Here is a 136,145-nt window from a genome sequence, read left to right as displayed (position 1 = left end):
GGAAGACCTTAGATCAGTATCTAGGAGCAACTACATTCACACACACTAGTATGGTTCCTTTATCAGGGAATTTTACAATCCAGTCAATTCAGCTGGGTGACACAGCTCTCAACTGGACCTTGGCCAGGTTATAAGAAATGTGCCGTCTCCCAACTTCAATTACATAGAATGCAAAACAATCCACTCCTGCTCTTGAACTAAAATACTGTATGTCAAGGTTACGATAACCAAAACATAGAGAAATGATCATATCAACATGGTGAGAACTAACTGTCTGAATATTTTAGCTATAATTCAGCCATGCAATGGAACAAAGCATTTGATAGATTACCAAAAGCAATAGGATCTCCAATGTGACAGCTGAGACACTGCATCAGATTGTGACTTTTGACACAGCTCTGTAACATAATAATGACTAGATGGCCATACTACAAAGGACAACATGAGCTACATTGTCAGAGTTTTTAGGTGCATGTTTGAGCTTTTGGGTTAGAGCCCAACCTGCTTCTACTGCAGCAAAGATACACGAGTAAGGAGAGAGAGGGACCATACGTGGACTAGGATCCTATTTAACACACATTAAATCAAAATGTTTGTCTCCACTATATACTGAAGAGGGGTACCACCTGTCAAATGTGTAAGATTGACTTTTATTTATTTTCATTCACTCATTAAGTTGGTAAAGTAAAAAAAAAAAAGGAATTAGACGTTCATGTGTCTCAAGTGAGGTATGGTTTGATAAGGACCTGTGTCTGGCCATATGAATGACATGACACTCATAAATTACAAAGCCATTCTTTCCCAGACAGACAGTATGACAATTTATTCCAGTAGTGCACGTATCTCTTGTTGTAAACATGTCTGGATTTTAAGACTGACTGAGTCTATCAGAGATTGACAGGATAGTATAAAACCCACAGGTCTTTCAAAGGAACTGTTTGGTTTTTGTTGTCTCAACTAGCATACCTTCCTTTATGTTTATGGCATGATGTTAGTCCACAGACGCGATGTCTACCCTTCAAAAATTACAAACAGTAAATTTGGTGAGCATTATGCTAACAGGAGCTACACAATACCCTTTAAGTTTATGTCCAGGAGATGGTTCAATTTGGTTCTTTCATAAACAGGGAAACAAACTTGATAAAGAAAAGTGTGCCATCAATCTCCAGCTGTCAGATGGGGTCATGGCTATGGAAGAACGCCACCCTGGAAATATTATTCATAACTTCTTCAAGAGGTTTTGTTTTCTCTTTGTCTCTTCTCATTTCTCTTCTCTGTTTTCAACAGCCGCCTTTTGCTTGTCTTTGGCATTTTTTTCTTAATTGAACTCAATTCCAGTTAGCAGGCAATTGTAGGCCAGATCTGGTCTTGTGGTGGTACTTATGGCTCAGTGTCGGAAACGGCAAGTATTATTTGGGCCGGACCTGGTCCGAATGTGGGGGGCCAGCCTTCGGTGAGAGTTGGCAATTTGCTATGGGCCAGGTCTGGTATGAGGAATGTGACCCTGATACGTTCCTATAGTTACTGGGCCAACTTTGGTCTAAGTGTGATTGACAAGTACTGAGTGAGAGAAGTCAATTGGCTCATGGGCCAGCTCTGGAAAGTGGTATGTGGCCCCAATATGTTCTTGTAGTTACTGGGCCACGATCCCTATCATCAGAGTAATGACTGTCCAGATCAGGTCTGTTTTCTAATGGCATCCGGATGTGGCAGAGGCACAACTTTGTTCCCAGGGCCAGAAGTGGACCGGCTCTAGCTACCGTTCGTGAGCCTTATCTTTGCCATGAAAAGACCAGACCTTGTCCAGTATGTGGATGTGGCCCAGTTACCACTTGGAATGATGGCCCAGAAGTGGGCCAGTTATGGTTACCACATATAAGCCTTAAGCAACCAGAACTGGCATATATCTGGGCTATTTATCAAGTGATAACTGGGCCACATCAACATGCTGGCCAAGGTCTGGCCTTTTCATGGCAAAGATAAGACTTAGGAATGGTAGCCAGAGCCCACTTCTGGTCCGGGGAACAAAGTTGTACCTGGTCCACATCCGGATGCTGGTAGAAAACAGACATGGGCCAGATCTGGACCATCAATACTCTGCTGACAGGGACAGATCTGGACCATCAATACTCTGCTGACAGAGCCAGATCTGGACCATCAATACTCTGCTGACAGGGCCAGATCTGGACCATCAATACTCTGCTGACATGTTATTAACCCCCTCCGGCAATTAAGACCAAATGTAAAAGAATGTTTACATTTAGGACCATTTTGCTGCTGATTACATTGTAAACCAAAGAAAAACATAATTTCAGTCATCATTATAACCACCTTTGTAACTCTCTCTTTGCCTGGGGGCCACATGTAGTTGAATAACATAATTTTCATCAGCAGTGAGAAATTCAAGCAGGCACATTTTCTGACAATCAATTGCATTGCTGTCAAACAATCATACAAACTTGAAGCAATGACAGAGGATGAAGTCAACAAAACTGACTTGATACATCTTCCTGTTAAGCATACACATCTGACATCATCAGTTGGAGGGAACTTTTAAACAACAGACCTTATTTCAGCTAAACATGTTTTGTTATTTTAGTTAACGTTCAATGAATAAATGTTATTGATCAGTAGTCTGGATTATAGTTTTTTTTGCCGTCTTTTACTGTAAGGTGAATTCCGACTCTCTATCTTACATGTTTTTGAGGCAATAAGAGAGTAGAGCATTTGACAGCTGCCTTTCAGATGAATAGGGGACCAGTACCATAACATTGTTGAGAGGAAGTGAAGGCAGAGCACAATGCTGGTTGGCCTCACAACTTACTTGTCTGTTGTAACAGAAGAGAGGCTTTCCTATGTACTGTACAAAAACAACAAAATAAAATACTTAATACTCCAAAATAAAAAACTGAAAAGGCTCTGAATATAATTTTGAAAGAGAAAATGTAATGTAATAAAACAAATGTGAGTTTTGTTGCACAGGCACAATATTATTATTTTTTACCTCAGTATTCGTGGTTGTCTGACACCTCCAACTCTGACTCACTGTCTGGTGGACAGTAACAGGACTTAGTGTGCAATATTGGTCAGAAGGTGGGCAAGTTGCTCCCTGCTTTTGTTGACAGGACTCACTGTGGCATTTTGCCCCCCTCAGTCTGTTGCTATGGCCCCAAGGCATGGGATGTTTGTGTACTATCAGGCCTCTTTCATATCTAATGACAGCAGGCGGATGAGTCATAGGATGTAGCACTGAGCACCTGGCTCACTCTCTGTCAGCCCCTACCTGTGACAGAGAAGGACCAGACAGATATGTATTTGTGTACTTGAGCAGCGAAATGAATCAGCCATGAATCAAAGGATCCGGTGGACAGTAATTGTCATGTTCACAGAGCTTCAAAGGGGAGGCAAATTCCAAACCTCTAAGGTAGTTCACTCAAGTCACCTGAGGTTTGTTCATGAGAACACTGAAAAATTGACAGATCATGTTTACTGAGCTGTTGCTTTTCATGTATATGTTTTCGACTTATTCCAGCAGTCGGGTTTTTAACTTGAAAATTATAGGTTATCTTGAGGTGTGCACTTATTGACTAAGTCTCTTGGCAGGAGACACTCATGTGTGATTCCCCCACACCCACCCTCAGCCCTCCGCCTCCCCCTCCCTTTCTCTTGGTACAATGCCACCCGAGGAAACCTGAAGGTACACTTCCAGCGACACAAAGAGTGGTACCCCCACATCCAGATGAACCCCTGCCCTGTTCTAGAATATCTGGACAACATCCCAACAAGCACTGGGATCCCTTATGGCATGTCCATGCCTCCAGAGAAGCCAGTCCCATGATGGCTGGATAGTAAGCCAGCTCTCACCACTTTGACAACCTCTGTCGGCTTGTTGCTCCCATCGGGATCATCCAACTTGCCCTTTTTCATTAAGAAAGAGGAGCAGCCTGTCCCTCCCCCTCCCTTTCTCTTGGTACAATGGCTTGTAACCAATAGCATTGCTGGGCCAGCATTGGGACTACTACAGCCATACTGTACTTCAATATCAAACACAATGACTGGAGTAACATTTTAGACAATTCCAGTTTTGGGAGGTCACTTTATAGGGTGATTGAATTGCATGCATGCTGCTCAATTTATTTAGCTTATAGTAAAAACATATACTTTAAAAAACAAAAACAAAAAAAGGGCTACTGAATATCTTTTTGAAGTTTGACAACATTTCACTTCTCAGTTTTGGGCGGTTAGGCTTATGTTTCAACTTTGCGGTCAAACCCCGTTGATGCGCGAAAAACACCCGGTATATGCTAAGTCAGCTGGCAACTATACCACAGAGTTCAAGGGACACACGCTGGGTGGATGACTCGGATTCCGTAACTCCAAAGCATGTTTTTGTAGATATCTGTTCATCGTATTGATGCGTGGGTGTGGGACAGCATGTCGCGCAGGAAACAAGCGAAACCACAACATGTACAGTCGGATAACAATTTGCCATTATCGGAACATATGGGTAAGTTCGCGAGTTGCCTGCAAATGTATCATTGACAATCGCCAAATCACTTGAACTTTAATGAAAATGTCATTATCCTATTATGTCAAATTAAATGTAATATCGAATGCTATACTCGTGGGAAAAATGTGGGTTTGAATTTTAAATATTATTTACAGGGTATTTCATTACAATGGTAGTATTTGGGTTAGAGTCAGATGTCAGACAAATATTGTAGGCTACTGAATGTTGGACAGAAATCACATAGACTTATTTATTATCAACCACTCACTTTCAACGTTTTTAAAGTAAAACATTTTTTATTTGTTTGAATGATTTGATTCATCTTCTTATTTTCAAGTTTTTTATTTCCAAAGTACATGGGAATACATTGTTATTTTACAGACTACTTATAATTCCTTATGAAGGAATAGTCCATATAATAATATAATGCAATAGTCCAATAATGGAAGAGAAAAACACTATTTTTTGACTGCTTTGGACTTGGTGTTAGTGGAGCTCTGATGAAAACTGGGTTTATATCCTAGTTTGGAAGAAGGTGTCATTAAGGGCTCAATAAACCCTTCAAGTGTAAACTCTTAAGAGCTGTCAAAGCCATGAGCTCAGAGAGCAATGGGTTCACCTATGTGATCACCGATAGTATTACTCTGTGTTACAAGGTGCTCATTCATTGCAAAGTGTGTCATATACTATTTCACTGCAGGGAGTGAAATTATGTAGAAATAATGTGTTTTTTGTGCTTCTCATTATGTTAATATGGCACATGCTGACAAAATAATTTATTTTCAAATGCAGCAAGTAATCCTTGCGTCCTTGTCTGTTTCAGGAGGCACACACCTCGGTCTGGCGCCCCCCCCTGCCATGGACTCATGTGCTCATGTGTGCATCAGATGCTGCGCTGAGTTTGTTGAACTATCAGATCTGGAACAACATCACAGGGATTGCTCTCCAAATCAGTTAGTCCCTATTGTGAACGAAAATGAAAATATAGCCTCCTCTGCTGAAATGTTCCCTTCAGCCTCACAATCGCCCAGTACACCAGGGGAACAAACGGAAACAATCAATAACTTTGAAATAGAAGAGTGCAGTGATCTCTCAGATGAGAAAACAGAGGGAAATGGAGAATCTATGGATGTTTCTAGTAGTAAGAGTAGCCACAGCAATCTAGATAGCCCCAGCAGCAGCAAGAACAGCAGCTGCAATGGCAGTAGTACTGAAAGTATTACTGATATTGTCTCATGTACCTCAGTTCTCCCAACATCGTTACCTCAACCTGGCAACCTTTCACAGGGGACATTCTCATGGTTTAACAACAACAGTAATGTCATCATTGAAAACCTAGAGAGCACCAAAGTGGCTGTGGCCCAGTTTTCACAACAGAATCGCTCAGACAATGGTTGCAGTGGCAGCAGTAAGATGGCTGTCTCATCTCTGATGGAACAGCTCCTGGCTCTGCAGTTGCAGCAGATCCACCAGCTACAACTGATTGATCAGATACGTCACCAAGTATTACTGTTTGCCTCTCAGAGATCAGAGGTATCAGAGACACCCTCAAACAGCCCTCAAGGTACTCTAGCATCAAAGCATGCCAACCAACTGACAACCCTCAGTTCTCATCTATCCCAGCAGCTAGCTGCAGCCGCTGGATTAGCTCAGAGCCTGGCTAGCCAGTCTACCAGCATCTGTCACTTTAAACGCTTAACAGCGACAGTGCAGTTACCCCAGAGCAACCTTAGTGGTGGTGTCACACTGTCCAATACTGAACCTTTACAAAACATAGGCAAACTCGTAACCTCAGCAGTTAGAAAGCAGCCTTCAAGAATGCAGTCGAATCAGGCTATCAGTCTTTACCCTCAATTCGGTTTTTCAGCCCCAACCAAAATGTCCTCTCTGGTGCTTGGCACAGGTAGCTTGCTAAAATCATCTAATAACCCACGTCTACCTCAGCAACCACCTTGCAATCAAACACCCCCCAGCTCTACACCAAGCATTGGTGCAATTGTTGAGGACCTCAATGCCTTGACAGTCTTGGCCCAACAGAGGAATGGCAAACCATCTAATGTGACCTCTTTTGAACCCAAAAGCTTTTCTGAAGAGGCTTTCTTCAAACACAAATGCAGGTTTTGTGCCAAAGTGTTTGGGAGTGACAGTGCCTTGCAGATCCATTTACGATCCCACACTGGAGAGAGGCCATACAAATGCAACATCTGTGGGAATCGTTTCTCCACCCGAGGAAACCTGAAGGTACACTTCCAGCGACACAAAGAACGGTACCCCCACATCCAGATGAACCCTTACCCTGTTCCAGAACATCTGGACAACATCCCAACAAGCACAGGGATCCCTTATGGCATGTCCATGCCTCCAGAGAAGCCAGTCCCATGCTGGCTGGATAGTAAGCCAGCTCTCACCACTTTGGCAACCTCTGTCGGGTTGTTGCTCCCATCAGGATCATCCAACTTGCCCTTTTTCATTAAGAAAGAGGAGCAGCCTGTCTCAATAACCACATCTTGTAGTCCATGTGCACGTGACTCTAGTGCAACAGTGAAGACTAGCAAGAGCACAGACTTTGCAGAGGCAAGGAAAAGGACTTTCTCCACCTTGCATTTGAAAACTGAAGATGTTAAACCCCCTTTGAACTGCGTCTCAAAAATTTGCACCAAAGCAAATAGATCAACTGATTATGTACCCACAGATATCCCATCCATTAGTACCAATCCCATCAAGTTGGAGTCGTTCAAGGCCAAATATAATTTCAGAGAAGCCCTTGATCCCTTGCAGACTTCAGAGACCTCCAAACTCCAGCAATTAGTGGAGAACATTGATAAGAAGTCGACAGACCCCAATGAGTGTGTCATCTGCCACCGTATACTTAGCTGTCAGAGTGCCCTTAAAATGCACTACCGCACTCATACAGGAGAGCGGCCCTTCAGGTGTAAAGTATGTGGCAGAGCCTTCTCCACCAAAGGGAACCTCAAGACGCATCACACCATCCATCGTGCCACGCCGCCACTGCGGGTCCAGCACTCCTGCCCCATCTGCCAGAGAAAGTTCACCAATGCCGTGGTCCTACAGCAGCACATCCGCATGCACATGGGTGGACAGATCCCCAACGTAGCCCTGCCGGACCAGAGCTACTCAAAGTTAAAAGAATCTGATGGAGGATTGGTAGATGAAAGGAAATTAGAAGACCAGGAGAACTTATCTGATGACGATATGGAGGACTTCCACGACAGTGGGATTGCAGGGATTTCTAGGTTGAAATCTTCATCTGGCAGCTTGTCTCCATCTCCTTCCAATATTATGGGAGCAGGGTCCATTGATGCCCACATGAAGACTAGTTATCATGGACCAGTTGGGGAAATACAAGTCAATTGGTTAAAAACTGTGAAAGAGGCACAATTTGAAGAGGATTGTCAAGTCTATAACTCATCATGTCTTGGAGACCAAAGTGGTGGTAGTCTTGCTGTTTCTGATACTACCACTTACAAGCAGTCTCTTTCTTCAAACAAGAGTGCCCCAGTTCGTTGTAGCCCCACACAGTTTGAAGAAACATACAAGGCACACATCAACCCAAGCCCCCAGCAGTTCAATGTCAGTGGTGTATCACCGCTTGACCTAAAATCATTAAATCAGCTTAAGGATCCCACAAATTTGATCCACACTTTCCACGAACGTAGCCTCTTCAAGAACACAGCATGTGACATATGTGCGAAGACATTTGCCTGCCAAAGTGCCTTGGACATCCATTATCGAAGCCATACAAAGGAGAGACCTTTCATTTGCACAGCATGCAACCGGGGGTTCTCCACCAAGGGAAACCTAAAGCAGCACATGCTGACCCACCAGATGAGGGACTTGCCATCCCAGCTGTTTGAGCCCTCCAATCCCAGCCTTGCCTCCAGCCCCAACTCATCCATACTCTTCATTGGCTCCCCAATCATCAAAACAGAGATGAATGGTTTTCTGAACGTCAACGTCTATGGGGACGGAAGGGATCATCCAGGCAGTTTGAGGACCTCTTCAGCCCCCATGTCCCCAGTGCTTGCTGCCCCTCCACCTCGACGGGCACCCAAGCAGCACTATTGTCACACTTGTGGGAAGACCTTCTCTTCCTCCAGTGCTCTGCAGATCCATGAGAGGACCCACACTGGGGAGAAACCATTTGCCTGCACTGTCTGTGGACGGGCATTCACCACCAAAGGAAATCTGAAGGTATGTTCCATCTTTACATTTAGTTTTTAGAGATATGATTTAGACAGATTAAAATGATGGTTTGGAGTAGTAGTAGGCTATGGCTGGTTCAGGTTGGTGAACTGCCACTATGGGGCACAGGTCAGAGTGCAAGGAGTAGGCAGGAGCTGAAAATCCATTGAGAATAAATGTAACACACAAGCTAACAAGGATAAATGCACCAGGTAATTAGGTTTACAGAGAAACAAGAAAGAATTATGGTGAAAACTAAAAGGGCTTGAATGTAACAATACAATTTGGTGGTTAGCAATACACAATAAAAGCACATACATCACGCACAACAAGGTGTAAGTAGGTTAGGTTAACTGGCTGCCCCATACAGCACCAATGACTACTGAGAGAAACACACTAAAAATAAAGATGAGGTGAGCAGAGGAATGTCAATCAGGGAAGTGGGATCAGGTGTGGCTAGTGGAAGTGGCAGGGAAGAAGGGGCGTGGCCAGAAGGTTATTGGGGAATGGGAGTGAGAGCCATGACCCTTCACAACACAGATGCTTTATTTGAGTAGGAGTTTGTCAAGCATATATTAACTGTCATACTACACTGTTGGATTGTTGATTATGGCCTGGTTATTAACATGTTTTTAACTAAATAAAATCCAGTATTTTTGTGTTGAGACCGCCTCTTCTAGGAACATGCATAGATTATTCATTTAAGGCAGCACCTCTTCTATTGTTGTTTGAGTGCAAGGTTACGTATGTAACCACAGTTATGTGAGCTAATTGGATCACTCCAATATGGTATCGTTCTGCACGGCAGGAAACACTCCAAGTAACGATTTTCAGATTAGTCCCATGTCATGTACTGGGTAATGCTGCAGCTGCTGCTGACCCCCTTAACACTAGTCGTCCCAACGGACGTCCATGTGCCCAATGTGACACTTTATAATAAAATAACTGCTGTTGTGTAACCCATGTCCTCCTCCTTTTGTGACTTTTCCTATATGTCTGTTTTTAACATTTTCAAAATCACACATAGAAAGGAAGCATTTTCATAACTACCACACCTTTTTTTGATAGCCATCATGTCCAAGTCACGTCCTGAGGCATGTTTAACACCTGCCCCCAAAACACCATAGCTTTACCCTCATCGTGGTGAACTGACCTTACAGTTATGAATGGCTTACCCATGTCAACCATAATAGCGATATCAGCAACATAGACAGATATACCAGACATAGCCATTGAGACATGATCATTTGTTTTGAATATGTTGTTTTGAATATGATTTGCATGGTGGAGCATAAGAGACAACGGATTTGTCTGTGGACTAATATGTGGGCGCATAGCTACTGAAAGAAGAAGCGATTTTGTGTCCACTTACATTTCTTTAACTTAAGCACATGACTGGTGTATAGACCTTCTTGCATATACAGTATGTATAATTATATTTCCTTACATGTCATTATTGCTTCAGATTTGTGTTCTGTTTTATGTACCATAGATCACTGAACAAAAGTACTGGAGTGATCCAATTAGCTCACATAACATGCATACATACATACGTAACCTTTGTTATGTAGCACTATATTGGATCACTCCAATATGGTATTAGAGTACCAGATCAATCGGTGAAGTAGGCCTGGGCCAGACAAGTCCAGTCAGGCTGAGCTCAGGGCAGGTGTTGTTGATGTGTTCCTCCCTCCACTCCGGAAGCGGAGGCCACACCAAGTACAGTCATCCCGACCTCATTGCTGGGGGCAACATTGACTCAATAGTGTTGAGCAAAAATACTAAACAGTGCCCAACTGGTTGAGGTGCAAATGTCAGCCAGTTAACCGGGCACAACACACTGGGGGATACGCCTGGGTCACCCACAGCAGCGGGAGGGGGATATGCAGATAAATATAAGGGTCAGTTCACATGTTCACAGTTCACACAGACAGGACCTTTGGTAAGAATGAAGGGTTAGGACGGAGGGTGACACCCATCTACATTTACATTTACATTTATGGCATTTAGCAGACACCTTTATCCAAAGTGACTTACAACAAATATATTTGTCGAAGTAAGTGAATCATCTATCCATCAGTCGTAATAAGAAAAAGTAATCTATGCTAGGACCAGGGGCTATTGGCAATCACAATCCTAGAAGAAGGAAGAATTACCTTTTTTTGTTTATTTTTATTTTTATTTTTTTTATTTTTTATTTACAAGAGAGAAACTTGTACAGGGGGGTAGTGGGAATGAAGAGATCTTTAGGAGGGACAGGACAGGAGGGACCCTTTTGTCTGGACCCATTCGGGAAACATTCATTGCTCACAGAGAGAGCATGAACTTAACTGACCCTTTTGGTGGAGGTAATAGCCAACAGGAAAGCAACCTTCATAGATAGGGGCTTTAAGGACACTGACTCCAGGGGTTTAAAGGGTGGTTTAGTAAGACATGACAGCACTACTTCAAAGTCCAAGCTGGGCACTGAGGGGACGCAGACGTCGGACACCCCTCATAAACCTGGAGAGCTATGGGTGGCTACCCATCGGTCCCTCCAGGCCGTCGTAGTGACATGCAGAGACAGCGGCCAGGTACACTCTCAGTGTAGAGGCTGCTTGAGCAGTGACTACAAAAACTGCAAAACAGTTTGTACATCACACGACTCAGAAACAGCATTGTGACCCTCACACCAAGCATGAAATATGCTCCACTGGATTTGATGCGCCACATTGGTGGAGCAAGCCCTGGTATTCTGCAATGTGTTAGCCACATCCACCTGAAGCAGCTGGTGGCCCATCATGTGGACCCTAACCAGGGTAGCTGTGAGCAGGGGGAATGGTGGGAACGCGTGAACCGCTGTTGCCGGCCCATTGTGAGCTCGGGCATCCAGGCTCAGAAGACCTGGCGGATTCAACATCGAGAACCAGCTGGAGCAGTGAGTGTTTTTCTGGTCCACCTGCGGTCTCCCAAACCTGTCCCACAGCTGGAGCACCTGAGGGTGTAGACTCCAGTCCGCTGCATTGTTCCAGACCCCTGGGATATGCACTGCTCACAGCGATGTTAGGTGGGACTGAATCCACAGCAAGAGCTCCCGAGCCATCTTGTCATGATTGCAGGCCTCTCTGGTGACCCCTGTGGTGTTGTACAATTGAACCAGGACATTCAGTCCTTCTAGGTAAGGCTGGAACTGCTGAGGGCCAGCCGAATCGCCCTGAGTTCCAGCATGTTGATGTGTTGGCCACTCAATGGGAGTGAATCATCACTGAAGCGGGCTGAGCGGACCGAGTAGCTGTTGGCACTCTTACACAGATATGGCTCATCCAAGACGAAAACGGTTGAAGTAGGATAGAATTTTTGCCACTCTCACCTAAGGGAAACGTGCCTTCATGAGAGACAAGTTTATCAGTCTGAGACAACCAAAGGTAGCGACGTAAGGACACAGTTGAACCTAAGGCCTTGCCATTAGCATGCTCTACTGGCCTGGAGCAGAGTGAGCAGCTTGGACATCTCTGTGGCTTCCGTGAGGAGATCCTCGTTTCCTATTGGATCAGCAGAGACAACTAGGACTGGAACATCGCAGCCCTGTTATTAAGGTGGGCCATGATGGCAAGGGTCTTCATGCAATCAGCGCCGTTTCTTTTGAGTCCTGGTCTGAGAAGAGGCTCCCTGCCAATGATCTTTGATCTCCAATCAGGGAGGATCATAGCTGCAGCCATGTTATCCATTGCTGGATATTTTCCCCAAGGACTCCGGTTCAGACATGATGGCCCATGGCTTAGTCTGGCTAGCATAGGGGAAGCATCCCTGCATCTTGGTCCAGTATTCGCCAAATGCCAGAGCGAACTGGGGGCAGATGGGAATAAGCACCTGAATATTCCACCTTGAGATCAAGGGCGGTAACCACCTTCACCAAAAGGTGTTGTGTAGCTTCCGTCACTACTGGGTGGCACTGACACTACAGACTGACCGGAGCCCTGATGTGCCAGGAACACCGAGGCCGAGAACTCCAGGTCATAGGGTGATGACAAAGGACATCGTCATCATTCTCCTCTAGAGCATTCACCTCATCTTGTAGGCTTGCCACCTGCTGCTCAAGGCGGATCCTCAGCCATGCCGGGAGGGTTACGTCAAAAAATTAAGATACGTTGCATAAGAGTTACGTAAATTATGACTTGCGTGGCGGTTAGGCCGTGTTGGAACCAAAAAAAAAGTGCCCCCAGCGTGATTCGAACCAGCAACGCTCAGGTTACGTCAAAAACTGAAGATACGTTGTGTAAGAGTTACGTGAATTACGACTTGCGTGAAGGTTAGGACGTATTAGCTGTATTAGCACCCAAAAAAAAATAATCGAACCAGCAACGTTCAGGTTACAAATGTTCTGCCTTCCGTATTTACCTGCCAGTATAGATAGATAATACTACCGCACAGATCGTAGTCTTTGGTCTGCAGAAACGACCCCCCAGAACGTAATAATTTGGAGACTGGGTTGTAGTTTATACGTGGAGTTGGCAGGACTGAGGTGAACATGTGCTTGTAAGTTTTTGCTTAGTCCTGTAATAGTCACCTCACGCTAAGCTAGCAATATTGCATGGCTCAATATGGCAGAGCCCCGGGAGAGATAAAACGTGTCGCAACACTTATTAGTTTCACTCTCACAGGAAAACTGCACGTCCACTGGAGCGAAGCATACACAGTATCTCTATCTTGCGGGGATAGCCGTGGTCCCCGAGCCCGAAGTCTAAACCGGGAGGGTTGTGGTGGACAGACAGACAAACGAGTCACACAGACACCTAGTAAGGACATGCCCTCAGCGCCTCAATACAGGTAGACCAAACCGTGTATCGCCCAAGGTATGCAGTGTCGAACAAGCATTATACAACGACAAACTTTAAAAAGTTGCTATCCAAGCTTTGGATAGCTGAGAGTATATTCTCTTGTACACTCTTACGAAGTGAATCCTTCGGAAGCAGCTAGCCTATCCTTCGGCAGCTATTTAAGGGGGTCAGCCACCCAGTACACGGGACTAATCTAAAAGTTCTTACTCAGAGTGTATCCTGCTTTGCGGAAGGATACCCTCTTAGAGTGATCCAATATAATGCTACATAACCCTCTTCCATGAGGTTCAATTCTACCCAGTCTATTCTATGTTTCCCATGATTATTGATAATCCCATGATTCAATATATCAATATGCATGTAACTAATCATTGCTATCTTCCCTCTGCAGGTCCATATGGGAACTCACATGTGGAACAGTGCTCACACCAGGCGAGGTCGTAGACTGTCTGTAGACGGACCCTTGGTGTTCATGGGAGCCCATCCTGTGAAACTCCCAGGGCCTACTCAGAGGACCACAGCAGTCAGGTCCAGCAATGGAGACTCCCTTTGTCTCTGGAACCAATGTACAGACTCCCTCTCCAAGGGCTTGGTCATGAGGACCAACGACATCTCCGTCATCCAGAACGGATGTGTGCCCTACCTTTCTGGGCCAATGGGCCATAGTGGCGGCTCACCCATAGGGGGCGTATCTGTTGGTCAGGATAAACCACATCTTACAGAACTCAATAGCCCTCTGCTGGTGCATGGGAAGACTGATATGGAAAGAGGGACTCATTTCTGTTTCACACGATTGATAGAGGAAAGGAAGGAAATGATTGCCAATTAGGATTCTGGAATTATATTTTTGGAGTAGGAGGCAGGGGTATGTTGTTGAGCAACTGCAGCTTCACAACTTTAAGGAAATTAACTGCTACTCTTTAAATTAGATTATGTGTAACAAATGTACAGTTTTTAAGGATTCATGTATAAGTGATGATAACCAGTCAGTTGGCCAGTATAGTCTCCCTGCTTTCCTGCTAGTGGGATTATTAGAGTTGGGTGATATCTGTAACCTACTTAGATTTGTACTGGTTTACTGGTTTACACGTAACATTGTAGATTTATCATTTTTGAGGTGTTGATTATGTTAATTATGAGGAATTCACTCTTAACTGTCACATCTTTTGGAAAAAACACGTTGATATATTAATTATCTTAAGGCTATATCAATGTTCTTGTTATGTTAATTGTATGATATTTCCAGAAAACAACATGTAGTAATATGTAGTAACACAATATAACATACACATGTACAGAAAAGGACTGTTATTATAGTTATGTTAATAATTTCAAATGCATTGTAAATGACTTTGTTTCGCAGAAAATGTGTGGCCATTAAGATAATTAAGAACAGAGTAATATTTTTACCTCAGTAGTTCATTTTCCTTTTCTGTGATATGCTGTGGAACATTTTCTCTCTTCCCTGTTCAATAACAGTTGATAGATACAGACGTATGGTAAAGGTACTCCTCAAAATTTAATTTAGAAAAGAGCACCTGAAAATAATAAAGACTGAGATAGAAAGACGTAAAGTCTGCATAAATTCTGTCCAGATGTGTCTGTGTGTGTGTGTGTGTGTGTGTGTGTGTGTGTGTTCAACCATGTGTCATCAGCATCCATGTGGTGTGTGTGTACACACGCATCTATTGTCCTCTACTTAAGACATAATTTGATTTGATATGACACATGAAGGTAGCAGCTGATAATGTAGGATGCTACCCTAAAGCATTTTCATTTGCATAAGGAAGGCAGATTTCACCATGGCTTGTTTTTTTTCATATATGTAACCTTGTCACTTTGAAATGGAAACTGTGACTTCTGTCACTCTGGATTATCTTGGGATAGTTTATTGCTTGTGATGATCTTGACAGTCCTCTGACCAAAAACAAGTTGAATCAACATTGTCATACTATCGCAAGCATACAACCATGTTGCGTTTTCAATTTGGCCAGTGTTTGTTCAAAGATCAGTGACTATAGTTATTTCAACCATTTCTAAACATTGCTGCAAGTTAATAGCTTGACTAAGTGCTCTGTTCATCTAGTATGTATTGTTCACCTAGAGTATTTTCATGTTTTTAAAAGCCAGTATTCACAAAATTGTCTCTTGGTTTGTGTTGATGAGAAAATCTTCTTAAATTCACCACTATTTAAACTTCATGCTGCGAGTGAAACACAACCCCATTGAGTCTCCTGTTCTCCATGGTAGGAGTGTTCTGTTGAAAAGCCGACCAAATGCACAACATCTCTGACTCATAATAGCCCACTAATATGTCCATTGATGGTAACCACATTCATCTCACATATCAAATCCCCCCGTGAAAGAGCCAGGGTCCCTGTGCTGTCACTACTCATTATACATATCTCACAGTTCCACTGACCAGCTGACGGGGCCGAAACCTTAAACCAGCCCTTTGCCATTAGCATTAGAACATGAGTAATCAACTGGAATGAACCATCAGGGAAAACCGAAAACAAAACCCATCCAAAGCTATTCAAAGATGTATATCTCATATAGACAGACACGAATCATACACAGAGGCAGTCACAAACTGTACCTCTCAGGACCAAGAGAGCCCTTAACAGCTTTGTGCCAACATCAATAAGACTTTTAAATGAGCACTGATTGAACATTGTACTTTGTATTTGTCATGTCAACTATATCTATTTGTAATGTGTTGTTTATACAGTATTGAACTGTTATGTATGTATTCTGTATTACTGTCTGACCGGCCACCTGAAGTTCCTCCTGGGAAAACTAAAGTTCTATCTATCTATGTATTTATCTATCTATCTATCTATCTATCTATCTATCTATCTATCTATACAAATAATATTCACATAATCACACTCTCACACACACACACACACCCGTGCGCGTGCACACACACACACACACGCACACTCACACACACACTATTTCTTGTTGTAATTTAATGTCTAATAATTGATTTATGTATAATATATATTCCATCCATGCTAAATCTGATAGATATCAGAAACAGGCATTTGGTGAAATTTACTACAAAGATTACAGCACGATGATCTGTAAACAATAACTATTTGAAATTCAATAAAACACTGAAGAGAGAATACACTAATGTGTATTCATGCCGGTTAGAGCTAATTTGTGTTACATTACATTTGTTAATGGGATACTGACATCATGCTTGACCACACAAGGGACTCTGACAGGGTATCTTCTCTTCACTGAATTAGCACAACATGACAAATATTACAAGATCGGTGTGTATGTGTGCGCACACCACTACTTCAACATACCCTTGATGTTGACACTTTTAACAATAGATACATAGAAAACGCTAGAGAGTCACTGAGCACAATCAAAATGATTATGTTTCTGCACATCTTTCCTCCATATTCAAATATGTAGAGCTATGGCAGTGTATTACAGAATACATGACAGCAGAACTGGATACAATGCACTCAACAGCTTACTTTAAAAACTCATCACAGGCAAACAAATGTGCTTTTCTAATCATTGCATATTTCACTTCAAAACTGCTGATGTCAGCATGCTGTTTGCAAGATGGCATTTCCTTTGTAAGCATTTGAACAGTGATCATCGCACTTTTGTTACAGTGACAATGGAAATATTCAATAACAGAAGACCTGCCAAATCTGCGGCGGGGTGAAAATCTCTCCCCCACCAAACCCGACTGTCTGTTGATAACATTGTGATTATGCCTTTGTTGTCGGACGTGCCTATTGCACAGATCATTTCTGATCATAAAGCTGGGTCAACCCTTTCATAGCGACCCAGCGCATTTGTGCCTGTCTTTCTAGAGAGAGGTTGGCGGCAGCTTTAGCCATGTCCGCATTTTCATCCGTTCACATCAACGCCCTAATATCAGGCTTAGTTACTATAGCAGCCTCTCAGCGTCAGTTTGACAAGAACTGTCCTATAATCTGTATCTGTATTGTTATATCATGCTATTGACGATCAGCTATTAAAACATGAGTCGGTCCTCTGAGTTGTTCATAATTTTTTGATTCATGTTCTCTGCTTGCTGTGATTTGCATATGTCCACAAATCATCTCATGAATTAAATATTTTATGAATGAAGCCGTTATGTTGTGTCTCAATCAAAATCTAAATGGCTTCATGTAACAGGCATTAAGTGTATCTCAGTGTGCCTCTTAACTGATGTTTAAAGTTGAGATGATCTTGAATGTCTTCTTGATTTATGCATTTAGCAGTCACTAGCAAATAGCACTGTTATGTCGATCTGACGATGCTCTTCTCTCTGTCATCGCTCAAACGATCACCTCAGCTTTAATCATACACATCACTGCCCTCATCATAAGGTCTTAGCCCTCGATATATACTGGTGTGTTAACAAACACATCCTTTTCTCGTCTTATAGCTTGTATCCCAGCACCTTTCACTGCAGTAACTGAACTCTCAATAGATATAACCTTTCTGGTGACATCTCTTGATCATATTAGCCTACTGTCTACATGCTAATGCCAGTACCTCCATGTATGTCAATCAATGTCAATCTGGTCTCTTAATGTTGCTTTTGGCTGACTAGGCCAAAAACATGCCAATATCGAATATATAAACCCTTATTATTCCATGTCATGTGCACCAATGTACCCTCTCTCTCCAAGTGACAGTGTCTCACTTGGAGAGAGGTGTAGTCTGTAGGGGAGACCGAGGGCAATTTTACCATGTTTTGAAATTAATTTTACTCCTCAGAGACCACTCAACCTAGACCAGTCATTTTTTGATATCAGAAATGTAGCTGTCTACTAGTCATTCATAAACGTGTAGGACTCTAAAGAGTACGCTTGGATCACATTGATTTTAATCCAAAAACTATGATCTTACCAGTGGCAGCTGGTGCCGTTTTTTGGCCTTATTTATATGACAGCATTGGATGGCTTTTGGATGACTGCATTCATATTCCATTCACCCAGCTCAATGTAACATTGATAAGTTTAACATTGATAAGCTATGACATACCCAGCCCGGGCATGATATGAGAATTTGCCCACCCTATATCCATCATGAGGTTACATCCTAGCCTACATATAAAAGTTTATACCACTACACAGGAGGAGAGATAGATTGGCGTTATCAAGGTGTCAGTGATACATGTAATACCACCTTGCACACTCTTAGTTCACTTTCATAGCAGCCACATACAGCATCATCACGCGCTCTTCTCCTCTCACCTCTTCCCTTCGCCTGGGAACTTCAGTGCACAAAAGCTGTCTGTGACCAGGTGCAAAAACCTCTACACTAACCGCTACACAGCATACACCATTGTCACCATTTTAACGATAGTTTAGAAACTGAGAACTAATGCGATTAACCTACAATTCCAATCAATGTTTACAATCACAGAAACAGCAAGAGGTTACACTGGTGGGCCCGGTGCCAATACATTATAAAACTGAAAGCTTACCTTGAATCGGAGGAGTTGCAATTGGATAGCTTTAGCCAGCTAGCTAATATAAAAAGCATTCATTTGTTAGTCAGGTTGATGAGTAGGCAAAATAAGCTATCATTATCTAAGAACAAAAGATTTTTACAAAAATACGGTTTGTATATATGCCATCCAAAGCGACATACATTGCAGTGAGTGCATATATTTCAGTATATATGGTCCCAGTGGGAATCAAACCCACAACCTAAGCATTGTTACCGCCATGCTCTACCAACTGAGCCACAGAGGTTTGTGTGAGCTGTTTGAGTGCATTTTATGCAGCCGAATCGAGCACATTTACAGTTTTTATTTATTTAATCAAAATTCAAGGGAGAACCATCCTCCTCTTCCTCAATGGACTAGCCTCCACTGGATGTTACATTGGATGTTACATTGGATGTTACATGGGCCAGATCTAATATTGGAGTGGCACATATGGCTGAGTGCCTGAAACGGCAAGTATTATTTCGGCCAGACCTGGTGTAAATGTGGTTGACCAGTTCTGCATGAGAGTTGACATTTTGCTCATGGTCCAGCTCTGTTATGAGGAATGTGGCCCTGATATGTCCTGTAGTTACTGTTCCATCTTTGGTCTAAATGTGGGGGGCCAGTACTCATCAAAACCAGATGAGATGAGAAACATACCATATGAAGAAATCTAAACTCATCTCATTTGATTTTGATGAGTCTGTCAGTGGCCAGTAAATGTCCCAGACTAAGATTACTTGGCAAGAGGCCGAAGGCTAGGCTGCTTATGCAGTTGTTTAGATTGCTGTGTTGCTGGTAAGCTGGGTAGCTAAGTGTTCTTATAATTAGTCATTCACTTTTCAAGTCCTAAAGGTCTTTTCATCATTGTCTTAAATGTTCTTCAGTTAAACTGTAGTTAACCTGACTAGAATGTATTTTGTTCATTTTTGATCTGCCGTTAAGTTTAATAAATATCCAGCGCAGCCTGGATTTGAGTCTCTATTTGGTAAGTGTGTTGTGTGTTGAGTCTCTGAATTGTGTCGGTACTGCCCTCCAAAGTGCTCAAACTGTTTGCGTCCCTTAAATGATAGGTTTGTGATATTTAATGTTAGAATCAGATGGATCTTTATTTGGAAAGTTGTCTTTGGGCCAGGAGACTTAATTCATGACATGTTGCAACTTGGAAACTCTGATATTTCCAACTTGGAAAGTCATTGTAGGAAGATGATACGGGAGTTTCCCACTTGGAGAGTATCAGAACCAACGAATGGGAAGCACTACACAAATAACTGACGTTAATTTTAACTCTTGAGGTTCCGAGTATGGATTTGTTTAAACTACTGTTAACATCAGCTAATTTGATCCCCCGCTAACAAATACAAATAGGGGCATTCAACCAAGTTTTAAACTGCACAACCAAATCTACTCAAATTGCATCAAATTAAATATTTGGTTACAAGTGAATTGGCCACAAATTTGAAACTTGGTCAGTATTTCCATAACACATTTTTTGTTAGCAACGGCTACAATTGGCTATTTCCACAAATATGAATGATTACATTTATCCTGTTGATGCATACCTGGGCCTGTTATGGTTGCCATCAGTTAATCTTGGTCACAATACAACCATACGTGGGCCTGATCTGGTTGCAGTACAGTTGCCAGATCTTGACCACAATTTGAGTAGAACAGGGACAGATCTGGTTGCCATGACTAAGCCAGGCCGTTGCCACAAATGAGCCAAGCCTGAGCCAGAAGTGGACCATGAAAAGGCCAGCATGTGGATGTGGCCCAGTAACCACTTGGAATGATGGTCCAGAATTGGGCCAGGTTTGGTTTCCAAAATTAAGCCAGTCCTTTTCTACAAATAGGCCAAGCCTGGGCAGGAATGTTGATGTGGCCTAGGTACAACTTTGTTCCCTGGGCCTGAAGTGGACCAGCTCTGGTGGCCATACCTAAGCCCAATCATCACCATGAAAATGCCAAATATTAGCCAACGTGTGGATGTGGCCCAGTTATCACTTGGAATTTGTAGCCAACAGAACAGTAATCATAATGACACAAGTTAGGATTCATAAATATAACACCTTAAGACACCATCAAAAAAGTTAAATTTCCCCCTTAAAAACTGCTTTTCCCAATAAAGGGATTTGATTTCATGCAGAGAGTAAACTTAACTGTGCATGTACTGAGTGAATTTCATCTCTCTAAATTGTTTCTGATTGGAGAAAAGCAGGGTGTTACAATTGACTGCTGTTACATTTGTCCCCGGTCTCCCCTACAGGCTACCTAACCCTCAGGGCTGGCTAGTTCTGTGTCCACCTGAATATCACTCAGCACCTGTCATCTTAGCCTCATATCCCAACTCAACACCTGATCTCCACTCGCTCATGCACAGCAGCCTCCTGCATACATGTTTTCATAAATGATTATGGCCAGCCTCTGGCTAAGAAGTAGACTATGCACCTGGATGTTATTCCTCTGGGCAATGTTTCTTTTCTAGTAAACTTATGTGTTTTTCTCCATTTTGATGTACAAAAGACATGACAGTGTTTCATTTTGTCTAGCAGCCCTCTGACCTCTAATGTGTACTCGACGATAATTCAGAACACCTGTGTTAAGAGAGTCAACAAATGAATAAAATAAAAGTAGGTGGAAGGGAAGTAGATTTTTTTTCTGCTGCATTTTAATTGGACATGATCTACAGATGGTCAAGTATTTATTAAGTTCTGTTATACAACTTGCTCTGGTTAAGATGAGGGTTACTTGATAGTAAGTTACTTAGTTGAGCAACTGTTAATAGCTGAATATCTATAGGGGGACTCCTAAAGGGGGACTCTCCAAATAAAGTGTTATCTATTTAGATTCATAAAGAAATCTCATTTGGTCTCAGGTGATCTCTTTATAACTACTGTGTAAGGAAAATAGATGCATCCTTCAGCTAAACCAGACTATATAGCATGTATAGAGTTAGCGTGTTAGCTCTTGTACATTTTTGAAAGAATACATTAGGGCTGAAACGATTACTTGAATAACTTGATGACAAAAAATCCTTGATTAGAATTGTCTGCCTCGAGTACTCTATTAATGCGACTCCATAATTTCCGCAATGTGGAAAACTCAGACGGAATCACAGAATTCAGACATAAAAACGGAATTAGGCAATATGGAAAATTGCATTGAAATGATAAGAAAACAACTTTGTGATGTACACATTTGTGATGGTATTCTACCCTGCAACACCCAAATAATTTTGCCGAAATGTCCAGTGTATATACACACGTATGTATGTGTGTGCGTTGTGCACCAACTGTGGAGCTGATTTTATGTGTGTAGCCATTTGTGAACGTTAGCAATGCAGAGACTAGTCTACATTTACATTTACATTAAAAGATGGATAGACTTCTGTCATCTAATAGTATAAACATTCTGTATAAAAGCGTCAGTCAGTACACATTTTAAAGTTGGATGATGTTGTCAAGCATTAAAGATGACATGTACTGATGATGACATATATATATATATATATATATATATATATATATATAGAGAGAGAGAGAGAGAGAGAGAGAGAGAGAGAGATAGATAGATAGATAGATAGGATGAGCCTGGGTAGAGAGTTGGTTGGTTGAGTGATTGAGAGTGGTAGAGTCGTAGAGCAGTTGCAGTAACAAAGGAGCTCACAGAATGTTGGCCTAAATCAACATTCCAACATGTTAACCGGATGAGAGGTTTTGGAATTACAAAAAGCTTAATAGTTTAAAAAGTTGAATAGGTATCAAAAAGCTTTTATTGGAGTTGATCGAGTTTTTGGCACATTTTACAGTTGAAATGGTGTTAATAGCTGACAAGGTGTAGTGGTTCAAAAATCGCATCTTTCAGTTTCCATAGACCTCCATGTTAAAAAATGCACTTGTGGAAAGTTTGATAGTTTAAAAAGTTTAATAGGTATCAACACCAAAAGTTATAGCAGCACAAGTTAGACCTCTCTACACATTTTATAATTGGATTGGTGTGAATAGCTTAAAAGTTGTAGGAGGAGCATGTGGAAGAATTGGAATAATAATAATAATAATAATAATAATAACAACAATAATAATAATAATAATAATAATAATAAGCAAGCTGATGCAAGCCCACCTAATAAGAATAAATATGAGCAAAAACAATAGTTGGACTTGCAAGCTTGCAAGCTGATGCAAGCCCATTAATAAGTATGAGCAATAACAATAGTTGGACCTGCTGAAACAAACCCACTAATAAGTGAAAGTAAAATAAGTAATTGGAATATCAAGAGTTGAACATGCTGATGCAAACCACTAATGACAGAATTCAATTCAGAATTTCTTTTGTTAATTGAATAGACCACTAGACAGGAAAACGATGCACTGGGTGGCACAAAGATTACACTTGGTAAAGCTGAAAATGACTTCAGTGTCCCAGTTCAACAGCATGGTAGAAAAGCGGCAGGTGGCCTAGAGGTTGTGTGTGTGTGTGTGTGTGTGTGTGTGTGTGTGTGTGTGTGTGTGTGTGTGTGTGTGTGTGTGTGTGTGTGTGTGTGTGTGTGTGTGTGTGTGTTGTGTGTGTGTGTGTTGTCTTGGGGGGATGGGAGGTGTGCACGTATCACATTCCTACAATTGATGAGAATTGATTGGGTCAAATAAACAGTCTTCTTCTTCTTCTATGAAAATGACTTCAGTGTCCCAGTTCAACAGCAGGGCCTATGGTTTAATTTTTTACAGTGAATGTTTATATGGTTCATTTGTAGCAGCTATTGTTCTTTCTACTCTTCCAGAAGCACTTGAATTGTAATAATACAGATTAGTATAATTTGATGTGTCATATTTTAATGATTCCAAGTGTAATTTTGAGTTTAAAAAACAGTTTATGAATCAATTATGAATCTGAAATTGGAAAAAAATCAAACAGATTTTATAGGGCCCCTGTCATGAGCCCGCAGTTGCTGCATGTCTGCAGTGTGGTGCGTATGATGATAGATATTTTTACGAACTATACATTGACCATCCGGACCCAAACCCAGAGGGGGGGGTTGTAAATGACATTGGGTAAAATAAGCATAGGCATGTGTCGATGTTTCTAAGCTGCAAAGGCTATAGCCTACCTAATTTATTATTTTTTCTCAATAAAGCATTTTAAAAGTGGTGTTATCGCACATTTTTTCAATCCAATTACCCTGTCAAAATAATCCACGGAACTTGATTCCAAAAATATTTCATAGTTGCAGCCCTAAAATACATTAAATGTTTATGAATACATTACAGAATGTAATGTTGTTTTTGATTGTTTGTCCTTTAGCTTTGCAAGTCTGGTTCAGTCAGGTCAATGGTAGTTTTGTTTCAGTTAGGGCATAATGTACAGGGACTCTTACAGTGACAGTAGTTCTTTCAGCAAGAGTTAGAATGTAGTCGCTGAAAAGTAATAGCTAAATGTCTGCTGTGATATGTGTCATAGAAGAGAGACAGAGGATTTGAGGAGGCTGTAAATGAGGGTAGAGAGGTGCTGAGAGAGGTGAAACACTGCTGTTCACAAGGCACTGATCCTCCCCAAGAGGAGAGAGAAAAGAGAGGAAGATCACCTGGGCTCTACTGAGATTAAGAGAGAGAGAGAGAGAGAAACAAAGAGAGAGAAAGACACAGAGAGAGAGAGACAGACAGATACAAAAATAAAGATTCAATATCAGAATTCAGACTACACACATATATTCTGCTGGTTTACTTGACAATAGTCCTGTGGGGAGTTGTGGAAATAATGCAATGATGTCATAGCAAGCATGTCATGGCATATCCGAGTCAGCCCATGTTATAGACACAGCTGTGGGGATAGAATACACCATTTTCACTTTCACACATGTCCATTATTATTATTTGAAATAACAGAGACCGTACAGAGACAGTGTGAACTGCAGCCTAATAGATATCCATTGTTGAGGGCTGATATGACCCATCTTTAATGTTTGGACTATTCAGGGTGATTCTAAGCTTAGTATTATGGGCTTTTCTCATATTCTCATTCTCATATGAGGTATGCAACAGTATCTCAATCGGTTTTACAGTCAAACTTCATCATTTCAGCCTTTTTGTTTCAAATGCACCATATGTCTCTGCTGACCCTGTTCAAGCAGGCTAATATCCGTTGTTTTGGGGTTATTACAGCCCAGTCCCAAAGTCAAGTATGAAGTGTACAATGACAAACACACGCTGCCTCACCTACTATCTGCCCCACCTATTATCAGTAACCTGTAATATAAATATGCAAATCCATTGCTTTGACATTTACAATCCTCACTTGAGGCTATTCATCTCCCTAAAGATTTAATATGCATGTGGAAGAAGGGACCATGCATCATCGCATGTCATGTTGAAACCAAATATTAATCAATTGCGAGGTCTGAATTGGCCCATAGCTGGCTGATGTACAGCAAGGCCATAGACTGAATTCTGATTGTACATATTCAGCTGTTTTCGATGTCACATGACGATTCAGCTATGGCATTAAAATGTATTTAGGGCCAAGAGCTGCCCTTATCACTCCATAGAACGGTCAGACACAGAGCCCATATCTGTTCTGGGATCAGACATGGGCCTCACCACAGCGTGCAACCATTTAACCTTGACTGGACATGCCACTTAAACACACACCTATATGAAGATGTATGCAAGTCTCTATATGCAGAAAGAAACAGGAGCAGATATGCAGACAATAGTTATTCTCATCACTAAGATCATCACGTTATTATGAACTACTCAACATCCCTTAATCCTAGGTTATTAGGATTATTAATGTAAAGATTTGAGTTTTCATGTACTTAATTTACCTTCATGCTATGTTTGACCCACTTGCCAGGCCATCATTGTAAATAAGGATGTGTTCTTAACCTGCCAGGTTAAATAAAGGTTAAATAAATAAAGAAGTTGCAGATACTGTAAATGTGTAGGAGACCAAACATGTATTTAATAGGAAGATATCGTAAAACCTTTCTATCAGATTGCTTTGTTAAGATCTAATGTAAGCCACATACTGTAAATACATTGTCATACTGTTGGCCTAAACTACGAGCTATCATTAGACTCTGTGCTGCTGACTTCATGGGTGTCTGACATTGTCTCTGGAACAGCTGTGTAACACTGCCCTTGGAACAGCTGGACTGTGTTGGACAGTTGACTCTGACTATGAGTTCTGCTCCCCGCACGCTGCCCACCTGGCACACTCTGGCACGCCATTGTTCCGAAATTATTAAGTTAATTTAGGAAATGAAGAAGTTACAGCTGGTTGACATGATAGTAACTGATGAACCATTGTGTGTGTGGTGTGTGGTGCGTGCCTACATATGTGTGTGTGTGTGTTAGTGTGTGACTCAGCAACTCCAAATATAATCATTTGCATTTACCAGATAGAGTATGGTAAATGTTGAAATGTGAAAAACTGTATTGTTGACGTTGCAAAATCATCAAAATCATTTGAACTAGCAAAAGTCTTTGTTGTTTTTAATGGCAAATACTCAATTATTTCAATATAAAATGAAGATGCTTCATCGTTGAATTTAAAAATGTTATGTATTTGTACAGTATATACAGTACCGTCTCCCTCAACTTTCCTATTGTTAAGGTTGTCCGGGATATAGAATAGAGATAGTTCTGTACAATAAAGTCAATGTATCATGGACCAATTTACAATGATAAAAGTGAATGTTTTGTATGAACTGGATGAAAATGTAACAAGGAATGTGTCGTAATTATTCTGTGCACAGTCATAGCAGCGTGCACCATCACATAGTACAGTTGGTAGCAGGTGTAGTTTGAGTGCTGAAAGGTGGATTCAATGGAGCTGACAGCACATGCAGTACATGATGTACACAACACTTTTCTGTCTCAGCTTTGATAGTGTTGGGACTGCCCACTTGCCTTGCTGCTGTATTCATCTGTTAGCCAAGCCACACTTTTTCACCATGAGCAGTAGTCTATCCATGTTATCCAGAGACACCTTAGAGGCTTTACCCACCACAGGGCCTACCCCAACCATACAGTTCTGGTGCTGGCTCAGATATTTAGTTTAATTTAAAGGACTGTTGATTATGGTGGATGTGTAACCAGGCCAGCACAGTACAGCTCAGCTTGGTTCAGCTCGGTCGTGTGATTAGGGTATTTGCGTCTCTCTCAACTGTTCTTAACCTTCTGCAAGGGCCCACTGGCATCACTCATGACTTTGTCTGACATTTATTTTTAAATGGACCATACTAGCAACTGACAATTGTTTTTTTGCTCAAAATGCATTATGAGTCCAGACGGAATGACTACCATAAACACAAACACACATTTGTACACATGTTTATTTTGGTCAACAGCGCCTTATCCATTAGCAATATTGCCCTCATAAACATTAAATTGATTGAGTGTACCACTACTCAATCTCCAAATACGTCTGACATTTCAACCTGACCTTTGAGTTACAGGATTGTCATCTCATCAACTCGATCACATTTCTGTTTCATAAAGTGATATTTTATACCCTGGGTGACTGATTTAAGGCCTAAACGTGACTGTCATGTTTACTCTGACACAACAAGTTTATTACTATTTATCAAACTCAATATCAGACCATGCAAATACCTGACATTCTTCTGATAGGTATAGGTGTGATGACTTCGACAAATAGTCATGAAAAGTCTGTTACTGATTGAAACAGTTTACAGTTTACTGCTCACCACTTGTGTTACATGAAATAAAGCTGATTTGAAATGATAGCTTTCATTATCACTTCAGCTCGCAGGCCAAGATCCACAATGGAACTGTAGCACACTGTACATGCTGACCTCAGAACAAGACGTTATACCCAATCACTTGTACAAACAGACAGAAATGAGATACCATTGTTTTCTCACAAGCTGTCATTTATATGCTAGGGACTGTATTAGACACTAGCTTTCACAGAGTGGGGATTGTTTCATACAGAGACAGGAGTTATAGGGCTGACGACAGAGGTCATCTCCATATGACACAGTTTCCTTCGGAATGATATACTGCAGTTTGGGATTAAGTCGATGTAGCCGTATCTCAATATTGAGGTGAATAATATTCACTGGCCAATAATTAGCACGCAGGAATGGCAATATATGTTTTATATTTCAAGGGTATTGACGGTTTCTTGCAGGCATGTGTTATCTACAAAGTACATTGATGCACTGTTTGTTTTCATTTCTTAAAAGAGAAATGCCCAAGAGATCACTCCAGGGCCCTGCATACCTGACCTTTTATTCATTGCAGCGGCAATAGAAGTACACACAAAACCTGGGATGTACATGGGATATGTCAGCTCCATAGCTGTCTTTGTATCCTCTAAAATAGAAGGGATATGCACTTTTCTTTGTATTCTGTGATAAAAAAGCACTATGCAAGTGAGAGAGAAGGTCATCATGCATTGTCTACTCATGACAAAACAATGACACAGCCCAGACTTCCCTTCATGCAAATAAAAATGCACAATGTATATAATATGGCACTATCTTAGTTATTTCTGTTTAAGTGTATTATCAAGATCCTGAAGATGCAAACACATTTAAATGCAAACCTGGAATTAGCAGTGCAGCTTAAACAAAATACTCAAGCAAACTTAGATACAGTGTACAGTACAGAGCAATCCTTTGAACAAGTCTCCCTCCAGAGGACAGAACTGGTATTACTATGTGGTGGGACAGTACAATACTACATCACTGCTCTAGTAAGACTGACGGCTCAAGAATTAGAAGCTCTGTCTACTGACTGCTCAATTTGAAAAGTTCTCCAAGAGAGACACTACTACGATTTGGAAGTCATGTCACCTTAGATAGGTGTGATGACTGGTATACACATATCACACATACATACTGCTTGAGACATGTAAACTCAAGTGTCCCACTAGAACCTTGAGGATGTCCTCTTGACTTAATGGTAGACACTTGTGTCTTCCACATGGGAGACCCAGGTTCAAACCCCAACTGTCACATTGGTGCCGTGACCCGGTTGGGTCTTCTCAAGGAGGGCAAGGTCAAAGGGAGGTGAATGTAGCGGTACTGATTTGGCATCATGCTCTCTTAAAGAGGTAGCCCTGTCTGAGACATGTAAACTCAAGTGTCACCCTTGGACCTTGAGGATGTCCTCTTGTCGTAATGGTAGATGCTTGTGTCTTTCATATGGGAGACTAGACTAACATCGACAATACCTCCTGAGGAATGATAGTTGCCATGTACTGTACAAGGAAGTAAGTAGCATTACAAGCTTCGATTCACTAGGGGAAGTAGAGACAATGGTTAAACCGGCCCAACTAATTACCCACATTTTTTCCACCATTGCTCTGTAGTTTCACTTCCTTCTAGGCCTTTTTTCTCTTCCTCTTGTTTCACTCTTGCATGCATCCTTTTATTAACAAATACACTTCCTTCTCTCTGTATTCTTCCATTACTCTTTTCAGCCAGGGCATGTCAACAACTTTATTCATGCAGTGTGTGTGTGTGTGTGTGTGTGTCTGTGCGTGTGTGCATGTGTGAGGCAACACTGACATTACAAGACACCTTGTCAAGATTTTAAATAACTATACACAAGACCAAGTGGGAAGACGGTAAGAGATTTACCTTACTGGTCATGAGTTAACATTTGTCTATTTGTGTACCGTCCTCATAAAACACAAATGTAAGGACATTTTGAATATATCACAATTGGTTTCTTTCCTAATGATTCTTTATGACTACTGATCTCTTATATCTAAATACAATATGATGGAAACCTATACAAACTTTAATCTAGATTTAATTTGGTCATGAAAAAGATACTTCAAGGAAAGTATTTTTATTTTATTGAAATGTGGCCCCATGTCTAATATACACTATGCCAAATGTGACCCTAACCCTATGGTATGATTCAATCTTCAAAATTGTTTTAGGAATAAATTGCCAACTAGGAACATTGTCCACACATACAACTCTACTGAAAGTTAGCAGAGTTACAGCAGTGAGCCTTAATGTTGGCAACAGCATCTGTCAGTGCCAACTGATAGAGAAGTTATTTAGTTTATGATTACGTCTTTTCACTTTACTTTGTCCTTTACATCATTCACAATATACCATGAATTTGTTCAATTCTAAGGTCATGGGCAAAAAGGGGACACGTGAAGGTCAAGAAGCTAAGCAAGTCACAATCAGACATCTACTGTCTAACTTCTAAAACAGTCATATCTGATGTTATCTTCAAGTCACAGAGCTTCTCTTCACACGTAAAGCCAAATAACCAGAGGAAGAATGACATTCAAACAGTGTGTACAGTGGAGAGGGCTTTTGCTCATCCCATACTTCTAGCCCCTAGACACTTACTGTAGATCTGCCAGGATCAGAGGGATAAAGGCATGATAATTCTTCTATGTGCAGCTTAACTAGAGAACCATGTAGAATAGAATAATATTATATTATAATATTGTTTGTATATCTGCTACAAAATGTGTCCTCTGGATCCAGTATTTTTAAAACGTTTAAGATGAGATGGATCAGAATGATATGGATTCTGTAATCCCCTTTTTTTCTATCCAGGATCAGATCGATCTCGTTGATTTTGAGCCGGTATTTCAGAAAATGATTGGATAGGATGATTCTGAGACAGATACCACAAGATCAAGATCACTGAATCCAGATTTGTTTTGTGCTTTGAATAGGCTACTACTGGGCGAAGTAATGTTACAACATTTCATAATATACACCATTTATCTGACAATCTTATCCAAAGCAACTTATGTTGCAGTGAGTGCATACAATTCAGTATATATGGTCCCAGCGGGAATCAAACCCACTATCTAAGCATTATTAGCACCATGCTCTACCAACTGAGCCACATAGGACCACAGGACCATAAAGGTTAGGATTACCAAATTGGTACCAAATTACCAAATCCCAATCCCAATTATCAGAATGCCATTTTTCAGTTTTGAAATACCCAATTCTAAGATTTAATCCATCAGGCTGAGCTGAATGTCTTATGTATAGCATATTCAATCACTTCCCAATCACTTCCCCTAGAGGCTGATGTGCCCAGATGACTAAGAGGGCACAGTGGGACAGTGAAGAGAAGACTGTGATCATCGCAGATATGCAGCAGTCCAACCCACACCCTGATGCAACACCTGAGAATCTGGACCCACGTTCTGCCTCAAAAGCCAGTTCCGAGGACTATGAAGATCATATTGTTTTCGGTACAAATTGTAGTGTTTGTCATCTGTGTTTTGAATATTCACAACAAGAGGATACTGTATAAAGGACATTTATAGGAGAATATTGTATATTGATGTTTCGGCAACATGGCCCTTTCTCAAGACCAGATATTTTGATTGACCCTTCTTGTGCAAGCAGTAATACAAACCTGTGTGTGTGTGTGTGTGTGTGTGTGTGTGTGTGTGTGTGTGTGTGTCTGTGTGTGTGTGTGTGTGTGTGTGTGTGTGTGTGTGTGTGTGTGTGTGTGTGTGTGTGTGTGTGTGTGGATGACCAGAGTCCAGCTCCTCCAGCATGACCACTAAAGAGCTACAGCAGCATTTGAAAGCAACGAACGACAGATTCCAGCCAGTCAAGATCTTGTTTGAGATCCCCTCTTCAAGAACTATAGAAGAGCCCCTCTCCAAATATGTGGTGAAACACATTTTGACATTTCTCCCTTTAATAAACCATACAACAGCCTCTTCAACCTCACTAACACACACACTAGTTGCCTACAAAACAGTGTGGTGACAAAGTCCAAACTACTGAGCATAATTGGCCATGCGTTCTTCATAGTAGGCTAGTGTGGATATGTGAATGTGTTCTCGGTGTGTTCTTTAGGTGTACCAGGTCGCGGTGATCCGCTCGGGCAGCTACGACCCGCAGCGTGTGTCTGTGGAGCGTCGCTATAGCGACTTTTCCCGCCTCCACCAGCAGCTTCTCGAAGACTTCAGCGAGGAGCTCCAGGAAGTCACCTTTCCCCGGAAACTCCTGACAGGGAATTTCAGGCCTACGCGCATCTCGGAACGCAGCATAGCACTCCGGGACTACCTAGCTGAGCTCTATGCGGTGCGCTGTGTGCGACGTTGTCGTATTTTTCTGGACTTTTTCACTGAGCCGGAGCAGAGGCGGGCATACGGGTTACTACGAGCAGGGCAGTTCAGGGCGGCATTGGCTCTTTTACAGACGGTACTGGAGGTTCAGGAGAAGCTGGAACAGTGGCACAGTCCTGGTCTGCTCGTGCCCACACTGTGTGCCCTCACTGTGTGCTATCGTGACTTGAACGAGCCAGAAGCTGCGTTCATCACAGCACAGAGGGCACTGCCCGCAGTCAGGCGCTATGGGCTAAAACGGTACAGAGGACCGTTGTTGGTAATGGTGGTGAATGTAGGGTACCAGTTGGGGCGGCCTGTAGCACAGCTTCAGGAGGAGTTGACTCAGTTCAGGGATACAGAGAGGGGACTTATGACTGTTCACTCCCTGAAGGAGTTGGTAGTGCAGGAGTTCACCTAGGTCAACAAGCTCACTCTTTAGATTAGTTTGAATAGTTTGATAAGGAAGTGCTTTGGCTCTGTAAATAACTCACCAAGACGAGTTGAAATCCGCAGCTTGTTAAAAAAACAAACAGGACAATGGTTTCCTTCAAAAGTTTATTTTTAATGATGAAGATACAACTTACATTTTTTCACTTGTCACTTTACCATCAGGATCTTAGCTTAACAACTATTCATTCATCTTCATTCCACAAAAATATAATTTGCAAAATTAAAATTTCAATAATTATATGAAAATACAACTTCAATGCAGGGATTGTACATTTGCTGTAGCAGACAATGATAATGGAGAAAAACTAAGAAATTGACATTCAACAAAGCAAACAGCTAAACTGTTCACAGCAATAAATTAACATGATTCAAACAAAAGGAATTTTTGCTTGAAATGTTATTAGTTAGAAATGACAATGACAGTTGGCCATTTTTCTTGCATTTCAACTGGATGTAGGTGGCCAGTTTGTTTAAGAAAAATCTATTAGGTGTTAAAATGAATAAGCACATCAGTAATACATTTCCTGTGAAAAGACAGAAAAAACACATTCTTGAGTCATTATTTGTTCTATTCTAATCGCATAGAATAAAGACGTTTGAATTGGTTCAGAGCTGTAGTAATTGACACAATAACAGGTACAGACAACAGTAAATTTGCATTCCGTTCACAATTTCCTCTTATTGGTCCATATCACTAGTTAAATTAATTCTTAACGTGGAGGTTACACATCCATATACAACTGCATACCAAATGTTTCAGAGGACCAATTCTGGGAGTAACAGCACATTTTAGTGGGAGGGGAGTGTATAAGGACTGCTAACTTAAAGACGAACACTGACCGAACTTGAGGTTTGATATTTTGAGTGAAGAAGTTGTGCTAATTGTCAAAGTGCACTGTATCACTGTATACACATTTCTAAACAAGTTTAAATGCAACTGAACATGAATCAAACATTTTGCATTGTAACATTCTAAACTATCTCTCTAGAAGTTATTTTGAAATGAGTGCCATTTTGATTGGGTGTATTACAGTGTTTACAGTGACTTCAGCACTGTTTAGTCTTTCATGGCCCAGTCAGACTCCTGGCCCCTCCAGTTTCAGTGTTCACAGATATAGGAGAGGGTTGGGCAGACAAACTTACATGAAAGAAGCACCACATTGTCAGCCTATTGGAGGGGTGGGGCCATCATCACATTGCATACACTTATCCAGTCCTTTCAGATCTGTGAACTTTGAAGAGGTCATGTAGAAAGGGGCTATAAACCAAAATGAAACCAAGCTTGTGGCTTCCCCAGATCCATCACTGGTCCAAGGGCACTGGATAAGTGAAAGCAAAATGGTTGAAATCCAAAGACGGTCAAAAGATGTTAAGACTATTAGGATACATTACAATATACTGCGCACAAACTTGGCATTTAACATCTCAACCATCTCTCACACAGGAAAATTGGCAGCTCTAATGCTTTCCATAGAGATACTATTTATAGACTCATATAAATATAATACAAAAATAAATACAAAGAAATACAAATCATTTCTTAATAGGCAAGATAGTGGAGAAGAGATATTTTCATTTAGGAATTTGTTCATACAGGAAGTTGCAAACTGAAGATATTGTGGTTGATACCACAATACATACAACTGTAAGCAATTGCGGTGATTAGACAGTATTGTGAAATGTAGTCATCCAAAAGATCACAAACACCACCACCCCTGGGACGATCCTTTTCTGATATTGTGCTCACATACTGTACATGGTAGCAAGGATCTACTGTATATGCTGATGATTAGAGTTGGCACCTGGAACCAAAACTTGGCCCAGTCCACAATTCTGATGCAGCTGGTGAAAAGATAGAACCTGCATTAATTGTATTTTTGTCTTCTTTTCCCATTTTATCATACACATATTGTGTACATTCATTAAATTGCAAACAAAACTCATTTTCACAAAACCCTCTTTTACAGATTTGTCTTTAAGTGCAAAAATGTTCCCAAATATATAATACTTTTTAAGCACAAAATGCTTCCCCTTGCCAAGACTCAAAAAGGTTTAATTACCATTACTCCTCCCATGCACCAGGGGGCTCTATTTAAGTTGAGGAACAGCTGAGGAGGTCAGACAAACTCCTTAGAGGGGCAGTGTGTTCTTATTACAATAACAGAAGACTGCGCCCTCAAGATGAGTAAAGCATCAATTTGCTCTTCCAAATGACCAAGAGGTGGATAAGTCTTTAAAATTGTTTGTTTTTTTATAAACAAACAACACTATCTAAGCCTTGGTGAGACCCTCCTCTGTTCAGGTGGCAAAGCGAAAAACCCTTCAGTGTAGTAGTGCCCCCTATCTACAAAGGTCCTGGATTGCAAGTTGGCGCTGGTGCTGAAGCTGGGGTTTCCTCCTCCTACCAGAGCAGTGCTGCTTGTTACCACGGTGACTCTTGCTGCTGGACGAGAGTCCTGTGCTTGGCTGTTCATTGGTGTTCTGATGAGAAGACAAACTCTGTCTGCCCAGCTGCCAGGAAAAACACATATGTGAATGAAACATGACTAGATATCAGACAAGTTCAAGCAGATGCTAAAAACACTAGTCATCAGCAGTATACCTTGTTCGAGTGGCTCATACGGCTGCCGGAAGAACTTGTTGCTCTGTGATTGTTGAAGCCCAGAGGGCTGCCTCTGTGTGAGGATGAGCCCTGTCTGCCTCGTTGCCTCACCGTTTTGCAGGGGCTTCCATCCGAGTCCTGGGGAGGGGGGGGGGACACAACAAAATGTGAAATGTTTGGGTTACAATGAAAACACAAAAGCAATTCACTGCTAATTTGCATTAAAACTGTGAGATACTGATCCAGCTGTTACCAAAGCAATAACCTGGTTTTCCGTCAACATTAGCTAACCATGAGGTTATCTGGCTAGCTTGAAACCAGATAACCTCAAGGTTAGCTAATGTTGACAGCTGTTTTTGGTTAGTTAGCAAGCAAACAGAGAAAATTAGCTTGGATTTGTCTCGCCTTTGAGTCTTTTGCTAAGATTGGACATGTTCAATCTTGGAGCAGATATGAAACATTCTAAAACTTGGTAGCTCGGGTCAATCAAACATTGCTCTAGAACAGTCTACTAGTCTGTTTCACACTACTAAATAAACATTTATGAGGCCAGATATGTTGGTTGTGGCAATTATTTAAAAAATTGCTAACAAGCAAATATAGCGCTAGCTTAATATTAGCTAATTTAGCTACATTTAGGAGATGCACAGCTGTTTTATGTGCTCTCCCACATCGGAAAAAAACAAAGTACTCACAGCGTCGCTGGAGCTGGCTGAGGAAGATGGTGAGGAAGATGATGAAGACGAGGTAGATGGAGGGGAGAAGGAACTAGGGGACTCTGCCCCTTCCTCTGAGAGATTGTTGTTGCATTCATCCATCTTCTGAGACTCCACCAGCACATCGTTTACTGTAATAGGGGCAAAGACAGGGAAAGGGTAGGTAGGGTTAGGGTAGGATCTAGGGGTGCACCTAAAAAGTCTTCCTTCTCTCCTTGTTCACTTTCCCCAATCTGCACTGATATGAACAAAACATATTTGCAGATGAAGATGAGGACATGGAGACATTTTAGACTATAAATTAGTGCTGCATAAAACTACATTGCTCTAAGGTACTTCTCATCAGTGTCCTTACCGTTTAAGACCAGGGTGTTCTGTGATTCGTCAGCCCACTTCTTGTTGATCCAGTCTCTGTATTCAGCCACCTCCTTGGTCACCCGGATTATTCTGCCGAGTATACTGAAGAGCACAAATGGCAGATATGATTGTTGTTACAGGGGACAGTGCAGTAAGCAGAGGCAAGAAAAAAGAGACTGAACGAGTACAATCTACAATGCTCAATTGTTTACACTGCCATGAGACAAAGTGACTAACAAATTAACTGTAAGCTGAACTGCCGGCCAATTGGTAATATTATAAAGAGTGGTATATAATATGCTTCCATCTTTGTTCAGTGTGAGAGTCCCAGCATTTTGTATTCTTTTGGCTCTACACTCCAAAAGTTTTGAGGTTAAAGTAGAGATACTCAGCTTTTGATGGTATTTATCACCTATTTCAGGGTGAAACCGATACGTACACAAATACCATCAAATAAATGCTGATAATCTTTACTTTAACCTCATAGTAATTTTTTTTTTATTTCAAATCCAAACTTTTGGATGTCTAGAGCCAAAAGAAGTGAAAATGCTTCACTCTCCCATTACTTACGCAGGGCACTGCAGTTGACCCTGCCCTGCACCCTTACCTTGCTCTCTGGTTGTTGGGGTAGTACTTGGCGATGGGAGACACAGCGTGACTCAGCACCTCGTAGGCATAGTCAAAGGCCCCCTTTACCTGCATGGCCCCATAGGAGCTACGTCCAACGTCATTACCTGGGAACAGAGACAGGAGACGGGTCATAGGGAGTGTTACACACAAAGTCTGATGTCTACCTTCATTTTAGCAAAGGTTTGGCAAAAACTTGAAAGGCAAACTCCAGTGCTAGTTTCACAGCCTCATTTGGTAAAAAAATGTGTTCTATGGTGGAATTATGTAATACCAGAGAAACTATGTCACCTCACTCTAACTGCTGGCAAAGGAAAGTTGTCTCATTTGAGAAACAAATGTCATGGCTCCAAGCCTTTTGCTATAAAAGACAGTCAACATTTGCAACTATGCCAAAATTATCCATATTTAGACAACGATTATTTTCAGACTAAAATCGCCATACAACATCATGTGTAAGCAAAATAAATAACGTTTCAGCTTGAAAAGAACTTGACTTGCCTTGAGTTGAAAGAATTAACCCTACCAAGATTTGAAGTATGAGAGTCCCCAGAGATGTTAATACTCTACTTGAATAATAAAGACATACCCATTACCATTTCAGATATCAATGTGAACACCCCTATGCGTTGAACATTTTATCATCTTTCATTCATCGGCCTAGCCAACCAAAAATTGAGGAAAAACAATGAGAAGGTGGCTCACCCGGCTGAAGTGGGTCCTCAATGTAGAGCATTGACGGTCTGTAGCCATCAAGCATACTCTTCTGCACCTCGTCTTTGGACAAGTAGCAGCCCCCGTCCTTAATCCGAATCCCTGTTTTTAGGTAGTTAAAATGTTTGCCATACAGCTCAAAGAACTCTATCAGCAGAACACCTGTGTTGGCGTTGGGACTGCAGGCGTCCTCCCTGTAATGAAGCTGAAACACACACACACACACATAATTTCCATTTTATTCTCACTTTTCATAACAGGTGGTTAAGAACAAATGATAGGAAAATTAGAGAGGTTATATGTCTGTGTCACACACCTGTAAAAAGCTGACAGCCATAAGGCAGAGGCTGTAGGAGCCGATGCCTCCCGTAAACACTTCATTGAGGTCTCTTTGTAATAAGAACTGTTTCAGGACCAGCACCAGGTATGGAAGCACAGGGTATTTCTGAGGAGACAATGAAACACTGACCTAAGAACAACAGTTGGATATATGGATATGAATGATATGATATGAATCCTACCAAAACTCAAAACTAGTTAAAAAACATACTACAGCATATCATTTCTATGCACTGCACATTATTATTACATAGAAAACACAACAAACAAATGCAAGGACACAATGGCATGAATACTCTTACCTTTTTATACTCTTTAATAAGGTCAGCAGCTTTGACACCATTCTGCATGTTGAAGCTGATGTCAACTTTCACCTCTGTGAAAGAGTCAGTCAGTTTGATGATGGGCACCTAAGACCGGGGGAGAGATAGAAGAAGCAGGTTAACACAAACACATAAACAAACACACACACACACACATACCTTAGTCAACCCTGCCCAGATCCGTGACCAAGTACATAGAAACACACCGTGGCTTTATCCAGCACTTTGACAGAGTTTTCCTCCACCACATTGTGTTTGCGTAGCGCCTCTTCTAGTGTCCACAGTGGAAGAGTGTCCCATTTCCCAAACACCACCAGATCAATGTCACTAAAACCAAAACACAGGGACTCAATAGCTCTCACATCAAGTCAGTGTATTGCTTTAAAACAAAACTGAGCAAGTTAAGTAATGCTACACCTTCCAGTGGACAAGTAATCAAATAAACACATCACAATTCAGTTGAATGTAGGCCAAATGGTAGCCATAATCAATATATCAACATGGGTAAAGTAATTGTGACATTGTAGGAGTCGTAGTGTCCACTACAATATGAAGTACACTGTGACCACTCTTGAAACTGGTATTTTAGATAAACACTAAGTGCCTTACCTTGTGGGTAGATAGAGACCAGTGCTAAAACTCCCAAATATCTGAACCTGCAAAGCAAGTATTCACTTCATGAAAAATTATAATTCTGACATTTCCTGTAAAAAATGAAACACACAGCTGTAGTGCCTTCACAAAATCAAGATCATGTTCAATTTTGCAGCTCTGTCTTGTTCATTTGAAGTTCCTGAACAAGTTGGCCATCTTGTGAACTTTCTGACATCTTTGGTAATAGTCTCAATTAGGTAATTCACTTACATCAGCACTGGGCCACAGGTCCTTGATGACCCTCTCTACCCTATCTACCACCTCCATCCTCATCTTCTCCTCCTCAGGCCGAGGGGACATGTAGACATGGAAGTCCTGGATCTCCTCGTGGAGCCTGCAGACAGAATCAGAGGGGTCACACAAGGGTCAACCTGAGATCCCATCATCTTTCTGTTTGGTTCAAATCCAGTTAAGAAGCTTGATGGTCAAGATGATTTATAGATCAGACTGTGGAATGTCTGGTTAACATGGAAACGACACTGGCCGAACGCGTGTGCCAAAAAGTGTGCAAGCTTGGAGCATAGTGCCATAATAGAACCAGTCTCTATTTGAGACTCAAGGGAAAACAGGCATTTGCAGATGCTCGCAGACTCTTTTTTTGTAGGTGGTCTTGTCTGATAAACTATAGTTTGATTAGCCAACATGGCCATGGCAACGTGAAGACTCTCTCGTCTCTATACATGTTCAAGTTATAAAACTACAAAATAATTGAGAAACGGTTACATTAACCAAACGCTATTTAATCATAGAAGAAAACGTACAAGAAACTTTAAGCCTACTTGTTACACAACACTTATTTGCTATTTGAAAAAATCCCAATGGGAAAAAATTATTTAGATTTTTGGCTTGAACCGGAAGTAAGTTCACAGACTACATTTTTACAAAACCAGTTGTTTTTCTTGGCTCACATGATGTAGCGCACATGTAAGTCCTATGGACAGATAGTCTGAAAAATTACCCTGCCAAGACACAGTTTGTGATAAAATCCTTCTTTCACTCTCTCTGATGTTTCGTCAGGTGGTTGTCCACTTTGACAGGCATCAAACTTGCCAAATGTCAATTGCAAAGTAATTTAATAGCAAGCTAAGGGAGTTAGCGAACTTTGACCAAATCCTGAGTTGGAGCTGAACTTGAAAGTAACAGTAAATTCAATTATTTCTACAGCTACATCCTTCAATTATTTCTAGGCTACATCCTAAAAGTTCAGACATTAGGCTAGGCTAATTATTTTCAGACAGAACACCCAAACAGCTTTACAGACAAGAAAAGGCCTTTTGCTAGAGAATACCACAATCAGTTTGTAGATAATGGTTACATTGCAGGGCTGGCTATGAATACATATATATATCTAAGTGCAGCAGTGCGATTGCTATGCTTTCAGGATACGTGTGCCAGCTGCTTTTCAAAATGTCATCCAAAGGGTAATAAAGCACTTCGGAAAAGTCCTTCTGCTGCACAAGACATTTATAGCAGCCTATGTAGAGGTAGGTATGGATAATATGAGCATGGACACTTTGCACAGCAACATTCCAACACTCAAGTCTGGTTCTGGACATGGTGTCTTCCAAACTAGCTTTTCCTGACCACAGACCCCCTGGCCGGGTCTTTAAGGGTTTAGCCCTAGGCCCTACTGTTAAGCACCTTGAGACCTTTGACAAATCCTTGTAAAGAAGCGTAAATTAATACATTTGACTGAAAGGGACACCCCAGTGCCACACCTCCCAGGGTGTGAACCACAGGGAAAAGGAAGGTGATGAACCATCACATGGTCTGCGCTGGCTGGCATGTGGCTTCTCAGTTTTTCCTGAGACAGAACTGATCAGGTTCTGCTGATATGGTCTGCTCTAATATGGGCCAAGGACCCAATGGTTGTTGTAAGGCTTTATACATAATGTCTCATTATAGCCATCAGTAGCTGAACCCAGAGTAGGCTCTATAATATTTTCAGATAAGTGTCTTTAATCACTGGTTGGATAGACAACATGTGCGGGGTGTGTCCTAAGAAATTATCATATGCAGATCATTATCCTAATACTAAATATGGTTACAATAAATTGTCAATGCTGTATTAGGCCTATGTATCTATCCATGCTTACCCCAAAATCCCTGCAGAGTAGTTCCTGGTTTTCCAAGGCGTGCCCGTGTAACCAGCCTCGTCCACCGCGGAGCCGCTGCCCAATAATACGCTGTTAAAACCGAAAGTGCTCGCTCGGTTGTCTGGCCGTCGTCTGTTCCCAGGTCCGCCTTCTCTCCAGCCACCCACCCCTCCTCTGGGACCACCACCAACCCTCCCCGCTGGAAGCTGGTTGATATTACCTCCCAACGGTAGAAAGTCTGGTTGATGTTCTGTTTCATTTTCACTTCTTGAACGTATCGTCCCTTGCATTGTCGCTTTAGTGGTCCTGCCAGCGTCGGGGACTCCGTTTTGAATCACGTTTACGTTCACGTTTCCCGTTCCTCCGTTCACTGTATGGGGACTCTTGATGGTGGGCGTGTTCGATAAAGAAGCACCGTGGTTGTTATTACTGATACTCAAATTTCCCACACCTTTTGTTGTCTCCCAAATGTTCACCCACACACTGTTGGCAGGTCCGAGTTGTTCTGGCTGAAACCAGGCGACTCTGGGATCCATGGAGCGGAGCGGAGCGGCGGCTAGGTGTGCGTGACTGGCACTGTCATGACAGAACTACTAGCCTCCTCAGCTAGCCAGCCATGCAAGATGACAACTTCACAGCTCATACACTTGCATGCAAATGTTTCTGAGCTATTTAGATGTAAACGTTAGATTCAGTACCATTAAGAAACGTAATTAAACTGTGAGAACAAACTACCTAGATGCCGAGTACTTACTGAGAACAAAGCGTGACAAGCCCAGCTGTGCAATTTCTCTCTCTGACTCCATCAATGGCGGAGCTGATAATATTGCACAAACTCCTGGGGGGCCAAAAGGGTGTTTCAGAAATAAAAACGAACGATTTAATGCATAATCACAATATAACAATTTAAGTCGTGCAAAACAATTGTACATCAATATTTATGAAATATGATTAAAAAGTAAAGTTTGTGTCGTCCAGTTTTGTCATAGAATGTATGGATAATATGATGATTATCAAATAATAACCCATTTTGATAGGTGTGCCAATTGAATAATAATAATTGGGGCTCTACTCGCCAAAGAGATTACAGTCGGAGAGAGAGGGTACCCTTGTTAGAGGCTTTGTGTTCCACTTTAACATTGTGTAGACACATCAGTAACATTCCTAAGTAGTTTGGCACAGGTCAAGGGGCAGTTTTACCAGAGTTTTGCCATCCACAAATCTATAAATCAGTGCCCCAAATCCTAATTTGAATTGTGAAACAGATCGCAGATCGGTGAGGCTCGTCAATCGTATTAGAATCTGCGAGGCGTCGCTCTCTATAGATAGATAGATATTGGATCGATTGGTCGAGTCTGAACAGCACAGCGTGGAGGTGGACACGAACTCGTGGCTACAAACACAAGTGCCAACCTAATGAAAACAAACCCCATCGAAGTCACTCAAGACACTGTAAGGCATTTTAGTGTCAGAAGAATAAAAACTTACAATTGAAATGGCCAATGACAGCGCAGCGAAACTCTCCAGAAACCTTTTGCGCATGAAGGTAAGTAATATAGCTAGCATGCTAGCTAGTTAGCTAAATGTGGGCAGATCAAACCCGTTTTGATGATTTCTGGGAAATAACATTGAACTCTAAAACCATGATATTTTGGTATTTAACAATAGCAATTCTCAAACCCACTCTAAAAAGACCGTTTATATCCTTAAAATAAGGATTTTGATTTCACGCTACACTTCATGTTTTCTTCCCGTTCGCCGGGTCAGTTGCCCATTTTCATTACAACGGTTTGTTATTCAACTGTTCAGTCATTTCGACAATATAGATCATATATAGTAAAACTAAAAGACTTCAAATATCGGTGCCCATATCATTTTGATTAGCTTCTATTTACGTTAAACAAGTACCCGAAAACCGCGAACGCGACAAAAAGCTTTTTTTTCACAACCTAGCGGCGGAGGTTGGAAGTCCGAGTGAAGCCGTCTCGTTGAAATGAATGGAAAACTTTAATACTAGTTATCAAGCTACGTTATCGTCTCCTTTCAAGAGCTTTGTTCCAATATGTCAATTTTAAATTAGTCATGATCTCAATGTAACGCACTATATACTGAAGTCTTTTAGTTTTACTTATTGTATTTTCTAAGTGGACACCTTTTATTAGTGACTGAAGTGACAGCGAGCACATTAACACAGCTTCGCCTGATCAATCTATAATTTTGGCTCGCGATGGATGGGAGTGGGATACAGGAGTGGGATAGTATACCTGACCACAGGAAATGTTCATACACATTAACTATAAGTAAAATATTTTGAAATATTGAAATATCAACTTCAAAAACGATTTGCATGACAGAGGTACATGTCTGATCCACCACCAGCTTACCAACCAGGCCCAAAGCTCTGCATCCTGCAATAAACGGACACACAGATCCTCATCCTCACTGCCTCAACCAACCTGTTGCTGGCCTATACTCGCCTATAAACTGTTAACGGTCCCTGTTTAAAAAAGAAATACACACCAGCTGCACTGTAAAATGTCTCATTAGCCCTATTTCCCTTAAAATGTTCAATGGAATGCATACTTTGTCAGCTTCCTCTCAACAGTGTAATATCAGGCCATACGAATAAAAAATACAATAGCACATAAGACAATAAGTGTAATAGGCATACATGTCAAATAAAGTGAGCAATACAATACATTAATACATTGCAGCAGTGGTAGTAAGTGTTAGTGTGTGTGGTTGATGTGCAGAGAGCAAACTGTCTTAGGTGCAGGTGAGCATCAGGTAGTGCAGGTGGGCAGCTAGGGTTAGCTGTTCAAAAGTTAGAAACTGTATCATAACTGTCTGGTAGAAATGTAAACCACCAAAAAAAATGAATTACTACTACTACTACTCAATAATATAATAATAATATATGCCATTTACCTGACACTTTTATCCAAAGCGACTTACATTGCAGTGAGTGCATACATTTCATTATATATGGTCCTAGCGGGAATCATTTATTAACTAATTTACTTAATTCATTCGCAAGTAGAAATGCACTCTGGAAATGCTGTAATGAGACCTGCTGTGCCTTAAAACCATATATTTACAAACGGTCTGACCTGGTGTACTCCCCATCTTGGACCCTTGAAGCCTCTCCAAAACAACCTGTTGACCACCTTTGATGCTTTGGTTGAACTAACCCCCCTGGTAGTCACCAAATCTGTGTAAACGTCTGTAACAGCATCTGAGTACATTGTTTAAAAGTTATCTGTCCAGCTCGTCTCTCTCCTCCCGGAGACTCCTTTGTTAACCTATACCAGTCTCTTACCAGATACTTATACTTTAATTATTGCTATTGACTTAGTACTTGTATTGCACTTCATTGTGTATTGTTATGTTTACTTGTTATTACTGCACTTCTGAGAGGAAGCTTGCAAAAGTAAGCATTTCCTTGTACAGTTTATAACCTGTATACTGTTAGCATATGACCAATAGACTTGACTTGACTCAAGTGCAGGCTTCCTATCCATTTCAAACATAACCTTATTGGTCAACAGGTTTATATCCAACTTCAGTTTTCTCTCCAAATACATTTACGGCATTTAGCAGACGCCTTTATCCAAAGCGACTTACAACAATACATTTGTTTAAGTAAGTGAATCCCTTAGTTCTATCACTCTCTAAACACCATAGCCTACTACCACCATCCTTTGTCATTTTGCTCATGTTGTCCTCTTGTTATCCACCTTTCCCAGAAAAAATAGTAATATTATATAATGTAAACAATTCCCGTAGTTTGTTCTCCTTTTAAACACAGGCATACGCCTGCGCACAAACATACAGCTACTCTCAGACTCATGCGCCTTGTTCATGGCTCACAAAATAACCTTTTTCATAGTTTATCCACGAAATGTCTGACAATCCAAGCTTGCTATTAAACAGAAGTAGCAAGCTAGATGGTGTTTTTAGTCAAAATGATTGCAGTTTGCCATCAGACAGTTGGACAAAAATACTCCGCTCCGCTCGACACGCTTGCAGCCTGGCTGGCTCTCCCTCTCGGAAATAGCCGATTCGACTGGCTTTATCGTTTACTAGGGTGCACGTATATATTTCCTCAAATAAAAAATAAAAAACCCCAAACGGGACATGTTTGCGGTTTTCAGTTTGTTGTAGACAAGGCATTGGCGAAGACATATAAAATTGGGCTTGTTGGATTTTGATTCCGGAGCTGGCCATTGAGGTCAAGGTAAAACTAAATTTTTTTGAGATATTGTGAACAGTTTAAAAAGTCCAGAAACGGCTATTTTGCTTGACAGCGGTCCCCGTTGGGATAGTGTTGTGGCCAGAACGTTTGACCACGCTATGCACATAGTTAATGTTTAGCTGGTTGCCACTGAGCTGGCTACACTAGACTAATGTTGCTTGCTACTTTAGATACGTAACTAACTAACACATTCGTAATTGCATCCTTTTGAGAAATAGCTTTGTGGTCTCAATTTGTGTTTATTTGGCAGCTACACAAATATAGCGCTTATTTGAGATTGCTATTCTTGCTATTCTGTGTTCATGTAGTTCATGCAAAGAGGCCTGGATGCAGATACAAAACAGCAGCTGGAAGAGGAGGAGAGAAGGATCATAAGTGATGAACACTGGTACCTGGACCTGCCAGAACTTAAAGCTAAAGAGTATGACCCTTTCACAGTCCATCATCATCACATTGTTGATAGGGTCAATAAGCCTTGTTCATGAGAAGGAATACCCCACTCAGTGTGTGGTTTTCCTAAATCATGTTCTAATGTAGACATGATCCCATTTGTTAGTTCCAGCTATATGCCTAGATTTGAAATGAATAGAAAGGTATACACTGCCTAATGACCAGGTTTGGGGGGGTTTGAGTGTTAAGCTGTATACACAATCAATGGGACATTCACTCATCTTGACAGAAGACCCCTTTTGAGGTCAGGAAATATCTGACAAACTGTGATTTAGGAATGAACTAGATTGAAAATTGACACATTGTCCTCCCGGTCATTGGTTAGGAATTTCATCATAGAAGAAAGAAGTTTTGTGCCTTGTGAAGACCTTAAGTATGGACGGATGTCATTCAAGGGGTTCAATCCCGATGTTGAGGTAGGCTAATCTTCGATTAACATTGACTTTATTGTTAATTAGATGATGTAATGAGTGACGACTTAAAGTTTAAATATTCAATATTCGTTTCTTTTGTGTTCATGTACTTTCCTCAGAAACTAATGATACTGATGAATGCCCCGACTGAGAATGAGGAGGAGGAGGAAGAAATTAGCAGAATGGAGACTGATGTCACAGATGAACAAATGGCGAGAAGGTATGGGGTCAGCTGTGCAAAAAATGGCTAGAATTGGAGAATTGCATGCTTTTTTCTTTCTACTTTTCTGGTCACTAGTTAACTGTGGATTGGAACAGCTTTCTTCAGTCACCCTATGTTGAACCATGTGTCATTTTGTCACCTTTGCAGATATGAGAGCCTAGTGGGAAGCATGAAGAAGAAATTTGCTAAAAAGCGGGAAAGAAAAACAATTGACGAGGAGGATGTAAATCACAATGTTGTTGAGACAAAAACAAAGAGGGCGTTTTTGAAACCTCAAGACTAAGCATATGTATTTCTATTGTCTGCTTCAATGTACAATGTTTTTATGTGCAAGCCAAGCTACAAACAATTATTTTTTACTGCTGTTTTCATCATGAACCATTTGTAACTTCCATAGGTGTGACAAATGAGTTAATATTTTAGTTGAATGGATGTTATACATCCCCTCTTTTTAAAAGACTTTCAATGTGTTTTTAGGGTTATGAAAATACAATGCAAATTGTAGTTTTCCTTTTTACAGAAGATCACACCTTTGTACTATGGACAAAGGTATGGTTTCATTAAATACATAACCCAATGAGATGTGTATGTGTGTTATGTGCCACATGAGTTTGTATTGCTTACACAACCATTCTTAACACCAATTCTGATTGAGCAGGATTCCTCCAATGTGCTGGTGCACATCTTTTACATTTTATTTATCCAGGTTATTCTCACTGAGATAAAATTTATTTTTTAAGAGAGACCTGACCAGACAACATTTTAATCGTTTTTGAAAGGGGATTGGTAATGTGGAATTAAGTGATATAAATAAATTAGAAGTAGACTTTGCATTGATATAAGGAAATAAATCAGTGTGTGAATGAATAGCTTACCAAGAAAAGTAACAGAAGCAGAAACTTTTGGGTGTTTCAAAAACAGGCTAGAAATATTTTGTGACAGGCCTAGAGAAGGTTATTAGTTAAAAGGGGGACAGAATAGTTAATTAGTGTGCTTGCTTCAGCAAGTCCAACTATTGTTATTGCTCTTACTTACTAGCCAATTACACTCATCAAACACTTTATAAGGAACACTACTAATACTGGGTAGGGCCTCCCTTTACTCTCAAAACAGCCTCAATTCTGTGTGGCATTGATTCCACAAGATGTTGGAAACATTTCTTTGAGATTCTGGTCCATGATGGAATGATTGCATCATGCAATTGCTGCAGATTTTCAGGTGCACTTTCAAGCTGTGAATTTCCCGTTCTACCACATCCCATAGGTGTTCTATCAGATTCAGATCTGGTGACTTGGAAGGCCACTGAAGAACACTGGACTCATTGTCATGTTCATGAAACCTGTTTGAGACGACTTTTGCTTTGTGACATGGTACATTATCATGCTGGAAGTAGCCATTAGAAGATGGGTAAATTGTGGCCATAAATGGATGCACATGGTCAGCAACAATACTCAAATAAGCTGTGGCATTCAAGCAATGATTGATTGGTATTAACAGGCCCAAAGTGTGCAAAGAAAACATTCCCCACACCATTACACCACCTCCACCATGAGAAGGTGTACAGGTGTTCTTAATAAAGTACTGAGTGTGTAGTTCTTCATATTACTTCTTAGGTGGGCTTGCTTCAGCGGCTAGACACCGGCCAATACGCATAGTCTACTTTTACGCACGACTACTCCAAAGCAGGTAATAACTACTTAACGACACACTTAAACGAGAAAATGACACCAAGGGATGACACTTATAAAGACTCTCCAGTTAGGGTGGATAAACCTATTACTCCAAATGCTGAACCTGAACGGTAACTAATTAATGCTTGGCAAGGGTGGCACATTCGCGAATCATGTGTTTGACAAAACGTATGTGTCTGTATTTGGGTGTGTGGGAGATACTCCTCATGATGCAATAGTGTATGGTAAGTGATAACTAACTTCCCTACCGCAGTTTTACTCAGAGTGAACAAACAGAAGAGTATTCGGGCACATGCCTTCACGCTATTGGTAAGCCATAATAATCAATCATTTTCAGAAAATGTTAATTGTTCGTTTAAAGAACTAGATTGAGAACGAATTAAGACGCTAGTTGACCTAATATACCTATTTGTTTCAGTTTATGAGTGTAACCTCAGACAGTTTGAATGCTTGTCTTGATTGAATGAATGTTCGTGAATGATCATGAATATGTATTAGTTTCAACAGATCCACCACGGAGCTGGAGCGATAGGTAGCCTGTCCCTCAAACCACTGACCATGAGCAATCACCAATCAATGAATGCAGAGCTCACAGGCACCTGCACTGGTGGTCTGCATGAGCATTGAGTAGTCCATATGACATAACAGCAAAGTGCATGACAGATAACTCAAAGCGAATAAGACAGGTCTGAGATTGACCCTGATTCAAATATGGTATTTAATGTCTTGTACGGGTTTCGTCCCTCACCTGTTCTTACCCTCAACTCTCCCTATCACTGCTGGTCATTAGGTGGTACTGCCTGTGTGTTTACTGGCCAGCCATTTGACACTGCCAAGGTGAAGATGCAGATGTTCCCCTTCATGTACCGAGGTTTCACCCACTGCTTCGCCTCCACCTACAGGCAGGTGGGGCTGCGTGGCCTCTACCAGGGCACCACCCCAGCCCACATAGCCAACATCGCAGAGAACGCCGTGCTCTTCATGAGCTACGGCTTCTGCCAGGACATGGTCCACCTCCTCATTGGGATGGACAGAAGGGTCTCTCTCAGGTTAGACTGCCATAGAACAACCCGGATAGTGTACAGAATGGAGTGTGACATCGTTGACAAGCCACTGTGTATGATAATGATTTATCTCATAAGAAGTATCTCTTCAAAGGCGGGTGTTCGTTGGCTTTCATTCAATATCGGTTCCTTACTTGATTTACATTTTATTCATTCAATCATTTCTATGTCTGTGGCAATGAACAGTTGCACTGATTCCCTTACCAAGAGTATGGCAAACGTGCATTCTTGCATGTAGTTGTTGCGTAAACCGTTGTTGTGTAAGTCAAATTCCAACGGCTCAGTTGTATGATATTTGCCAGCCTTAACATTTCGTGCACAGTCAATATGGTTCCACTGGCAATGTTCTTTCTGTGTTTTCCTCACTTTCATCAGTGACATGCAAAAGGCATGCGCAGGGTCACTGGCGTCCATCTTCTCCTCCGTGGCACTGTGCCCTACTGAGCTGGTTAAATGTGGGCTGCAGGCCATGCACGAAATGGAGTCGTCAGGCAAGATTGCCAGCGGACAGAAGAGGTCAGTGAGATGGACATGAGACGCTGTTCAAAAACGTACACATTGTGTCATGTTTTGCACTGTGCCCTGTTTTGCTCGATTTGTACATGATGCACTATGAAATAAAAAAAATTTAAACTGCAAATTGAACGCTGTCCTTTTAAGTGTGCACTTTCCTTGGATTTTGGAGTTTTTCCTGCCAGAACAAGCACCGTGAAATGTGCAGTGCCATGAACAGGGCATTTACCTTCTTTAAGCACTGTTGTGTTTCTCTGTCTGACTCCAGTACGGTGCGGTCTGTGGTGAGGACAGTGATCAGGAAGAATGGTGCTTTGGGTTTCTATCAGGGCTTGACTACCACCATTGTGAGGGAGATACCTGGGTACTTCTGCTTCTTTGGCACCTATGAGCTCAGTCGCAAGATGATGATGCAAAATGTTGACATCTGATCTACCGCCCCCCCGACTTTCTGCTTAAATACAGCCATTTCCACCAATGCCTGCACCCTGTGTCAATATTGACGTGGCCCCCAGGATTGGGCAATTGAACAATCTTCTGTGCATGCATACAATAAAATGAAGGAGCAATTAGGATCTCTTTCAGTCTGAGACTGAATTGTTTACTTTTATGGACCACCTGTGAACCTGTCTCTACATGAGACCTATGGCCCTGATATGCCAGTCAAAGTCATTCTGAATAGAACTGGCTTGTTAAGTGGCATATCACAATGACAGTTTAGCATACATAGAGTGATCCCTGTACAGAATGTTTATGCATTAGCAAATAAGGCATCATGCAGCTGAATGGCTCCAGCTGATCCTGAGGACAATAAGATCAGATCATGTTAAGTTTGGAGCTATCATGTTTGTTTCCTCAACCTGGTGTCATGGTACCATCTATTGTTTATTCATGAGGATACACTCATAAAAGGGCTTCCAGAAGATTCAATGGCAAAGCAAACATATGTCTGTGGAAATACAAATAGACATTAATGGATTCAACAGGGTACATGTACAGTACATCTTAATTAGACTCAGAGTCATGAGACTGCAGAGGTGCAGTCACGGTCTCACAAACAGCATGACCAACCATGAGGGAAAGGGATAGGCCACACCCAGCTGGGAGAGAGAACTCAGGTAAATAAGCCCATCATTGCAATCACTCCCACACACCTGAAACTCAACTAACACTCTCTCCCACCACCAGCACAGCAGTGATGGTTACCGAAGGTAAAAGTCAGATCAGCAGCAGTGAGGTCATAGAAGGTATGTGGAAGCTCTATATTGTTTTTGGAAATGACCAGACGAAGAAATGTCTGATTGTCTACTCAGTGATAACAATATACAGTAATAGCTTAAACAACACATGGAATGGATAATAGTACTCAGTATGTGATATTCAGCAGAGCAGGGCTCAATGTCTTTATTTTCTGACATGAAATGGAGTATTGTCTTGTTGTTCATGATATGGTGTACTACTATATGGAAAGTTCTGAGGAAGAGGTCCATGAGGTTTTTGGAGGGTTACATTATTTGTCTACTGTACAATACAGTGATGTGTAGCTCTGGGGAGGGAGGGAGGTGGAGGTGGGAGGGGGGGGTTGCCTTGCCACTCAATACACAACAATAACTCAGGACTCAGGAGTACCAGAAAGCATGTGACTTGTCACAGGGGTCAGTTGCATCGCTACTGAAGAGTGAGGGATACATATCAAACTATTATGTCCAAGTGGTGTTAATATGCACTATGCAGTAATGATTTAGTAAAACCCCTGGCCAACAATGTTTTGTTTATTGTTGAGTACATGAAACTTTACAATCCTTACTTCAGTAGATTGGTGGAATGGGCTATCTGTAATGAGGTACTACTTCAACACAATGGATAATTGAGCTGTGGACACTTCTGTAAAGTTGGCAATACTGTTACTTTTCCTATGATTTGGTTACTTCCTCTTTAGATAAACACTCTGGCTCTCTGGGATGTTGTGGTTGGTTCTTGATCACCATGTCCCTGATCCTCATGATAGTGACATTCCCTGTCTCTGTGTTCATGTGTTTCAAGGTACAGTATGATCACAATGTCAGTTATCTCAGAGAAGGCATATGCTAACAATGCAAACATGTACATGCAATCTAATGTATTGTATTCACAAGTATCACTATTTAGTAGCAGCACTAAATAACTAACTGCTCATCACAAACATGAATAGCTACCCCAATTTTCCTATGCATTTATTCAAAAAGATATATATATATATATAGAGAGAGAGAGAGAGAGAGAGAGAGAGAGAGAGAGAGAGAGAGAGAGAGAGAGAGAGAGAGAGAGAGAGAGAGAGAGAGAGAGAGAGAGAGAGAGAGAGAGAGAGAGAGAGAGAGAGAGAGAGAGAGAGAGAGAGAGAGAGAGAGAGAGAGAGAGAGAGAGAGAGAGAGAGAGAGAGAGAGAGAGAGAGAGAGAGAGAGAGAGAGAGAGAGAGAGAGAGAGTATATGTAGAGAGATGTATATTTCACATTGTATTTCTTTTTCTCCAGATTGTGAAGGAGTATGAGCGAGCAGTCATTTTCAGACTTGGTCGTATTGTAAACAAGAAGCCCAAAGGACCAGGTACTGCTACATAAACTACAGTTTACTCACCATGACATACAGCACACATGGGTCTCATGATACCTTATCATATGAAGTTTACGTAGGTTCAGTCAGGGCACTTTAAGGAGAAGGGCAGCTGGCCGTCAGGTGACGGACAGCTGTGTTCACGTATGAAAGAAAGCAACACATCACACGTTTATGGGACTAGGCTTAAAAGAGACGAGTTAGGCAACACTCCACCATGGTTAAACAGTGTTTTCGCCATTGGCTATTGGGGGGGGGGGGGGTTCAAAAGTTGATGGGCTCCCCGCCTTATAATATTGTATTTAATGTTGTTTGCTTTTAGGCGGGGAGCTATATTTTACATTTTACATCTATGGCATTTAGCAGACGCCTTTATCCAAAGCGACTTACAACAAATACATTTGTTTAAGTAAGTGAATCATCTATCCATCAGTCATCATAAGATAAAATAATCAATGCTCAGACCAGGGGCCATTGGCAGTCACAATGCTAGAAGAAGATCATTCCACCAGCGAGGCGCCAGGACAGTGAAAAGCCGTGACCGAGTAGTGTGGCTGCTGCATCCACGTAGAGGCGGTGGTGCCAGGCGGCCAGCAGAGGTGGAAGAGCGGAGTGATCGGGCAGGGGTTTGGGGGCTGACCATTGCTTGCAAGTAGGGAGGGGCTGTTCCCTTTGCCGCCCGGTAGGCGAGCACCAGGGTCTTGAATCTGATGCGGGCTGCTACCGGGAGCCAGTGGAGGGTGCGGAGGAGGGGAGTGACATGAGAGAATTTGGAGAGATTGAACACCAGACAGGCGAAAGCGTTCTGCATGAGCTGCAGATGCCTGATGGTGGTGGCGGGGAGACGGGCTAAGAGTGCGTTGCCGTAGTCAAGGCGAGAGATCACAAGTGTTTGGACCAAAAGTTGTGCTGCTTCTCTGGTGAGGAATGGACGTATCCTTCTGATGTTGTAGAGGAAGAATCTACAGGAGCGTGCTGTCGCTGTGATGTTCGCCACACAGGATAAGTGGTTGTCAAGGATCACCCCAAGGTTCTTAGCTGTATGGGGGGAGGTCACAGTAGTTCTGTACACATTAGTTCTCTACTGTGATGGAGAAGTCTTGGAGAGGGCAGACTTTCCCTGGGGGGAAGAGCAGCTCAGTCTAGGTTGAGCTTGAGGTGGTGGGCTGGCATCCAAGCAGAAATGTCTGCAAGACACGCAAAGACACGTGTTGCCACCTGTGAGTCAGAAGGGAATTCATTAAACTGATTACCTTATTAACCTGACTGAACTAGTGGTGAAAGGCAGACGACACCTCTCTATTTCTCCTTTGCAGGGACATTCTTTGTACTACCATGCACAGATTCGTTTGTAAAGGTGGATTTGAGAACAGTTTCTTTTGACATCCCACCCCAAGAGGTACGTGTCTTGTGGATTTTTATGTTTTTAACACCCGCATTGAATCTCATTGAATGTCATTTTGGGGACAACACAGTTGCTACACCGGGATGCAGCGTGTGCAATCCGTGAAGTACGCGTCAAGCGCAGTCATGTAACCTGCTATACCAGAAACATCAACATAAAATAAATATCCATCCTGATGCTGAGAGTCCTCTCAAGTATAGAATATCTTCTAGTTTGTCCTTTCCCTCCAAATAGCCTATAAACCAGGACTGTACAGTAGGACTATTTAAAACAGATACTACTATTGTATGCATGTACTGCTAATATCAATGTTCCTATTACATTATCATACTATGAATCATACTGAGTGAATATGTTTTTAAGTGTCCAAAAAACATGGAAAACTATAATTTCAGGCACTTTGTAAGGTGTTCACGTGAGAAAAAAAGGTTTGACGTTGCTGCTAGCGCAACAGCTCAACGTCTACGCTTTACACACGCTGGTGTAACATTGACTACAATAGGAGTTTATCAACTCACACGTGTGGTGTATCAGAACTATGTGTACAAGTATAAACCTATGTGTACAAGTACAAGTGTCCAAGTATAAGCCTATATGTTCTACTGCAGATCCTAACCAAAGACTCGGTGACTGTGTCTGTGGATGGTGTGGTCTACTTCAGAGTCTACTGCCCCATCTCAGCTGTGGCCAACGTGGCCAACGCTCACTCCTCCACCAGACTGCTTGCCCAGACCACCCTGAGGAACGTGCTTGGCACTAAGAACCTAGCTGAACTGCTGTCAGACAGGGAGGGCATCTCACATAACATGCAGGTAAACACCTGGGGATGTACTGTAAGACTGTGCCAGAGTATGAGGAGTGTAGTATCTGACAGAAGGAAAGTTATCTCCTTATGTGAGGAATAAAAAAAAAAAAATACATATCACAAAATATTGCTAAGACTATTGGTCCCAATCAATAAAACCTACTAACAAGGTTACTGGGATATAGTGAAAACAATGCTGAATGTTTATTAACCAAACTGTGTCTACAGGAAGCCCTAGATATTGCTACTGATCGATGGGGCATTAAGGTGGAGCGTGTGGAGATCAAGGATGTGAAGCTGCCACAGCAGCTCCAGAGAGCCATGGCAGCTGAGGCAGAGGCAAGCAGAGAGGCCAGGGCCAAGGTGAGGACACAATGGACACACACTACTGAAGATTGCAAAGGAGGTTGGGGTAAAACCTAAACCAGGGAGGTGTCTCATTTGTCTTATATGGTTTCCTCCTACAAATCAGAGGGTAGGTAACAACAGTGTCTGGGAAAGGAGAGAAGAAAAGGAAGCAACTTTTGAGTCGTTAGATAGTATAATGCGTCTCAAATAAATGGTCCTGAACAATCATATCTGTCTTTAGGTCATTGCTGCTGAGGGAGAGATGAACGCCTCCCGGGCACTAAAGGAGGCCTCTCTTGTGATCGCTGAGTCACCCTCTGGTCTGCAGCTGCGCTACCTACAGACCCTGAACTCCATTGCTGCAGAGAAGAACTCCACCATCATCTTCCCTCTACCTATAGATGTCATACAGCATTTCATGCAGAGGAAGTGAAGGCTCACTGAGCTCAGACTCCTGGAGCAGGTAGATTAAAATGTCTGTAGAGTGATAGTGTGAAGAGAACTGTGGATTAAAGTTGTATCACAATATAGACGTAACAAACAATACAAAAGTAAAGGAAGTAAAAACACATGAGGCTGTGTTAAAAATGTAACTGAAGAGAAATAAATAATAAATAATGGCTTGGCTTTGAGCCATGAATCCCTTAAAGATCTCTGATGTGAGACAAAAGGTAACAGTTCACAAATGTCATATTATGGTTGTGTTTCTATAGTCATGTTGTATAGTGAACACTCTCATTCTCCATTGAGCAGTTCCTTATTAGTATCTCATAATACACTCCTAAAATTACAGGTCGAAAGCCACAATGGATTTTCCACAGTTGATGTAGCCTGAGTATTTCAAAACCTATGTTTGATGCACAGAGATCACAAGTTATGCAAAGAGACAGCAATAGCTAATTCTAAGCCGATGCATGTGACAATGCTTTTTTTCCTATGGCAGCAACAGCTTCTTCACCATAGAGATAGAAGAAAACTGAACTCCCACAGTAATGGTGCTGTTCTCTTTGAAGCTGTGAATATTGTTTTACAAATATTTTTAATACACTCTACCAATACATTCCACAATTAAGTTTGCCGTAATATTGTGGGCTTCACTTTCAATGGGCAGGATGCAACCACTCCGAAACATCATTCTCTTATGACAGTAAACATTTTTTAAACTCATTATCAAAACAAAAGAAGCACATGCATGTAAAGTGACAAATATCATTTATTTGGTGAGTCAGTGCTGACTAAGGTAAGAGTGGGGTCCATTGTTACCTACAGTAATATTTGCACATTTGTATTCCCCTCCAAAAGCAACGCATCATTCCCTTATCAGGTTATACACATCTACATAATACAGTCAAGTCTCATGATTCACGGAAACACTCAAATAAACATAGTGGTGATCACAAATGTAAAGTGCTCGTTCTGGAGGACAGGGGTTATGTAGGCCAGGACTACATTGTGTAATCATTCAGCCAATATGTTCCAATAGGGGGGGGGGGGGGGGGTGAGGGTTAATGAAGGGGAATTAGGCAGAGTTCTTCTTGAGGAAGTTGATGAGCCCATTGGTGGAGGAGTCGTGGGAGTGAACCTCAGAGTCATCCTTGAGCTCAGGTTCGATCTGCTTGGCCAGCTGCTTGCCCAGCTCCACTCTGGGGGATGAGGGACATTTTAGAATACAAGATGTATTCACCGCACACACAAGAAAGGGGCGAGTACCACGGTGTGCAATTTACTTGAACCATGGAGGCATACTGTATAGGTCTGAGTTACAATTTGGAGATTCGCTCAAGGAACTTAAATGTAGGCACGCACACAAACACCAAGTAAGCGCAAGACTCCAGGTCTACCTCAAGAGACAAGAAAAAGTGTACTCATACACAATAAAAAGGAGAATTTATGCACTAAAACACCAATGCAAATAAATGGCTCATCATAGTTTCAACAGTTTCATCACAAGCAGGGACAGATGATACTTACCCCCACTGGTCGTAGCTGTTGATGTCCCAAATCACCCCCTGCACAAAGATCTTGTGCTCATACATGGCTGAAAAACACGGAGAAAACTACGTAAATACAGGAGCAACTCTTGAGATTCTGAAAAGCCTTAAGATTTGGAGACTCACTGGGTCGTGACTATATTTTTTATGGTTAGAGTGTGTGGGTTCTGTATGCTTTCAAGAAAACAATTCTTCAGTATTCCCTGGCTGTATCATTACTGGCATCTGCCATGCCCTGCACTGATACAAACATACCAACCACACCTACATCCAGCTATACTTACCAACCAGAGCTCCCAGCATGAAAGGAGACAGTTTCTTGAAAACAATGGAGTTGCTTGGTTTATTCCCCTGGAATACCTGTCAGAGAAAACATAATCAGTGCATTATGCGTTTAACATCACCTTCATGAATCAACATCTCAAATCTTTGGATTCCCATCAGCATATGATGTTATATGCCAGCGAGACAGTAGTCCAACATCATTGTTATCACTGATTAAAGCAAAAAGAGCCTTGCTGTATACAGAAACAATGTATGAGCGCCACCTATCAGAAGAAATGAACACATCTTTCACAGCTATAACCAAGATAACCATGCCATCTTGATAACTATTCAGATTCACACAAGTGGATAGACATGCAGTGCAGTCTGAGTATGGTGAGTAAACCCACATACTTTGTGGGGCAGCAGTTTCTCCAAGGCCTCTCCTGCCAGACCCCCAGCCTCCAGCTCCTTCTTGGCCTCGTCAGAGGTCTTCCCCTTCATCAGAGCCTCTGTCTGAGCCAGGAAGTTGGCCATCAGGATCTACAGGGCACACAGACGGATGTTTTAATAACAGTCCTTAATATATAAATGTGGTACTGCTAATGCAGGAGACGAGGAATTTGGAAATGTTTTAGTGTAGAGACAAAGAAAAAAAAAAAGAAAAAAACCCTTGTGGCAATGTTGTTACATAACACACATTTTTTTTTACTCTAGTACAAAAGTACTGTTAGAACTGAAATTGCCTGCTGAATAAACAATAAGCCCTACCTTGAGGCATGTTGCCCTACCTTGTGGTGGAGGTTGTCCCTGAGAGGGTTCTGTGACTGGGCAGGAATGAGGAAGTCAGCAGGAATCATACGGGTCCCTGTTGGTGCCAAAATACCGTCAATTACATTATGATCATCCATATATTATGGATGGTTTCTAGAATTCAACAAAATTGCAACTATATGGTACTTAAATGAACGGAACTTGTTTTAAAGAATCACCATTTTACATCACAATATTATACAACTGCACGTACACAACTGTAAACATGTTATAGTTATCATAGTATATGTCTCTTGAAAGGGTGCAGAAGTGTTTTGCAGTGCCTTGGTGGATGAGCTGGTAGAAGGCGTGCTGTCCATTGGTCCCAGGCTCGCCCCACACGATTGGTCCAGTGTGGTACTTGACGCGGACGCCCTCTTTAGTGATGTACTTCCCATTGGACTCCATGTCACCCTATGGACAGCATATACCCATCAATGTTGACGTGTCCACCGACTGCAAAAACAACTCAAACTCCAATGTCCACCATTTCTATGGCAACAACTCTTTCTAGTCCCCATGAAAGCTTGGCATATGACATTCCTATGCTAACAGTATTTTGGCTATATTTCAAACCAGACAGTTGTTCATCCTCATCTCCCCTTGTTTACTCCCCCAATAGTTCCATCTAGTATTCTATAGAGATCCATTAGATCTGCAGAGGCTAGTGAGAAGACAGATTGGAGGGAACAACTTGCCATCCATCACTCCACTTTGTCAGTTCCTAGAGCCCTAATACAAGATCCCATCTTGAAATCCCTTCGATCTCACAAATTACACTTCCATGTCTCTCCAGCCCAAAACCGGTACCCTCTCCTGACTGGACTGCCTGCCAGACTGGACTGACCTGTTGGAAGTATGCAGCAAAGCGGTGCATGTACTGGTCATAGGGCAGCATGGCGTGGGTCTCGGCTTGGAAGAAGTTGATATACCAGACTCCCAGCACGGCCAGCAGCACCGGAACATTCTGCTCCAGGGGGGCGCTGCGGAAGTGGTTGTCCTGGGAAAGATTGAGAAAGTTATTATAAATGACAAAATAAAGATTTCAGTTGTGTGAGTTCCACTGAAATTAGGCTATTGTAATGTCACTCAAAGAAGAGACAATATCTGGAATACTCCAGGCAGCAAGATACATAGACTAGACGAGACTAGACTAGGCCGGCAACAATTATTCAATGTAATCGATGATGTCAATTTCCATATTTATGACCGACGCGTCATTTTGTTTCGAAGATGGCAGAGGAAAACCGTGTTGTCTGTGCTCAGGAGGGTTCCTCCAAAAAGTGTGGGAATACTTTAAGCAGAAACCAAATAATACTCAATATCCATCCTACACGCACCCAAGTAATCTGTGTTTTTCAATGCTATCCAAAAGTGCAGCACCTCCAACTGATAATCAATTTGATTGCATGGCATTACAACTACCCACACTTCAATGCATTCAAAAACATGTTTTTAATTAATCATTAAGACTAATCTATAAAATACTGGACAGATTAATCAATAACAACTGTTAGTCACAGGTCTAATCAAGATGTATATCGCTAGAGAGAAAAAGGTCAGATTCACACAACAGGTGAGATTATTTAGCAGCCTTTTCTTAGTGCGCACAACATTCAAAGTGCTGCTAACAATCATCGTTGTGGCCAATCTGGCTAGAAGACATTGTTCAGTAATAGTTTTCAAAAAGCCTAGGAGTGTACCTACCATCCAGTGAGCACCAGCAAGAAGCTGCTCAAAGTTGTCAAAGCCTAAAGGAGGAAAGGAGAGAAAACGGATAGAAATGTGTCAGGTGTCTGACCCCGGTTATGTCAAATGTCATTCAACAAGCAGGGACATCAGTTCATTCAGTGAATGTGCTGTTCAGTATTCCATTTTGCATACACAACCTACACTGATTTGTAAGTCACAATAACAGATACAGAGGGAGACACTTATTCCTATTCACCAACATGCCTTTTACAACAAGAAATGCAAAAGCAAACCAACATTGCAAAGTCCATTGCACGTTTCATCAGTCAAATGTGATTGGATGGATCAGAACTTGTTGTTTCAATTAAGGTACTGTGTCTCTTGTCAATGATTCAAGTGAGGTGGCACCACAGGAGACATACCTATGTGCAGAGCAATGGACAGACCAATGGCAGACCACAGGGAGTAACGTCCTCCAACCCACTGAGGACAAGCAAACATGAGTCACAAAATCAATCACATCACAGGCATGGTTTTATCAACTTTCTTTGTAATCTTGAAAAGCTAGAGAGAATTGAAATAGGGCCCCACCTTGTCAGTACAAGTAATGCAAGTGTCAAACAAGACTGCAATACACTCAGTACTTGAATATAAACTGGTGACCTTGCCAAATTATGGAACGTTTGGATACAAGGTGCACTATTCATTCGCCTAACAGTTGCATACCAAACTCCTTTCCAAATAAAGGCCACTTCCAGAATTTTGACAAACCACTTTTTACACAAAATAATAATCACCCATTGTGCCCACAAGACAATAAGCAAGTCACGCATTGCAAATCATTTCCACACAAGCACGTGTCATTTTCAACTGGCAAAATGAAGCCTCAAATATGGGCACATGTTTCAAGGTGTTTTGGCATCCAAACTGCAGAAAAAAAGACCCCTCATTTGACTATTAGCTAGGGCCAATAGCATTCTCAGTGTGAATAGTGTAATTACATTTGATCAATGATGCTAATCAAACAGGTCTGTCTAGTCACCATATGGCAACAAGGAATAAGGGGCCTCAGACACACCTCCACTTGAACAGGACAGGAATGCTAATCCACTCCCACTTTCAGGTCACCACACCTTTGGGGTCACTTGTTTGAGAGACACACATTCTATACATGTCGTTGTATTTGAACTGCCTTTCATTACCCGCTACACTGTACAATACTATTTTGCTTGGACAATGAACTTGTTAGTGGATTAAACACTTTTGGAACTGCAAGACATCTTATTTCACAAGTGAGAAATTTGTACAATACTTACATCCCAGAATTCAAACATGTTGTTTGTGTCAATGCCAAAGTCCTGCACTTTGGGCTAGAAAAGAAAGAGATCACCAAAAAAAGAGTCTTATTAGTAGAAGTTGCTTTTGGAATATGTTGTTCAACAGGCATCAATACGAGGATAAAAACTGGAATTCAAAATGGCCACTTACTGCATTCGTGGACAGTGCCACAAAGTGCTTGGCTACAGCAGATTTCTATGAAACAGAACGAAATAATTAAACACAGTTGTTGATCCTAACGTGTTGCGACATACTGACACTGGACTCTACTTGACCTTCCTGGAGAACTGAAATGACTGTCTGCTATGACTACTAAAATATTTGGTTGAATGCAGACAAGGCTCTTCACACTATTGGCTGCAGACAAAGCATCTTTCTATCCCCCTTTCCTAATCGCACACAGATCTACTCACATCCTTGGCTGTCTGGAGGAACCAGTCCCTGGCAGACTCTGCGTTGGTGATGGTCTCCTGAGTGGTGAATGTCTGAAAAGGACATGGAGTGTGAGATGAGGAGTCCTGAGGCAGCAACTATGCAGCAACTGTGTGACACTGAAGGATAAACATCTGGTAGGGTGCAGCTTCAGTGAACTAGTACAACTCGCAGGCCTGTGCGCAAATTCAACATTTAAGCTGCTAAGACCTGTCAAGAAAATTCTAGCTTTATTCAAATACAAGTCAAAAGCATGGGGGGGGGGGGCATTAAGACTGGCATATCCATGGCAACAGGAGGTGTGAGGTGAGTGGTCTCACCTTGGAGGCGATGATGAAGAGGGTGGTCTCTGCGTTGAGCTGGGCCAGGGTCTTGGCCATGTGTGTGCCGTCAATGTTGGACACAAACCACACGTTTGGGCCACCCTCAGAGTAGGGCTTCAGGGCCTCCGTCACCATCAGAGGACCCTGGGAGGACACAACGTTACACCATTTGGTTCTTTGTTACAGTATTACCATTTTTAGCATAGCCCAGGGTTGTAGCCATTTAGCATGTAACCGCACAAGCTGCATCCTTTAGAGGACGAGTCAGGGCCTCAGCTCACACTGAGTCATGAAACCAGCCAATGGGGCTGGACGATACGGCCAAAAATGTTATGGTTACGTAATGTAAATGTTACGTAATTTTTTTCATATTGGTCGATAATGATACAACCAATGGAGAGAAATCACAGGATGGGCTCATTGTAATGCATGGAATGGAATGAGGAATGGTATCAAATGCATGTTTGATACAATTCACCACTTCATTCCATGCATTACAATGAACAGTCCTCCGATTTCTACCTCCACCAGCCTCCCCTGGATATGACCCATCAATCGAGCTGCCCAGAAATCACAACGTGTTCTAATATCCTGCCATGACTCAACAATCTGGAGACCTTTTTGGACTGCTAGCATCCTCAACTCTATTGTCAGACATGTTAAAAATTGAATATCGTAAATTAAAAATAACTTTTACAAACATTAAAAGCACATTGTCAACCTCCTGCTTAGAAAAGCATGACACTTTCCATGTTCTACACAAACACTGAAAGTATTGCATGCGTAAAGAGGATAAATCACAACAATGGCATCTATTTGGGGAGGCGGTCGACAATTATAACGGTTTGCCACTGGTTCAATTTTGGATAACAACATCTATAATGATAGAGAGTTTAAGATGCTAGCAGTCCAAGAAGGTCTCCAGATTGGTGAGTCATGGCACAATATTAACTTGAGAACTCTGTGGTATCTTGACGGCTCGATTGATATACTCTGGGCCATGCAATGATCTAAGCAATTTCCTCTAGGGCATATCAGAACTAACCCAGGAGAAGCTCTGCAGCAAATTACACATTCTGACATTATTACAGCTAATTTTGCGGCTCAGAATCAAGTAACACCATGACAGGCCAATCATCTAAAGAAAAGCTGTAAACCATCAAACTATACCACTCGCTCAAACCAGTCAATGACAAATTTCACAGTTTATCTGTGAATCATATCATAACTGCATAACAGTTTATTTACACTTGGTTTCTCTGTATGAGAAAATGATTACTGTTTACAACTGCCTCAGCCTTGCGTCATCTCACACTAATGACTCAAATAAGATTACAGCGTAATCACATCAGATTGACTCACAGTGATTGCACATCAGTATCCAATAATATTGTCACACTGCAACTTTAAGTAATGCACCCAATAAAACTGACACCAATCTTGACAGAAAAGTATTATAAATACTTGAACCTGCCTGAAGTGCCACATGGGCAGGGTTTACACAGTCTAGAGAGAACATCTTGCCTTGTGGAATAGCCCTGCTTGACCAGGTAAACACTCACCAGGTCAGATCCACCGATCCCAATGTTGACAACATCAGTCATGGCCTTTCCACTGAAACCCTTCCACTCACCGCTGCGGACTTTCTGCAACACAAAACACAGGAACATGTTGCTTGTGGCCTTTTCTGTAGTTTATCTACCGCCTTTTCAACCAAAAAATGGATCGAAGTGTCACTTTGACAGTTTATGACCAATACGCTTTGTGCAGTGATGATGGCACTGATTAGAGATAACATATTTCTAAGGTTACACAACATACAGCTATGTCCTCTATGTAGAGTAACATGTATGTGCACGCTGAAGGTGTTGTAATTAAATCGCGGTACACTTTAACTCACATGACAGAAAGTCTTCATCTTGTCCAGCACCCTGTTGACCTCGGGCATGACATCTTTACCATCTACGGTGATGGGAGTGTTGGAGCGGTTACGCAGGGCGATATGAAGCACTGCACGGCCCTACACACACACACAATTTCAGTCTGTACTTCTGTTTGTGTTGATGACTGTAATATGGTCTGTTATAAACATTCAAAACTATTTACCTCATATTTTCCACATTGATCTACAGTACATTAATATGGCTATAAGAATAAACATAGATTATGCTCAACATGACATTTATCCAAATATGAACACAAGCGTTTCCATCAGCAATCTATAAAATCTGCAGTGTCATAGAGGAACCTGTTGCACAATGTCATTGCATCATGAACAGTGTGTGACAAGAGGGAGGAGTAGACCCTTCTCTGAATGACTTTGCAATACTATACCTCAGTGTGCAACAATAACCCACTGTTGTGGGTGTGTGAGAGAGAAGTATCCTTAGTCAAATTGATAAACTCACATCATTGGTAGCTTTAGCTTTTTTTTAAATAGCTTTTTAGCATTATAAAGTGTCTGCTCTTTAAGCCCTCTACATATGCCTGTGAGAAAGCTAGGTGTTCAGGCATATGTAGTGCTATTATGAAGTGTGAATTGCATTTGTCCTGTGTCAGATCACAAAATGCCACAACACTGAAGGGGGAGCTATGGTCCTGGTACCTCAGTGAAGTTGATCTTCTCTCCAGAGAACATCCTTTCTCTGGCTTCCTCCACCCCCCTGGACTTAGCCTGTCCATAAGAGATGCAGAAAGATTGAATGAATAAATGAACATACTAGTTAGCATCTCAAATAATTGATGTCCACAAACCAGACAGGCCATTACAACATAATGATGTAGCATTTGAGACAGGGCACACATAGGGACAGTCCTTCCTGAAGGAGGAGGAAGTAAACCTTGTGTGAAAACAAGTGGTTTCATTGTCTTACCACATTCCAAAGGATACTGGCATTATGCTATAGAGAAATGCATGAGAAGTGGGTAATTTTCAGTTTCCACTGACTACAGTTTACATATAGGGTTAAATATGGGGCTGAACAGAGTGGAACTGCTGATTTTGTGATTGTATGACGGCCAATTTGATGTATCCAGTCGTTTTACAGTAGTTGCACTGTCAACCAAGATCTGGTAGGGCAACAATAATCATTGCATCTGCAGAGGTACGACTTAAGAGGTACTCAAATAGACTTTTGCTATGAGAAGGGCTTAATGTTGATGAGGACTGACAGCTGAGGCCTCCCACTGTGCTGGCTGTGTATACCTGCAGTATGATATGGTACTGTGATGTCATTCAGAGCAGACATCTTCAATGGTTAGAGAGAAAAACCTTCATTTTTTTACCAGGGCAAGAAGCAGCTGCATGACTTCCTCATTGATAAGATTCTTAGAGTAATCAAGCAGGATGTCCCCATCGTCTGTCTTCAGGGTCGTACTGTAGATGAGAAGAGTAATATAACTGAGTCTTTGGTAGATTCCTAATGATGATCAATAATAATTGCAGTTTACAGTCATAGCTGATCCTAGATTGTAGTAGTTTGTGGCCTCCTGGTTTAATTGGGCGCAGCCGTTGCTGAACAACGTGCTGCCACTGCATAGTAGCCGACCACCGCCCTCCTTTAGAACATGACAGCATTCATGATGTCCTTGTTCAGTAAACCTGTGGTGACATTAGACTGAAGAGGGGGGTACTCTCGTCTGCTGCTTCCAACCCTCACTTTGCTTCCGACGATTGTGGCGATGTGCGAAACTGCACGTAGTAGCTAACTGGCCATCATTCACACGGAAGCAAGGGTACCGCTGCAGTACATGAAGCGGTTTGATAATTAGCTTGCCTGCATATACGCCTTCAAATGTGTGTTCTATATAAGTTAAATGCGTGGTGCGTTTCAAGTCAATTTATAGTGTGTTAATTGCACTGTCGTACGTTCTTAGCTAATTTAGCTGGCGAACGGATTACTGGATGGCTAGTTTCTGAGAGCCAGGATGAGGACGTTAGCCAGTAAGCTAACAGAGGCTACCGAGGGGCCCAGGCTAAGTCATTTGACAGGTTGGAAACATATCGAGACAGACAGCGAATGTTAGTGAACCAATCTTTCGAATACCTGCAGAATTCCGAATGTGAGAGTTATAACATTTCACATCGCACATGTGTTTTGTGACGCGAAAGAAACCAATATCAAACGATGACCTTGTACACTCATACAAGAGTGTTCTCTTCTGATCCAACCAACAGTTCACAAAAAAAGGCCAGGTATCAAATTACTCGTGAATTAAAATGTTTGCTTACCTAAGTTTGCTGAATCTGTCCTTGTCACCATCAAACATGTCCCTCATGTTGAGATTCCCAGCTTTTGATTTGTACCATTGTTCAAGTGCCTGGTAGTTTGGATCGTTGGTGAGTGCCATGGTGATGAAATTGATTGTGGTCCCGTCCAAGCGCTTCTAAAGCAACTGACTAAATATGTTCCGTATAAGGCAGGCAAGTGTAGAGATGAGTGGGGTTTCAGGAGGATTTTATCTGATTCGGGTGTCATCAGAGAGGGTGGAGACCAGTGGGCGTCAGAGGGAGGAGTGGCGACACACAGGCCTGCCATTGGTGCGGAGTTTGTCAAGCGGTTTTCCACACCTGTGTTCTCGCATATTGTTTGTGGTTCAATGTTCCTTATTTACCATGCATAATTGCTAAATAAAGTTGAACTTGGGCGCTGTTATTTTGAAGAACTCCATACATTTACGTTGAACGGAAGTAGGCGGGCGGAGTTCCACTATTGGAGCTCAGAGAACACAGATCCTTGATACCGTACATAGACTGATGACCCTTACTGATAAAGTTTAATGACATCCCTAACTAACCCTTAATACATTGTCATATACGTTGGGAGAGTGAAATACAGGTGTGTTATTTTGAGAAAGTTGAAACATGAAAAGACAGGCACACGACACAGAAAGTAATGAACAACTGTTTATTGTATGAGGTCCACATAGAGGACATCTATGGAGATAGATTAGTGCCAATATTATTGTAAATAAAGAGTACAACTCACAAATGTGTACCATGATCCATAAACAATAAACACAAAACACACATAATTTACACAGGAACGCCTATATGTAAACTATTATTTTAATACATGATTTGTAAATATGGTTAACGACTTGTGAATAAATGCTCTTACATTTGCAAACAAATGTCACAATGCGTGAATACAAATGAAAGCAGTGACAAACATCTTTCCAAAGTTATAAATAAAAGCATTGCTTTGTGTAGGTATCCAATAATTTCAAGTGTCGAATCTGCATTTGATCAAATTAAAACAAATTTGTTTTCATTTGTTTCCAGAATTTTGACACTAACATTCTACATGTTTATAAAGAAATGATCCACAAACGCATTGGCTGTCTTTAGTTGACTATCCATTTAACTAGAACATAGCTGTAGGCTGGAGAGGCTTCTGCAAAACGTCATTTGCGTTGACTGGGTTTGTACCATCGATTTTTCCTATGGTTGATGCCTAAACGACACCAACACTGAAACGAGGGCGTACCGTCACAGGACAGTTAACTGCAATTTAAATTATTACCTGCATGACATCAATAATTGCGTCAGTTTTTTTCTTTTTTTTTAACACAAGTGTAAAATGCGATACTGATCCTTTCAGTGTGTGCAGGATGATTTTTGTAATTTTCCTACTTAGTTTAGGATGATTTCTCTGTATCTACGACTCTGCAACACTCACTGCAGAGGAAAATAGACGAAGAGTAAAACTACGCCGTTTCAAGCGAACCTCATTTAGCGGAGTGCTGCTTTTGCGTGTCTCGTTGATCACCGTTAGTTGTTAAACTGCAGCTCCGGGGACTGAGACGTTACGGTGCCGTGACGGAGTTGGTACAGTGCCGTGGCGGCACTTTCTATAGCGCATTTTGACATCAATAAACACAAGTCGGGTTTTGATATTGCAACCCAGCGCCACCTCCTTCCAAAATCCTGGGAAGAACCCTCCATTCCTGTTGATCAACTAAAAATAATTGACCAAAGAGGGTATTAATCTAGCCGACACTTTAACAAAGATGCTTGTTTGTCTAGAAATTGTAAATTCCCATTGCTAGCTCTACAGCATTACTAGCAAAGTGGCTAGCCTGTCAGTTGAAATGATGATCATTGACAAATGTTGGACTTAGCAAAGCTTTATTCAGTACAATAAAATTTGTCCACAGTGAACTTTTCATAGGTAACAGCTTAACAGGCGAACTAAACACGCAAAATGTCTAAACGTACATTTTGAATGTGACAAAGTAAAAGCAGGGAATTCCAGAGAATTTTAGAACTGCACCTTCTACTGGTGCGTCGCAGTCAGGTAACCATGACAACGGACCGGCGACAGGGTCGAGCAAAGACGGTCCGGTTGAATGGAGATTTATTTTAGGAGAATCATTTGTGAATCATTTCTCCATAAACACGTGGAATGTTAGTAAACAAATTAAAACACATCCACAGACGTAATTTGATCCGCAAATGCGGATTCAACAGTTCTAAGTGTCGTATCGAAATTATTGGGACACCTACACAAAGCAATGCTTTTATTTATAACTTTGGATAGATGTTTGTCACTGCTTTCGTTTTCTTATTCACACATTGACATTTGTTTGCAAATGTAAGAGCATGTATTCACACATCTTTAGCCATATTTATGAATCATTTTGCATTTAATAAAATAATGGTTTACAAATCAAGGTGTGGACAGTATATTATATTTGTGCTTAGTGTTTTTTGTTTACAAATCATGGTACACATTTGTGAGTTGTACTCTATTTATTTACAATTTCGGCAGTAATCGATCTCCATAGACATCATGCTGGGTTTAGAGACAAACATGTGGCTGTGCCTCCAGAGACTGTTTGGGTTACTTTTCCAAAGAAAAAAACATAACCTTGGTCTGTATATTGATGCTTGAACTACTATGAAGAGATACATTTCAGTATGTTATCACAATCACAATCTTTGTTTTGTGTCATGACTTAGTGGCTTCTGACAGACATGACCATCATGCAGTGTTCAACGCCTAAACTCAACATGGCATCTCTTTAAACTAGGCACAAGATTCCCACCTTACTGTACCACACCAACTATGACAGAGACCAAGATACGTGTCAGTTTCGACATCCTCCCCATCTAATTGATCCCCAGATAAACACATTTTCATTAACAACATTTTCAAATCAACAAATTCTGCATGTCTCTGGAAGGTGCCAAATTAGTTTAAGCAATTTCTGGAAGGAACTCTACGGGGGACATGCATGGCAAATTGAGGGGGGGGGAAAAAAATAAAGAAAAAGGCACAGGGTTTGAACGCTGAGCCACCTTTCTCAATTTGATCAGGCCAAAAGAAGATTTGTTGCTTGATTATTTATTTATTTTTCAAATCACATGAGGTTTTCAAAAGGTTAATGTGGGACAAAATCTAACCCTTTGTACTTCGGTGCCTTAATGCTAAAGAACAACTACTTCGTAATGGAAATCAACAAGACCTTTGAACAACTAAACTCAAGTTGAAATGCATTCATGCTGACGTTTCCATACCTAACCTCTAGTTAACCACTTGTATTTTCAAATCAGGGAGCACCAAGTCAAAAAGCACTGTGCATAACAGCTTTAGCTTATACTTACAGTGAACATCAAAGTTATAACCCTAACCCATAATTCACCATTAACTAACTAACTTCTGGTAGTTAGTTTCAAAGTCTCATCTAGTTATTCGCTGGCATTAAGGCACAAGACAGTGTAATCCTGTGAATTTCCTGAGGACATTTAAGTACTGTCAAGGTAGTTTTGCACGGTCATCCCTTCATTTTTTCCACAACATTTGGGGATGTTTTTTTCTGGAGCCAAAGTCATATGAATACATCTGTAAAATATACATTAAAGAACAATATTCCAGGAATAAAACATGATGCTAGACTCTAGTTTTCAAGGCCTGTTCACACAGGGGGAGTCAGGTACCATGAGAAGATTACCAAGCCATCGGCTTCGACAGCAGAACTGGAATACAATTTCAGGACTTTCAGATGAACAGAAGACACCAGTTTATAAACCAACTTTAAATTGTAAAAGTGCAACTGTGTACATTTCCTGCAAGATCCAAACCCCCCCCCAAGTTATTCTTGCCCTCTTCATATTTAAGTACATTTAAGTTTTGATTTGTGTGGCATTTTGTAATTTTTTGACAGATCTTTGATTTCATTATCACCGTCGTTAGAGACAAGTGTCACAAATATGATGTTGTGAATTTCAAGTCAATCGCACTTGCGGTTGATGAGATTTGAAAACTCTTTTCACAAAATCGTGAATTGTGAGTTCTGTGTATTTGGTAATTGTTTTACGGATGGCTACCAAAGTTGGTACAGGTCTTCAGAGTGATGTAGTCAATGCCCATGTCAACTGTCATGTGAATTCAACAAAGTGACCTGGATTGAGTGTTTGAACATGGAAATGAAATAATCATTTTGATTTGTGTGCCGTTGTAATTATCTTTTACGGATTGTGATTTCATTATCATCGTTGTTAGAGACAAGTGCCGTGAACTTAATGTTGTGAATTTCAAGTCGATCAGACTTGTGGTTCATGAGAAGATTTTAAAGTTTTTCACAAATTCTATAAAAGACAGAAGTTATGGGTCCTAGAGGCAAATGTAGTCCTTGTGAGGAAGGGGACCAGTATACCAACTTTCATAACTCTAAATCAAACATGGGGGCGGAGCCTTATACCTTGCTTATCTTTGCTTATTACCACGCCACCTATTGGCCAATGGGTGCCATTTATGGTTTTGGAGGAGTGGTGGACATGGACTTTCATATTGCCAAAACTGAACATTTTAAAATGTTTCACATTTTTCAGAAAAAGTGGCCAACAAAGAATAATAAGAACTCCAACAATTACAATAGGGCTTCAGCTCTTCGTACTTGAACCCCTAATAATTATTCTAATCTTCTACTTTATCTTTGAGTAACTATAATGACAACACTTAGCTTCAACCACCATGCAGAGCTCAGCACGATAGCTCAAGAATTGAGTAATACGTTGGTAGAAGAAATGAAACATGGTCACCTTGTGTTTAAAAGAATGGAGCGTCAAAGACGCTAAAAATAGCTTGGTAGAAATTACTGAATGAATTAAATAACATGAAAGTTAATGCCTGGCAAAAATATAAATAAAATCTTGGAAAGCTTCCTAGTAATCTTTGAATGGCCCATTTGCCAGAAAGCAAACATAGATAGTGGCCTGCTTTAGCTAGCTCTTTTGTGGCTGCCTATGTGGATGACAGTAGCGATATAACTGTAGCGAATAGCAGCATCTCAAACTCTAGTCACCTTGGGTACAGGGCGTTAATATGATAAATGACAAACGAAACTGAGCACTGACCCAACCTGCCCTATACCTAGTTATGTATCAGGAGTTTAACTATATCACAAAACCAGAAGAGTACAAGTGTTGACATCTAGCACTATCATCCATACACTACAGTGTAGAATGTGATGGCTAACACAGATGAATCCTTGTTGATCTGAAACCCTCATTAACAGAAGATAAGGCCTAAGAAATAAACATCTAAAGTGAAACTTTGAAGTAAATGCAATAGAATATTAGACAAAAGTTTGAAAAAAAACCACAAGCACTGCCATTTGAGAGGTGGGATAGCTAGCTGGTTGGCCAGGAACAGGTATGGTATGTGTAGTAGAAAAATACACAGTAGAAAGCTGTGGCTGAGACCCCACTGGCTATTTTGGTGCTGAAGTTACATAACATATCCCAAAAATAAAGCTATGTCAGTGATCATCACAGTAGGAGGGCTCACATATACAACCCTCTACACCCAACAGAACATTATCAAATACAAGTTTAGGAAGGGGGGGAAAAACCCATTGCTGAAAAAAAAAAAAAAAAAAAAAAAAAAATACTGACATCCCTCTGAAATATGATATTTATACACAATTTCAGCCACCTGGAAATAGTTAAAGAGATCTTGACATTTTTTGACGGATTGCATCATTTCCATTGTTAAAAGAGATGGAAAATAAGTTGCATTCAAGCAGTCTACCCCAGTGCTGGTGACAAATATACAGCTAGTACACAATCTTCATTCTTTTAGTCAAAAGTAGCAACCAAAACTAGTTTATAAGGTGAGGAGTAGCACCTCTCTGTGGAACCGTCCTTCAGCTGTACTACGCGGCCACTTTGTTATCCTTCTGGAATAAAGGCAGAGAAGGTGACACTTACAAAGTAGAAATGTAGACAATCAATCCTTATAGAACATAGGGGAACACTTTACACTACGTTGCCCTTAAATGCATGACGCTACATGGTAATAACTGTGGTATCGACATTGTAATTACATAGTAGTTACTATGTATGTGCAGTCTAGCAGTATGGGTTATTACACAAGAGGAATGCACTCGGATATTGGGCGTCACCTTTGACCATTTTAACATGAATGGAGTTATACTGTTATCCATTGACAGGGAGAGTGTTTTGACATAGAATAGGCCAATCGTTTATCCATTAGTGTAATAATTGATAAATAATAATTAATAAATAATTGACCACTAGATTGTAATTACATAGCAGTTACATAGGAGTTATTACGCAAGTACAATGTTGATACCAGTTTACATACATTTTAAGGACAACTTAATGTAAAGTGTTACCTCAAGAGAATTGTATACTATCTTGGAACAGTTCAACAACAAATCAGCTTTATTCCACTGTCCGGCACATGCCTTTGTAAGTGGAAGTACATGTTTTCTTCGACTGAGGTTCATATGATGTGTACTAAGTGCTTTAAAAATACCCTCCCTTGGGGGCTGGTGGCTTGCTAGTCCCCGAAATAAGGAGATTATAACAATGATAGCCTTTTTGAAGTTCTACCTTATTTTTGACATACCGGTCTGTTCATCCAGACAGTTTTTAAATCAAATAGGCAGTGATTGAGCCATGTAAAGCTTTTCCTAGCAAGGCTAGTGGAGGCGGTTAGGATCAGGTAGAGCATAACTAATCCCTACCGTTCTACTAGTATTGCAAAAAATGCTAACCAGGAGATGCTGTGTTGCTAAATTTGAGCCAAAAATGTAAGGTAACCACTGTAGCTTGTCTATCCTTGGTTTAGCGTCTTTAAAGGACAGATTGAAATCAAGTATTATCTGCAATATGTAGATTTTCACCATTATGTAATATTATTAAGATATGACTTAAACATATACATTACCCTGTACTCAAATTCTGAGAACTCCCGGCCTCCCTGGCTTCCTCTGTTGTACCCTCCCCTGTAACCACCTCCTCCGTGGGGCGGGCCGAAGGATCCTCGGCTGGCCGAACGTCCCCTACCTCCACGGAAGCCCATGCCGCCGCGGCCGCGGTATCCCCCGCGGCCCCGGTTCTGGCGAAGAGGGATGCCGAACGTCTCGGCGTTCATCCGTCTCTCCTCGGCCCAGGTCTGCCTCCTCTCCCTCCAGAACCAAAAAAACCAACATACTCAGCAGTGGCAAAAGGTGACATGTCAGAGTAAAAGCCAAGTATTGGAATTTGTTTTATGCAAGTGTAATACTTTGCACGCACAATATTTTCAGTAAGTATGTAATGCTCTCGATGATGCCTTGTACATTGCCCCAGTGGAGATTAGCCCAATCCAGTGTTGTTGTATAGTAATTGCTAGATTGAGAGAATAGATCCAGATAGAAGATGAAGAGACCCACCGTGGGAAACCTGAACCTCCAGATCTTTCCGCAGCTTTCCTGGAAAATAGAACAGAAAGTTGATATGATCGTGTACTGGGCATGCCTGAAGTAACACACCATTTTACTGTCTCAACCTATATACAAGACAGATGGATGAAGAGGTGGTCAATATTCAGAAACATTTGGACAGTGATTGAGACGGCGAGCTGTACCTTGTATCATCACAAGAGATGTTGTCAAAGAACGACTTGGACTTGTCATAATAAACGTTGGGTGCAACCTCGCCCTCTTCTTTGACCTCTTCATTGCCCTCACTGTTCTGGGTCTCCACCCCAGAGTCGCCCTTATCCTCTCCGTTCACCGCCTTCTCTGGCTTCTCCGTCTTGTCATCTGAAAAAGAAATGTCATTTAACGACATTTTGAAGCTTTTTCACAATGGGGCATTACATTGTTACGGACTGTGCTAAAACCTACAAAATCAATCTTTTCATACTCGCATATTGTCTTTTTTTCCGAGGGGTTCAAATGTGGAATGAGGACCTGATTCAGTCTCCAGGTCTCAAATACCTTTCAGTTTGAGCTTGCTCTGGAACTCCCTGTCGATCTCCTCTTTGTTGAACTGGGCGTTGGCGCTCTCGAAGTCAAAGTCTTTCTCAAACTTCATGGGTCCGTCTCGGCGCACGTTGAAGCGGCCCCTGCCGCGGTGTCCTCCCCCGCGCCCGCGCCGGGCTGGCGGAGGGCCGCCAGCTGGGAGAGAGACAAGAGAGAGGGTTACAAACAACAAGATACAGTGAACTATTGCTGCAACAAAACAAATGTTCAAACCCAAAATACAGGTGATGCAAATCATCACGAAAAAACTGGCCATTATAATCAAAACTATAAGAATATTTGAATAAAGAAGCTAAATAGTTGCCAGAATTCCACAATCAATAGGCTAGAACACATCCAACAGCCATCTGAGACAATTGAACAGAATATTACCGGCCAAACAACATATTATTAACTTCGCAGATTTACATTGCACAAATTACCATAAAGCATGGAGCATATCTGTGATCACACAACACACTGCAAACACACACCACCACAACAGAAGACAGAATGCCATCAGAAAATTGAGGAAAGTAGAGCACATCCTGGACATGGCATATTGTCTCCAAATATATGGAATTACATTACATAAGGAGTTCTCACATTAAACCACAACTTGGTGACAACATGTCAATCTGCACAGGTGGCAATGAAAACACTCAAGCAATAGGCAGCTAGGTAACCTAAAACACAAGAGGTCGAGTTGTTGTGGCTTAAAGATATGAGTATGGGCTTGACAGGCATGCAGTCTGAATGAGCATGGAGCTGAGATTTGAGGTGATGGTTTAGAGCAAAGGTGGTAAAACCTGTGGGCCGTTTAGTGGCATCCCTGCCTTCACCCCGGGCCTGTTCAGACTCTGGTCTGGGGACTTTCTGGGCATCAGTGCCTGGAACGGTACAGTCCTTAAGTTTTCATACAGCTCCAATCAATCTTAAGAGATTAGCCCTACACCATTAACAAGACATGGCTCTCCTACCTTTATGTAAAAGGCACAAAATTGTTTAAAATGTAGAACATCTGGAACAAAAATGTTAGAATCTAACTAAATGTTTTTTTTTTTTTTTCTCCTTCTAATATGCTAGGCTTGCAGAAGACAAAAGACACATTAACTGGCTGAGGCGGTCTCACCTGTGGTGCTAAAGATAGAGTGGATAAGCCCTGCTGTGGTAGCCCTATCTACAGCGGTGTGAGAGACACTGGCGTTGCGGGGGGCAGGCCAGGCCTGGCTGCTGCGGCCCCCGCTGACAGTCTCACCCCTCCTTGGATCCGGACCGTCCTGGTGCTGGTGGTGGGTCTTCTGGCTGGTGTGGCCGGCGACGGTGGCGGCGGAGGGGGGGGCCGTGCGTCCTGGAGCGGGGCTCCTGCGGCCCAGGCCTGGTGCCGGGGCGGTGGAGGCGGAGGAGGGGGCTGACGGGGCGGCCTGCAGCACCTGCTCCAGGGCCGGGCTCTTCCTCAGGGGGTCCAGCGGGGGGCTGGTGCGACCTGGGGGGAACAGAGGGGTTGGAGTTACACCCCACCACCATCCAACACAGAAAGACTCCACATGGGCCACCCATTACAGTCAGATTTAATTCTCTGTTTGAACTAGTGGAAACACTAAAGCCACGGAATGAAATACACAAATATGCCCCAAGGAACCAATTCAATAGGTGTATACATGCAGGTTTATTTCTTGTGACAAGCATGCAGTTTGATTTTTGCAGAAGTAATGGTGCATTAGGTTACTCCCCAATAAAGGCTTAAACATGACCCACATTGCAGAACTCCAATGCAAGTACTTTTTGGTTGTGTGACTTTCGTGAAATAGCGTCAGTCAAGAGTCAGTGGTGAGGAATTTCACAGTGCCTGACACCTGATTATAGATAGTCGCAAAAATCTGTTGATGTTGAATTATTGTCTTCTGTTGGACAGTGCTTATCGAGTAGAATGCACACCCTTTAACTGTGCTTCAATGTGGAATAAAACTTCCGCCAACAGTCAAACAATATGGCCATTCAAATATTGGTCATCTTATTACTATTTTATATCAATACTGGGGCAGTCCTAATTTTAATATGCTAAATGGGGCAGTGAGCTCAATTAAGTGATGTTTTGTCCTAAATAACTGAAGAAAAGAAAACAGAAGCACCACTCTCTTGGATTGCACTCGCCCTTCCCAAACCATGCAAATGTAATAAAACAAATACATTCATCCCTTTCAAGTTGTTCTGACCCGGTGCTCTGCAGCTGGCAATGACCATACGTGGTGAATGACATTCTCTACACTCCTCAACACGGGGGTTCCCTTCTTCCTGAAGCTGCACTACAATCCTGAATGAGACCCATTTCATTCCTCTCAACAGGTAACAAGTTAAAGTGAGTATTTGAGTTCCCCCCCGGGTTGGTGAGTAGCAGTCAAACAGATCAGTGATGTTTTGTCCACATTCTGTGGTTCTGTTACCTTCGGATACAAGGGTACCCAGAGAGGGCAAGTCAGTGGGGAGAGCAGAGCCAACTGAACTGCTCTGAGACTGGGGTGCGGCTGAGCGTGTGTCGCTCCCAAATGAGGGCACTGATCTTCCTGTATGGAGAGGAACAGCAGGCAGAGGAGAAATGAGGGCAATGACAAAGGATGAGCTTTCACTGGCCTCATTTAAATGAGATCCTGCTCTGTCTTAGACCTTCAGTGGCATCATTGCACTGACCGGGATCGACCCAGTGTGTGATTTTGATCGTTCTTGAATACACGTGTCGGGGGGAGTAAAGTGGCCATCTTCAGGCATGTTGAGGCCCACGGTCCAATGCTCCCCCCCTGACCCTTGGGGCATGCCCAAACTGAACGCTCGGCCACACGGCTGCCCTGACCCTTGGAAAGCATGCAGGATTATCCCTTCATGACACTGTGCACCAGATCACTGACTTAAAGCTCCAGCTTCCTACTTTTAGTGCACCACCGGAGGTAAAGTATAACAAGACACGGACCATTTAAATCGAATAGCAGTTGTAAACACACGTGTCATTAACCTAACCCTTTCTCACCATAGGCAGGCCCCGCGTGGCTCTTACCAACACCAACGGCACCAAACTGCGGGGAGACCAGTGGGCTGGTGTTGAACTGGCTGTAGGCAGGCACCGGGGCGCGGTTGAACAGGCCGTAAGAGGCGACCGACTGGAACGGTGCGGCAGCGGCGGCCGCGGCAGCGGGAGGCGGAGGGGCCGAGCACATGGACGACTGAGGGGAAAAGAGGCGATACGGCCCAAAGATCAACATTTACCGACTGTCTTGCTTCCTATATCGGAAAAGGCACCACAAAACATGGCATATTCAGGAGGACATTAAAGAGACTGTCGTACCTGAACGATGGCAGGGTCCTGAGGGAGATTGCATGTCGGTTTGGGGGGCTCGCACACAGTCAGGTCCTTGATGTCACTGCCTCGGAAGATGATGTACTCAAAGATTTCATCTCTAGGGGGGATGGGCCTGTCGGTGGGACGATCCTCCGTGCCAAAAGAGCGAACTGAGGAAGAAAGCAGCTTTGTTAGCATGACTGGGACAAGGCATATGAGGTAGCTGCTGTGGTGTTTATTTAAATGCAACTACACATATTCCACATCAAGGACTTTGTAAAATCTGGGTGCATTAATGTGTTGGTCAGGGAGAGGAGAAGTTGCTGTGGCGTATATGAAGATAGCTGGATAGCATCCTCCTCTATGCCTCCTATGGACAGATAGTCTGAGACTTGGTCTTGCATCGAAATAAAAATGACCCCGCCAAGACAGTTCGTGATAAAATCCTTCTTTCACTGACTGATGGTTTGTCACACGGTTGCCCACTTTGACGGGCATCAAGCTAGCGAAATATGTCTTGCAAAAAGCAAATAAACACACTTTTCAACTACTTGGGGGGTATACTATGGAGTGAGTTAAGGGAGTTAGTGAGCTAACTTTAGCTCCAACTAAGGATTTGGTCAAAGTTAGCTTGCTAACCCCCTTTACTTGCTATTAAGAATTTTGGCAAAGGTGTCAAAGGGGACAACCACCCGACAAACCATCAGTCAGTGAAATAAGGACTTATTGGTTGCTTCAGCAAGCCCAACTATTGTTCTTGCCCATACTTCTTATTCTCTTTCTTACGATTTTTTCCACTGCTACTCCTCGTACAGCTTTTAAGCAATTCACACCAATCCAACTTTAAACATGCAGAGACCTTGTATTGAACTTTTTGTAACTCAAAAACTCCTATATTTTAACATGGTGGAATGTTGATTTAGGCCAAAATTCTGAGGCCCCATTGTTACTGCAACCGCTATAGAACTTTCAGAACTCTTGAATAAAAACAGGAGAACAGCAGATTCTTAGAATGATTATACAACAATGCACTCTCTTTGCTCCCAGTTCTACCCCACTGAAACCACTCAACCAATTAACCAACCAAAGCTACCACTCAACCAACTCCACTGAACTACCCGACTCATCCTATCCATCCATCTATGACCTTCTAACATACTATATATCAAACCTATCTAACCTTTCAACTATATTTGAAATAATCACCTTTCACCTGTCACTAGTGCTTCACTCAGTATAGCCCATACTGATTAACCTCTTCATTTTATTGATCCATCATCCTCTCTTTCATCTATCCATTCATCCATCCCACCAACCAAACAATCGTTAACTTGATCCGCTACCATAAGACACTCACTTTCTTTCAACTAACCAGCAAATCTATCTATCGTCCAAACCATCTTCAAAACTTTTCCACTAACCAAAATAAGACTTTGCAAGTGTTTGCCCACGAAGTTTCTTCTGGAACTTCTTTTTCTAATTACAAACTATTTTGGCGGGGTCATTTTTTATTTCACTACATGGCAAAGTCTCCAACTGTTTATAAGGTTGCATAGAAGAGGATACTATCCGGCTAGTAGTATGAAGATTGTTGCCAAGCCGCTTAGCTACTTACTTATCAGGTGCAATTTTGCTAGTTGGCCAGGTAAAATACATCGACCGGCTGAAGCATCAGCCCTGTCAACTAAACAGCTGGCTAAATCAGCCTGCCGGCACCAGTTTACCTGATCACAGTGACCAGTCTGTAACGCAGTCTGAAGCAAGCAATCAACGGGATTCAGACACTAGCTTACTTAGCTGGGTACACTTAGTTAGGCAAAATATGACAGTTAGCTAGCACATGATGACAACCATTGGGTTAACTTGGCCAGCTACGTCGAAAACTAGCGAGTTATCATCCAAGTTTTAAGCTTACTATGACAACCAGACGGGTCAGTCCAATTCAATTGCTAAAATGGAACGTTCCAGTTGTACAATGTTATGCACATAACTAGATTTCGTATAAATACATAACTTATATTTCCTATTCGAGGCCTCTGTCAGCCAGGTGTGATTACAGTTACATTTGCCGAATACGACACCACATCATTGATATCATAGTCCGTTCATTGGAACGTTCTCGTTCCAGGGTTTAGTCATACCCCGGCCAGACAGCAAAGGTAGCTAAGACAGCTAGCTAACTATAACCGTCCAGCAGCTCTGGTGTAACAGTGTAATGAAATTGTATTTACTTAGTGGGATCTATGTGAGCTAGAGTTGTAGGTTGTTACACAAATGTAGCAGCCAAATTCTCAATGTAGCAATAATTTTCATCACCTTTCGCAAGTGCGACAGTCGAATTTTCTGTATCAATAGTGTACAGGATCCCCTCGTAACGAATCTCGGCCTTCGAAATCAGGCTGATTTTGCTCCCGATATAGGGGGTTCCTCCACTCATTGTGTCTTCCCCGGACTCTGTGGTCTTAAAAGGCAACAAACTCAACCTTCTTCCCTCACTGCTATGTGTTCACTTGAAGAATATGCTCTCAGATTTTCTCTGTTTTGTGCCTCTCTGACTTGCTATTCTTGGTTACCACTACAATATGGCTACCTCATTTTCCCATCGTCGTTCTTAACGCGGGGGTTAACGGGAAATCAACATATCGCGCGTTTTCACCATCGTTCCGATTCGACTTGGCTAAATAGAAGCAGAGAGGATAGAAGCAGAGTATAGAAAACTTTAGGGATAGTGAGCTGAAGAATATGTTTAGCTAGCCAAATCAGCTCATAACTACATAGCTATGTAGTATGCCTTAACGACTTTATTCATGCGAGCTGCCACATATGCACATTATACAGCAACCTACTGGAGCTGGAACGATTTCACTGGCGTTGTTCTGATGTGGTGCGTCTACCTAGTAGCCCTGTCAAACTGTACAGAGCTTTGATTTGCATATACATGTTTGTTTCATTCGACCTCTTTAGTAATAGGGTATGGAGGTGGGTGGAAACAGCGTGTTGTGGAATAAAACGTTGAATGTTACTTTCTAAATAGGGGTCATACGAGAACCGCGATTCTTTCTAGATATTCTATTTCTATGTTCGAAACCACCACAATGCCCACACGCATGCGTACTTCCTAAAATACAATTTTCACAACGGTCGAACATCAAAGATGGCGGGAGCCTCCGACCCACTGGAGGACATGCTCTTCAATGAGGTAGACGAAAAAGCAGTTAGCGACTTAGTGGGTTCATTGGAGTCGCAACTTGAGAGCCAAAAGACTTTGGTTGCTCCATATTCCGAGATCAAGAGAGAAGGTTCTTCGGGCGCTGTCAATCACTTCTCAGGGAAACTGCGTGATCAAGTGGGGTCTCTGGAGCCGCCACAACAAGGACAACCAAAAGCGGGGTTAAACCAAGAACCCACCGCGAATGAGGCGCACTCTAATAAGATTATCACCTCTTCTACCTCTTCTATTACTACTGGGGGCGTAATAAACGCTGGTACCAATCTGCAAACACATGGAGTAGCTCATACAATTTCTCCCGCACTAGGATCTGTAACTTTGTCTACACAGTCTACTGGCTTCAACCAAGGTACTGTTTTGGGTCCAGCTGGTACATCAATTGTGACTGCTCCCAACCAAAACCTCCAAACTCAAACTATCAGGACTGTTTCACCTGGATTACAGAGTGCAAGCGGTAATATTGGAGCTGTAAAGTTGGTGAACTCGCCTACAGCTGTTCCCCAAGTCGGGTCAGTCGGCTCACTGGCCAACACTGTAATAAGTACTGTCAGTGCGGGTAGCTCCAATATCATTGTGTCTATGGCTTCGCAACCAAATTTTCCTGTACCTCAATCTACAGTGGCTACTCCTACTATTGCATTGCAAAGGCATCCTAATCCCATGGCTAACGCTTCACAAAACGGACTAGACCCTAAAGTTTCTCCTCTGATTACACAAAGTGCAGGTTCCCCCGTTGCCACCACCTCTCAGGTCATGAACCATAGCAACACACTCATGCACACAAAAATGGTGGCAACAAACCAGCCCGTTTCAGGCAACTCAATAATTCTCGGTAACCCACCCTCTTCTATGAATTCACCAATAAGCCAGGCGCAGAGTGTAGTGAGTACCCCAGTCACTCTTACCACGGGGGTGAAAACGACAGTCAACGGTGTGGGTCAGCCCACGGTCACAATCGTGAGGCCGCCCGGGGCCCCTGTGATGGCCACGTCTATACAGCAGCAGAGGCCTGGGATGGTGGCGAGTCCGACGAGGACTGTTGCCCCTCAGCTGGCCGTCAGACCTCAACAGCAGACCATTCAGTTGCCTCCTGGATTTACCATACCACCCGGTAAGGACACACACTGATATTCTGTTTTTAGAACCTGGACACTGACACGTACCCATATGGAGCTGTAACCATGCACTTAGATTTCCTCAATTTTTCTTTTTTTTCTTAGCCTGATTGGTGCAACCTGGCATGTCAATTTGAGAGGAAACCTAGTGCACATCCTTGGATGATTCAGTCACACTGTCTTTTCAACTGCTATAGTGAGAGATGTTGTGTGACTTGGTTTTTTTTCCGTTAGGCATGGTGTTGGTGCGGACCGACACCGGCCAGCTGGTGATGGTCCCTCAGCAGGTTCTGGCCCAAGCCCAGGCTAAGACCCAGCAGTGCCAGGCGGCCTCCAACATCTCTCCTAGGCCTGCAACTCCAACGGCTGGGGCCACCATCAGAGTCAGCGCCCCCAGTCAGGTATGGCAAAAAAGTTTTCTAGAGTAGAGAGACCTGTGGCGCAGAAAGGTGCAATCTAGTTCCAACAGCCAACCTTTTTAGGCCAATGCAGAATGTCAAAATGCTTGTTCATGATGGTCAGCCCTGGTTCTGTGCAAATCCTTAGCTTACAGTCACTCAGGCCAACCCTCGAGAACAAGCAGAAAGACTGCTGGTGGTGAACATACCAGCCCAAGCTGAATCCCGTAACATTCCTTCATGGAGTCCAGATATCGTTCCTGCACCTTTTCACTATTTTCAACTTTGCCACCCCTCCAGATTGGCATCAATGGGTTTATGTTTCCTCCAAGGAGTGTATGGCCAACATGTATTCCAGATAACAATTGTTTATGATCTTGCAATCTTTGAAAGTGAACGAGAAGCAACTCACTGTGTTAAAGTATAGCTCCATGTTTCTTCCTGTGCTGCACCACTGACTTGCTGTTTCCTTCTCTTCTCTGCAGGCCCCAGGTACACCCCAGGCTGTCCGTCTGGCTTCTCCTGTCCAGACCAGGATGGTGCATTCTCCTTCTCCCTCTACTCCTGCTGTACAGGTATGTACTACTTCACCATACTATTTCACCATCAGCACATGTAAACATGAACATAGCTGCCTGCTATGTACCCCTTTCATGCATTTAACCTTTAGCAAATACACAACTGATGTAAATAAAAAAAACAGTTTGAATGCATACATTTTCGGTTTTCCATCCTAGCCTTTCTTTTTTCTTGTAGATTAGTTAGGCTATTTTACTTTTGCTTTGAATGTATCTCTTCATCTCTGTGTCGTGTTGAATATTTTCTTTCAAAGCTCTGTGTTGTGGATGTTTTGTCTCTGTTGTCCTGGCCCGGGTTGTTGTAAAGGTTGTTTTGTCTCTTGTCTTTGTGTTGTCTTTCTGTAGTGGTTGTTTGTCTCTCATAGTTTTGCGATGTGTTGTAGTTCTAGTTGTTTTTTTGTCTCTCAGCTTGCGTTGTCTTGTAGTAGTGGTTGTTTTGGGTATGTATGTTGTCATGCTGAATTGTGATCAATCACTGTTTGTGTCCTCAGAAGGCCATCACGGTGGCTCCTGCAGGCACTGCGGTGTCAGTAAAGATGGCCACTCCTCAGAAGCCCCAGACGGTGATCACAGGAGGCCAGACCCTGGCCAAGCCCATTGTGCGACCCAGTGTAACAGCCAGCGCATCCCCGACCCCTGCAACAGGAACTGGGGTTGTCTCCCAGGTTTGTGCTCAGGGACATGATGTTTGAAATTTCTAACTGATGCTGCACAGATTAACAGATTAAACACTGATTAGCTGCTGTACCAACCAAATAGGACACATTGTTCCATTGTTCTCTCTTATAGGAAATGCAAGAAAACGTGAAGAAGTGCAAAAACTTCCTGGCCACGCTGATCAAGCTGGCATCCCACAATTCCCCATCACCAGACACATCAAAAAATGTGAAGGGCCTGGTACAGGACCTACTGGTGAGTGTCTACCTCCATAGAGGATCATTTGAAATGTAATCATGAGTGATGAGTCTTTTGTAGTTTTTTTTATTTTTATTATTATATATTTTTTTTTATATAAATGTATTTCTCTTGGTTGCATCCACATGCCAGTAGGTTATCTTGTACTGTAATCCATTTCCAACTGTTTTGGGCTCCTACTCGATTGTTCTGCAATCATCGGTGGTAAAACTAACAACCACTTTCTTCAATCAGGATGCTAAGATTGAGCCTGAGGAGTTCACCACCCGCCTACAGGCTGAGTTAAAGTCCTCCCCACAGCCCTACCTCATCCCTTTCCTCAAGGTTGGTTGACTAACGCATCCCTCTTGCTTTTTTACACGCCTACCCGCTCACTGCTGCTGTTTTTCCACGCAGATATTTTTTCATTGGCAATGACATTCCCCATGTAACCCGAAAGTGTTTCACCTTCCACAGAAAAGCCTTCCTGCCCTGCGTCTTTCCCTGCTGAACAACCAGCAGTCTCTGATGGCCTCCACTGCCTCCACCTCCACCCCTGCCACCACCACCACCACCATTAGGGCCCGGTTACCCACCATCCCCGCCACGGGTATCGTCAGGCCAGCCGGCGCTTTGGGAAACACTACTCCCCTGGTACGACCAAAACACTATGATGAGCTCTTTAATTAATCACTTTTCATGTTCTGTTGATGGGCTTAGAATGCATACTAGTGGTGGTAGTTTTAGATTCTGAGCTGTTCTGTACTGCTCAGTGCTCACTGACTCTTGTGAGTTCCGTCTTCTGTCTCTTCTATGTGACATCATCATCTGTGCTGATGGTTCCTCCTCTTTCTCCTGCTTGTTCATCATTTCATTTCCAGGGTGTAAGGAGACCCGGGGTCCAGGGGGTCCAGACCCGCATGCCTATGGTGATCACCCAGACAATACGACCACAAGGTACTACCACTATCAACTTCCTATTCCCTGTCAATGGAGAACCACAACTATGGCATCCTCCTGTGTTATTGCAATTGCCTTGAGTCATTCTCAGGTTACTATTTGCTCACAATGCTATTGAGCAGCCGGTAACTTGCTTATTTCTTGGTCAGGTGCAGTTGCAAGAGGACCCACTTTTATAGCAGGCAGAAGTCCTGTGGGCATCGCCGCCCAGGCCTCTGCCAATCAGAAGAAGCTGAGTGAGGGCGGGACATTCAGGTACTAGATAACCTCATTGGCAGGAACAAATACACAATAGCGACATTAAAATACGCCACCCAAAATTAACCCTGTAAGGCTATACTATCCACATCGTTGGAAATCTAGAAGTTAGTGGGTGATTCACATGATGTTCAATGTGTTTCAATGATGTGGGGACACAGAATTACCACAAGGGGGCAGCATCTCTCTTTTACCTGTATCCAAGAATTGCTAAACCCATATGAACTCCAAACCATTCTCTGCAATGTTCTAACAGAACTTAAAGCTAAACAAACTCATGTCCCTTGAACAGTTCATGTAGTAACCAAAACCCCTGACCTCCTGCCCTCCATCCCAGGGATGACGATGACATCAACGACGTGGCGTCCATGGCCGGCGTGAACCTGAACGAGGAGAACGCCCGCATCATGGCCACCAACTCTGAGCTGGTGGGAACCAAGATCCGCTCCTGCAAGGATGAGGCCTTCCTGCCGCCTGGTCTGCTGCACAGACGTATCCTGGAAATCGGTACGCCTACAACTGTTCTAGGCATAGACGGTGCATTCTGAAGGGCTGCTGTAGTTTCTGTAGCCAACCACTTGGTTTTGATGGAGTTGGTTAGTTGAGTCAGGCTTTGTGTTAGTGCTGTGCTGGAGGAAAAGCCTGCATACCACAAGGCACACCCTCTAGGACCAGAGTTGGTGACCACTGCTGTATGTTCTATCACCCTCAGTTCTAAATACTTCAACATGCTACATGCAGACCAAAGAGACCTTCCACTTGTCACCAAATGACTGAACTCTCCCACCCCCCCCCTCCTGACTGTTGTTGGTGGTGTGAGTGAACCTCAAGCATGTCTCTCTCTCTTTCCCTCATCTCAGCAAAGAAATTTGGAGTGACAGAGGTTCCTGTGGAGGCGGTAAACTTCATCTCCCATGCCACCCAGGCTAGGCTACGCTCTGTGCTGGAGAAAGTGTCCACCATCGCCCAGCACCGTACAGACGGGGGCAAGGTAAGGAAACAGTAGGAGAACAGGACCACAGACAGCAGTACTTGGGCCGGCACCTCAAATTGGCTACTGCTTGAGTCTCTTATAGAATATTCACTTTAGAATCAAAATAAGTACTGCAACCCTTTTCATTCCACTTTTTGCACTGATGAACAGTACATGAATAACCCATGAACAGTACATGAACAGCCCATGAACAGTACATGAACAGTACATGAACAATGCATGAACAGTACATGAACAACACATGAAAATGAGCTGACTAGTACCTAAACACTGCATTAATATGACCAGTCTTCTGCTGCACTGTACCTCTGGCCAGTGAGAACTAAAGGAAGACAGGAACTCACAGGGGAGGAATGAGCCAAAGTGCTCTTCATTAAGTAGGTATCAGCGGCATATCAGAATGTACAGCTTTTTTTGCTATTTATTTGTTTACACTTGGCCCTTCGTAGAGAGGGATACTGAAAAGGTTTGTGCAAATGGTGAACTAAATTGTAAGTCAGCATGAAAAAGGTTGACTACAGACTTGTCTCTCCCCCCCCCCCGCAGGACGAGGAGTGGTATGAGCCGTCGTCAGATGTTCGGGCCCAGCTCCGCTTCTTTGAGCAGCTGGAGAGGATGGAGAAACAAAGGAAGGACGAGCAGGAGAGAGAGATTCTACTCAAGGCTGCCAAAGTAAGTTCCAAACACTTCCTCATGACTGTCAATCAGTACCATTGTCATCTTTTTTAACTTCTCTGCACACACAACAGATTTTTCTGTGTGTGTGTGTGTGGTAAAGTGTTTGCGTGCTTGCCCCCACCCCATGGGAGACAAGTGACACATGAAAGCAGAGGTAATTAGGGAAGTTTGAACAGAGGGAAGGGGAGTTCGAACAGAGTCTCCCTCTAAAGACATCATTAGACACCCCCCCCGCGCGCACACACACACATACACACACACTAATTACCTTAATGTGGAATAGAGATGCCATCCAGCAGGAGATAATTATGTCTCTGCTTCTGTAGAAGAGTACTCCCCAACCACATTAACACTGTCATGTGAATTGGGAGTTGGCCTATTTAATATGCATGGCATGTCAGCAAGAATGCTGTTGTCTTTAGCTATTATTGTGAATTATTGTTAACATTGCGTAAGTATCATGTGTTTTCACTTGCTACACAATTAATTGAATTGTCTTATGTCAGTGACAATTTATCTTAAGCTAGGACTCCAATATCAACATATCAACAACACCTTCCCCCTCATCTTTTTCCATCACACTTGCTTTCTCCCTAGTTCTCTAATCTGATTGTTGTCTTATGTAACTATAGAGTCGTGCCAGGCAAGAGGATCCAGAGCAGGCTCGCTTGAAGGCGAAGGCGAAAGAGGTAAGAGCCTTTATTGTAGTAATTCACAAAAAACATTATTACGTTCATACATGGTGTGTTTGATCAAGTCGTTGGTTGTATAATTTATTCCTATAATAGTCTTGCTTAGCACTTTAGAGTTCACTGTCTTGAGCTGGCTAACATTTAGCCATACCAGTAATGGTGATTGGGATCGCCCGTGTGCTATACATGTCTACTTAAAAACATCTTGACACGAAATTCTACAGTCATCTCATATCTTTGTGGGCTATACACGCATGTCGATATGAAAACAATTAGTTATTTCCACTATTACAAGCATCAGAATACTTTCTGTTTTGCCCTTGGTTTGGAACTCATTTTTCATTACATCCGTGCACCGGAGCATGAAACTTGTTGCTCACTTCAAACAAAAAAAAGGTTGCTCACTTGAGGAACAACACAGACTACTTCATTCGGTTGAAGTAGCTACTCCATTCTATTCAAAGGCACAATGGCAGATTGACATCAATCCACACACAATACCTCAGAATGACAAAGTGAAAACAGGTTTTTAGAAAATTGAAATAATAAAATATCTCATGTACATAAGTATTCAGACCCTTTGCTATGACACTCTTAAAATTAGCTAAAATGCAAAAATGTCATCAACAAATCACTCAATAAGTTGAATTGAGTTCATCTTAATGCAAGGATAATAGTTCATGTAATTTTGGAATTAATGTCTTTGTTTTTATAGTCTCTGATTTGCATAGGAATCAATTATACACTGTGTAGATAAGCATGTCACTACCAACTCAGCAAATTTCATAATTTTCTCTTGATCCTGACAAACTCCCCAGTCCCTGCCAGTGACAAACATGCCTTTATTGCTAAATGCCATGAATGTAAATGTAATGCCCATAACATGATGCAGCTACCACTATTCTTCACACGACAGAAGGTGCGGAAACTGCATTGCATGTGCTGGATTTGCACCAAACTTAATGCTTTGTAGTAAATGCGTCTGGATTAGCCCAGTAAGTGGAAAATGAGGTCTAACATCGAAAAAGTTGAGCGTGTTGAGATCATACAGGAAAGAATAATTTCAACATTTATTAACTGGACATATTAGCCTGAAAACAGTCAAAGCTATTGGCTCAATGAACAGTCATGAGTTAATTTACAAACGCGTACATACTTGACATTGTCATGCACAATAGCATGTCAGATGCAGAATGTTGTGAATGTCATAAAGCCTCGCCTCAGACCCCCACCTCCACCCTGTTCTGCCGTTCCGGTTCTAGGTCAGCGCTCCTCTTTTTAGCTCTCTGCCTCGGGGGACACTAGTCTAGGAGCGTCTCGCTACAGCGGCCCGGAGCAGGCCCTGAAGGAGGAGGGGTCAGGGGGCATTAGCCATAAACCTCTCGCTCTCAGAAGCTAGGAGAGGAGAGGGAGGCTCAGTCCAGATACGCTTTGTCATTTTAGAGGTCGTATCATACAGCTGTGGGTCGGACAGCAACTCTGGTCTTGGAGTGCTATATAATCATTCACTGCAATTAAGAGAATATTGACCAACAAAATATGCAACATAGGCCCATGCTGTTGAACTGGGACACTGAGGTCATTTTCAGAGCTTTTCTACCAAGTGTAATCTTTGTGTCATGTGCCACACGCAGCACATGTGGTGTAGAACAGCTAGGAAAATGACTTCAATGTCCCATCATCAAACAAGTGGAGGAGTTTTCCTCCGCTTTCTTTTTTTTTTTTTGTGCATGTGCACAAGCTGAATTTGGTGGACTATTCTGCTTTGCAGTTACTGTTGAATAAGGTTTTGAATAGTTTCTGTTTTTACCTACTAGGCTTAAGTAGGTAAAAACAGAAACTATTCAAAACGTTATTCCACCGTAACTGCAAAGCAGACATAAAGCCAGTTCTGCAGTTGGTGCACAACATACACACATACATACATGTATACACAGGACATTTCAGAAAAATGATTGGGGTGGTGCAGGATAGAATAGCATCACGAATGTGTACTCATACAAAATAGTTGCCATGGAGCAAATGAAGTTGTTTTCTTTATCATTTCAATTCAATTGTCCATGTTGCCTAATTCCGTTTTTATGTCTGAATTCCGTGATTCCGTCCGCGTTTTCCGCATAACAGAAATGATAGTGACCTATGAATAGAATACGGTTCATACCTCTGTATGACATTAGAAGATAAGTAGTGTTCCAACCACCAACAGTATGAAGGTTTAGTGGTATTACTAATACGCATGCTATGTAGAAGAGTAGGCCTCATAGTAGTACATTAAAAACAAGTTTGAGTTTGAAGCACCAACTTGTGTTATTGGACTAAGGCGTGTGGAGCTGAGGGAGGCTGTTGCGGTGCAGAGTGGTGTACGGTAACCTGGTTCTGCCTCCACCACTTTATCACTCAGACAGAGATCTGAGCCATAGGCAACACACTGCCTACAGAGCCCCACTTTCTGCCTGTCTCCTGCCCTCATAATGCCTCCAAACACAGATCCTCAGAGCCTGCAGCACACGAGCACACACACACACAAACAAACACAAACACACACCCTTAATATGTTTCTATGTATCTTAACATCCAGATACGGGTTAAAGTTCTGTGTGTACCACGTCACCTGTGTGTGTGTGTGTGTGTGTGTGTGTGTGTGTGTGTGTGTGTGTGTGTGTGTGTGTGTGTGTGTGTGTGTGTGTGTGTGTGTGTGTTTGCGTGTGTGTGTGCGTTTGGGAGTGTAGTTTGCGAGTGTGTTTGCGTGCGTGCGTCATGTGCATCACTTCCCTTCCAATTAGCATTCCAGGGTCTTAATGAGGATGCGAAACGTTGCCTCGAATTATGTCCTCTGTCGATTCATCTCCTCGTCACTTGTTTTCCCCCCTTTGGAGAGGGCAGTTGTTTAAGCTTCCAGTATCAGTCTGTAACATTAGTCAGCTAGTCAGCGTTAGCCAGCCACTCAACACTTGGCATAACAGTCCAAGTGTTTCACGACAGATAACATTGCTGCTCTCTACATGACATTGTTGAGCTTTCTATGACATGATCTGTTATTTCTGTGGTATCCATCTATGACATGGTTCGATAATCCTCTCCCAGAGGTCTTTGTATTCGGCGGTCCTGTATTTGATGACATCCATCTCTATAAGATGATGACAGCTGTCATTCTATGACACTCACCGTAGGTACTGGCTGGCCTAAATATGTGCGTGTGCGCCACTCTCTCTCTCTCTCTCTCCTCACAGATGCAACAGAACGAGCAGGCCCAGATAAGGCAGCGGGACGCCAACCTCACCGCCCTCGCTGCTATAGGGCCGCGCAAGAAACGCAAGATGGACTCACCAGGGGGCTCCACTGAGGTAAGGATGGCATGTCTGTTTGCCAACCACTTTGAGTCACCCAATGAAAACCCAGCGTTTTACATACAAGCTTTACTTCCTCACCTCTCTGTCATCAACACGTGTATGTACACTCCCACACACACACACATACACACACACACACACACACACACACACACACCAGGGGTGGGTGGTGGAGGTAGAAAGTACAGGCTCATTGTAATGCATGGAATGGAATGAGGAATGGTATCAAACACGTGTGTTTGACACGATGCATGGGATGAGGAATGTTACATTTACATTTTGGACATTTTTATCCAAAGCGACTTACAACAAGTACATTTGTCTGAAGTAAGTGAATCATCTATACATCAGTCATCATGAGCAAAAATCTATGTTAGGACCAGGTGCCATTGGCAGTCACAATGCTAGAATTATTTATTTATTATTATTATTTTTTATATTCTTTATTATTACCGGTAGAGGAACTGTACAGAGGGGTAGTAGGGATGAAGAGGTCTTTAGGAGGGACAGAGATGGGTCTTCTGTCTACGGCGGAAGATAGGTAGTGACTCTGCAGTCCTGACAGCAGTGGGAAGCTCGTTCCATCAGCGCGGCGCCAAGACAGTGAAAAGCCGTGACTGAACACCGCGACTGCTGCATCCTCATGGAGGCGGCGGTGCCAGGCGGGCAGCCGAGGTGGAAGAACGGAATGATCAGGCAGTGGTTTGGAGGCTAACCATTGCTTGCAAGTAGGGAGGAGCTGTTCCCTTTGCTGCCCGGTAGGCGAGCACCAGGGTCTTGAATCTGATGCAGGCTGCTACCGGGAGCCAGTGAAGGGTGCGGAGGAGGGGGGGTGACATGGGAGAATTTAGAGAGATTGAACGCCAAACAGGCAACAGCAATGTGTTTGATACCATTCCTCATTCCATGTATTACAGTGAGCTCTTCCTCCAATTTCTGCCTCCTCTGACACACACACACACACACACACACACACACACACACACACAAACCCAAACCCCCCTCCCCCCCATCCAGGGAGCAGAGTGAATGTGACGAGAGTTGAGTGAAGGGGGTCAGCGTGTGCCTACAGGCTTGTGGGTGTGTCTGCACCGCACCCCCCCCCCCCACCCATCCATCCACCCACCCCCTTCCACAACCCTGAGGGTAGCCATAGATTTTCGGCTCTGCAGAAATGAGCCTGAGGCGGTAACATAGCTCGGGGCGGCTGCAGTATGGGCGCCTCTCACCCGCCACTACCCCCTCCCCCCCTTCCCTTTCCCCCACATCCAAGCCTCAGGCCTTCCTCCCAGCGGTCCCAGACAAAGGCAGAGGCCTCTGTGCAGGGTGAGAGAGCGGGGGATTAGGAAAGAGGGGGAACATTTAAGGGAAGGGGGGGGGGGTGAACTTTGCCAGATGCTTAAGCGTGAGAAGGATGGTAAAATAATATCTCAACAGCCAAGTTCGTCGTTCATTCGTCAATCAAGCTACTTCTCGCTAGCTACCCAGTCGGCTAGTTTGAAACGGAACCATGTAGGATGTCAGACAGTTGACTTGCAGTTGGTAAACAAGTTGTCAATGAAATGCGTAGATGGTTTAGTTAATCAGCGAGCCAGTTGTTTATATGAGTTCATTAGAAATGCGACGGTTGCCTGCATTGTTAGCCTGCACTCATACATCCCCACAGGGCCTGAGGGGGTTGCGGCTGATGTGTGTATATCAAGCCTGATCACGCCTGCAGACGGGAGCTAAGGGGCCTGCCGGAGCTCCCGCGGGCAGATTGGTTACAAAGAAACCGACTCAGAGAACCAAAAAATCATTTGTGCTCTTAGCTCATGTGAATGGGCGTCGTCGCCTGGTGAACCTCAAAGTCATGAGACGATCTAGAATTATCTTTGACCAATTTGAGTTAGAATAGTGATCTTGTGCTTTCCCTGCTCCACTGTGGTGAGGGATTATAAGAGTCTCTACTGGGTGCGTGATGTTTGGGGCGTTATGTTCAAATATGGAAGACAGACCCCTGGGCAGTGTGTGTGTGTGTGTGTGTGAGAGAGAAAAAAGAAAGCAAAGGAGGTTAGCTAGCATGCCTGCAGGCTGTGGAGCGTTATAATGTTCTGATTGTGTTCCTGTATGGACCTGGAGCCTCATTCCTATCCTCTGGTGTCAGCTCACCCCTCAGGCTCCCAGCACACACAAATGGTATATAGCCCATTTATAAAATGGCTACTGCCAATGGCTTACAAAACAACCATCGAATCCAAACACACATTTTGGGGAGACATAAGACATCAAATTGGTTCCCAAACTACCCTCCCTAATGGACTGGCACAGTCCCAACCACCAGCCAGGGAACCACAAGCAATATGTATTACAGCAGTCACTGGAGGCTTATTTAGGAACATGTGAAATTACAATAAGTTCACGTTGAAATTTGCATTTTATCTGTAATGTTTCGAATGTCGTACCCCATCGAACAAGCCCCAGGACTTTTCACTGGCATGGGAAGCAATGCATCAAGCCATGTTCTGTTTGATATCATAGCTTATGAATTAATTTTCTTTTTTTAAACTGTGCTCTTTTGATAATATTGCATCTTGGGAAAGCGGGCGTGTTGGAGCAGTGTCTCTGAATGGAGATCGTACTGGCTACCGTGCTCTGTAGCCATGGGGTTTAGGGTGTGGCCTCTCCCTGGGGCTAGGGACACACCTTGCATGTGAAGGTGTGGGGAGGAACACACAAGCCTGGGCTTTGAGAGTGATTCATAGTAATAGTGGGTGAGAATGGGAGGAGTAAAGGTAGAGCCTCACATTTTCTAGGTTGAGCACTGCTTGTGTGAGGGGGGGGGGGGGGGAAAGCGAATTATCTGTGAATGGAATCATCTCAATATGTGCTCTCAAAAGATTACCTGTCAATTCATCATGATGGCTTGTTTTTAATTAGCTTCGACACATTTTTAAGTCTTAAATCTGTGTAATACATCCTCTCCAGAGCCAACCCTCTCCATTGTTGTAACACGGGCGTTTTGTTCCCAGGTTGCTTCAGGCTCAGGGGCCAGCTCATCCACAGCCTCCTCCCCACGCCAACAGCTCCGTCAGAGGATCACACGAGTCAACCTCAGGGACTTCATCTTCTGCCTGGAGCAGGAGAGGACGACATCTAGGTCCTTACTGCTCTATAAGGCTCTCCTGAAGTAGGGTGTCCCACAGGGGCCCGTACTCGGCCCATCCTCGGCAAGTCGTTTCCCTTTCCCTCCTTCATCTACACATATTCATTCCCTCTATTTCACTCCCCCCCCCCCCCCTCCAATCTACTGCTAGTCCCTAGCCATATCTCCTCCCTCCATCATCCATCCCCTTCCTTGGACCCATCCTGGTCGCCCTGCTCTTTCACTACGCCCCTTCCTTTTAGTTTCTTCTAGTCCCTAGTCTCCTTCTCTAGCCATGTGTTTAGGACAGTGATAGCCCAGAGGCCTGCCCACGCCAGGCTAGTTTTTACCACCACTCTCGCTCAGTCCCTCAAGAGGTGCTTTTTGAGTCTCTGTCAAACTAAATTCGAGTAAATTCTATGTCAGTGTTCTTGCTATCGTAGTCAAAAGGCTACTCACTCAGGACGCTACCCAACAGCATGCAGACTACGGACTTGGTATTCACATGTAAGTTTGGTCATTCTGGTCAGGATCCATGCTTAAGATCAACACACTTGTCTGTGCTGTTTAGATATTACAAATGTATTGATAAGGAGGAAGGAACAGTTAGAAAATCAAATATGTTTGTATTTTATTTACTGTGCAGGCACTAAGTTGAAAAGGAAAAAAAATACATTTTAACATGATTTATTCACCACCATATTTTGAATGTTAAGTACAATTGTACTGATAGTTGTCAGATGAATGTACCGAGAGTACTGTGATGCCTCTTTTGCAACATACCACATTAACACATCCTGGTACTGCAAGGGTTCATTCAAGGTATTGAGCATCATGTCAGATTTTCTTGCATAACTTCAAAAAGTATATGATTTTGTTTTTTGTGTGTAAAATGATGCAAAATTCTGTACCTGGTCATTTGCATATTTGGAATAATTTGCCTATTCAAATGTCTGTTCTATGTTTAATACATAGACTCATCTCCTATTGTAGACAGTGATTCTTTATCAATTCCCTTTAGGTTTATAAAATGCCATTTTTAAAATGTATCATCAGACAACCTCATCCCAGAATACAGAGAGCTGGCTCTCATTTACAGAACCCTCACTCAGGCAGGCTTATGAAATGAATACAACAATGTCATATGAAGCTCCATTCCTCTAGTTTTCTCAAGACCTGTATTCTATCCACAACTTTTCCTATCCTGGAAAAGAATGACATTGCTAATCTAAATCCAAGATTCAAAAGATACTGTTCTAATGCTCAAAATATTCATCAGTCATTATTTGTGCAGTATTTTTCTAATGCTAATTGGATACTACTGCTTCCTTATTTGTTAAAAGGCAGTTGTTTTCAGTTGAATTTTTGGAATGACTGTACATTGAGGGTTTTTAATGCTTTAAATGTCTTTTTTACAGTAATGGGCATTTGTTTGTATAGTGCATAGGTCTAATTAATAAATAAAGCTGTGGTGTATGTATATTCAGTAAGAGTCTGGGTCATAAGCACCCAGCTATGTGTTGAAGGACACATTTTTGTGACTATTTATATTTCCTACAGTCTGTGCATTCAAGCCTGACGCATTTCAGGCAATGCAATTTTACTATTGTTTGTACCTTTGCAAAAAATGAAATAAAGAAAATGGTTGAAAAGAAACCAAAATAGCTTCAATTTATTGGTGTCGGGCTAGATGCTGTTGTTTTTTAGGAAACAAACCTTGTTTTGACCTGTATAGCTTCGGGTGAATATTTGTTGGTTTGTTGATACCATGGACTTATGGTAGATATGACGCCGCCATAGTCAACTGCAACATCTGCCTTTTGGTAATGGGATCGGGAAAAGGAGGTTAAAACCAAGACGGAGTAGAACCATATAATTTGAGGATAAATGTGTACATTAAGCATTGTTTGGATGGTCTTTCCAGAAAGTTCTGAAACTCTGTGACTTGGGTAACCAGAGAGGAGTGAGGATGAGGTAAGAGAAGGGGGGAACATTTGAAGTGTTTGTGTCAGAAGGAGCAGCCTACCCGCAGTATTGTGTTCGGACAAAGATGTACTTCATGACAGTGTTGATTTTAATAAAAACTTGCAACATGAATAATCTTGTATGGTTACACCCAACTTTGCTAAGTTTGGATTGTTGCGGTTTTATGAAAAGGAACAACTGAGATCATCTTTTTATCAATACAAATTAAAAGTGGTGACACACTAAGCAAACACATACCTTAGACATTAGTTATTGAAATTGCAGTTATATAAAAAAAAAAAAAAGATCTTTAAATTATGTGCATTTTGGCACCATATCACATACACAAATCACCATTCAAATGAATTTGTGTACATCATGAAAATGTATTTATCAATTTAATTAACAATATCCCAAAACTCAGATCCCATTATGTCCTTGGACATCTCATAATACAAATATCTACACATGACACCTGCTGTGTTAAGATCAGCGTACTGTATCGTTTGCCCTCCAAGGTAAAAATGTGTCTCAAGTAGTCATAAAAGAATGCAGTGAACTCAAAAATATTCTTCCTGTGGCAGGACAAGAAGTGGATGGTTTGTGTGTCTCTGACCTGGAGTCACTAAGCTCCTTATCAGGAGGCTGGTCCTGGGCACCACCTGGGCACCTGTTCACTCAGTCCAAAGGGATGTTTCCCTTACCTCTGAATCAAAAACATCACTAGTGGAAATGGAAGCTGAGCACAACAGAAGAGCTCTCCCTTGACAAGTTCGTCATTCCAGGGAACCCCTTTTTTCTATGGTTCTTGTATGTATACTATACAAGTCTTTTGGTCCCAAACCTACATGGCTCTTGTTTGGTCAATATTGCCTTTGGCACATGGTTTCCTCTCTTTCAGACCAAAAGACAATAAGGAAGACTCATGTAGTAGATGAGTTTGATTGTTTCGTAGGTGACATCTCTCCGATGTTGGCCTGAGCTAATCCAGAGGCTCCTGTTTGATCCTGATCGGGGTGCTGCTGATAGACTGACCCCTCCTGAGCTCACGACACAAGACATACTCGCTGAACTGGGAGGAGTCGACGCCACCGCCACATGACGCTGTCACATTGAAGCCCTTCTGGAAAAGCCTCTCCAGAACCTGCATATAGGACAAGAATAGAGTGTCAAATCACACACATCCTGTCAATACATTCCCCTCATCGATAGCATTCTGCACTAAGTTGATAACTGAGATGAACTGAGTTGAGTCTGCAAAATTCTAAGTTGAGTCTGAGTCTCCCGAGTTACAGAGTTGATTCTCCTGTTTACTGTTTCTCCTGTTTAGCCTGCCATGTTACGGAGTTTATTCTACCATGTTACTGAGCTACTGTGTTGACTAGTCTGAGTTTGCTTTGTTATGAAACTGAGTCAGTCTACAACGAAAGCACCATATCACCACACGGAAGCATCATATCACCACACGGAAGCATCGGATCACCACATGGAAGCACTGTATCACCACACGGAAGCACCGTATTACCACACCTGCACTGAGTTGAGCCTGCAGTAGCCGTTGAGGGGGAACCGTATGACGTGCGTGGGGTCCTGGTTCCAGCCGGCGTTGACCGAGTTGCACATGACGTCCCCCGTCTCGGGGAAGATCTCCTCGATGAGCACCTTCTCCCCGCTGAGGGCGATCCTCTCGCCCAGGTCCGGGCTGACCCGCACCACCAGGCACTCGCAGGGCGGGCTCTTCTGGGCCTCCCGCTCCACCTGCCAACGCTCCAGCTCACGGAGCATCGGCGTCAGTTGGTAGTAACGCGCCTCTTCACACAGCTGAGGGAAGTCCTGCAACACACACACTGATATCAACACACAAACTGGTGTACTTGCAGGGTTTGGGTTTGAATTTCAAGGGCAGCCGGGGTGCTAGACTCGATCATAATATATCATGAAAAAAATCAACATGGACTTCCAGACTTCCATTTTCACGATAGGCAGTGAAAATGTGATGGTGGGTCTGGGCTTCTTTTTAGGGCACACCCAAGAGTCGATCTGTCATTTTAACACGAAAAACACATACTGGATACAGTATCTATATGCTATCGCTCTCTTTGACATATTGTGTGATGTCTGCTCTGTACACCCCATTTCTCACCCACAAGACGACGCAGTACCCGTAAGCTACATTTCTCCCCTGCTCAGTATAACATCTCCCTACATGCCCCATATTGTGATGCTATTACAGCCTATACAAACACACTACAGCAGACTATCTATTCATAATTACGGCTTGTGAAAGAGAAAGGGCAGCTTTTTTCTCTCCCTTTGCTCCATACTGCTTCTGACAACAAGCATTCACAGAGCTTACAGAGCGGCTTCCCCCCGCAGGCTCCACTCTGTATCAAAGCTCTGCCTCCTTAGCTCCCCTCCCCTCGTAGGCTTGGAGCGAGGGATAGATGTGTTTTATAAAAAGGGGCTCTGTCTGCGGGGCACTTGAGTCATCCTGTGCAGAATAGCAGAAGCAACACTAACTACAGGGAGGTAGATGAGAGGGATGCAATATGCACACTGACACACACACACATACACATGTACACACACACACACACACACACACACACACACACTGACACTCTCTCACACATACACACACACCCCCTCCTCACACATACATTTAACAAAACACACAGTGCCCCTGCTGTAAGCCATGCAGAATGGAGCCCAATAGGAGCCAGGCCGCAGGTGGAATGGTGCACTGATTTAAGTGTCTCACACAGTGAGTGAGAGGTACTGCTGTGATAGGCATTGCAGGATCATTTGATCATTTTCCATTTTGAAAAACCATGTTGAATTTGCCTCAAGAAAGAAAAGCAGTTGCTATGATTATGTGCGTTTGTTCAACTCATTTAGTGCCAAGGGTGAATAAAGTCACCCAAATTGTCAGCTTTCTAGAGTGCCAAGAGGTGACTTTATTCACCAGAAATGCATAAATGATGATGCTTCATTTTGTGGCCAAACAAAGTATTGTTGCTAGGTAAATACCACATTATCACTTGGTACTCTAGGTGGTGAGTGTTCCGAAGTGTGCCTTCCAATCCCTATGGGCTACCTTGAAGTCTTCCGGGAGCAGTAGTTTGCAGGTCCTGAGGAAGCTGAGGATGTAGCGGAATATGTCTCCATCCCTGTCGATGAAGTAGTGCTGCTTCAAGCTGTCCAACACGATAGGCTCTGTCCCATTAAACAGACGGCTGATTCTGGAAATAGACAATGGTTGGGAGCTCCTTTAAGTACAGATAAATGAAAAACGAAAATATGTTCAGTGAGCCCTTAAACTGCAGTAATTGACTGCACAGTGTGGTCTAAACTATTTCAGGCAGAAACCTATAGCACAGATATCCACCTAGTCACTTACGTTTGTATGAATAGCATCCACTAAAAGCGACAAAGATTTGCATCGCGCACATATCAGTTATAGTAAAGCTATCCTAGTGAGTAGGCATGATAACTCGTGACCTTAGAATTATAAGGTTCCATCTCCGTTTAGTGTAGTTCAGAGATATTGAGCATCAAAGTTCTCACATCCCAGCTGGAAAAACTGTTATGTTGTATACTCTACTTTTATAGCTCAACAAGACCATCACCCTGCAGGTACTTAGAGTATAGAATATGAAAATCCTGGAACATTTGGAAATGGGATTTTTTGAGATGGTCCAAACGGAGATGGAACCTTATAATTCTGAGAGCTCAGATCCTGTTCAGAATTATAAGGTTCCATCTCACCCTTCAGAATGTAAAACCCTACATTTTAAAGAATAACTATGACCATTGATTTGAATGAATTGATTTATATATAATATATTATTATATCAAAGCCAAAAAAGCAAATTGTGCAAAATAGTGTTCTTTGTATTTGCAGACAACACAGAAAGGTTGTGAATAATGTACAAACTTTTTTAAAATATTTTAAAAACATCTTAAAAACATCTTTTAAAACCATTTATTTGATTAAACCATTATTTAACCATTATTATAAACCACCATTTATGTAACAAAAACAATTTAAATATTCTAAAATAAATGGGGCGACTTTTATCATACTAAGTTCTTCTTAAACACTAATAATGCATAATTTATACTACTTTAAATCTGCTTTTAAACTGTCAGTATACTTTATATATCAAGTGTATAAAGCAGTATACCTAACATACTTTAAGTATACTTAATACATGTATTGTTAGTGATCAAGTACAACTTAGTATAATAAAAGTCGTTCCAAAATGTCACCATTTAAGTATAACTTGAGTATAGACCATTTTTCAAAAGTCAATTTAGTAACTGGCCGTGTTGATGGTTGGTCGTACTGACTGCAATGTTGAATAATCTTGCAACTAAAGTTAGCTAAAATCCATTCATAATATGCAAGACAAGTAAGGTTAGGTAAAGTTAGATAACTTAGCTGCACATATCAAGTTGATGGTGAGCTAGCTAATACTAATGTTAGAGAACTAGCTAACGTTAGCTAACGAATTGCAAGGTGGTCATGTTAACTAACTTGTGTTATGTTACCATTTACGTTAGGTTAACTTACCGATCACGATCACTACTAGTGAACTACATGGATAAGAGGTGGATTTTGATTGTCCGTCTGTGTTCATTCAGGGTTATGATTGGATCACAAGTAGAACTTAGTATGTGGTGTTGGAACGTAATTTATGAATTACGAACCAAAACCTAACCCCTAACCCTTTTAAAAAGAAAAATACACTGCAAATACATTAATATATGTCCAACAATTAAGTATAGGTAAATAACTAGTTTTCGACAAAAATGTGACATAGAACCTTATAATTCTAACGTCACGAACTGGCCAACTATACATCAACCAAGACGATCCTAGAACCTCCTCATCACATTATATTAATATAATATTTTGTCCTTTGACTTTCAAGCAAACAAACTAAACAATAAAGCTACCCCTCACTCTGGGCAAAATAGAACAGAGGTTACATTAATCTTTACTACTCTCACTTCTCTATCACTTCTCTCTCTCTCGACATCGATGCCAAATGTTCTCTAAAACCCACTGCTCATCTTTCCTTCTCTGCCTGGGGTGCTCCTTCAGTCTTCCAGCAGGACTCTCACCTCACAGCCCCAGGCCAGCTCAGCCTTTCTCAGCTCCACTCTCTTTGTCCTCCCAACAGCAATTAAAATCTACCCTTTTCTCCACTCTTTCCTGCCCTCTCTCTCTATTTACTTGCTCTCTCACAAATTGGATATCACGAATGAAAAGGAACCATGTAAAATATGTGGGGACCTACGGCTTCTGTAAGCTTATACGATAGCTGATATTTTAATATTTTGCTTTGTTGTTATCATGACTCAAATCATGCACCTTATTGAATATTGTTTACATTTCACTACAAATGTAGTGTGCTGTGTGGATGTGTGCATCTACTGAAAACTCACTTATGTTAGGCTTTCAGAAGACCAGTGTACGGTGTGGACTGACATTGTGGTATAACGTGGTAATTCAACACTAACTTGATCTGTATGAAAATGAATTCTAAATTCTAAATCAATTCAAGTTCCCCAGGTGTCACATCATGAGTCTTCCCTTACCTGGACTCTGGGTATTTGGTGAGAGTTGCCAGGCTGCTGGTGTACATGTGCCCTCCTACGTCAATGTGGACTGGGGCGTTGGCTTTGGTGAGCTGGGCCGCTGAGGGGATGCCCTGTGAAGCCATCGGAGAGACTGGGGACCGGCTCAGAGACATCCTGGACATGCTCCGTCCCTCCTACAAGGAATCAATGAGAAACAGGAAACAGAACAAGACCATGAAGGACAGGTAAAGTGCGTGTGCACTGTCCAGTATCTGTCTCCAGTCAGCAGCTCCGTCTCGTCCCTTTAGATCAAGTGAGACTGACTTGAAACCAGTTCTATACCTGCCGGATAGTGAGACCGACTTGAAACCAGTTCTATACCTGCCGGATAGTGAGACCGACTTGAAATCAGTTCTATACCTGCCGGATAGTGAGACTGACTTGAGATCAGTTCTATACCTGCCGGATAGTGATGGGATCTTGGTGGATGTCTTGTTGTAATGTCTACTTTTAATCAAAGAGAGTAGTATTGTAATGACTGGTAGATCATGAGATATGGTTCAGACTCTAGTTGGCTATAGCCAATTAATAAAAAATGTGAAACTGTCTAACAGTGTCAATAAATACCCTTCCCACCACATTTCAGAGATGAGGAGAAGTCTGAATATTTCCAACTTAACATGTAATATTCATGAGCTACAGTAGTTTAGGTTGGCCACACTGAGGAACAGAGGGCGTCCATCACCCCAGGGCAACAGGCAAGGGCAGCTTCTGGACTAATTGAACCATCCCCCCCATCAAGTCTCTCAATTGTAAAGAAGTTCTTTGAACCATAAAAGGTGAACAGGAGGTGAACTTCATTCAGTTGTTTTGCCTGGGGCGAGTTGCCCTGGGCTGAACAAGCAGAACAGACCTCTGAATATTCCAGGGTGTTGTCTTCCTTGTCAAAACCTAATAAATCCACTTCATATTTTCCCAAAACATATCTCAAATTCTAACGCTAACATACTTAATATAATGCAAATATTCTAGGTTTACCGTCTACCCTTGTATCCTACTTGCCAGAGTAAATTATTTTGATCAATTAACCATATTGTGAGATTCGCTGTAATTGCCCTATTCTTACAAACATGTGTCTAATTACGGATACATATTGGGCTAATATACAGTATGCACAAAGAATAGCAATTCCCCCAGAGCTTCCAGTTATTAAAGCAATAAAGCATAGTAGGGATCCATAAATTACAAACTCGGATAGCACCTCCAAATATGCCTACTGACAGCGCCTAAATGAACCAGGGACACCACATTGAAACATTGTTAATAAATAGGCTGAACTATACACCAATTAAATTAAGCAAATTGAACCTACCCACCGTACCGTTTCAAACATTTTAGCAGGTCAGATGCGGTCCGGGGATGATTCTATCAGTCGCTGTTCTTGTTCCCCTGTTTCAGTATATATTCGGTCAATACGCCGCGGCACAATCCAAGTATGATATCCCAATAATGCCTTTAGGAGCGCCGTGTGAAGTCCAAATATTTGAAAACTTTGGGTTACAATTCCGGGAATCTACCCCAATGCTAGGATTTAAATGTGTTGCTGTGTCTTTAAGATTCTGTGCCAGACAGACTACAGGCTCGCCACAAAAAAAAAACTACAAACGAAGCAAATCGCGTCCTTACCTGGGACGACACGGACACAGAAGACATAGGCTATATACTTGGCTTCTCCCTTCCAATTTGATCTGTGAGAAATGTCGGCCTTCCGTCGTTTGCTTATATCCGTCGTTGTCCTCGTCTTTCTTTTTTCTGATATGCCGTCGAGTCTTTCTACGAAGAAAGCCAGTCCATCTCCAAATAAGAGGAGGGCGCTGAAAGAATTCTTGCTCGGGGCTCTCCAAACGGCCGAAGGGCACGGATTAGGTTACAATAGCGCAGCCTATTCTCCCGCATCAACTCGCTTCAAGAAGAAAATTGTGATCCTCTGTCTCTTATTCCAAACGTTAATCTGATTTTACCAACAATATTTCTAAATTCGTATTCCTAAAAACGATGTCTGTTTCGTAGGTTTAAAGGGTTAATCTGTCTCCGTAGCACATTAGTGTCATACTTCTCTCACTGGGTTTACCAATGTGAATGAGGCAATTATGAGTAAAACTTAAATCTAACTTGTTGATAAAATGTCTATTTATGATAAAATGTCTATTTATGGAGCCTACTGTCAATAGTACCCGAGTCTACTGTCCAGATATTATAAAAATGAATCGTTAATGCAGAGAGCGCGTATCCCGTCTGTCCGATAGTATCCTTGTCTCTCTTCCCAATAGCTCATATTTTAACATCAAACAACCCTCTGGCATTGAAGCCAAATGACGTCTATCGTCATGCATTATGCCATTGCAAAAAGCGCCCTTTCAACTGCCCCGGGCCAAATGCGCCATTTCAATTATTGCGCACTGGTAGATGGAGATGTTCCCCGCAAGGGTTTGCAGGCAAATTCATTTTATTCTTCAAATACTAGCTTGGTTTGGTAAGCAACCATTATGAGTATCGAAATATGTCCGAGTTCTCTTACAATTGAACAACATTGGTCACTGCATGACCATTCATACGATAACCACTTTACGTTCCAATGCGCACAGCAGTATGCAGTAGGATTCAAAGGCTGTGGTGTCGCTTTTACACTACATCAATCGCCCATATAGTTATATTTACTGTGACAACTGGTGTTTTCATTTATGTGTGCAAGACAGTCATTGAAAGCACACAGTAAGGCAGATGGACGCGAAACATCTTTACAATAGCTTATATCCAAGCATTACTGCTTCAACGTATTCCCTATCTTGCAAAGAAATAGGTTTAGATAAAAAATACTGCTCCATAATATGCTTCCATTTATTGGACATGAACGTAAACGTTCTTTCATCTGTTAAGTCAAGCAAAGAAATAGAGCGGTACACACAACGTCTGTTAGACAGCAAGACTCCAGTGTTACATTCTCGTCTTCCATTTGTTTTTTGCCTCGGGGAGACTGTGCATGTGTAGAAAGGCTTGATCCTTTTTTCTAATTAAAGAAACCCTGCAGTTAGTTCAATTAGATGAAGTATAGGAAATATGTTGTGAATTTAAAGATTTAAATAGCTTGCAAAGTCACCCTAGGCGCTAGCAGTTCATTTTCTTAATTTAAAAATGTTATGCGAGTGTCTGATGTAAAGGAGGGATGGAGGAGAAGAAGGAGCTCAGTAGTTGTCATGTCCAAAGCAGATGAGCAGGTGAAATAAAAAAGGAAAGAATATGAACTGAGTCTGCTTAAATACATTTATCTGGGGATATTGATGGTTCGAAAGTGCTCAATATTTCTTACATTTCCTAAGCTAGGACGAAGGCAGACTTCAGCATTAAACAGAAATATACAAAACACAGTTTTCCAATGTAACCAAATCATAACCCTGAATTTCTCATTCTGAAAAGTTAACACTGACTGAATTGTCAGTTTTGTTGGTGTTAGGAAATAGCTGAAAAGTTTATTCTATGTTGCATTACAATTGAATTGATGTACCAATCTCACAAATGGTAATGGAACAATTTACCAATAACCTTTAATACAGCATAAAAAATTGCCAAGAATATCCATTAAAATGATTATAACAATACAATAAGTTGTAAACTCAACTCCCTCCCACCCCCCGCCCGCAAAATGATGGCAACTACTGCAAGATCTTTTCACATTTTTGGGTGTTTCAAAACATTTTCTTTTAACTGTGTGGGACTTAATACTGCAGTCTATACAAGGGCAAACAGAGAGCAGCTCCCGTGCATCCATGGTCGATCCCCCTCTTGACATTGTGCCTGGGGGGACCGAGGCCTGATGAGAGACAAAGGGGAGAGGGGGAGGGCAAAGAGTGCCCCCCAGGCAAGGAGAGTGAGACACTACAACTGTACACATGAAAAGGTGACAGGCACTATAGTATGTGGACTGGAAGAGTAATGAGAAACCCTACAGTTCTAGCCTCAGAGGGAATGGTGGATAATGACCATTTTAAAGGCACAATCTGTGATTTGTTCTGTTGTCCAATGGTCATTTCAATGCAGTATACCCATTGATTCTCAAAGAATATGATTTACAAATGCCTAATGAGCTTAGTACAACTGTTGTATCTCACTATAATCCAAAATACAAGGTTGTTTTACTTCATTGTGTGTGAACAATGTAATTGTAAACAAGTAGTTTTGAAATATGTTTAAAACTAGAATTTCAATGTCATGGACTGTTAGTCCTTGCATCCAGAGCTCTGTCTATGAACTTGACAGTGGTCACATTCCCCAAGCACCATCTCCTAAAGGTGCATTTTGCAACTATTTTACACAGAAATAGCACTACATTTCCATAATCAATATCATAGTATGAAAGTCCCTGCATTTATCAATCAAACTGATAAAAAGGTGGAACAACAGCCTTTTCTCATCCAAGATGATGGCTTGAAGCTGCACAATTACATGGTGTTTTCAACTGTTGCTGAAATAAATCTTTATATACATTATAAATTAAACAAACAGGGTTCCAATGTAATTTTGCTTGTTGAAAATAGCAGGCCTGTTAATAGCCTGACGGTATCTAAAAGGTTGGTGTTGTTAGTTATTCTGCCTGGGAAGAGGCTGTATCCAGCTGTAATTCACATTGTTGCCACAGGTGTCGCAAAATGCTCCTTTTTGTAAGTCTGTTGGAAATCTGCCACCAAGGCAAAATTCAGTTTGAAGTTCCAAACAACAACTTCCTCCCTAATAATAATAATATAACCCTCGAAATGGACTTGCAGTCTCGGACATTGAAGAGGCCGCCACCAGAGACAGAAAGGCGAAAAGAGAGGGGAGGGGAAGAGAGCCATGGGACAATCCGTAGGGGTAGTCGTCGGGGTCCGGTCCAAGGTACGTTAACTGGGGAATCCAGTAGTAGAGAGGGGTAGGTCCGTGGAAGAAAAGGGTTCTGGAGGTGCACAGGAGAACAAGGAGAGTCACAAGGGAAAAGACAAGACACAAGGAACAGCTAGGAAAACTCGGGAGGGCTAGAAGCGTCTGCGGGTCTCGTGGAAAGGTTTACCGTAAGTCACAGTACGATCTGGCACTGGAGTGAAGACCGGGCAGGGTTCTTATAGGGTGCTGATTGGGGATGGGTCGCAGGTGTGCTGATTGGGGATCGGGTCCAGGTGCGCTGTTGACTGGGAGGAAGACGCTCCAGTGATGACCGCCGCGGCCTCGAGGTGGTGCCAGAGGGTTGGTTAGGAGGGGGAACCGTAACACGCTTTTTGGAAACAGTGTTCATAATTGAAATATTTATTTCAAGGGATCTCATTCCCTGATCGTTACCGATTAAACATTGTCATTAACAACCATTAGAAAGCTTGAATGCTACCACATTTAACTTTATACCAAAACAAGTGGCGGGCCAGCCATTTATCTTAAAACAAAGGATTGCACCTTTAAGTGGATTACATTTTCATTGTCACATTTTGTAATTTTCCTAATACCCGACATGAAAAACAACACAACAATCTTTTAATTATTACTAAAGGCATCTTAAAACATTTATTCAGAGCAACACTGAAAACTCAAATGTACATATACACTCACTGAACACTTCATTAGGAACACCTGTAAACCTTCTCATGGTGGAGGTGGTGTAATGGTGTGGGGAATGTTTTCTTGACACACTTTGGGCCTGTTAATACCAATCAATCATCGCATGAATGCCACAGCCTAATTGAGTATTGTTGCTGACCATGTGCATCTCTTTATGGCCACAATTTACCCATCTTCTAATGGCTACTTCCAGCATAATAATGTACCATGTCACAAAAAAGTTGTCTCAAACTGGTTTCATGAACATGAAAATGAGTTCAGTGTTCTTCAGTAGCCTTCCCAGTCACCAGATCTGAATCCAATACAACACCTTTGGGATGTGGTAGAACGGGAGATTCACAGCTTGAAAGTGCACCTGAAAAATCTCCAGGAATTGCATGACGCAATCATGCCATCATGGACCAGAATCTCAAAGGAATGTTTCCAACATCTTGTGGAATCAATGCCACAAAGAATTGAGGCTGTTTTGAGAGCAAAGGGAGGCCCTACCCAGTATTAGTATCGTGTTCCTAATAAAATGTTCAGTGAGTGTACATTGGCAGTGATAAGGCCAGAGGATAGATATTATTTTCTTTTTAACACGTTTTATCACAGATATGTGAAACAATTTTGATGTAAAAGTGTATGATGTTGGTACATCTGCTCATAAACCCATAGGCTAGGCATAGGCTTCTTCCTAATTTGACAAGTTTCTGTATTTATTATATTAAATACACTTAATGTAAGACACATAACAAAATCTTGAAAAGGCAGTTTGGTTTTTGAAATAAAGTCAATGAAATGTTATACAAATTGTCAAGAATAGGCATACCTGTAATAGTGTTTACCTTATACATACAATGCCTTCGGAAAGTATTCAGACCCCTTTACTTTTTCCACATTTTGTTGTGTTATAGACTCAATTTAAAATTGATGAAATTAAAATAATTTGTCTACATAAGTACATGTACATAAGTATTCAGACCCTTTGTTATGACACTCTTAAAATGAGCAAAAATGTCATCAACAAATCACTCATTAAGTTGTATTGAGTCCATCTTAATACAAGGATAATAGTTCATGTAATTTTGGAATTAACATCTTTGTTTTTATAGGGTCTCTGATTTGCATAGGAATCACACTGTGAGGATCAGGTAGTCATTACAAACTGAGCAAATGGAGAGAAACAAAACTGCTCAGGAATGCGACCCTGAGGCCTGGGGAGACTTACAAAAATTTGAATGATGGAGAGGAAAAAGCACAATTGATGGAACATCATCTCAATCACTCTACAAAATTGGTCTATAACCAAGTGGCCAAAAAGAATCCCTTAATGGAAAATAATCTCTCTCATATCCATAATTGTGCTTGCAACAATGAATTCAGCAGAAAGTGTCTGGAAATGTGTTTATTTGGTTTTACTACAAAGCATTAAGTTTGGTGCAAATCCAGTGCATGTGATGCAGTTTCTGCACCATCTCTTGTGTGAAGAATAAGGTATGGGTATGTTTGTCACCGGCAGGGACTGGGGAGTTTGTCAGGATCAAGAGAAAATTATGAAATTTGGTAGTTGAGTTGGTAGTGACATCCTAATTCACACAGTGTGTAATTGATTCCTATGCAAGTCAGAGACTCTATAAAAACAAAGATATTAATTCCAAAATTACATTAACTATTATCCTTGCATTAAGTTGGACTCAATTCAAGTTATTGAGTGATTTGTTGATGACATTTTTGCATTTTAGTTAATTTTAAATGTGTCATAGCAAAGGGTCTGAATACTTATGTACATGAGGTAATTCTGTATTTCAATTTTAATAAATTTACTGAAATTTCAAAAGAACGTGTTTTCGCTTTGTCATTCTGGGGTATTGTGTGTGGATTGATGGCAAATTCATTTAATTTAATCATTTTTAAACTGAGTCTATAACACAACAAAATGTGGAAAAAGTGAAAGGGTCTGAATACTTTCCGAAGGCACTGTAACTGTAACATACAGTGCCCTGCATAAATAACAGTGACAGTGAAGCATTTTGTCTTCTTTTGGCTCTACACTCCAAAAGTTTGGATTTGAATTACTATTATTATAAGATTAAACATAGAGATTTTCATCTTTTATTTTATGGTATTTGTGTACATATTGGTTTCACCATTCAGAAATTACACCACTTTGTTTTCAGGGTACCCAAAAGTAATGGGACAGATTTATCAAATGTCCAAATTAAGCACTCATGTTTAGTATTTGGTGGACAATCCTTTGCATGCAATAACTACTTGAAGTCTGCGACTCATTGACCTCACCAGACACTGGGTGTCTTCTCTGGTGATGCTCTGCCAGGCCTGTACTGCAGCCAATTTCAGTTGTTATTTGTTTTGATGCATTTTTGTCTAAAAAGCAAACTGTAACCTGACGATGCTTTTTGAGGATAACTAGTGGTTTGCACCTTGCAGTGAAGCCTCTGTAGTTTAGCTGGTGATATATTCTGTAGATGGTAGTCTCTGACACATTCACGCCTACCTCCTGGAAATTGTTCCAGATCTGTGGGCCAGTTGTTTTTTTGTTTTTCTTAAAGTCTTCTTGAAGTCTCCTTGGCAGACCATTTGTGATTGCTGAGCTCACCAGTGCGTTTTTTTCTTCTTTTTAATGATGTTCCAAACTGTTGATCTTGGCAAGCCTAAGGTTTTGGCCATGTTTCTGATAGTTTTATAGCCTGATAGCCTAATAATGGCTTCCTTGACTTTCATTGACACTTCTTTGGTCCTCATGTTGACAAAGATCAATAGCAGACAACAGCAAATGCAAAGTCTAGAATCAATACTAGACATTGCAGCTCTCTCTCTTCACCTTCACAAACGATGTGATGGAACACATCTGACTTAAACAGAAACACCTGTCAAGCCAATCGTCCTGTTACTTTTGTGTACCCTAAAATAGGGGGACTATGCATAAACTACGCTGTGATTTCTGAATGGTGAAACCAATATTTACACAAATACCATCAATTTGTTGTGATTTTTTTGGTGAAATAGTAATTGTTTGATTTCAAATATAGTATCGAGCCTAAAGAAGAAAAAATGCTTCACTGTCCCATTACTTACACAGGGCACTGTATATTGGCTATGGGAGTGTACAGTATGACGTTTTTCCACCATTCTCTCTTTTCATTATTCATGTAGAATAATGGGCCACGTCATCCCTTATCACTGACCATGTTTATATGCACACAATACTATGATGATTCACTTACTCTGAATAAGACAATATTTCGATTAAGCTGTTTACATGATCTGCAAAAAGAAATATTCCCCTAATATTTCTGTTTACATGCAAATGGTGCACACACCGATGACTGTGTGTGAAGAAGTAAATCAAAGTAACGGTTAGGCCTACAGATTCGCCTTACTTTTCATCAAAGCTATTGGAAATGCAACCATGTTGCTCCCATCGTAAACACTGGTTTTGCCTTTGTGCAAATTGTGAATGATTCAGTCCTTTTTATTCACTAAATAAAAGCCATCTTATTCATTAATTATGCTTGAAAACAGATTATGAGAATATATCAATTTGTAATTATGGTCAGCAGCGAAGTACCGTTGATGCCACGGAACACACACACTGGTGTACCTGCCTTCTGTCATCTCACACATATGATGATCATCTTTTTGCATCTGCCAATGTATTGGCTCCAGTATACAGAAGGCCTGGCCTCAGAGTTTCCTATAGAGGCCTACAGTTAGGGATGGACTGGGACAACAAAACAGCCTGACCGACCAGCACATCCATTGGCCCCACGGCCCACAGATCGACCGGCCCACCGGTTCTTCTCCTGGTGCTCCAGACGGCCAGTCCGCTACTGCCTACAGTTAATCTCTTTCCGTAACGCACCGAGGCCGGTAATTAAGGAGAACTAGCGGCATCACTGGATTTTTATTCCTTTCAAGTGAGTCCATGGCGGGTCAGATGCACAGTTGTCAGGAGACCAATGGATGCAGCTTGACCTCCTGACCGACACCACTACTAGGCCTATATAAACGGACAGCATGGGATAGGCCTAGGCCTACTGCATAAACCACATCGTCAATCATTGATTTGCCTAAATGCATATAGGCTATTCATTTGTATTTGTATGGTATTGTCCAGTCAAAGTAGCCTACAGTTCTGCCAAACATCTCCCCCACAATCAAGACCTACTGCAAAAAAAATACCTTCCCAGTTCTTGTTAGGTCGCTCGGAAGTCATTCATCCAACGCTGCTGTTTGTCAGTGAAAGAGCAGTGTAGAGAAGAATGACAGAGATGGTATCATCTTTTGGTGGGAAAGTGTGTTTTAAGTTGTTAGATATCCACTTGTAGGCTTACTTTGACTTACTGGGGTATGTTGTTGTGTTACAGCATTGTCTTATTGTTATCCGCCCTGGTGAGTCGCTCTACGCCCCTACACTGTAAACTCACAGCACATCATTTGACAGATATCCATTGTAAAACTATAGCCTTACACTGAAGGTAAGGCAGTTCGGGAGAGACCAACTGGTCAGGTCGCGGGTACCCGGGGACAGGGTCCTCATTGCACGAACGTAGGCACCTGGATGACAGTGCGCAGCAAGGATTGTTGGTCCTCACATGAGTATTTGGTGACAGAGAATGGAGAGAGAACATCTGCATGTCCCGCAGATCCTTCTCAGAGTTGTGTTCTATGGTGGAGAGTCTTGCATCCTTAACCCTTACATGCGTCGGTACCTATGGAGATGCGAATGGCAATTCCGTTTTACAATTCCCTCCTTGTTGTTACTGTGTGTTTTTGTTTCAAATTGCGATCGAAGCTAGATAGCCATAATGAGTACCGGGAATACTCTCACTAAGAGGGGATTTAAGAATAAAGTGTATACACCTCCTCATAGTCCTATTATAATCCGACAAATAGCTAGATATTCCACATGTTCTATTCGGAGTATGCTTACTCAGATTAAGGCCTTATTCTGGGTAACAAACCCAGAATAAGGAGTTTACATGACTCATGCCTTATTCTGATTATTGGCATATTCCGAGTAGCCCAATATCAGATTATTAGCATGCATGTAAACCTAGTTACAATGTCTCTTCTGTAATGCCGAATAATTGCAGGTTATGGAGATTGATAAATTGACCACTTTTTGTACATAACAAGGCAGTACACAAGCAATATGAATGACTTCATAGAGGTCACTGTCTTATTGTTCACAGGCATAAATCAATCATGACATACTTTCTGTTACAGGAGATTTCAGTCCAATTCATTGGAGATGGGATTCATTATAGTGTGGCCTATGCCTGCCAATCAATAAAACTCAAGAACATGGTCTGCAAGTGTATCAACATCAAAGTCCACCAGCACACTATTCCTATAAAGACTAGGAATAAAGCTGTGCACCTGTGCTCAAGTAGTACAATTACATAATTCAATTAAAATGACAAAATTCTTTATCACACATTCATAACACAATAATTTATATTTCACATGAATGTGTCTGCAGTGCTTATTCAAGTTCCACAGGATAATCTCTCCACATTGTTTGTAATATCAACCCGGCAACCAGCTCTTCAGTACAAGTCTTTCAAAGGCTTGGGGTAATTAAACATGAGATAATCCATGTAATAAAAGTCATAGACCCTCTGCCTCTCTGTAGAGTTCAACTGTGCAAAGTAGCGCTGGGTGATATTGGAGGAAGTCCTTTCTGCGTTGGGGTTCCTGTCCTTGAAGTCGGGAAAGGTGAGGTTGCTAGGTGCCCCGATGCTCCGCAACAGGAAGTTAGCCTCTTCTTCTAGGCTCTCGAACTTTCCGATGAAGTTGTAGCGGAGGAGGCAGGGGCTGCAGAGCTGGCTGACCGGCTCCCAGTGGATGTCCATCCCCACAGGCCTCCGCACGTCCAGCAGGTACTGGACGAACTCCCGGAAGGTGACCCCGGCGCCGGTCTCCAGGGCGACCCGCGACGCGTTGGTGCGGTACCTGGAGATGATGGGCCGTCCGAACACCGGGTGGTAGTATGAGTTGGGGCTCTCGAACTTGTCGCGAAAGGCAGACACTAATCTCTCGAAGGGTTCCCGAACAAAGAGGACTTTGGTGTAGGAGTGGAGTCTCTGGGCAATGCCCCTCTGGTCATAGGCATCCAGGCGGCGCAGGTGGTTGGCGTCGTGGGCCACGTCGTGGGGGATCGCCCGGGTGGAGGTGGCACTGCCGCCCAGAACCATAAGCACCCGCTTCCAGTTGGAGCAGCCTGCCTTGGGCACCTCACAGTAGAGGAGGCCAGACCTGTCCTCCACGTAGACCCGGGACACCTGCCGGCGGGAGATGGGCTGCTTGGAAGCGCTCGGCTGGTATTTAGCACACACCTCCATCAGTAAACGCCGACGGGACGCTTGGGTTTGAGCTAGGTCCCGCAGGTGTTGGTCCTCCTTACCAGAGGGGGCGCTTGGGGCCATAGAACCACTCTTTAGCAGCAGCTTCCTGTGGCGTTTTGTGACTGGTGGTTTGGGGCTCCTAGCCAGGTCTTCAGAGGTTGGGGGCAATGAGTCAGGCTGCCAGTGGAAGGCAGGAGGCTGTCTGGGGAGGGTGGGGTTAGAGAATATGATGTCCACCCCCGCTGCTCCCTCTAAACCTCCACCCAGGCCAGAGTCAGAGTACAGCTCCTATGGCACAGAAAGAGCACATGTATGAACAGAAATTATAGGACAATTCCTTGGGGAGAAGAATTAAATAATTTAGGTAATCTAATTGACGTGTTGAAGTGTTGTTCCTGCCTTAGTTGAGTTGTTGCCATCCATAATGACAAAGCCTGTCCTTATAAGGAATAACATTGCCATAACACAAAGTTTACATATGGCTATGTAGTAAAATAAACATGACACCATTGTTTTTTGTTTATTTATAATGTAATTCACTAAAGAATCCTCATGATGGCAGCATTTCATTACATTCACTACAGTCTCTCTGATGGACTGTAGCAAGGTAACTGAGGGAATGGAGCAAGGTAACTGATTATCTTACTTTTCGAATTGGCCATCTACGAGCAACCTCAAGCTTTGCATCTGGAGACAGAGAAAGAGAGAGAAAAGCGGGGTTAGAGACAGACTTTGAGTCAGACTTTCCAAATTCAATCACAAAATTCTAAAAGGAATATGATTGTACACAAAACAAAAGATGTTGCAAAATGATTTTATTTAGCTTATTGATTGTCACCACTTCTGTCACCACTGACATTTGCCTGCAAAGTGAGGTTTCATTGGTAGCATCGCATATTACATGAAGAGCCAAGCTGAAAGTATTATCATGAGAGATCCTGTAGGAGAGATGGTGTGCATTACAGATGGTGTCGCTAGGAGATGACTCAAGGTTAGGTTTTGATCAAGCGCCAGGTGTGTGTGTGTGTGTGTGTGTGTGTGTGTGTGTGAGAGAGAGAGAGAGAGAGACAGATGCAGAGTGAGACTGCTGCTCACCAGTATCGTGTTTTATCAACTCTTTAAGCTAGTAGTCATTTACATTTACATTTACATTTTTGGCATTCAGCAGACACCTTGATCCAAAGCGACTTACAACAAATACATTTGTTTAAGGAGGTGAATCATCTATCCATCAGTCATCATAAGATAAAGTGGGGGTGAAGAGGTCTTTAGGAGGGACCGTTAAGATGTAGCCTGAAGAGATGGGTCTTCAATCTACGGCGGAAGATTGACCTAGTCCATTTGCTAAGGTTATGAGTTGCTAAGAACAAATTCTCCTTTTCCAAAGCAACTTTGCCAATTAATCTTTAGAAAAATAAGTGACAATACGAAATAGGACAGAAATTGTGACAGTATGGAAATATCCCAAGATGCCACATCAGCACAATATAGGCACATCATGTTTTCATTCTGACTGAACTGAAAACTCAAGGTGATTAATTACACAGTAACTGACTGACTAGAAATGTGACAACCGTCAAAGGGAACAAAATAATAATTTGTAATTTCTTTTACATTTTTTTTGAATGATTTGAAAGTTTTATTATCATTCTGGAATTAAACCGCCAAGAAACAAAAGACAACATTTGAGAAACATGAACATTGTCTTCCTTAAGAGTACTTATCAACATTGGAGTTAGGTTGATATACACTCACAGAACACTTTATTAGGAACACTATACTAATACTGGGTCGGGCCTCACTTTGCTCTCAAAACAGCCTCAATTCTTTGTGGCATTGATTCCACAAGATGTTGGAAACATTCCTTTGAGATTCTGGTCCATGATGACATGATTGCATCACGCAATTCCGGCAGATTTTTCAGGTACACTTTCAAGCTGTGAATCTTCCGTTCTACCACATCCCAAAGGTGTTCTATTGGGTTCAGATCCGGTGACTGGGAAGGCCACTGAAGAACACTGTTGATTGTCATGTTCATGAAATCAGTTTGAGACGACTTTTGCTTTGTGACATGGTGCATTATCATGCGGGAAGTAGCCATTAGAAGATGGGTAAATTAATAAAGTGCTTGGTAAGTGTATATCGAGCTACCATGTTATGTTCACACATGAAGTAGGCAAGCGGAGCTGGACAGCATGAAGATGAAGTTGAGGTAATTCACAGGTAGAATTGCCATCCTCACTGAGACCTGAAGTAGGCCCAACTGTTGCTAGCACAAAGCTACCCTAGCAGACACCATACCCTAATTTACCCCACAGAGCTGAGCTGAGCTGTACTGGGCTGGGCTGCCCTGGTTACGCATCCATCATAGTGAGTAGCTGAAATAATACTCAACAGGTCAATGTGGAAACAAAATATCAGAGCCAGCACAGTATGATTCAGGTCAGTGCTGTAGTATGTAAAGCTACCATATGAGATAAACTGCCTTGGGCATGAGGCATCCAATCCTAACTGTCCTATATATACTCTCTCCACAGTACATCTCTATAGACTGCTAACACATAATCTGTACACTTGTTGGGCAGTTGAGAAAGCTCAACAAAGATGAGTGATAATGCACAGAACAATGACAACCTTGCCAGCTCCAAAATATAGAGCACGCACGCACGCACGCACGCACGCACGCACACCACACACATACAGCTAGTGTGTTTATGTGCCAGGGGTAATGGGAAATCCAGATGGCCTCACAGCAGCAATAAGAGGGATGCAATATGCACACTGACACACACACACACTACACACGCGCACACACACACACCGCACGCACGCACACACGCGCACGCACGCACGCACACACACTGACACTCTCTCAGCAGCAGCCCTAGGATCATCTGAAGGTTACATTCAGGCTGCGCTGTGATGACAAACAGAGAGATGAAGAACCACTGTCTCCATGCTTCATTACTCTCTACTCCACATAGATCTATAGAGCAATGTTACAGTAGGGTTTCATTACTCTCTACTCCACATAGATCTATAGAGCAATGTTACAGTAGGGTTTCATTACTCTCTACTCCACATAGATCTATAGAGCTGTTACAGTAGGGTTTCATTACTCTCTACTCCACATGGATCTATAGAGCAATGTTACAGTAGGGTTTCATTACTCTCTACTCCACATAGATCTATAGAGCTGTTACAGTAGGGTTTCATTACTCTCTACTCCACATAGATCTATAGAGCCGTTACTGTAGGGTGACTTAGCTGGGATAACAAAGGGATCAGCTACTGAAACTACAGTATCTGGCGAAAATGAATCAGGCCTCATGGATGTCTGTCTGTCCTCTCATGAATGTGTATATGAAATAGCATGGTGTTATTTTGTCTCTGTGATATCTGTTACCAGCATGTCTTCAGAACACAGGCACAAGCCCAGTGAGATTGTTTACATATCTATTTTAGAGGGCTTGTAAATATTGCACCTGCTGCCAAGGTTCTGACACCTACAAGCGCGCGCACACACACACACACACACACACACACACACACACAAACACACACACACACACACACACACACAACCACCTTCCCCCACCCCAGGACTGACTCATGATTTGCACCTGCCGACAAACTGATCCTCTCGCAATGACAAATTAAGTAAAAGCCGAGACATGACTTTCAACTTTAAACTTCACTCTGCATACAGCTTACAGTAGGTCCCTGTCCCCACAAATCCTGTCTATCGCTTCCGTGACAACTGGGGGCCTGACTGACAGCACACGTCAGCGAAGAGGACAGGAGAGTTGTGTGTCAGTGCTGTCAGTGCTGACCTACACACCCATCGATCGATTACACGCCAGAGCTGAGGCCGCCTGCCACACGTGATGGACAGACTGCCTCACGGTGGAGGGCCAATTACTTACCAGCCAAGCACCGGATTTAGACCGCCGTCTGTCTGCTGTCAGTCTAGCGGTGAGACTCTATTAGTCTAGCGATAGACTCCATTAGTCACTTCCATAACTCTCTCTCTCTCTCTCTGCTCTCCCTATCATTGTTTATCTCTTGAGGGGAAATGATGTTGGCCACACACAGCAGCAGACTGATGTTGTCACAGCATCACATCAGGGTCAGGGACCTAACTCAATCTGGGTTGTGGTCAGGACCTAACTAAATCTGGGTTGTGGTCAGGACCTAACTCAATCTGGGTTGTAGTCCGGACCTAACTCAATCTGGGTTGTGGTCAGGACCTAACTAAATCTGGGTTGTAGTCAGGACCTAACTAAATCTGGGTTGTAGTCAGGACCTAACTCAATCTGGGTTGTGGTATTAGAAACATCAGTTGTGCTTATTTGATGTAATTACCGTAATTCCCATTCTGTCATATTCATGCTTTGCTCTTTATCTTTTCCCCTTCAACTCCTTACACAACTTAAAAATGAATGCAACTTTTAAACTCCAAAAAGTGCAACTGTAGCTAAACAGCTCTGAGGAGAAACAAAGCAGAATCCTGAGGACGATACAGGTGTGTTTACTGACACGTAGCCCATGCTGATTGCGTCCCTCCCCGCGGGAGCCTCATTAACTACATACCGCCAAGTTTTATGCACAGCTCAGCACTTGCTTCAGCCAATCCCCATGGACCCTGAGCACCACAGTGACTTGGGAATGCAGCGTGCTAATGATAGCGTGAGAGGGTGTCCCACACACACACACACACGCACACACCAACACACACACACACATGCTTAAACATAAACAGACATTATGAACTGTAAACTATTTCAAAACTAAAGTCATTGTAATGCCATGTACAATCTTGCCATAACAAATGCAATATCCTGTACAATCTTGCCATCACAAATGCAATATTCTTTAGAGAGATTAGTGGTGGCTTATCAAAATGCCTGCATGCAATTCTTTACTACAGTGTGCTGTATAACTAATTGATGCAACAACAAAAAAAGGAAAACATTTTCATTTTTTTCGTACAGACATTAAAAAGAGGAAAGCAATCAAACTAATTTCCGCACATAGATATCTGTATTTATTGGATATGGTTTCCTCTGGTAAGGATGTATAAGCTACCAACAGAATGAAAACATTGAGAAATCAAAGAGAATCAACAATATATTCATGCTCCGTCTACTATTTTATTCATGCAGCCAGAACACTGGTCGATTGAACTCAGCTTCCTGCATAATTGCTGTCATCCCAAGTTACCCCACATAACCTGTGTTTGATGTACAGTGGAGTTCACCTGGTCCCACTAAACTCTATTATGTATGCAGCAAAGCAGTGATGTAAATGAGTGTGCAGTCAACAGTGAAAAGAACTATGTAATGTGATTAGTGACAGTTGGTGTCACTGTATTCCATCCTTGCAATGTAAAAGTACAGTACTAGAATCTTAAGACCTACTACTGTACATTAGGCGTCATGATTTATCACCTACACATTAACATGTTTGATTTTGATTACTTTGCATCCATGCCAATCCATTTTTACAGCCGGTCACGTTTGGATGAGAAGCTCACTGTAGAAATCACCCAAGCTCTTCCCCCTGTGTACCTTTTATAGTAACAGCCTACAAGCAAACTTGAGATTGCTTCATGCCAGCTCATGAAATAGTGTGCTTGTGTCACATCGCCAGTCAAATGCAAAGCATGCTAATAACTTGCCAGAATTTGTGGTGCCAAATGTTTTAGAAAGCCGACAAGAGCGGATTACTGTAATTTCACAGGGATAAATGACTTGCAACCAACTTAAGGTGAGATCTGTAATCTTGTGAGAGTTAATGTGTCAACCTAACATACATTATATACACGCTTTCCAGATCTAGTTAAGATTGGTTGCAAGCACTGCAAGCACTGTTGCGCTAGCTAAAGAGAATTGAGATTCCAAACTACACCAAACGTTGACTCACTTTTTAATGTGTTCAGCTTTGGCCCATTGGGTGCAATTCTGCTGAAGTAGGCCTTATCGCTCCAATGCCTTTGCATCAGCAGCTCCAAATAAAGTACAGAAAAGAAAAGATTCCTCCAGATATGGAAAAAAATGATAATCAAGCTGTTATTACATACTGTATACTGCAGTAAGGATTTGACATGCAGGGAATAATTTGTATTTTGTCGAAACCTCTCACTGTAATGCTTGTATTATTATTTAGAAAGTTACCAGTGTGTGTGTGTGTGTATGTACTGCATTCGTGTATGTGAATGAGTATTTCTTTGTGTAAGAGAGTTATTGTATATAAGTATTGCCATCACTAGGCTGATCCTCTATGCTATCCTCTCTGTGTTGACATAGAGGTTCATTCAGCTCATTACCTCTGCAGTGAGCATGAAACATTGTGACAGGATGGTTCTTTCCACAGTACTCTGTGAAAGCCTTTCAAGTCACGCTGAAATGTCTTCAAATATTCATAACCTTTCCATCAATAAAAGATACCGTGACGTTAGATAGAGGAGTGGAGGAGTGAGGGGAAAGGTGGGGTGGAGTGGAGTGAAGAGAGGTGGAGAGGTTAGGAGATAAGAACGCTCTTTACCACCACTCCTGAGGACTGCCTCGTCCAAAATCAGCCCTCAGTACCAACACTTCCAGAACACGTAGCAATGTAATAACTCCATCTAGCCCCCTGATGGATTAATTACCTGAGACAGATAACTCCTGTTAGCTACAGAAACTGCTCTGTCCCAGACCTGGGCAAAATACATACAGTATTTGAAGTGACTTGAGGTGTAATTGATTGAACTTGGCAAGTTCTATGAAAGCAATAGAATAGTCTCAGAAGTGTGAATGCTGCATGCAAGGCAAGCTAAATCAAACACACCTCAAGTTTGAATATTTGAAACCATTTTAAATGTATTTTGCCCAGGTCAGCTTTGTCCTTTTTCAGTCTGTTAAAGTCATGTCCTGTCTGTTACAGAAACAACCCTGATCTCTATAACACCAAAAACCATGTGGGATGACAACATAACCAAAGTAATCCATTTTCAATGGAAGGAGGACGACAGAAGGCAGAGTCAGTGATATGACCATTGCTATGTGTCCATTGGCAACAAGAAACTGGCCAGCGGGAAGAATAAGTGGAGAAATCCTCAATTTAGCAAACCTCAGCAAATCAATGTCAATGTTCTCTTGGGGTCAGCTAATCAGGTGAGGGAGGGAGGGTGTCGCTAGCTCAATCTAGCTAGTTTCAGATACTGTAGATAGGCTACCGGTGCTGTAGATAGTAATATAAAATATTCTGCTAAGCATGCTGTTTGGATAAAAAACAACACCACCATCAACAAAACAGGGGCATGATAGGCAATGTCATCTGCTCCAAGTGGACACAGTCAAGTCGGTATGGAAACCGTCCTGTCTTCTGTGTTTACCTTGGACAGTCCTGTCCTCTTATCAGTCTGTTACAGAATCAGCCCTGTCCTCTATCTATATGTTGACCCCCGACAATCCTGTACTGTTAGACATGGTCTAGACTGTACTTGTCTGTGTTGTGTTGTGACTTGTGTTCTCTGTATTCACTGAAGTGTGTCATTGGTGTTAGGGCTCTATTTCATGGTTTCTTCATGTGCAGGTTGAGTGTATCATGGGGAGGTTAAGTGTGTGTGTTATTCTGGTTTGTGCATTTGTGTTACTTTAATTCATTACTTTCACCTACAGTATGTCACTGTTTTGTTGTGGCCGCCATATTGACTCCTGGATTGCCCATCCACAGCACTATTGTAGTGGTGTGTGGACGACGTACTTCTTGAAAAGAATTGCGCTTCTTGTTAGATATTGTCCTGCCTGGTGTTTACACTGCGGAAAGTTAAATCAACTGAACTCTTGTTTTGTCCCTTCACAACACCACATGTAGTACAGCTAGCTATACATGCCTCAAAGTAGTATATGATAACCAGCTGTGTTATTTGGCAGAGCCTACAGAGCAAGCTATGCCAGCTAACATTGCTGTATCATCTTACTTTGCTAGCAAGCCCTGCTAGCCAACATTACCTTACTTGGTTAGCTAGCCTGCTACTGTCCAAGTTCAGTGCCAGCTAGTCAGCTAAGTTGGCTATTAATGAATTCTTCAGAATGTACATAGGAGGATAGAAGTGCAGCTAAGTTATCAAGGGCACTATGATGAGTAGATGGTGGGTGATACACTCTTATCTTAGACAGCTGTACACTGCCTTTTCACTGATAAAAACAGCCCTTTGGAAGATAGCTAATACACTAATGCTAGCGAAAAATTGTTTAACAGACTAACTACCGCAGATACGCCACCATTCATCTAGAAATATAGCTTGCTAAGTAAGCAAACCATATATAGTTAACCATACTTATTGGTGCTTCAGCATGTCCAACTATAGTTAGTGGGTTTGCTTCAGCAAGTCCAACTATAGTTATTCAAATTACTTATTAGTGGGCTGCTTCAGCAAAATAATTGTCATACCTTTTTACTGTTTGTCCCTGTCTAACTTTCTCTTTCTTCAACAACTTTGAAATTAAGTTTACTGTTGTACTGTAATGTGTACTGTTAATTCTGTATGTAAGGTTAAATGAACTTCCCTGTCGTGCCCTCCATAAGTATTGGAGAGAGGAAGCATTTTGTCTTCAATGTTTTTTTCTTTCAGATTGGGTTTACCATTTAGAAAGTACAACATTTTTAAACATACTCCCCCTATTTCAGGGCTCCAAAAGTATTGGAAAAAATGATACAGTATAATGTCCAAATGAAGCACTCATGTTTAGTATTCAGTCAACAATCCTTTGCATGCAATAACTACCTGAAATCTCTGACCCATTGACCCCACCAGACAATGGGTATATTCTCTGGTGATGCACTGGCAGGGCTGCAATGCAGCCATCTTCAGTTGTTTGTTTTGAGGTCTTTTTGCCTTAACTTCAGCATGGATATGTTTAAGATTCTTTCTGAATTCTCAGCCCAGTAATGGCTTTCTTGAGTTGCAGTGATAACTCTTTGGTCCTCATGTTGACAGACACCAATAGCAGACTCCAAAGGAAAACCTAATGGCTAGAATCAATACTAGACATTGACAGCTCTCTTATGCCTGCACAAATAACATGACGGAACACACCTAACTAACCACCCGTCAAGCCAATTTTACAATACTACTCGTTCCCTGAAACAGGGGAACTGTATAAATTCTAAATGGTGAAACCAATCTGAAAAAAAGAAAACATTGAATTAAAGCTTTGAATCTCTACTTTAACCTCATAGTTGTTTGATTTCAAATCAATTGGAGTATATATATTGGAGTATAGAGCTAGACAATAAGAAGACAAAATGCTTCCTCTTTCCAATCCTTATGGGGGCTCTGTATAGTAGGCCAAGATTGAGTACTCTCTCACTCCTCTGAACTACCCCCACGCTATGCCATTAGAACCTCACTGCTCTTACAATGTTGAAGCCAGGAAAACAAAACCAAGTATACAATGTTGAAGCTAGGAAGACCAAACAAACTATACAATGTTGAAGCTAGGAAGACCAAACAAACTATACGTTAAGAATGTTTAGAAAACCAATTCAACAGTACAATGTGTGGTCTGGCTCAACTTTATAAACTTTAATGTAGTTGTTTGATAGTGATTGATACTTTTAACACTATGAGCATTCCATTGGAATGGTCACTGTGAGCTTACTTTGTATTGTTCTAACTATACTTGAAGATATGTCAAATGGAGAAAGAGTGCCCCCCCTTTCACCTAGTCAGTGTCCCGCATAATGTCACTCCTATGTGCCAAGACCATTATCTATCCCCCAGAGGAACACCTGTGGCAAAATGTATCATACCTTTTTACTGTTTTTCCCCATCTCTCACTTTGTCTTTCTTCAACAAGTTAGAAATTATATTTACTGTTGGGTTAGTTAGGTTACCTTTAGGTTACTTAGTAGTTACTTATAGTAGATTGTATTAAGAACCACAAACACTGTTGAAGCTATGAACACCAAACCAACTTCAGAATGTTCACCCAACTCTTAATTAAGAAAGCTGAAGAAATCATTTTGATACTGTTCACTTCATATTGTACAACTCAACAATGGTCACCAAAAGTTTATTTATCTACTCAGCCACACACACACACACACACACACACACACACACACACACACACACACACACACACACACACACTGTGCTGTATTATTCATTGTGTGTTATTCATAAGGCTGTGGTTGCGCTCACGTCTATTCAAGGCAGCGACAAGCGTTATGATATCAAGCAAGGTCCAGGCTCTCCGAGAAAAACTTGATGAATAAAACAGCAGGGAGGAATTTATCTGTTCAAGTAAACTAGTGGATGATTATTGTGAGAAATAAATATTACAATACTGCAGCTCTGTATGCTGTAAGGCATGAATACACAGAATGCAGAGACTGAGAGAGCAGTGCATGAGTAAAGTTCGAGTCAAATTGAACCCACTCTACATCAGACAGACTTCTCATAAAAAAAACGCAACGTTAGGGAGAAAGTTAGCCTTTCAGCAGAGAGGCTGACGAGTTGCTAATTTGTTGACAATGCAATATGGTGATATTCAAGAGGAGCTTCTGTGGACTATGTGGAAACAAAGGCAGCTAATGGACAAAACAGATGCTATTTCTGTAGCTATCCACTAGCCAGCACTTGAACCAGAACCCTGTTATTAGCGTGACAATAGTGACAATCACCTCTTATTTTATCCATACAGAGTCATGAAATTAGAGTGGATTAACACAGTTTGAGAAACTTGATGGTATAAAATGTGACAGGATTTGTGAAAAGACATTTCACAGAATATTGGATTATGGTTCTAAAAACATAACTAGCTATTACATTAGAAAGACATCACTACCAGTTTTCTATTGAACTTATGGACGTTTTCACATTGTAGCGAAGTTGAATGCCAAATAAAGGTTAGTCACTACATTCTGATTTAGATGCACTAGATGTTTCTATCATGACTCTGTAATGACTAAATCGAAGTCTATCAAAACACAGATGCTTTATACACCCCTTGACTTCTTCCCTCATAACAAAATGCCTATAAATTGAATTTAAGCCCGGTGTCAGAAAGGTGAAAAAGACAATTAAGGCAGCAGGAAGTATTTTTATTGAGATAGGCTAACAGCATGAGATAGTGTGTTGCGTCCAGCTAAAAGCAAGACTAATGGATTTCACCCAATTAATCACTGCGTGTATGAGGTTATAAAGATGTCTGACTGTGTTCATCAATTCGTAAATAGAGTGTCTGGACTAAAACCAGAGGTTATACTCTCCTAAAAACAAACGATTTATCGTACATGCCATACCATGCTATTACAGATTAGAACAAAAGCCATGATACTAATGACAACTGACAAACAGCAAACTCTGTCCCAGGTCCTGGCATTCCTGATGGCAGCCCTGCCTACAATCTTCTTCAATAAAAAATCACCCAAGAGTGATAAAAAAAATCACCCAAGACACCATCCAATAAAAGCGGCTCCATCGTGCTTCAAAGAGCAGGTGGATGATGGAAGAAAGGCCAGATCACCCTGGAGATTTGTCCGCTTATGTAAGCCCCTTAGTTGATTGCTGGTCGGCTCACGACTGCTTTTGAGGCTCCAAAATGGAGTGTTTCAAAAGAGAAGGAAGGTTGAGTCCCACTCATGGGTCGCATTAAAAGCCTCCTGGATGTCAGATTAAGTCTGGGATCTAGAGAGATTTGTTTTTGTTTATCTTGTCGGTTAAAACTAAAACAAATGTTGGGAACGGCTCCTATAAAAGATCAACTGAAGGATCAAGTGTGACGGTACACATCTGGCACAGTGAGGTCTGCAGGGAAGAAAAGAGGAAGAAAGAGTGCAGAGTGACTATCTCTTTCTGTCTGTCTCTCTCTCTCTCTCTTTCTCTCGTTTTCTGTCTCTCACACAAAGACGCACACATACTCACCAACCACTTTTCCCTGAGTTAAGAGTTTGGACAATTGGCATCAGGATTCTCACGACACAACTCCACATTGCAGGGCAGTGTCTCTCTCCATATGATACCTTGGTTGGTCTTTCGCAGGAATGCCATAAAATTGTTATTGTGAAAAGTTCTACAAAATTGGCTGATCATTGTCATGCGGTTTGCCATGTCAGTATTATGACTGAATTATGTCAGTAATTCAGTGTCATGCTCAGTACAACACAATGTCTTATTTTTTTGTCTTCAAAAGTAGCCTTCAATAGGTTTTGCCGAAATGTTAACTCCCTTGATGATGGTGATGCTTGTTCACAAACTGAGCATTTAATGGCGACTAATCATTCCAAAACATACAGTGTATGTGTTGTTGAAACATCGACAATCTGTAAACAGAATGTTGAAAGGGGTTTGAAAAAAAAACTCATAGCAACTTACCTCAACGTCAGACACATGATCTACACTCTCTGCAAGCATGCCAAACCACAACAGTGTTGGCATCCATTATAGCAATGTCTGAGCCATGCATTCAATACCAGCCAACTCTTGCAAAACATTGATTCACATTTTGATTTACTGCACTACATAGGAGGGACTTGTGTGAGACAAAGGGTACTCTAGGCACCGCGAAGCATTTGCTGTCTGCTTGTAGTATAGACTGAATAAGGTCCTGGGGTGGGGATTACTTATATAGTGTGGACCAGTCTTGTCATGTTCACCTGACTCAGCAGACTTGAGGAACTCTTTATTTGAAGTTCTGTTGAGGGGAAGCTTCGGGGGATGAGCGTCCTCACCTCCTGAACTGTGAATGAACTCTTCAGTCAGAGGATGGCAGAGAGACTGAGACAGATCTGAGAGATAGATATGAGAAGCCTGGCTTTTCCCCACGGGGTACGGATCCTGCCAGGTTGCCTCGTTCCATTAACCCCCTCTCACACTCTATCCAGTTAGCCTATCTCTGTGTGTGCTGGCAGTGCCACACTCTCTTGGTCTGTATGTGAGCTGGAAATATGAATTAGGTTGATCCCACCTCCATATGAGTGATAGGGAGCTTTGAAAAACATTGGTGCCACGATCTGCCTGCGCTGTTCACTGTGACTACGTTCAGTGGGACATTTTATCAGATGAGTGTCAGTTTTATTTTGTCTATCTGTAATTGCCAGTCTCACTTGTATTCATAGTAGCAAATAAATCTGCTTAGTTTCTTTTTTTATTGATGTAGATATGTGATAAGGAAACAAATCTGTCATTATTTGAATACAACATGCAAATGAGTGGCCTATAGGGTCTCATCAGGTCCCACATGTTGGAAAAGCATCCCTGCAAACTGAGCTAACAGTTGTTTATGCACAGCTCTCAAGATTCAAGATTCTTTATTTGTCACGTGCATACAAGTATACAGTGAAATGCAAAAGTGACAGTGCCACAGAGTAGTGCAACAATACAATGAGTTTTAAAATAGAATCAAATAAAATAGAAGTACTAAAAAAATATACAGTATGGACAGTATAAACAATATGAACAGTATAAGCAGTAAGCAATATAAACAGCAGATGGATTATTATGTGTGTGCATATGTGTTATGATGTCAGTGAGTGTGTGAGTGACTTGAGGGGGGCACTGGTTGCTAACAACTATCATAAATGGAGTGAATAATAATGTGACAGTAGAGTTTTGTCCAGGCAATGTGCTAGCACTCAATGTAGTCAAGGTGACAGGTCTGGGCTGGCTGTTTTCAGGGCAGGAGGAGAGATGACTCCTCAGACGGTGTTTGCCTGCTGGCATCCTCAGTTACTGTTGTTTTTGTGGGCAGCTTCTCCCAGACAATGCTCATGCTGGGTAATAAGGAGTCTGGATGTGATCTCATTGTCATACTTGTCAGAAAGAAGAAGTTGAGTGGGTTTACTGTATGTGGCCTCTTTATCTTTAAAAAAAAAAGAAAGAGATAAAATGCTGATAATGAGTTTAAATACAGCAACATTACCGTGTTCCTGGACTAAACAATGTGCATGGAGGCGGACAGTACAATACAATTTCTCCTACTTGAGCTTCCATAGCATGTCCACAGACACATCAAACTAACATTGTGACCTTGTATGGAAACTACAGTTCATAAAGAAAACATTAGTCCATGAGTACCGATGAGCTATTTTTGGTAGGACGCATGTACATAAGGGCCCAGCCCAGGGGAATTGCTCTTGTTTCATGAAGACCAATTCCTGTAGAGGCCTTGACCTTGAGTTAGCGCTGACTCAATCCTCAGTAGTATGAATGTGTGTACATCTACTGTCAGCATACTCTATCCAACAGAGGTCTAGGTGTTCTGAAGCTGTATGTGTGTATGAGCTGAGATTTTTTTTTAAAGAAAAGGTAACGGTTTCCCCTCAGCTCAGATAGTGTTGTGGGAAGCCATAATTATTTATTTAGTGGGCTTGCATCAGCAAGTCCAACTGTTGATATTACAATTACTTATTTTACTTTCATTTATAATAATAATATTATAGTACAGAACACATTCTTAGAATGATTACACAACAATGCAGTCTCTTGGCAACCAGTTCTACCCCACTGAAAACACTCTCAACCACTTAACCAACCAACTCTCTACCCTCTCCACTGAACTATGAAGGGCTCATCCTATCTATCTATCTGACTAGACTGACACCACGTAAAGAACTTCCATTCACAGTTATGATACTATTTAGACTTTTTAAATTGAAGGCATTTTAGTTGCATTAATTAATATGGGCTTCTATGAGGAGTAGCTGGTCTGTTACTGCTTTGTCTGCCACTGGCCTGGTGGTGTTGTGCCTCCAGAGAGAGAAGTGACCTTGCTACACTGATGCAATGATCCCATTCGATATAACATGGTGACGCTTAATGTCTGACCACTTCTATTAATACCAATAAAATCACCCTGCATCAGCATAAACAACACAGTGTCTACACACAAACTCTCCTCCACAAGTGAGGGTTTGGTTGACACAACATTACAAGGAAGTACACTTTACACTTATTCTCTAATGATTCTAGACACAAAAACACTGTTGAAAACATATAACGAGGTATATTAATTATTAGGGCTGTCAGTCGATTAGTTTATTACATTTTTTCTATAACAAAACAATAACAAAACATTCTCCCTGCCACTTTATGACATTACTTAACACCAATGAATTTGTCTGTCAATGCGCTTTTAATATTAGAAATGTAATTTAGTCTTTCAGTTGCAAGATTTAAAAAAGATAATGATTATTTTTTTTTGTCTAATCTGCTATCTGTGGCAGATGTCACACACATTTAGGCAATAACAAGAAGAAGAAGAAGAAGAAGAAGAAGAAGAAGAAGAAGAAGAAGAAGAAGAAGAAGAAGAAGAAGAAGAAGAAGAAGAAGAAGAAGAAGAAGAAGAAGAAGAAGAAGAAGAAGAAGAAGAAGAAGAAGAAGAAGAAGAAGAAGAAGAAGAAGAAGAAGAAGAAGAAGAAGAAGAAGAAGAGCACAGTTACCATTGGTTGAACGGTAGACAAAACTTACCAGCACACTTTTCGTGTGAATCAGCTGAATGCATTATTGATGTGACAGAGCGATTAAGATTCAAGTTCAGCGTAAACCGCAAATTGTCTGTTTTTGGAGAATGCGCTCAATGTGTGGCTGAACTGAAAAATGCTAGATGACAGAGCAGTAGCCCCAATAGTTTTAACCATGTTTTGAAGCTTGAAATTTACAATTACATTGTTTACAAACAATGGAATAAAACAAGCTTATATTTTGCGTTCTGATGGGGTAAGACAGTTGAACCTAAGCTCATGAGGCATTTATCAATTACATTCCCTCGAGAATCAATGGCTATATACTGTATTAGTAATTTAAAAGTTTAAAAAAATGGATGTACCAATCCCAGACTGTCCACTTAATCTACCAATTAAACTGATGTGAACTGATTCATCTGATGTGAACTGATTTCTAGACAAGAAACCAAAGTGGTGCTTAAGCAAGTGGGGGAGTAGTAGGGCACATAAAAGTTACCAATGAAATTATGGTATGGAGATATATTAATGGCAATATCATAACTTACAAATGTGTACCATGATCCATAAACAAAAAACATTAAGCACAAATGTAATTTACTATCCACACACCTCTTGATTTGTATTTGTAAACAATTATTTTAATACATGAAAAATTATGATGTACAAACAAACGTCACAATATGTGTATAAAAATGAAAGCATGACAAACATCTTTCCAAAGTTATGAATAAAAGTATTGCATTGTGTAGGTATCCAATGATTTTAACGCTCTAGCATTAGAACTGTCAAATCTGCATTTGCGGATCAAATTACGTCTGTGGATTTGTTTTCATTTGAATTAGAATTTTGGCACTAACATTGAAAAACAACTTTTAGCCATATTAACGAATAATTTTGCATTTATTAAAATAATGGTTTAAAATCAAGAGGTGTTTGTGTGTGGATTGTAAATTATATTTGTACTTTGTGTTTTTTGTTAATAGATCATGGTACACAAAAAAATCTAACAATTCATATGTGGTTGAAGTAAAGATTCTCAGCTTTTATTTGATGGTAATTGTGTACGTACATATATTGGTTTCACCCTTCAGACATTACCTCACTTTTTATGCATAGGCCTCCTATTTCCGGGTACCCAAAAGTAATGGGACAGATTTATCAAATGTCCAAATTAAGCATGCATTTATGCCCAAGCATTTATGTTTAGTATTTGGTGGACAATCCTTTGCATGCAATAACTGCCTGAAGTCTGTGATCCACTGACCCCACCAGACGCTGGGTATATTTGCTGGTGATGCTCTGCCAGGCCTGGACTGCAGCCATCTTCAGTTGTTGTTTGTTTTGACATATTTTTGCCTTAAATCTTATCAGGAAATGAATGAATTGGATTTAAATCTGAAGATTGTCTTGGCCACTTTTTGGCCCTGAAAAACTCCCTAGTTTTTGGTAATTATTTTACTGTATGATGTAGCTCTACTAATGAATTTGGAGGCATTTGCTTGCATTTGCTTTACATTCTGCTGCTGCCGTCAGCAGTTACAATCATCAAATAAGACAAACAAGTTCTAGTGGCAGCTATACATGCCCAAACCTAACACCCCCTGCACCATGTTTCACAGATGAGGTGGTATGCTGTAAATCTTGGGCAGGTCCTTTTTTCTCCAAACTTTTCTCTTGCAATCACTCTGGTCCATGATAATATTCATCTTATCTGTCCACAATACCCTTTTCCAGACCTTCCAGAAGCTTTTTAGGTACTTTTTAGCAAACTGTAACATGACCATCCAAATACCATAAACTAAAAGATCTCTACTTCAATCTCTACTTCAACCTTATATTAATTGTTTGATTTAAAATCCAAACTGTTGGAGTGTTGAGCCAAAAGAAGAAAAAAGGCTTCACTGTCACATTACTTTGAATGGGCGCTGTATATATAGTACTTAAATATAAATACTAACTATACTTAGTATAAATACTTTGTATGAAGTATGCTCTTTAAAAAACTTTAAAACCTTAAAAAGGATGATGTAATCATCAGGCTGAGCTCTTCTAAATGCATCCTCCCCATTCTTTCACAGACTGCACAACAGTGTATTCTGCAGAGCGATGAGACCGCAGTTGTACTCTGAGAGACAGGGGTAAAGAAACCATTGAATGCAGACTTGTGTGGTGTATGCCTTGGTAAAATAACAAATATACTATGCACTGTATTATCCCACATTGAATTCAAGTCGACAATACGACGAAGGACCGAGGAAGAAAACCTTGGTTTAGAGGCAAAGGCAGTTGTGTTGGTTGAATGCTGCCAGGCAGTTGTTAGCTATTAGTCACAGCCTTGAACTGTTGGCTCCTACCTTTAAGTAGGCATACTAATCCCTGGATTGAGGTGGGCCTTATTCTAAACAACTCTGCTAATTCCCAGCAGAGTATTTTTTTCAGGGTTTTCATACACACAAACAAACAGACAGACAGACAGACAGACAGACAGACAGACAGACGCATTTAGAGACACATCAATGTGAGAAGATTCAACCAAAAGAGGGTTACAGTTGATACCCTTAACTTAAACCAACGTCTTATCCAGAGAACTGCATTGTGACAAAACAAAATAATAGGAATGTCACTTGAGATATTCATACAGAACGAAGTAAAGACACATTTCAAATTATACTTATCATGGAGAAGCAGAGAGGCTGCCGATAGAACCAACCCCTACCCAGTCGCTGGGCAGGCCATGCTGGGGTTGGGCCACCTTGGTGGACATTCATTAAATCTCACAATCTCAAATCAGGGTTTAGCTTGCGTTTTTTGTTTTGACTGATATTGGACACCATTCACACATCTCCCATCCGTAGTGAAACTTTTAAATTGCATTATGTTACGTAAGGGAGACAATTTAATCTACTACACATTGCTCTTGAGAGAGAGAGAGGCAGCCACATTAATGCCACAGCTTTGATGTGATGTAATGTGCTTTTCTTTCACTGGCTCACCTCAGCTGAACACAGTGATGCTCACTGTTTACATTGTGTTTTGAAAAGCCCCTTGCTTTCAACAAAGGCTGTCACTTTTCTTCTGAGGGCTATTGACAATTTACCGACCTGCAGTAGTCTTTCATAACACCAGGTAATGAAAAATAACAAAACCATTAATTTAACTTGAATGACAATATGTTTAAAGCAAAACATTTGCATCATGATCTGGAGGAGAGCTATTGAATAAAATGCCTTCAATGTCAAATGAAGTCATTATTTGGAGATGTACTTTGGTAGCCTTCAGTTTACTGTTCTGAGTTACAAAACAGTTGAACTGCTGTGAGAATAGGCCTGGTACTGAAAGAGGAACCAGAGTGGCACTTTAAATGCTGTTGGATTAGACTATACTGCATAGTGGAGAGAGGTATCTGGTTTCATAGGTCTGGAAGTGAGTTACGTATTGATTCAATTAAAGAGGGACAATCATCCGAAAATGGCATGCGAGTTATTATCACTCTTTGTAATGTCATTGTGCACTTATTTAACTCCCTCAGAGCAGAGAAATCAATGATTTTCTAAATCAATGAGAGTTTGGGCTGGAAGATACCCAATCAGAACCCATTGAAGTAGCCACTGCTGCTACACTGAAACTGTAATACCACAGTGACACTGAATCAATGAGGCTTTAATATGGATTAGCAAAGCCTGGCTAGACTATGAGCGGCAACAACATCGGTTTGATAATCAATGTGATATGCATAATATGGTACAGTTTTCTACAACCAATCCATTGTTAAGAGAGACAAACAATTTCAGAAAGACATACTGATTACTACACACCAATGTTTACGAAATGGTGGGTTTTGGCTGAGTCACCGCCAGTTTCTGATGTATTGCAGTCTAAGACTATGGCTGTAGCGAGAAGTATGGCTTTGTTCATCTGGAGGATTACAAGAAAACAAGAGGCTTTAGAGTCATGGCACAGAAGCTCTGCTCTACAATACACTGTAATAGCTGTGCAATTCCAGGAAGGCCACGATGAAGGCAGAGGGAGGCTGAGTCAACTTGAGCGCAATCTGGGTCTAGATTCACTCACGAAGGGCACAAGTGAGGGTGCAGTATTTAATGCTAAGCTAAATCAGTCAATGATGTGCTAATCAACAAATGGGGGTCACAAACGGGACATGTTTAGCCTGTGCAAAAGCTTGTTTCTGTCTGTGTCATTTGTGTATGTCATTTGATTTGACTATGTCTCAGTTATTTGATTTGTTTATGTCTCAGTGATTTGATTTGTTTATGTCTCAGTTATTTGATTTGTTTATGTCTCAGTTATTTGATTTGTTTATGTCTCATTGATTTGATTTGTTTATGTCTCAGTTATTTGATTTGACTATGTCTCAGTTATTTGATTTGATTATGTCTCATTGATTTGATTTGTTTATGTCGTTAGTGTTTCAATAAAGTGGCAACAGAAGAGTAATAACGACTGTGGTGCCATTCGTGTTGGACACATGCTGTGTTCTCGCCCGACAATTACACTCTCCATGTCAAATTCCTTAACATGGGGAGTGTAGAATTATTGAACATCTTTGTTTAATCTATAGTGTCTGTGAATGATTCAAAAGGGAAACCATGGCAATTTCCAAAGACATCACAAAACCAATTTCAAGGTATTGTGCGTTTCCTGCTGATGGGACTCAAAGAGATGCAATTTAAACATGGGCTCTGATGTGTTTGTTCTTTTATACCATTATATTGATCTTTAAAATGTAATTTACGAACTCAACCATTTCCAATTTCCTTCACAGCTTTTCGGATTTTTTTCTTTTGATTCCCCAACACATTATTCTTCTATTCCTCAAATGAGGTGTGACATTTCAACAGTAACAAAACACTAAGTGTTCAACTATAACTGCAAGAATGTCTTCTTTCAAGCATACTGTCTTCAACATGCGAACATGGCATGGATAATTGGGACAGAGCAGAAAAAGGTGTCTATAGTATAGCACAACACTGCAAAATCCATGACTGACTCTCTGAAACTGTGTGGGTTTGATGTTACCCATGTGTATGGGACAATAAGTGGGATACCGTTATCCTATCATATATCCTAACAGCCCAGTAAATATCCACTCTCAGTAAGTGGCTGTTATCACTAGAGACGCTGACACTGAGATCATAGCATCCACTTATGATTACACACCAGGGGCAACACATTGCACAGTACAGTACAAAACAAATACAAACATCTCCTAACCTGACTCACGGATGGACTTTCAGAGGACCAGTTTTATTACGTGTCTCAAAGGTCCTCTCAAAACTGATACAGTCGGTACATCCGCAGACTTTGTTGAAACATCACGAACACGCCCCTGAGGGGACAACAATCTTGATCTCCTATAAGCTTGCATTAAAACTGACCAGTTTTGAATGTGTGATTACTAACCCATTTTTAACGCATAATTGTTGATAATGCCAAAAAGGTGCTGTGTTGCATTTTGTAGTGCCAGCCAGTGAAAATACACAGACCTACGATTTTATCTTGTTCCTAATTGTCACAAGGTGCCAAAGAGAGGAGTCTAGTGGCTCCAGGTAATCTGAAGGCAAGCTGAAGGGACAGGTTTCGAGTCTAAATTTCTTCAACTTGTCTATGTATCTGGGATATTCCACAGGACCCAATCTAGTGAACAAATTGGTGAAAAATATGAGTTTTTAGTTCTTAAAATCAGCACTGTTTTCATGAGCTCCTCTGACAGATGGGTGCTTCTGTCCCCCTCGGGGGCGTGGTCTTTTGGGAGGGGCATGGTCTTTTGGGAGTGACGCGGCGTTGACTGTCTCTAGGATTACTCCTACAGTATTCCTATAAACTGGTGCCCATCATAGGATATTTATGACCCTGAGCATGCTTCACAATGTTGTCTTTTCTGCGATTCTGTGTTTGGATGTACCCATACAGTACCTGTCCTTCATCAATTCCTAATGATCGTAAGATGACTAAAAGAGACAATCTTTGTCTATCACTCTACTGGGAGTGATACAAAACAGCAACGCTCTATCTAAAGCAACTCAGTGAGTACAAGCAACAAGTACAGTGAGTGCATACACCTTTTGTATATATTGTCCTAGCAGGAATCAAACCCACAACCTTAGCATTGCAAGGTCCATGCTCTACTCACTGAATCACAGAGTGACAAGGAGATAATAACACATAGAAGGTCACTGGCAGGACATGACACTGACCTGGGGCCTGCTGCTGGACCATCTCTGAGAGGTCCTGGAGGTGGACGAGGAGCAGCAGGGATCCTGTTCCAAGCAGGAGGAGGAACCAGAGGGAACAGTAGAAGGAGCAGGGGATCTTCATGACCAGTAGCCTCCTCCTCCTGCAGAGAGCATCCACCAGCCTACACTCCACCCACAGCATACCACCTCAGCCCTGGTAGGGGAACCTGTGGGGAGGAGAGAGAGGAGAGGCTGAGTGTAACATAGGGGCTCGAGAGGAATGACTAGGGTAGAACAATCTAGACACCAGTAAAATGGAGCAGAGTTAACCATGGCAGCAGAACGGAGCTGTATGTCTTTGTTAGAAAGATGAGGCGAAATCAGACCAAGGAAAGTCTATGGAAATGATGGAATACAATAGACCGGAGATGTGAAATGAAAACATTAACTGGCGCAATGATTTATGACATGCAGAGCCAAAGGAGAGATGGGGTGAAGTGGCCCTGCTGTGAGTGCATTCTCTGATTGGTGGGGGATGCAGAGAGGGTTGAGTTTGTGTTGAAGATACAGTACTATAGATGGTCAGAGGAGCTGTATTGAATTAAAATGATTAAGGAGCATCCTGCTGACTGCAGGTTTCCTGTTCCCAAGAGGCCAGACAGCACACCTGTCTTTCTGGAGCATGCTCAAAGAACTGCTCGCACAGGTGTGACTAGCTTCACAAATCAGATGTTTGGCACACATACACACACACACACACACACACACACACAAACACACCCTTACTTTTAGCTGCATATTGTACACATACTTGTGGCTGATTGGGAGACAATGCTGGCCAAAGAAAACATCCACTGCATTCTCTAACTCCATGCGATCAGTTATTTTGGTATTGAGTGCTAATTGCTTTTCCCTGGAATCCAAAACCCCTTTCGGTTGATTGCTTGTCTCTCTAACCCAGTCCAAATAATTCAAATTGAAATCAAATCAATGTTCAAAGGTGGGAGTACTGGTAGACATATTTGGTTTGGATGCTTATCAGATCAAAAATAAAAAAATCTCAGTTTTCTACACGACAATATGCTATGAATGTTCATCAGCATAAATCACAGAGTGCCAACATAATAATTTAGGAGACATATGTTAAGATAGCTGGTGAGTGAGTTGGGTAAATGAGTGGACTGTTTTGCCCCAAGAAAGCTATCGTACTGTAATAAACCTTGAAACCACCCGACAGGTGTTGGGGTTGTATTGAACAGAGTAGTGTTCTGCTGCCACCACCTTCAATACGCTGGTATGGTTCCAGTGTCAGAGGTCCCAACACACCACCACACAAACACAGGGTTTAGAAAACATCAACAAACTTTATTCAGTACAATTCATAGGACAGAGGGGAAACAGGTCGACATCTACTGGGCCTGCTGGACCGATAGCTGCACATCGGGTATTGGGACTATACATGCAAAATAGAAGTGAGTGTCACACAGTGACTAACGGTGCA

At 41.9% G+C, this 136,145-nt stretch overlaps 10 protein-coding genes and 1 pseudogene across 19 annotated transcripts; 6 read left to right on the top strand and 5 right to left on the bottom strand.

Annotated features, from left to right (window-relative positions):
- Nucleotides 1-5,512: 5,512 nt before the first annotated feature.
- sall1b (spalt-like transcription factor 1b) lies at nt 5,513-15,010 on the top strand (the record flags this gene model as incomplete). Its single annotated transcript, XM_083666215.1, has 2 exons — nt 5,513-8,722; nt 13,922-15,010. 2 exons carry the CDS (start codon nt 5,513-5,515, stop codon nt 14,357-14,359), a joined length of 3,648 nt encoding a protein of 1,215 aa, XP_083522341.1. The 3' UTR covers nt 14,360-15,010.
- Nucleotides 15,011-29,468: 14,458 nt separating this feature from the next.
- On the top strand, nt 29,469-32,519 carry snx20 (sorting nexin 20). Of its 3 annotated transcripts, XM_083667179.1 has the most exons (5): nt 29,501-29,605; nt 30,567-30,704; nt 31,050-31,222; nt 31,516-31,652; nt 31,842-32,519. In XM_083667179.1, the coding sequence occupies exons 3-5, from the start codon at nt 31,066-31,068 to the stop codon at nt 32,511-32,513; spliced, it is 966 nt and encodes a 321-aa protein (XP_083523305.1). In that variant the 5' UTR covers nt 29,501-29,605; nt 30,567-30,704; nt 31,050-31,065; the 3' UTR covers nt 32,514-32,519. The 3 variants fall into 3 exon arrangements, with proteins under 3 accessions (XP_083523307.1, XP_083523305.1, XP_083523306.1); XM_083667181.1 differs by lacking the exon at nt 30,567-30,704 and having other exon boundaries at nt 29,469-29,605; XM_083667180.1 differs by lacking the exon at nt 29,501-29,605 and having other exon boundaries at nt 30,106-30,704.
- A 2,366-nt stretch (nt 32,520-34,885) lies between these two features.
- LOC310802677 (terminal nucleotidyltransferase 4B-like) lies at nt 34,886-41,768 on the bottom strand (the record flags this gene model as incomplete). Its single annotated transcript, XM_083667178.1, has 12 exons — nt 40,974-41,768; nt 39,088-39,211; nt 38,833-38,879; nt 38,430-38,550; nt 38,203-38,310; nt 37,878-38,006; nt 37,553-37,766; nt 36,828-36,954; nt 36,219-36,322; nt 35,843-35,994; nt 35,148-35,285; nt 34,886-35,056 (listed from the first exon to the last, which is right to left on the bottom strand). Exons 1-12 carry the CDS (start codon nt 41,507-41,509, stop codon nt 34,886-34,888), a joined length of 1,971 nt encoding a protein of 656 aa, XP_083523304.1. The 5' UTR covers nt 41,510-41,768.
- A 565-nt stretch (nt 41,769-42,333) lies between these two features.
- On the top strand, nt 42,334-46,874 carry mphosph6 (M-phase phosphoprotein 6). The gene is made up of 5 exons (XM_083666195.1): nt 42,334-42,519; nt 45,537-45,649; nt 46,004-46,094; nt 46,211-46,311; nt 46,462-46,874. The coding sequence occupies exons 1-5, from the start codon at nt 42,469-42,471 to the stop codon at nt 46,595-46,597; spliced, it is 492 nt and encodes a 163-aa protein (XP_083522321.1). The 5' UTR covers nt 42,334-42,468; the 3' UTR covers nt 46,598-46,874.
- A 1,852-nt stretch (nt 46,875-48,726) lies between these two features.
- Nucleotides 48,727-50,013, top strand: LOC310802252 (mitochondrial ornithine transporter 1-like; annotated as a pseudogene). Its single transcript has 3 exons — nt 48,727-49,054; nt 49,445-49,585; nt 49,851-50,013. The product of its transcript is annotated as a mitochondrial ornithine transporter 1-like (transcript).
- Nucleotides 50,014-50,755: 742 nt separating this feature from the next.
- Nucleotides 50,756-55,249, top strand: LOC310801949 (stomatin-like). Its single transcript, XM_083666164.1, has 7 exons — nt 50,756-50,829; nt 51,522-51,625; nt 52,093-52,165; nt 53,488-53,570; nt 54,185-54,388; nt 54,610-54,744; nt 54,971-55,249. Exons 1-7 carry the CDS (start codon nt 50,781-50,783, stop codon nt 55,160-55,162), a joined length of 840 nt encoding a protein of 279 aa, XP_083522290.1. The 5' UTR covers nt 50,756-50,780; the 3' UTR covers nt 55,163-55,249.
- A 675-nt stretch (nt 55,250-55,924) lies between these two features.
- gpia (glucose-6-phosphate isomerase a) lies at nt 55,925-66,020 on the bottom strand. The gene is made up of 18 exons (XM_083666279.1): nt 65,814-66,020; nt 64,868-64,958; nt 64,188-64,256; nt 63,483-63,602; nt 63,145-63,228; nt 61,580-61,726; nt 61,241-61,312; nt 60,978-61,022; nt 60,806-60,859; nt 59,912-59,972; nt 59,505-59,548; nt 58,645-58,797; nt 58,082-58,211; nt 57,776-57,852; nt 57,399-57,527; nt 57,005-57,080; nt 56,701-56,767; nt 55,925-56,372 (listed from the first exon to the last, which is right to left on the bottom strand). Exons 1-18 carry the CDS (start codon nt 65,930-65,932, stop codon nt 56,249-56,251), a joined length of 1,662 nt encoding a protein of 553 aa, XP_083522405.1. The 5' UTR covers nt 65,933-66,020; the 3' UTR covers nt 55,925-56,248.
- Nucleotides 66,021-71,368: 5,348 nt separating this feature from the next.
- lsm14aa (LSM14A mRNA processing body assembly factor a) lies at nt 71,369-79,769 on the bottom strand. Of its 6 annotated transcripts, none has more exons than XM_083667211.1 (11): nt 79,491-79,769; nt 77,181-77,344; nt 76,866-77,058; nt 76,288-76,407; nt 74,976-75,329; nt 74,653-74,733; nt 73,820-73,999; nt 73,465-73,642; nt 73,271-73,309; nt 72,784-73,024; nt 71,369-71,767 (listed from the first exon to the last, which is right to left on the bottom strand). In XM_083667211.1, the coding sequence occupies exons 1-11, from the start codon at nt 79,609-79,611 to the stop codon at nt 71,744-71,746; spliced, it is 1,695 nt and encodes a 564-aa protein (XP_083523337.1). In that variant the 5' UTR covers nt 79,612-79,769; the 3' UTR covers nt 71,369-71,743. The 6 variants fall into 6 exon arrangements, with proteins under 6 accessions (XP_083523337.1, XP_083523338.1, XP_083523339.1 ...); XM_083667212.1 differs by having other exon boundaries at nt 71,369-71,764; XM_083667213.1 differs by lacking the exon at nt 74,653-74,733.
- A 559-nt stretch (nt 79,770-80,328) lies between these two features.
- Nucleotides 80,329-94,436, top strand: LOC310802668 (transcription initiation factor TFIID subunit 4-like; the record flags this gene model as incomplete). The annotated part of the gene is made up of 15 exons (XM_083667161.1): nt 80,329-81,514; nt 81,753-81,919; nt 82,402-82,491; nt 82,986-83,159; nt 83,284-83,406; nt 83,644-83,733; nt 83,866-84,042; nt 84,270-84,345; nt 84,498-84,603; nt 84,944-85,113; nt 85,467-85,597; nt 86,147-86,272; nt 86,911-86,967; nt 90,201-90,314; nt 93,332-94,436. The coding sequence occupies 15 exons, from the start codon at nt 80,329-80,331 to the stop codon at nt 93,491-93,493; spliced, it is 2,949 nt and encodes a 982-aa protein (XP_083523287.1). The 3' UTR covers nt 93,494-94,436.
- Nucleotides 94,437-95,206: 770 nt separating this feature from the next.
- On the bottom strand, nt 95,207-103,054 carry LOC310802669 (BTB/POZ domain-containing protein kctd15-like). Of its 2 annotated transcripts, XM_083667163.1 has the most exons (6): nt 102,685-103,054; nt 102,380-102,447; nt 101,017-101,192; nt 98,507-98,651; nt 96,940-97,242; nt 95,207-96,553 (listed from the first exon to the last, which is right to left on the bottom strand). In XM_083667163.1, the coding sequence occupies exons 2-6, from the start codon at nt 102,389-102,391 to the stop codon at nt 96,392-96,394; spliced, it is 798 nt and encodes a 265-aa protein (XP_083523289.1). In that variant the 5' UTR covers nt 102,392-102,447; nt 102,685-103,054; the 3' UTR covers nt 95,207-96,391. The 2 variants fall into 2 exon arrangements, with proteins under 2 accessions (XP_083523289.1, XP_083523288.1); XM_083667162.1 differs by lacking the exon at nt 102,380-102,447.
- Nucleotides 103,055-112,193: 9,139 nt separating this feature from the next.
- On the bottom strand, nt 112,194-134,846 carry LOC310802251 (carbohydrate sulfotransferase 8; the record flags this gene model as incomplete). The annotated part of the gene is made up of 3 exons (XM_083666541.1): nt 112,194-113,279; nt 113,638-113,678; nt 134,666-134,846. 3 exons carry the CDS (start codon nt 134,844-134,846, stop codon nt 112,194-112,196), a joined length of 1,308 nt encoding a protein of 435 aa, XP_083522667.1.
- Between the last annotated feature and the right edge of the window lie 1,299 nt (nt 134,847-136,145).

The sequence above is a fragment of the Argentina silus genome (assembly GCF_951799395.1).
Source record: "Argentina silus genome assembly, chromosome: 3".
NCBI classification, from domain to species: Eukaryota; Metazoa; Chordata; class Actinopteri; order Argentiniformes; family Argentinidae; genus Argentina; species Argentina silus.
The sequence above is the reverse complement of the archived record's forward strand: the minus strand, read 5'-3'. Positions and strand labels throughout refer to the sequence as shown.

What these genes read in the sequence shown, in the direction of transcription:
- lsm14aa (XM_083667211.1), bottom strand. Translation starts at nt 79,611, where the DNA reads ATGAGTGGAGGAACCCCCTATATCGGGAGCAAAATCAGCCTGATTTCG. An exon ending in GGGTACCCTTGTATCCGAAG is followed by an intron (nt 75,330 to 76,287) that starts GTAACAGAACCA and finishes TGTTCCCCCCAG; the next exon opens with GTCGCACCAGCCCCCCGCTG. An exon ending in TCTCAGAATTTGAGTACAGG is followed by an intron (nt 71,768 to 72,783) that starts GTAATGTATATG and finishes CCTTTATTCCAG; the next exon opens with AAGGATAACAAAGTGGCCGC.
- LOC310802669 (XM_083667162.1), bottom strand. Translation starts at nt 102,711, where the DNA reads ATGTCTTCTGTGTCCGTGTCGTCCCAG. An exon ending in CTGTGTCCGTGTCGTCCCAG is followed by an intron (nt 101,193 to 102,684) that starts GTAAGGACGCGA and finishes GATTCCTTGTAG; the next exon opens with GAGGGACGGAGCATGTCCAG. An exon ending in GCAGGCTCAACTCAGTGCAG is followed by an intron (nt 96,554 to 96,939) that starts GTGTGGTAATAC and finishes TCCTATATGCAG; the next exon opens with GTTCTGGAGAGGCTTTTCCA.
- snx20 (XM_083667181.1), top strand. Translation starts at nt 31,066, where the DNA reads ATGACTAAGAGGGCACAGTGGGACAGTGAAGAGAAGACTGTGATCATC. An exon ending in TGAAGATCATATTGTTTTCG is followed by an intron (nt 31,223 to 31,515) that starts GTACAAATTGTA and finishes GTGGATGACCAG; the next exon opens with AGTCCAGCTCCTCCAGCATG. An exon ending in AGCCCCTCTCCAAATATGTG is followed by an intron (nt 31,653 to 31,841) that starts GTGAAACACATT and finishes TGTGTTCTTTAG; the next exon opens with GTGTACCAGGTCGCGGTGAT.
- mphosph6 (XM_083666195.1), top strand. Translation starts at nt 42,469, where the DNA reads ATGGCCAATGACAGCGCAGCGAAACTCTCCAGAAACCTTTTGCGCATG. An exon ending in GAAACCTTTTGCGCATGAAG is followed by an intron (nt 42,520 to 45,536) that starts GTAAGTAATATA and finishes GTGTTCATGTAG; the next exon opens with TTCATGCAAAGAGGCCTGGA. An exon ending in GATGAACAAATGGCGAGAAG is followed by an intron (nt 46,312 to 46,461) that starts GTATGGGGTCAG and finishes TCACCTTTGCAG; the next exon opens with ATATGAGAGCCTAGTGGGAA.
- gpia (XM_083666279.1), bottom strand. Translation starts at nt 65,932, where the DNA reads ATGGCACTCACCAACGATCCAAACTACCAGGCACTTGAACAATGGTAC. An exon ending in GGATCGGTGGATCTGACCTG is followed by an intron (nt 61,727 to 63,144) that starts GTGAGTGTTTAC and finishes GTGTCCTCCCAG; the next exon opens with GGTCCTCTGATGGTGACGGA. An exon ending in TGGCACTGTCCACGAATGCA is followed by an intron (nt 60,860 to 60,977) that starts GTAAGTGGCCAT and finishes TTTCTTTTCTAG; the next exon opens with CCCAAAGTGCAGGACTTTGG.
- LOC310801949 (XM_083666164.1), top strand. Translation starts at nt 50,781, where the DNA reads ATGGTTACCGAAGGTAAAAGTCAGATCAGCAGCAGTGAGGTCATAGAA. An exon ending in CAAGAAGCCCAAAGGACCAG is followed by an intron (nt 52,166 to 53,487) that starts GTACTGCTACAT and finishes TCTCCTTTGCAG; the next exon opens with GGACATTCTTTGTACTACCA. An exon ending in GCATCTCACATAACATGCAG is followed by an intron (nt 54,389 to 54,609) that starts GTAAACACCTGG and finishes CTGTGTCTACAG; the next exon opens with GAAGCCCTAGATATTGCTAC.